At 36.8% G+C, this 144,179-nt stretch overlaps 3 protein-coding genes and 1 pseudogene across 5 annotated transcripts; all 4 read right to left on the bottom strand.

The window, feature by feature from the left end:
• Positions 1-29,788: 29,788 nt before the first annotated feature.
• LOC149190966 (protein SUPPRESSOR OF K(+) TRANSPORT GROWTH DEFECT 1) lies at positions 29,789-93,100 on the bottom strand. Of its 3 annotated transcripts, none has more exons than XM_089412319.1 (10): positions 92,856-93,100; positions 91,815-92,496; positions 89,947-90,052; positions 53,955-54,153; positions 31,899-31,967; positions 31,675-31,749; positions 31,384-31,482; positions 31,078-31,242; positions 30,803-30,957; positions 29,789-30,372 (listed from the first exon to the last, which is right to left on the bottom strand). In XM_089412319.1, exons 2-9 carry the CDS (start codon positions 92,290-92,292, stop codon positions 30,832-30,834), a joined length of 1,317 nt encoding a protein of 438 aa, XP_089268445.1. In that variant the 5' UTR covers positions 92,293-92,496; positions 92,856-93,100; the 3' UTR covers positions 29,789-30,372; positions 30,803-30,831. The 3 variants fall into 3 exon arrangements, with proteins under 3 accessions (XP_089268445.1, XP_089268444.1, XP_089268446.1); XM_089412318.1 differs by having other exon boundaries at positions 29,789-30,375; XM_089412320.1 differs by having other exon boundaries at positions 29,789-30,375; positions 92,791-93,100.
• A 2,740-nt stretch (positions 93,101-95,840) lies between these two features.
• On the bottom strand, positions 95,841-96,544 carry LOC149190967 (2-methyl-6-phytyl-1,4-hydroquinone methyltransferase, chloroplastic pseudogene; annotated as a pseudogene).
• A 29,067-nt stretch (positions 96,545-125,611) lies between these two features.
• LOC149190968 (uncharacterized) lies at positions 125,612-126,574 on the bottom strand. Its single transcript, XM_089410629.1, has one exon. It carries the CDS (start codon positions 126,572-126,574, stop codon positions 125,612-125,614), a length of 963 nt encoding a protein of 320 aa, XP_089266755.1.
• Positions 126,575-128,455: 1,881 nt separating this feature from the next.
• LOC149190969 (uncharacterized) lies at positions 128,456-129,868 on the bottom strand. Its single transcript, XM_089410630.1, has 2 exons — positions 129,300-129,868; positions 128,456-129,005 (listed from the first exon to the last, which is right to left on the bottom strand). The coding sequence occupies exons 1-2, from the start codon at positions 129,866-129,868 to the stop codon at positions 128,456-128,458; spliced, it is 1,119 nt and encodes a 372-aa protein (XP_089266756.1).
• Positions 129,869-144,179: the final 14,311 nt, after the last annotated feature.

Consider the following 144,179-nt stretch of genomic DNA (forward strand, 5'->3'; position numbering starts at 1 on the left):
TACAACCTTCCATTTGCCCTAATTTTCAAGAATAGGTATTTATGATAGTTATTTCATTCTCCCCATTCCGTGTAAAAAATGTTTTTTTGGTATTGGGATTAATTTCGAGGAAATGACCCTCATTTTTTGGAACAAATGGTCATAAGAGAATGATTCATTTTTATTTAAAAATTCAAGTCTCTTATTGTGATGTCTATTTAAATATTGAATAGTGCTCTTTCCATCTTCCAAGTTTGCATCTATTTAGTCATAATCATATGGGTTGTTCCCAAAGTTGTAGAATTTGAATTAAGAAATCAAGATTGAGAATAGTGGTATAGGGTTGTTCGCAAAGTAGTGAAATTTGAATTAATAAGTCAAGAATCAATGTACAGTGGTACATGTAAGTCTGTGTTTTAATGAATTTTTGGTATATATAATTATTAATTTTTAGATATATACTCGTCATTTTCAAATATTATTTAGATAATAGATTTTTTTAATTTTCAATCTTGTTAAAATAATTTATGTTTGATTCTTGCTTTTCAACTTCCACCCATCCTTATGTCAACATCTGTGAAAAATTTTAAAATCTCTATTCCAAAAAATTAATCCCTTACCTTCCAAAATCAATACAACCCAAATTCCATCGTTTATTTTGTTACTTACCCTTTATCTTAAATGTACACTCTATGTAAATTATGTTTCTACAAAGAAATGATAAAGTAGTTGTTACTATTTGAATACCAAGGTGCTAGCAGTTTCAAAAACTCTTCCAGAAGACCATTTGCTAGAAGACACCATATTAAAAATAAAAGTTCACTAAAATTATTTAATTTTTATCGATTACGTTTCTACTAGTAATTGATAAAGTATTTGTTGTTATTCTTGGAATAGTAAGGTGTTGGCCGTTTGAAAAATTCAGCTAGAACAAAATTGAATGGATGTCTGAAGACATCTTATTAAAAAAAATCAACCACATATATTTAAAATATATGTATTATCAAAACAAGGATTGCCATCCAAACTTTCAAGATTGAAAATGTTATATTAAAATGAGAATTTAAGAAAATGAGTAATAAATTTGAAACTATTTACTTCAAATAAATTTCATCATCAACAATCATTGACATCCTATTCATATATATAGTAGCCACATATATATATATATATATATATATATATATATATATGTATGTATGTATGTATGTATGTATGTATGTATGTATGTATGTATATGTATGTATGTTATACTCTTACTGTCAACCATAAATAAAATATTTCAATGTCCATATGAACTATCATAATCTTATACCAATTTTATAGAAAACTAAAATAACTAAAAAAATGGTATACTTTTGGGTACAACAAATTTTATAATTCTTATACTTTCTAAAAATATTTTAGTACCCGCCTTATTTTGTTTTTTTATATTTTAGTACATGACTCAAATAATGTTTTTAAATATGCATGTCCAATAATTTATTTCAATCTCAACTTCATGCATATGTAAATGGAGAGGGGGTAAATGACTAATTATTTTAATGTTGATCAAAATAAAATATTTCAATGTTGTATGAGGAGTAATTAAAAGTAAAAATATTCCGAGATATGGAGGGTTAATTAATATTGAAATGTATTCAAAAATATATTAATAACAGTAAACTCATTTTAATGTGGAAACTATATTCCATAGATAAAATATTTCAAAAAAAAATATTTAAATGTGTATATATTATATATGATTAAAAAAACTATATATTCATTATATAAAGCAATTGATTTTTATTATTATTTTTTATTTTATTTTAATTATTATTATTATGATTTTTTATGGCTAAAACATTTTAGGTAGTCTCATTGTGGCCCCTTTTTAAGAATATTTTTTGGTCAATTTTGTTTGAAATCAAGCAAAGATGTGTTAGAATTTCAAGTTTAAGCTATGTAATTTACACAATCCAAGCTCTCAAGTAATTCTTGAAGACATTGAACTCATTTTTACCTTCAAAAATATAATTTAGACAATGAAAAATTACAACTGGTCTCTCTCTCTCTCTCTCTCTCTCTCTCTCTCTCTCTCTCTCTATATATATATATATATATATATATATTACAAATCTATTAGGTTTCTAGATCTGTTGTGTGCAAATTTTTAGTCAAAATTTTCACTATAAAAGAGGTTTTCCTTGGAGCTACAATATTATCTTGCTCCCCCCAAAAAATTTGTCTTTTGGAATTTTCCCTTACACAATTATATTTTATATCTAAATTTTTGTTACATTATTTTAATAAAAAAAAATTATTGAAAATGGTCTATATTTGTTTTACCTCTAGTTTGGTGCATAACAAGTGAATTCTTATTTTAATAAAAAAATATTACAAGGTAAATGAGTATGATTAAGGACACGTGGAAGAATATATACACCTAGTTTCATGCATAACATTAGCAAAGAAAGCACGTGTTCCATCCAGAGTTCGTTATTCCCTAATGGTATCCTATAACCATAATATCGATTCACATAGCATATTCATCACAAGCTATAACATTATGGATGTTTACTGGCACACTCGCATCCAAAAATAAATAGAGATAATGATACTTACTAAAAATGTTGTACCATCATATAAAATTCCATTTACAAGAATTACATTGGCACATATAACATTGATTTCCCATTATGAAGAAATAGTAAACCTATAGCAATATTCAACATTACATTCAAATACTAAAATACTCTAGCAAAGCACATTGTATTAATCAATTGAATAAACAAACTAAAGGAAAAACTTATCTATTTGAAAGTTGAAGGCCAACATTAACTTAGGTAGATAAATGTTCCACCCAACCATACACTCTATTGTGCTTATTCTTTTTATACTAGGCCACCCCAATTGAGGCTATGATACCACTAAGAAAAATTAGAACATTTTTATGGAAATCATTCTATCTCGGGACAAAAAATTACCTATCCCATTGTCTCACCACTAATTTTTTTTTCTTGGAACAACACAACTATTTTGGTGACACATTTTTTTCCTTACATAGAAAAAGGAGAATACCTTCCTTATCTACTCAATATTCCCTCAAAAGTCTCTGATCTCTCCCTCTACGTGTGCATAGAAGCTCTAGATACTATCCATTAACTCCAACAAAATTTTCTTAGTTCTTGACCTTTTTCAAGTTTTAAAGGCTTCCTTGCTTGGTCGTTCAACCCACACTATGCTTTCCTCCTTAGATTCTATCCATGGATTCTCCATCACATATCTTGATATCTTTCTTGGATCCCTTTCCAACCTTATTTTTGAATCTCTCTATGTTCTCCCTCTCTAGAATTCACTTATTTTCCAAGTAATTAGCTTCTAACCATTTGAATCTCTTCCTTATCTATTTTCATAATCTATACATATTTATGTAGTTCCCATCACATGAATTCAGAATGTTCTCTATCAATCCTTGATCAGTGTCCTAGTATGAATCAACACCTCTAAAACTAATTTCAAGGATGTTATCATCAACCAAGAGAGAATGAATTTACCTCTCCCTCTATTTCTTTCTCTCTTATAACCCACTTCTCTTCCATATGATTTTCCTTCTCTATTGTGTCTAGCCCCATGCATCTCTCTTCAATATTGTTTGCATGAGTTCATAATGGTCACACACCATTCATGTGAATGTGAAATGGCCTCCACCATTCACCTTAGAAACAAAATTAATTATGTCATTTAGGTGATCACTGTATTGTGCTATGTTGTGTGTCTTAGTCCAATAATGACCAATAACGAATCATTCCTTCTTCCCTACAAATATTCACATACATGCCTCTAAGACTACAATCAATTTCCTACATCCAGTCGTGATTATGTTCCTTCCCCATCAACCACATGTGTGGGGGGTATAATGATGAATGAATCAATCAAAAAATATTCTCGTCCCTAACACCCCATGAGACCTCATTTCCCCTTATTGTGGGCACATGATTTTTTTCAAAGAAAATGTGAGAAAATCTAGGTTTTACCACTCCTCTCACAATTCCCGGGATGAAGGTACTTATCGCCTTGATTTCATAATTGTGGAAGGTTTACATCTCCACAACCACCACATGCATTCCATGATTGATAGTTAAGGTTTCTAGATTTTTATTAAGGAACATGGTGATGAAGGAAACAAAGTAAAGTTTCAAAAAATGGAAAACTAAGGATTATTCAGCATGTAGAACCCACTAGTACCCTCTCACCTTTCCCATCTCCTACTATCATAACCCCTTTTTTATGTGCTTCTATCTCAGGTATATCTATTATTTTATTAAATTCAAGAAAGATTATACTTACATTATTCAATGTACCATAAAATGTATTCCTCATGGTGTAAATAAAGCATGGTAATTAAAATACATGCTAAAAAAAATTGAGCATTTAATCATAATTAAGTATAGTTAATCAATGGGATTCAACACTAGGACATTCTATCATATCATCCTTCAAATAACACAATCATAAATATTCTCTTCTCATTAACAACACCTATTTTTGTCATTCTTCAGTTGTATTTGCAGTGCCATCTTATTCATTATCTTGGTATACCACCAAACTTCAACATTCCAACATATGCCTACATTAGTAATCAAGTAAGCATACATATTATAGCAATTATAAAGAAACACTTATCTTATGCACAAGATTTCTCAATTCCATGATGTAAGCATCTATTCAAATATATGTATGTATTTTTTTATTTAATACTTATCTCTATGTATATGCATATATCCCATATAATGGCTTCCATAGGAAATAATTAATTTCATTATCCTTTCTAACTCACCCAAAATATTCTAGCCACCATCCCACATGAACTTTTATGTTTCCTCCTCGATACACTCAACCTCTAGGCTTAGATGTCCCCTTCTCTACTAAAAAATCCCTTAGGTGATCCATCTTTTCATGGATTTCTCATGTAAGGAGAGCACTAACTTACTAGTAGACATCCACTAGTAGTATATAACATGTGGCAATCACAAGGTTCCTTTGTCCTAACATTGACCTTCCTTCGAGGGTTTCCATCTTCAATAGCCATAATCTACCATGTATCATACACATACAGTTACCATAGATATATTCATAATAAAACAACTTATAAATTCCAAGTCTAATTCATAAATAATATCATATTTCATAAGTATGAGATTTCAATCAACCAAATAAAAGTGAGTATATATGCATATAATCCTTTCTTTCAATATTTACTACCATCCATGAGGTGTTCTCAAAATAATATTAACAAACTAATAATTCAATCATTTTTAGTTATTAATCATACTCAATGAAATGGAACTATGATTCAATGTACATGGGTTACTTAACATACCTACCATTACAATATGAAACTAAATATTTATTCCAATAAACCAATGTTCCAATACTCATGATCACATCTACTCAATCTATCTTTGTCGCTTGATATCAAAATACTACATTTCTATACCATGTATTCCACCATCATCAGTTGGAAGGTCTATCCAACACCTCAATACATCATCTAGTCATCTCCCATCTATACCTTAAGAATACTACAAGGAACTTCCCTTCTATACCCTATATTACCTTAGGAACCCTCTCCTCTATAAGTGCTCCTCACTATTTGCAAGAAGGTTAAAGTCTACAACACCAATATAAGTAAGGAGCCAATTGGATACTTGTGCAATATTATATCCTTCCATATCCATGGAAAATATGGTTTCACACATTAGTTCTATTGGCATTAACTTTCACGTGTTATACAAATTCATAACATGATTGTGTTACCCATTCACTTGTTGTCATGTGACTCAATCATGAGATATTAATTCATGGTTGAATCAAAAGGATTATGGCAATCTTTGCATACTTAAAGATTCTTCCTTCATTATATCCCACTTAGGTATCATTATCATACATGCATTCTATCATAAACAAATAAATGAATATATAAAGTATGCCTAAAGGAATCATTACTCCAATCATTTCAAGTCATATATGTTGGCATGATTAATTTTCATACTTGGATAGTTTCCTTCAGCATTCCTGATGTTACTTGATTAGTTGATGTCTCGTGGAAACTCACATGATCCCTTAATCAACCTATTGACAAGAATCCTATCATCTTTATCCTTTTCACAAGGTTTTCTATCATAGGCCACTTCATCATCAACATTTTCAACCATTGTTGATATTTTTTTTGGAATAAACTGTGTTAATATTTGAAATGCCCAATATTCGAGTGGACACTCCACCCATCATTAAGGAAAAAGAAATAAATAAAATATGAAGTGAGTTTAGTAATGAAAAGAGAATATAAAGGTAACAAAAAGGAGTTAACTATGAAAGAAGAAAAGGGGTGTTAATAATTTACTGGAGACCATAAATTAATTATGGATATTTATTGAGAGGAACAAAACACATCAACAATCATAAACACATAAACAAAGATGTTTATCTAGGAAAACCCCAAATCTGGGGAAAAACCCAACCCAATGAGATCTCATTATCCATGGCCAAAATCCTGGCCAAGGAGGCCAAGTGAGCATTCGCCACTCACCTCCCAAGCCTACCTTACAATGAAGTCTTCCCGCCTTTTATAGGCTCCATTACATGCAATACCATGGGTACACTATACCATGTGCCCAAACCACTACTGCTTACCCTGGTCAACTTTGACTCAAACTTCAAGTCAATTTTACTTAACAATTCACCCCTTAAACTTGACTTGGAGTTCCTTGACTAACTCCAGCCAAACTTGCTAAGTGAGTCAACCCCGCTCACTCTAGCCCTTACACCCCTCAAAGTTTTTATCTGGGGTATTGTTAACCTGACATCCCCCTATCATTAGGGGAGTTTTGAGGTCTAAAATGGGCCTCCTAAGGAAATTATAAAATAATATTAGATGACATCATCAAATTTTAGAGGGAAAAAAGAAAAAACTATTTTTTCGACTCATATTTTCAACTTATCTCCCTATGGGTTTACTCAAATTTTGAGTGGAAACATTTTTTGGATGCATAATTTGATTTCCCATCCAAGGAGTACCCATGTTGCATACTTTTGATGGACCCTGCTACATGAAAAATGAGAAATACATGAAAAATGTGATTGCAATCATGTTTTTTCATGTATTTCTCATTTTTTTTTATGTAGTAGGGTCCATCGAAAGTATGTAACATGGGTACTCTTTGGATGAGGAATTAAATTTTGCATCCAACGAGTACTCCCGCTTTAAATTTGAGTAAAATCTTAGGGAGATAAGTTGAAAATACGAGTTGAAAAAATAGTTTTATTATTTTATTATTTTTTAATCTTTAATTTTTTTTACTCCAAAAATGGTGAATCATCCCCCATGGTTGACATCATCATCTTGAATCCTATTGGTTCTTATAAAGTTTATTTTGGTTGTACATTTTTCTTAGGAGGCCCATTTTAGACCTCAAAAATTCCCTAATGTACCTAGGTCTAACCCATACTTTACCGACGATTACCCAAGGGTATGCATGCCTTACCAGGTCTTACAACAATATTCCCATTTACATGTTCAAATTGGCAACTAGGGCCAAACTCCATGTGGGTCACCTTATTCATGGCTGATAATATTTTTCTTAGATTCCTCTCGTCAAGAGGTGTAGGATTGATCTAAAGATCATCTAATTCCGATAAGTATTTATGGAGATATGAATTTATTTCGATTATTGACAAATTATCAAAGTCAGCCAGCAACTTATGTAGGCTTAGACGCCCAACAGACACATCTATTCACCTTCAATGTTTGGATATAAATACAGGATGACTCCTCCTCATTTGGTCACTCACTTCTCATCATATCTCTCTCTCTCTCCTGCGCAGAAAAAGAGTCTCTTCTCTCTCCTGCGCGAAAGACTCTCTCTCACATGTGAGTTGAAACAGGTCATTCGAAGTCTTGGACTGGTGCACGGCAAAGTCTTGGACTGATGCGCGGCAAAGTCTTGGACTAGTGCGCGGTGAAGTCTTGGACTGGTGCATGGCGAAATCTTGGACTGGTGCAGGATGAAGTCTTGGACTGATGCACGGCGAAGTCTTGGACTGGTGCACAGTGAAATCTTGGACTAGTGCATGGTGAGTGACTCATCGGTGGAGACTTGGCGAGTTGGGCATTCGGTGGGAGCGCCCGACGAGTTCGATCTAGGGTTTTTTGCTATTGATATAAATCATATCTTTGTACTATTTCTCTCTGCTAAATTATTGAAGATAAAAGAAGATTTGATCAAAGGGTTTCCCCATATTGGGGTTTGTCCCTGGCTAGCCGCCACATCTTTTGTCTCTTGTCTTGGCTTGTTTTTTGTTGATCATTTAAATGTTCTATCTGCACTTTACTTAATGTACATGTGATTGCTAATATGTGTGGATAATAATAAGAAAGATAAGTAAACTGCTCTAAGCATAGAACATACCATAATTTAACATGGTATCAGAGCTAAGGTGAAGACAAATCCCAAGCAAAAGCAAGAGCAATCACCAAAGAGAAGGTTGGCAAGGCTATCTAAAAGAAATCATGGGGTCCTCAGCACACTTCCCTACTGAAGACAAACTCCGTGAGAAGTCTAACTATCACGGATGGAAGATGTCTCTCGATCTAACATTAGAAGAACAGGAAGTGTTGGACCATGCGAGAGGTAGAATTGTTGAGCCTCCATCAAATGCATCTGCTGCTGCTAGGAACAAATGGACCAAGGGAGAAGTCAAAGAAAAGATCATCCGGGATTCTATCGACAAACACTTAGTGGCCTATGTTTCTAAGCTGAACACCTCCAAGGAAATCTACGATAGACTAGTGAGTTTATTTAAAGTTAATGATGCAAATCAAGTCATGTTTCTTAGAAATAAGCTGAAGGAAATTAAGAAGGGCAAATATGAGAGTATGCAAGCATACTTCTTAAGGATCACCGAGATCAAGAACGATGTCCTATCTATTTGGTAAGTAATTCCTGACAGGGAAATGACACTCACCACTCTTGGAGGACTACCATCTGAATGGTATATATTCAGGACTACTCTTCTCAACAATAAAGTAATTCCTGGATTTGAGGAATTAATGGCCAGATGCATTCAAGAAGAAACAAGGATGGAAGAGCAAGAAATACCCATACTTAAAGGTCATCCCTCTGCCTTTTCTTCTCATACTAAAAGAAGAAACAATTCTGAGGCTAAATTCAAAGGAAAGGCTAGACCAAAGGGTGGAAGAAAAGGACAATGTTACAATTGCAATAAAACGGGTCACTATGCAAGGGAGTGCCCTAATAAAAGGGACTCACACCAGGACGATGATCAAAATCCCTCTCAAAGCAATCAAAGGAATGGCAAGTCAAATGGCAGAGGTAAAAGAAGTGTCGAAAATCAAGGAAGAGGACAACCATTCAAGAAGGCAAGAAATTCCAAGTATGAATCTAACACTGTTGACAATAAGCAAGATGAATATTATCTACCAGCTACTCTATCTACTACTGCTCCCCCGGACTTACTGGGAAATTGGCTTATTGATAGTGGTGCCTCAAAGCACTTCACTGGTTACAAAGAAGCTCTCTATAATCTGGTAGAGAAAGAAACCAACCTGGAAATTGTTTTTGGAGACAATTCAAAATATCTCATGAAAGGAATAGGAAATGTCACTCTTCAACTAAATCAGGGTAATACCATCCACTTACAAGATTTATTATATGTACCTGATCTCAAAAAGAACCTGGTGTCCATTTCGGCAATGGAAGACAAAGGCTACAAGGTGGCTTTCAGCGATGGCAAGGTACGTGTATGGAAAAAGAACTTTAAAGATGATTTTACTCCTGGGTTTTGAGTTGATTCATTATATTAGGTCAGAGGAAGTCTGTTGGGTATCATGACTTGTGACACATCTCTTCAGTCCAAATTAAGGCATCGAAAGTTTGCTCACCTTCATTATAAAACTCTACCTAATGTAAAAAAAATGGTAACTAGGATGCCCGAGTTCAAATTAGAGCAAGAAGGTGTATGTCCAGGAAGTGCCGAAGGGAAGCTCAAAAGGGGACCATTCCCCTCAAGCCAAAGCAAGACCTCCGATATATTGCAGTTGGTCACTCAGACATTTCCGGTATGATGCCTGTGAACTCTTTGGGAGGATATTTATATTACCTCACTTTTACAGATGATTATTCTTGCAAGACTTGGATATATTTCTTGAAAAAGAAGGATAAAGTGTTCTCCTAGTCGACACTTCAAAGCTTTGATCAAGAATCAAATCGAAAAGAAGATAAAGATTCTAAGGACTGATAATGGGACTGAATATGAATCCAATGAGTTTCATGACTTTTGCAAAGAGGCTGGCATTAAGAGGGAGACCACTACACTTTATACTCTTGAGCAGAATGGTGTGGCGGAAAGGAAGAACCGTACGATTGTGGACGTTGTCCATGCTATGCTCCATGATCAAAGACTTCCGAAGTTTCTATGGGCTGAAGCTGCGAACACCGTTGTATATGTACAAAACCAATGCCCTCATCAAGCATTGGGTTCCAAAACTCCTGAAGAAATGTTCACTGGTAAGAAACTTGACGTATCTCATTTTAGAATTTTTGGAAGCCCGATATATTTTCATGTGCCGAAAGAGAAAAGGAATAAATTGAGTGCATCTGGAAAGAAAGGAATCTTTGTGGGTTATAGTGAAAATACTAAGGGCTATAGAATATATGTAGATGGTCAAAGGGAAATCAACATTAGTCATGATGTCACCTTTGACGAAGATATGGCCCTTAGCAAGGTGGACAATCTTCCTACTTTGAGGAGCAATCAAGAAGCTGACACCAAGGAACTGAAAGAAAAAGAAGAGGAGACAATGCCTGATGTGGAAGAACCCCTGGATCCTATTGATCCTCCTCCGCCTGAGCACTCCTCTTCAAGGAAGAGGCCTTCATGGCTTAGGGGGACACTTGGTGATGCTGAAGGACACAGCGCCTCGAGGAACCTTTCGTGAAAGTAAGAAACCGAACAGGTATCAGGGATACCTGACCATCATGAGCATGATCATCCAAAATGAGCTTTCATCATTCATAGATGCCATCAAGCATCAAGTATGGAAGGATGCTATGACCGAAGAATATGAGTCTATTATGAAGAACGATGTCTGGGATGTAGTCCCTAGACCCCAAGACAAGGCAGTTGTCACTTCAAAATGGCTTTACAAGATAAAGCATGCAGTTGATGGAAGTGTGGAAAAGTATAAGGCTTGTTTTGTCACTCGTGGCTTCTCCCAAAAAGAAGGTATAGACTATGATAAGATATTTGCACCTGTTGCTTGATATACCACCATTCGCTCGATCATAGCCCTTGCTGCTTCCCAAGGATGGAACCTACATCAGATGGATGTCAAGACTGCGTTTATACATGGTTCGATCAAAGAAGAGGTCTATGTAGAGCAACCCGAAGGATTTTAGATTCATGATCAAGAATCTCATGTGTGCAAGTTGAAGAAGGCCCTCTATGGGCTAAAGCAAGCACCCCGAGCATGGTAGGAGAGGATTGATAGCCACTTGATGAAGTTGGGATTCACTAGGAGTGAAGCCGACCCCAACCTTTAATTTAAGGTTATAGATGACAAGCCTCTCATACTGGTGCTATATGTTGACAACCTCTTGCTAACAGGTGTAGACCCTCTCATTCATGAATGTAAGAGGGAGATGGCTTCTGAGTTCGATATGAAATACCTAGGACTTATGAATTATTTCCTAGGACTGGAAGTCTGGCAGAAACCAGGGGATATTTTCCTATCTCAAGGAAAACATGTAGTGAAGATATTGGAGAGATTCGACATGGTGGACTGCAAGCCCATAACCAGTCCAGATATATGCTTTGCAGTCAATACATTGAGTCAACAAATGGTTGAACCTCACCACATACATTGGATTGGTGCCAAGAATCTGCTAAGATATCTTCGTGGCACAATTACTTATGGGTTAAGATACACTGCCGGAAATGTGAGACTACTTAGATATACTGATGTTGATTGGGTAGACAATGTGGTGGACCATAAGAGCACTTCCAGATGTTGTTTCTCCTTTGGATCTGCTTCGATATCCTAGATGAGCAGGAAGCAGAAGTCTGTGGCTTTGAGCACTGCCGAGGCAGAGTACATTGCTACTAGCATGGCCTCCTGTGAGGAAGTTTGGTTACGAAAGATCTTCAGTGAGCTGTTTGGATTTACATTGGATACCATTGTGATCCTATGTGACAACTAGAGCGGGATTCATTTATCAGAGAATCTCGTATTCCATGATCGCTCCAAGCATATCGATATTAGGTACCACTATATTCGTGACATGGTGCAACGGGGAGCTATAAGGCTCCAACATATCAGTACAGATGAACAGGTCGCTGACATTTTGACAAAGCCCCTAAGAAGGTCAAATTTCTGACTTTACGAGAACGACTTGGAGTCGTTTAGAGACCCTCTTTTGAGGGTCAAGTATGATGTATTGAGCTCTGCGAGCTCCAAGGGGGCATGGGGTACTTCTTGGAGCAACATATGACCAAAGGGTAACTCACCATCCCCTGTTGGTGCACTTTGTATAGGGTAAAAGGTTCAACCTTCCCCTGACACCCCGTGGCGACTATGGAACAGGGTGATTAGTTCTCTTGTGGGCCAGGATGATTCGTTCTCCATGGAAATTATGGAACAAGATGATTCGTTCTCTTGTAGGCCAGGATGATTAGTTCTCCGTGGCATCCACTGGATAGGATGATTCGTCTCCTATGTACAGGATGATTAGTTCTCCTGTCGAGGCATCCTACCCATGCAGTCTGGGACTCATGGAAAGTACCTCTCATCTGATCAATAAGCAGGGAAATGAGGATAGGGACCATAGTAGTTATATCGATGGATGCATCGTTGTATCTACCATACTCCCTATGTTAGGATGACCTCCATTGATCTGGGATCAATGATACTGGTCTGGGACCAGTGAGAGTGGTACACCCTCTGAAACTGACTTCGGGTCAATAGAGGACTGGTCTAGGACCAGTGAAAGTGGTACACACTCCAAACTAACTTCGGGTCAGTGGAGGATGGTATGAGACATCCTTGATCACTCCTTCTTCATAGTTCAAGCAGAGCAGAACAGAACAAAGCAGAGCAAGGGCCAAGCTGTACAAGGCAGTGCATTTGATGGATGAATGGTAGTGATGGTCAGACGAATTGCAGATGGAGTTCTCCCTAGTTGAGAGGGAGTGTTAAAACTGGAAACTAAGGCAAAACTCCATGTGGGTCACCTTATTCATGGCTGATAATATTTTTCTTAGATTCCTCTCATCGAGAGGTGTAGGATTGATCTAAAGATCATCTGATTCTGATAAGTATTTATGGAGATATGAATTTATTTTGATTATTGACAAATTATCAAAGTCGGCCAGCAACTTATGTAGGCTCAGACGCCCAACAGACACATCTATTCACCTTCAACGTTTGGATATAAATACAGGATGACTCCTCCTCATTTGGTCACTCACTTCTCATCATATCTCTCTCTCTCCTGCGTAGAAAAAGAGTCTCTTCTCTCTCCTATGCAGAAAGACTCTCTCTCTCACACTTGAGCCAAAACAGGTCGTTCAAAGTCTTGGACTGGTGCACGACGAAGTCTTGGACTGATGCGCAGCGAAGTCTTGGACTGGTGCACGACGAAGTCTTGGACTGGTGCACGACGAAATCTTGGACTGGTGCACGACGAAGTCTTGGACTGATGCGCGACGAAGTCTTGGACTGGTGCACGATGAAATATTGGACTGGTGCATGGTGAACAACTCGCTAATGGAGACTTGGCGAGTTGGGCATTCGGTGGGAGCGCCCGATGAGTTCGATCTAGGGTTTTCCGCCCTAGTTTAGGGTTGATCTAGGGTTTGATGTTGCTGATATAAACCAGATCTTTGTACTATTTCTCTCTGCTGAATTATTGAAGATAAAAGAAGATTTGATCAAAGGGTTTCCCCATATTTGGGTTTGTCCTTGGCTAGCCACCACATCTTGTGTCTCTTGTCTTGGCTTGTTTTCTGTTGATCGTTTAAATGTTCTATCTGCATTTTACTTAATGTACATGTGATTGCTAATCTGTGGATAATAATAAGAAAGATAAGTAAACTGCTCTAAGCATAGAATATACCATAATTTAACATAATTTGACTCCATTGTAACAATAATTTTGTTTTTTTTGTTTTTTGTTTTTGTTTCGCTGCTATTCTAACCCATCCTCTCTCATTGTGATTGCTCCATACATTGAACCTATCTGATCTCCATAGCCATGAAGTCAAATCTTTGAAAAATTCTATCAAACCGCTTGAATTCCCATCAAACATCAATGTAGAATTATCATCTACCACGTTGGACATAAAACTCATAAAACTCAACATAACATAGTGCATATCTTAGACCTTGTCCTTCTAGTTTCCCACCAATTCAGATTTATCCTACCTTCTCCAATTCAAGTGAGGAACAATATCAACATTCGTAACATTAATTCTAGGCCTGTACACATTTGTCTGCTTCATCGCCTCTGCCTCTTTCTTCACCTCGGCTTCAGAAGGTTGATTCCCAACATCCTCAAACGCATTCATGAGTGTCGTTCTCCATGTCACTGATTTTCCATCATGGCTACACCCTTATAACACATATCATTGAATTTTGATCTACCTCATGCTTGTGATCAACAGGTTCCAATTATTTCAACACCTTCCTTTCTACCTTTGTCACATTGTGTGGGGGCTTACCAACCAAAAAAATATATCCCTTGATGCTTTTATGAGCAGTTGTGACCATAGTTAATTTCATGTGGTTGAGATCCAGTGAGGTCCGAACCCTAACGACCCCTCTTCAATCTACCATTCGATGTTCACTTTGAAATCCTCCTCTAGCACGGGGAATATCCACAGTGTCAACTATGCCTCGATCGAACTCTTATGCGATGTGAAGTAAGCAAGGATATAGCCTAGCCGCATATATCATTTTTCTTCTCCAAGATCGCACCACTCATTTCATGCCACATGCCACCATCTCATCGTACCGCTTGGCATGTTCTGTCCTCCCCATTGGATCACCTACATGCAACTTTCTAGGCTGCAATGACTCCTTTCATGATGTCGACATGATCATCAATCCTACCACCGAGAGCCCATACTGACCGTTGATCGCCTTTCACATTGTTGCAGGTAGCACCAGAGTGTTCATACGCACATGACCAGGTGCTTACTGGATGGGTAACGCTAGGAGCCTTCACCGCTCCATGAACTCATGACTGTAACCATGCCCAACTCAGATCTTCCACGGGCACCAGTGATTCAATGAAATTCTTTGGAGTCTGGACCATCACTCTACCAAACTCAACCCTCCACGTTCATGTCCATATCGACACCATTCCGTCACAATCACCCTTCAGATTTATCATATGCTTCATCGATTTCATATGGCCATGGCCTTGAAACCCTTACTGGGATTTCAAATCTATGCATCTCAGCCCTACCACATGATGGATCTTCTCACAGGCTATTTGCACCCAAATCTGATCTTCAACATTGATCTCTCTAACGCATCTGTGAGCACTCCGTCGCAACTCAACCACTAATCACATAGAAGTCTCACAACCATGCTATCTCAAATCTCTAGAAATAAAGTTTATAACCATCACTTCATTCACCAGGCCAAATAACCCTTGGCAACAAAAGCGTCCTTTTGAAGCCAAAACCCAACCTTCAACTCCGATACCAATTGTTAAGAATTTACTAGAGACCATAAATTAATTATGGAGATTCACTGAGAGGAACAAAACACAACGACAATCATAAACACATAAACACACATGTTTATCTGGGAAAACCCCAAATCCGGGGAAAAACCCAACCCAATGAGATCTCATTATCCTTGGCCAAAATCCTGGCCAAGATGGCCAAGTGAGCCTTCACTGCTCACCTCCCAGGCCTACCTTACAATGAAGTTTTCCCGCCTTTTATAGGCTCCATTACATGCAATACCATGGTCAATAATACCATGGGTACACTATACCATGTGCCCAAACCACTACTGATTACCCTGGTCAACTTTGACTCAAACCCCTAATCAATTATACCTAACAATGGGTTCCAAGGAATGGAAAAGATCTTTAAATCATATAAAGAATAATGTAGACATTACGAGAAATTTAAGCCATAAAAGATAAATTATTTTCTTTATATATTTGATTATTTAAGGAAAGTTTTTTTTTTGCCCTTTCAATTTGTGGTGTCACAAAAGAATATTCGCCTTTTAGAATTTACTATGTTTATTTTATACTTTCTTTGAAAATACTTATTGTTTGTTAATAACAGAAAATGAGATATGCTTAGTTAACTGAAGAGAAAAATGCTATATGCACTAGGATCGTATGCATTTATCATAGGAGTCCTATTATCATGAGACTGACATTCATCTAATGCAATTATACTTTGATTCCAATAGAAAAAAATCATCACATGTTATTAGACAAGAACGATTCACTGTTTAGTGCACTACCATTCTTGAAGTGAAAAGTCCCTTGATGATGATTGTTTTGTGACATGTTTTTTGAAGTAATGAACATGTAGAGACTATTGTTTATATTTCTGTTATATTTTTTAACTCACCAATTGTAGTCTTTTAATGAGTTTGTGTTATTACCTTCTTTTTTTTTCATAACCTAGGAAATTAAGTTTCAATACATATTTATCTTCCATTCATTTTCATTTTTCATTTTGTGCGATTTCAAATAATTGTTTACCAATTCAATATTATTAGAGTTGTCAACTGTAGAATAAAGTGCAATAACTACTACAATAGTTATGATCCAAAAATTAGGTGAAAAACCTACATATGATGAGGAAGCACCATATTTTAAAGTTGTTAGTTTATTTGAACTCAAGGAATTGGAGAAGTATCTACCCTTTAGAAAAGTCATGTATCAGAAAACAAAAGAACTTGATGTAAATATTCATGATTTTGATGTAGCTATTCATAGACCTTATTTTCATGTGAGGCCTACAGAATTTGAATTACATTAAATATGATTGAGTTGTCTAGATGCATCAAGAGAAAGTTTGAGCAAAATAATTTCTTTAGTTCAACATCATACGCCTTTGGAGGTGCCTTTCCAACTAGTGTCCCCTTGGGATGTGATAAGACCTTTGCGGTAAAACATGATAAAAACATGCAAAAAGTTTTTCAATAGTGTATAATAAGAACCTAAAGCAACATTACTCGTTATTTTTCTTTTCGAAAACATGGAAAATTAGTATATTATAATTTAACTAAATAGTTTTCTTATTATTATATATATGTTTATACATTATCAAGGAACCACCAATATTTTACAATGTTTTCTATTTTTTAGAAGATTAGCCAAGAATTTGCAATACCATATAACCTAGTGAAACTTTTTCCAAGATTTAACGAAATTTCATAATTGAACAAAATATTCGCCAAAAAATTATATATGTATATTATATCAATGAAAAAATGGCCTTACATTTTTCTATATACCATGGGGATTCACCCATTTATTATACATATAAATTTGGGGGGTTTCTTAAAATTTTTCTTGTAAATGACTCTCCTCCACCTTATATTTATACACAATACAAAGGCTCCATAAAATCACTTGTGTGGGCTTGACAACTTGTCACAAGGCTTATTAACATCAAGACGACCTTGACATTTTTTGTTCATGCCCACTCTTTAACTTCAAAAATTCATATCTTCATTTCTACAACTCGGATTTCAACGATTTTTCATTACGTCCAATTCGTCTCGGCGTCCTCTATCATCTCCATCCATCGCATATAGAATTATCTTCATGGTTTTGGCCCCAACATCGATGGGTACAAAAACCCAAGCTTGGGTTTCAAGCCCACAAGCCACACTTGTGCTAACTCCTCCACAACCCTCGATCCTCAAGGCTTGGAGTACCTCCCAAGCTACAAAAATTAGTAGAAACCTCCTTTACATTACATAAATAAACAATTCTTCGATGCTACAAATGATAAGACCTCCTTGGTATATATAGAAGTCTAAGGGGTCACCATATAATCAGAACCTATATAAAAATAATAATGAAAGGGCACAACATTAACAATAGTGGGATTCTATGGGGTACAATAATAACAATAGAGGGATACACAATCAATAACAATAAGGGATATACACTAGTATTATAGGACCTAACACATGGCCACAAAAATGACCAAACACATAGGAATAAATTATGAATTAATAACAGTTCACTGCAGAAATTAATTCAATGTAACTACAAGGTTTCAATTTATTTAACAATCACACAACTTACAGTCCCACATTGTTGTTTGTTACGCCATTCACACATAAATACCTTCTGTTCACACAAATTGAAGGTACAAGCACATGCAAAACCTTAGAAATGTAATTACACATAATAACAACAAGTTCCTCTCTTCTCTCCCTCTCTCTTCTCCTCTCTTGGGAGCTTCTCCTTTTTGTCTTCTCCTCTCTCTCCTTCTTAACACTCTTTTTTTCCCCCAAAAGGAATGGACTATAACAACCAAGAGTCACAAAAGTGAATCGTTTCCGCATCTCCACAAAATAAGGGAAACTGGAAACTATATTTATGTTAGAAAATAACTTCTCCATCATATTTCTAAAAATCAAAACTCACTTCCTAATGTAAATATTTACAATTTCTTAAAAAATATTTAAAAATTCCTACCATCATTACCATGTGACCATCCCATCACATTGGTAAGCTCTTGTCCAGAATCTCGCACGTTGTGCTTGATCTATGCACCTGCGTCACACGGCACTGATCCACTCCCCATCAAGATCTACTTCACCTTCCTCTTCTTCTTCATATTCCTTGTAATATTTTTCATGTTCTTCTAAGGTCATTAACAATAATTCACTAGTTCCATCTTCACTAGAGGATCCATTAGAGCTTTCAGATACACTTCTATATTCTTGAACATAGAAGCTTTTCCTTTTAATTTTTTTTCTCTTTCTGCATTTTATTAGACTTGTTCTTTTCATTCCCTCTAGACTGATTTTCTTCTTTCTTATACGAACATTTGGAGGCATAATGCCCCACTCTTCCACAATTGAAGCACTTAAATGGGTGTTTTTCTTTGTACTTACATGCACCTTTCTTCAATCCTCTGACAAATTTTGCCTCTTCTTCATCAGATATTGAGCATAAACATTCTTTGTTTTCTATAGACTTGTCTGATTTAAAAGTTGCATCTCTGGTGGCAGACTTACCTTTGAAATTCTCATCACATATGCTATAAAAAAAACCAAGTAATTAATCCCTGTTCAAAGTCTCAAAGTTTGTTGTCTCTTTTATAGTTGAAACCTTAGGATTAAACTTTGAAGGTAATGAACTCAATATTTTTTGAACTATTACACTTTCTTTGATTGTTTCTCCTAGACCCATCATGACATTAACAACTTCATCTACTCTTAGAAATAACTTAGCAATATCTTCATCTTCATTCATTTTTAATGTCTCAAACTGCATTTTATATACTTGTAATTTGGTCATCTTTACTTTGTTATCTCCTTCATGAATATTTTGCAGTTTATCCCAGATTTCTTTAGTTGTTTTACAATGCATTACTTTAATAAATTCTTACTCACTAATCCACTAAGAAGAACATTCATAGTTTTTGCATTAGTTGTAAATTCTAGTTTGTCATCTTTGTCACTACTCATTGTCTTTTGTTCTTCATATCCCATCAACACAACAGCCCAAACTTCTACTCCAATAGACATTAAATATGTCTTCATCCTCACTTTCCATAATTCATAATTTATGTCAATGAATAAAGGGGATTTATTTGTGAGCCTCATTCTTGACTAGCCATTCTAATGATTTAGGACGTCCTTCCAGTTAGACCGACACTGAAGGAAATAACTCTAATACCAATTGATGTATGCTTGGAAATTACTGGGGGGGATGAATCACTCATTTTGGTTTCCAATTTTTTCTCAACTTAATTTTCTTCTTATGCAGCTAATGAATTATGTTTATGTTAAATGATTGATAGTTTCTTTTGCAATTACCAGAGAAAAAGACATTTCCAGATATACTTATTCAGAATTCAAGAGAATTCACACAACATTCAAAAAACAACACATGAAGACACCAGATATAAGTGGAAACCCATAAGGGAGAAAACCACAACTTTTTTGGCTGAAAGTGATGTGAAGGCAAGCTCCTACTTCCCCATTACATCAAATTTGTGTAGACTCCAACCTACATAGGTTGCTACCTTGAGGAAGCTCCAACTCCCACAGTTTTCTACAGGGTACAACCCACAGGAGGCTCCTACCTCAACAAGCTACAACATGTTCTTTATCAAACTAGAACTTGAAAGTTGACTGAAATCTCCCAATCACAAAACAAAGTCAAGTTTTCTAGTTACCTAATATCAATTTTATCCATCAAGTCTATTGCTCATCTTCTTTTCTACTCTTTTTCAGTTTCCTTTTTCTGCTACTTTTCTCTTCTTCTCCTAACCAGAATGTTGCTCATGAACCCTCTCATACAAACTTCTTCACATCAAAAAAAAAAATCTCATTCAATGATGTATATTTTATAAGCATAGCTTATTGGTTGTTTGTATTCTATGCAAGAATACGAAATGAGGAGTTGTCTCTTGGTCTTCTAAAGATGTTCACAATCTGTCTCTTCATTTTCAAATATGAAAAACATAATTTATACTATAAAATAAAGCTAAAATATTATAGCTTAGCAGTAATGATTGCAAGAGACAAATCAGATTTGTATTAGCTACATTTTCCAAAATTATACCATACATTTTTCCTATTTAATGAAAGCATAGATTTTCCAACTTGTGTCTCAATATATCATGTGCCATTTTTACATCAAGATAACCAATCAACATATTTAATAACATTTAGCCTTCACAATTATCAACATAGTTAACAATGATAAACCTTTGCACTTCCCATCACTTAACAACCTTTGCATTCCAAGCAATCTTGCAACAATGGCACTGTAACAATGAACATAAACATCATCATTTGACATCAATGCCAACATTACCAACACAACAGGATATCCTTTAATTGTTTGGTCTTGGTGTGTGGGGTATGGTACCCAAGTTTGTTTTCTATTTGGTTTTAATAAAGGCAATTTGGCCTCCCAACCTAATACTCTCAAGTCAGTCAATCTTGCCTTTTGTGTATTTTTCTCAAGTTCTACTTGCTTTGCTCATAGAGCCTGGGGAGGTGTCGAGTTCTTGGGGTCCTTTCTTGTTTCAGCAGGGTAGACATCTTGGTGGTCAATTTTCCACACATCTCCTTACATCTTTGTGGATGATATCTCAGTAGTGGGGTTCATTGAATCCCTTATTAACGTCAATCCCTTATCTGGTTTTCATTTGTCTTATGGTCATTTCTCTATTCTATATTACTATTGTCGATATCCTCTTATGGCTCCTCAATAGAGAATGACAAGTCACAGAGGAGGAATGGCATGCTCCTCTTCCTCACCTTAGTGACTCTTTGGGTGGGAGTCTGTAGTGAATTATTTTGACTCAATTCCTCCAGAAGTAAGGAAAGAGATTCTCCTCCTAGAGTCAAAAGAATTTGGTGACATGTCTTATTTTGCTGATTCAGAGGTTGTTGGAGGCCGCCTCAAATAGATCCCGAATCCAAGGAGATTCAAGAATTGTTGACTTCATTTTCTACATTCCATAACATCGCATCAACAAATGGAGACTATGCTTTGCATGGTTCTTCGGGACAAGTAGGTAGACAACTACAAATTGTTTGCAGGTCAGGAAGATATTAAAATGATTCTTTAGAACATCCAGTTCAACCTTGATGACCTTGGGACTAGATTAGCAAGGGTGGAAAACTTTGTAGTCTCTAATTTAGGGACTGAATCCGTGGAGAAAAAGATGCCCATGTTGTCATCATTGGTTCGCCAATGAATACTTCTTGTTTGGCAGCCATCTCTCCACAAGCGAACTCATCGCCCCACTTTCTAGTTATAGACTAAAGTTTTTAATGGATTCTTCAGTTGTAATTCTAGTATGGACGTTTGGCATGGTGGTATGGTCTTTCTCGTGTTACCTTGGTTCTTTCTCCAAACCTTTGAAGATCTTTCTTTTCTTTCAGTGATCACATCTCCTTTTGTTCAAGGCAAATGGTTAAATCTAGTATCTTATTGTCATGTTAAGTCTAGTATCTTAATGTCATGTTAAGTATGCTCTCTACATGGTTAAGTCTAGTATCTTACTGTCTAGTTTGAAATTTTGATGGTTTTTTGTAGACCTAGTTAAGGCACTAGCCTCCTCAGTGAATATTTTGGTCAAGGGAACATAATTGTTATCAATGTAATACTCTTTCTTTATTAATGGAAATCACTTGTCGAAACTTACAAAACAAAAAGTAATGTATGAGAGATTTTTTACTTTTCTTTTTTTCTTCTTTTTTTATTCTTTCTTTTTCTATATAATGCATTCCCTAGAAAAACCACCAAGCACTTCCCTTAATTCTGAGGATGGTAGCTAGCGTAAGCTAGATTTTATAGAAGCTCGAAGCTTTGTAATGTCACTTCCAAGAATAGAACCTAGGTGGGGAGAATAATGCTCCATCACACAGCCACCTAGGCTAACCCTAGTTCATCCTATGGTACAAAGATTATACAATTCACTCGCACTATGTTTTGGGTGTGTATAGAGAGACAAATAAGATTATAAAGTGATATTTCAACTTCGACAATTGTTCAAATCTTCACTTCTTATTCCTTGTGATTGATGTCTTCATCTCAACTTCTTTCTTTTTGTTTTGTCTCTTCATACTTCCTCCTTGTATTTTCCATATAATATAACTCTTTTCAAAATTTACAAACATACAACATGCTCAACACTCTAAGCTTTACAATAGACATTAGATACTCTATCAAGATTTTCTCAAGTGTTCATTATGGATTTTGAGATGATAGATTGTACTTGATGATCTTGTAGTTGTATTTTATAAATCATAGTAAATTTTAGTGCCTTGCTTCCTTCAATCTTTATGGATATTTCATCTAACAAGTGAATTTTTGTATAAGTTGTTACCAAAAGGTAATTGGTTTCATAACTACTAGTTTTCACAATGTGTCATTATGGTGTATTTGTGTGTGTAGTTTAATGAAAATATAATATAATTTCTATTAGAAAGCCTATTTGTCACTCAACAACTCATTATTAAAAACTCTCAACATCTAACCAAACATGAGATGAAGGGTTTATCCTATGTGAATGTAGATAATTAGTTGACTAGGCTACTACACAACAACAAGGAATCTCATTTGTAAAATTATAACAATGTGTAGACATTGGTTCAATTAAATCTCATTGGACATTGATATAAATAGCTAATATTTTTCTCGATGGGGGTGGATGAACAAAGAGTTTGGGGTAGCGCCTGCTACCCCACCAAAACTCAAGGTCATTAAAGAGGGGGGTGGCGTGGCCTGCCTCCCCTCCCCCCCCTCCATGCACGGAGTGTGTGATGGATGTTTCAATTCGACATATGGCTCACTATGTTCCAGATTGTTCCTCCACAGATTCTCTGTCAAGAGGCGAGATCATTTACCATGTGAATAGAATCCCCTAGTCACAAGTAGGATATCATACCTTCCCGGGAGTTTAGCTTGGAGGAGCTTTGTGGATGGTCTGCAGAAGAATCAGATGGTGAATTGGGAATTCCTAACCTAAATTTGGCAAGTTGAACATCAAGTCAAATATGTTTGCCACATGGGTTGTATCTCCCTGCTTTTCTGGGCACAAACAAAGGGTTTAGAGTCGACTAAAGTTGAGGGAAACTATGGGACTAAGGGTTTAAAGTTCATGCATGGTAATCAAGCAACCTCTACAAATGACTAATGGAATCCCATGGCCCAAAAAGTAGGCTATGGTTTTTGGTGAAGGTTGGCTTCAATCCCTCCTCACAAGTCTTATAAGGTAATTTTACTACTATGGCTTCAAGTGTCTCGCTTTTCTACTTGTTGGTGATTCTTGTGTGACCTGGGTCTTGCTTTTGGTGTCAGTGGATAGTTTATGTCATCTGTACCGGGGGCTTCTATTAGTTTGGGACTTGGCTTTTCTTCCTAGGACGAACGTTGTTCAACTAAGCCTAAGGCTTACTTAGCAAATTTGGTTCAAGGCACTAGAGTATTGTCTAGCTGGTGGGATAATCTGGGGAGTGGTGGTACTCTAGTCTGTGAAAGGGGTGGTACTTTAGAGGGGCTTCTATTAACTTAGCTTTCAAGGAGTCGATGTTGTTGTCTCTTCTAGTATTGTGAGGTTGTATTGGCGGTCGGGCCAATATGTCGTGACAACACAGGCATGGCCAACATAGTCCGTCTCATGTTGAAGTGCAAGCCCAGGAGGCGATGACCACATACCATTATATGACCTCTCCAAGTATGCAGGTGGAAATCCAATGGTTGGAGAGCCATGTTATTCAAGTCAGACAAACATATTCAGATTTGAAACTATTGGATGAGGTTGCTCAATAACTTTCTAACCTTAGTCATACAAGGGGAAGGAGAAACCAGTACATGCATGTTATTAGTCTCCATAGGCAACTCAAGACTTTGCTGGGGCAAGTTCTAAAGGAGAAAAATGAAGATATGAATCACATTACTTCATTTTTGAATGACATTCATAGGAACCAATGGCAAATACAAGTGTGTCTAGACAAACTGGAAGCTCGCTTAGCTAACATGGGGAAACACATTCAGTGTGAATTTAAGCTTCCAATTCCTCCCAATATGAGTGTGAAAGACCCAACTCTTGTGACATCTTTGAACTCATGAGATGGTCATCTATTATGGTATGCTTCCAGTTGCTTATTTTCTAAGTTCAGGTCATATGGTCTCTTATGTATTGTTGTCACTTTTAGTTTTCTATAGAAACTTAGTCTCATCATATACCGACCAAAATTTGGTTCTTGTTGTGGTTGAATGTGACTAGTATTATTTTGTAGAAGGGGCATTAGTGATGTAATCTAATTTTCGAAGGAATACAATTAACTTAAAAAAGAAAAACAAGTAATATTTTCATTTTATGGATAAACATCGTTGGGCACAATTGATATGTCCACTTAACCTATGAGGATGCCACTAGTCATCCATAACATACAATAATAGGTGGTCATTATCTCAAGTTCATCATGTTTCTAAATGTTCACTTTCCAAGTGGATCACAATTGCACAATGGAGTCGGCATTATGACACATGGCGATTGTTAACATACTCTGTTATCATTCATGATACACATTACATTATCCTCATTGATCCTCAAAACTCTACATGACAATATTGATTTGATTCCATGTTATGTACATTACGTTTCAATATCTCAAGCATTTTGAAGTCATCAAAGGCTTTGTGTTTAGTCCTCAAATTCGCACACACTCCAAAACAAGGATGAGGGAGTGGGAGGGATAGGGTTGTTGAGAAATCTAGGGCACAGAAATTAGGTGATTTCTTTATGTTAGATAACTTCTTGTGAATGATTTTATTCTTAGTTTAAGATCTTCTTTCATTGATGTTATTATAGTGTTCTTCTTCATCAAACAACTACCAATGCATAAACCATAAAGAGACAAGAGACGCAAGATGTAGGTAGTCAGTCACGGCAAAAACCTCTCCTGCTTGAGAGGAAAACCCAAACAAATTTTTCTTCTTATAGAGACTTCAATTGACAAATACCAAGTTCGAGACCTAGACCCTTGACACAACAACCTTTCCAAGACCAAGTCATTGCTTCTCCTTCTTCTCAAGTCAACACAAGTTCAACTGCCTTCATGCACTACTAATCTCAGTGGCTCTGAAGTTTTCGGCCTTCCTCCACAGGTCTGCAATTTCGGCTGCCTGAAATCACTGCATGGACACACATGTGGACTGAATTATGGTCCTTCTTGGTGTGACTCTCCTTCGCTTACCTTGAGGGCTATTCCTTTCTATTTCGGCTAGCAATGGTGATGGTGTGAAGACCCTTTCTTTGTCTTTTACCACAACAAATGTATCCATTGCAAAAACCCTAGTTTCTGCCACACGTGTGAAGGTATTTACCCAAGAAACAGTCCCAAATGAGTTCGATCTTCCTCTCCTTCTCGTTGGTTATTAGGTTGCCTTTCTTGAGAATTTCACACTCCTTTCTACCTTTTTATCCTTGATCGAAATTGTCTCTAAAATGAGGTTGAGTTGCTCTATTTATAGTGGTTTGTGCATCATAATAAGCCGACTTGTATTGGAGCCTAGGCCGACATGCCTTTCTGGAAACATCTTTGGGCCCATTTCAAGGTGACTTTGTGACAAGGTCTTGGAGGGTTTATGGCACAAATAATTTTTTTTTTCAATGTATAACATGCCCACATGGGTCTTACAGCTTTGACATTCACTCTATAGACTTTTAAGACTTGATGACAAAACCTAAATGCTCACAATGGGAGCCATTACTAAAAATAAAATTCCTTGCTCATGAAACCCATGAGACAAGTATCACAATAATAATTTTATTTTCCTTCTTTACATCAATTACATAAAATCACAATTACACGTCATTATGAAGACGAAACCTAGTTACACTTTTCAACAAGGGTGACATGGTAAAAGCAATCCCAAAGAATTATGAGATGAGGAAACAATGTCATGCATTAGTACAAATTTACCACATGAACACGCACCATTGATCAAAATTATTTAGAGTCGACCTATAATCAAGTTATTTCAAGCACAATTTTAAATAAACGTCTCAACAAAGTCCAAGATAAGGTTTTAATTGAAATGAAATATCCAACGATTCTTAACTACAAATCAGACTATATCCCCTTAACAAATCTCAATCTAGTTAAATACAAAATATCATAAAGTTTAATTCCCTTTTTTCCATTCACTTTTCACAAATGAGTTATCATCACTTGCAATAAACATACTTGAAATGGTATTTCAACAAATTACAATCAAGTTAAATACAAAATAACATAAAGTTTAATTTCCTTTTTGCAATTCACTTTCACAAATGAGTTCTCATTTCAACGTCAAAAAATACACCTAAAATGTTATATTGTAATAAATAGTGTTAAAGTATCTCATATGCATGTCAAAAGGTATTTTTCTTTAACTTTTTTTTTTCGAAAGTTGTCCACAAAAGTGAACTCAACTTTGAAGCACTCAATGAGTACCTCATACACATGTCAAATGAGTACTATTTTTTATTTGATCAATATGAACATGAAATAAACATTATAACCAATATAGATCCATCTTAACCACGAATCTACCAAGCGTCGAGATGGATCAAATCTCATTATATGCAAACCTCTTTTTATAATGTAAAACTTGAAAAGAGATTTAATACCTTTTAGTGCTTGATGAATCTGTGATTAAGATAGATCTATAGTGCTTTTTTGTCTCTCTATATAGACCATGTATAATTTTTCATTGTTTAAATTGTGTTTTGAATAATTTATTATTATTAATAATTTATATTAATAATAATCTTATTTTATTATTAATAATTTATATTAATAATAATCTTATTTTATTATTAATATTTTCACCTTTAATTACTTTTTCCTTTCTAGCATTGAAATATTTTACTAAAGTAAAAATTAACACATATTATATATACACACTTTATGTCTAGAGAAAGAGTTATATTGAAATATATTAGTTAATATGGATATTCAAGCAATTTATTTAAGTTTTATATTGAAATATTTATCTGAGAAATATAAGTATTTTTAAAATTTCAATTACTTTATTTCTGCAAAGTTATATAAAATTATATTATTTAACATAGATATTGAAATATTTTATTTATTATTCGAAGAATGATAGTGAAATATCAACAAAACAAGTGAGCACAATGAGAATGTGATTATCAATATTTTATAATCTTTTTAATTAAAACTAACCAAATCTGTATAATCATTTATGTAAGATTTGGTACAAATATATCTTTTACACAAAGTAGATCTTTGATGTTCCATAAGCTTAATCTCATCAACATGAACTTGCAAAGTTATATAAAATTATATTATTTAACATAGATATTGAAATATTTTATTTATTATTCAAAGAGTGAGTGAAATATCAACAAAACAAGTGAACGCAATAAAAATGTGATTATTAATATTTTATAATCTTTTTAATTAAAACTAACCAAATTCCCGGATCCGAGTGTTTAATGGCTTGAATGGTACGTGGGCGGCTATATGGGTTGGCGCGTGGCTCATTACCACCGCCACCCGACCTCGCACATTTACAGTTTTTAATGCATATGCTCTCAACTTCAATGTTGCATTAACGCAGCCTGTCCCTCCCTATCAGCCTGTTCATTCTTCAATCATGTCGCCCCTTCCTGGATTCATTTGCGCTCCTCCTCTGCGCTCGCGTCATTCCTTCACTGTCGCAGAGCCGCGCTCCCGGACCAGCCCTGGGAATCGTTGGGCTCTGGATCGCTGGGTGGAATTATTGCTGGCCCTTCAAGTTCCTCACCGCCATTTCTGCAATTGTAATAGCAGCTCGTCCTCTGTCCCTCCCACTGCCCCTCTGGGTGCTGAAGCTCAGCTACTTTTAGTCCCCTTCTGCCTCCACAGTATTGCAGTCAATTTTGAACCTCTTGCTCTTCCCACTATGCCCAGATTGCGCCAGAGAATGAGTTGCAGGAGGGGAAGTTCCCGGGGGCAAGTTAACCGCCAAGCCTCCTCCTCCACGACGGAACCCTCGTCATTCTCCTCGGACTTCTGCTCTGACCGTTATCCTGTTACCAAGAGTGGTCGTGGACAAGGTCGTGGGAAGTTCAATTTGGTAGCGCGCTCTCTCAATTCTCCTCCTAATACAGCTCATCTTCAGTTCCCTTGTACTCTCAGTAATGTCTCCTTTTTAGCCTCAGTCACCATTGAGCTTCGTGAGGTTACCTCTAGTCAGGATGCCGTGACCTCTGGGGTGACTTTGGAGATGAGGGCGGAAGGTAGGCATGGCACTACTCAGTGTGATAACAAGCAAAGCAAGGCTCCGGGTCCAAGTAAATGCATTGCAACCCAGGTCAAGGATAATCAGGCTAGTCCGAGCATCCCTTCTGGTGGTGGTTCTTCAAGCAAAGAGGGTCATCCCTCCGATGACAAAGACCTCTACAATTATGGGTGCCGCATCATTGAAGAGCATCCCTCTACCTCTCATGAAGCCTAATTAGGTCTGCGTTCAATGGTTTTTGTCTCTCTGTGGCTCGAAGGTGCTCAATTTCCTCCTGTTTTATCGCCATGATATGCTAAACAGTTCTCATGTTCAGTCCTTGGTTCCAAAGTCCAAAAGTCGGTTTCCCCTGCGTGGGCAGCGTTTTTCAGGCAATATGTTTTGGTCTCTAATTCAGTCACAGCTGTTTTTCAGGTCTGACTTCAATTTTGATTTGGGCAACGCCTCTCTGTTTTCTTCCCTGAGCCCAGTCATCTCGTTTTGGTTGTTGAATTTCCACGGGTCAGTCTTCAGTTTCAGTCACGATAATGGTGTTTCTCTGTTTCTATATACTAGTCTTGGTCATGTTCCTAGAAGCCCTTCTGGTCGGTCTTCAGCAAGTTTTTTTTGGATCGTGTTTGGCTTTGCAATGTGAGCATGCCACATCTCTAGGCTAGACTTCTCGAGGTTGTGGCCTATCTGTAAATTTATTTTGTATCAATATAGGAGTAGACAAATTCAGTAAAGAAAGAACAACAACAAAAATAAAATAAAATAAAATAAAATTAAGACTAACCAAATATGTATATTATGTAACATTTAGTACAAATATATCTTTTACACAAAGTAGATCTTTGATGTTCCAAAGGCTTAATCTCATCAACATGAACTTGCCCAATCACGTTATAATAATTCACAGCTTTAAACCCCAAGTATCATTTAATACAAATCTAACTTTAAACAATAAAAGGAACCACAAATTTGAGGACTTCCTCAACGGGCTGCATTATGTGCAGAAGACATATCGATGATATGCATTGTCATCTAAACTTTCCCAAGTAAACAACTTCACTCAACTAATATACTAATATCAAAAAGGTAATCATTAAACCATCATTCTGCATGAAAAGTGGTTACCATCAATCCACAGTGACCAAGCCATTAGATGAGAAGTGTAGTGGACTGAACCAGAGATGTACATTATTTTGATTGAGCTTCCTGAACATTGCACTCCGAACGATTTATTGCAATGTCCTTTATGTTTTTTTCCCATAATGGGCAAGATTTTCCTCGTAAGAAGTAGAACACCAGATTCAAGAACATCGTTGCAATGATACCATTTTTACCCAAAACGCTGGAGCCCCTTTTCCTGCTTCATGTTGGAAAAACAAGATTCAAGAATCATAAGCATTGAATATAGTGGTAAAATATTAATGTGTGACTTAGTAATCATGTAAACGTCATAGAAGTACCGACTACATTATCCATCGAGATCATATCATCATACAACTTCTAAAATATGGAATTATATGCATTGTGGTGATGATATATTAGAAAGCTGATTGGAATTGTGAGAATTCACAGGCTTGAACTGCAATTTGAGAAGTTTAGCAAATTAGTTGAGAGAACAATCTGTGTCGCATAAAAAATTAGTAAAACTTGATCGAACAACAAATTCTGCAGACCATACAAGCAAGAGATTATAAAAATCATAATCTGCTACTATTATCGTATCAATAGTGAAGCTTGGCACATAGTTTTAAGCGTGACTAATATGGAAATCATGAAATTACAAATACCATTCATATACAATCATGACTGAAATTTGTCAGCCGTCTTCTCCAAACTCCTTCGTGAATCTCTCATGCACCTCAAGGTCGCTTTTACTAACAGTTGGCCTTTGCCTTGCGATAACTTTATCAAAATCTGCTTTTGCAATTGGTGGTGGCAGAATCTGTAACAAGAACAAAATTGGATATAAAGAAGAGTGTTCAGGTTCTTTAAGAAAAGGAATGAGCTGCAGATATGTAAGGTGAATAAGAGAGGGTTTATTGGTTTAGACTCTAGAGAGTACCTTGGCCGCTAAGCCTTCTGCTGCAAGTTCTTGCATGGTTGTCTGCACAGCACCAGCTTGCCTGGGACCACATGGCATCCACATCTCCCCTTCCTCAGTGGAAACCTTTCTGAAGAACATGGCATCTTGAGTTTTACGAACAGGTTCAAAGAGTACATCTTTAACCTGCCACGACAAACAACAATTGAGTACAAGTTCAATGATGATTATACTACTTCGATACACGAGGCAAAAAACTTATCCATTTGTTCTCAATTATGTCTTATAACAGGTGGGAAAGGGCACGAAGAGATGAGAGCTACTTACACAGACAGCTATATCAGATCCAGAAAAGCCCTCTGTCCTGCATGCCAGTTCCTCAAAATCGCTCTCAGTTAAGTTGTGGGGTGTGTCACCTAAATGGACCTAGCCATGACACAAGCTGACATTATTTATCTTGCACAATCCCAACAGTGCAAGGAGAGAGTAATAGTGCATTTTACATCCAAACCATTTGCTACCATTTTTATTCCATTCATTTAACACATCCCCATTCTGCAGTTTGCACTCCTACTTTTGACAAAATGAATGAAGAAACAGGCATAAACAATGGTCAACCTTGAACATATGCTGCCTTGCCTTGACCTCTGGTAGTGGGATGTAAATTCTTTTGTCAAACCGACGCCGAATTGCCTGAAAGAAAAGCAACAGCCATCATGGATGAGTATTCCCGAGTCATTTCAATGTATAATATATATCCATTTTGAAACCTCCAGCAAGTCAAATGAATAGTTCACATCTAAGTAAAGAGATTTTCTATTTGTTACAAGGAAATTTCAGACCTGATCCAATGCATATGGAGTGTTAGTGGCAGCCAGAACAAGAACTTTATCATCATTGTTTCCTACACCCTGCACAAAACTGCATAAAAAGTTAAAAAACATTCTTTACATGACATAAAGGACATTGTTTCACATGAAATAATTCACATTCCATTGCATTGCATTGCCATTTTAGCTTTTGCAGTGATGAATTAAAGCATTTTTTCTCCTATAATGAATAAATACATCCGATATCCAAAAATCTTTCATGAACACAACATTCTCAACCTAAATGCAATCAACAGCATCGACAGTAAAAGGATATGTTATTGAAAACATTAGAATTTAGAATCCTTACAGAACGATAATAGAGCTTAGAAAACGTTGTCGTGTCTTCAAATGCAAACATCAATGTTGATCGGTTCAGTGGAATAAAGAGTTTAGAGATAAAGCAGGGAAGAAATCATAGTAATATGTAAGGATGTCATCCAACAGGCTTACGACTAACTGTAGGGAGGAAGGAGTTTTCAACCATATACCGGGAGGAAGGAGTTTTCAACCATATACCAAGTCGCGATTGCCACAAGCTTTCCAGCACCTTGAAGTAGCCATATAAGCACCTTAGAGGAAAGGGTTGAACTTACGGAGACGCACGGTGAGAGCCAATCAAGGTGATGCAGCCGAGGTAGGCATGTCCAAAGTGATTTGATTGTGAAATGGGAATGCCTATAACATCTCTAATCCAATCTACTGTGCAATATAGAAAAAGGAAATATAAAACTAAGGCTACAACTCATCCCAGAATGATGCAGTTCAAATAGGTAATTAGCAGCTTAACCAGACCATTGTTATCATGTGCTTTGTTTTCTCTCAATGACCAAATGTCAGCGAGAACCTCCCAGAAAGAATTATCTACAGAGGACCAATCCAAGAATTGGACCCCTGTTAGAGGTTCACTTAACGATGGTAGACGAGCTGCCAATCAAGTGTTGACCCAATGTCTTTCCCTAGGTACTAGTCTGACCATGAACTTGTTTACAAGAGCTCTAATGTCCATAGGGAGGTACAGAACCTTTCATTCTATACATTATCTCTCAGTAATCCTACTTAAATCATATAAAATGGGCATGAAAAACTTAAATATAGTTATCAACTTAATGAGAACTATTATCAAAAAATGAAAACTCACTCATATTTTTGGATTAAAAACATCACAATCAACTCCTGAATCAAGAAGTAGTGCTATCAGCAGTACCTTCTTTTGGGTGGTAAAAATTGCAACTTGTTTGAAATCATGGTTTTGATAACTGATACCATTGTGAATAAAAGCTTAAAAATCATCCTCAAATCAAAAAGTGAAGCATCAATTTTATTTTTGAAGTTAAAATTACAACTTAATTGAAATTGTGATATTGACCAGTACCATCACAAAAAATAAAAATAAATAAACTTTTAAATTGAAACTTAAAAAATTACTCATTTATTAATTTTATTTGTTTTTTAATTTACATTTTAAAATAAATAAATTGGAAAGCACCTAATAAACACACATATAAAATCCTTCTCTTTACAAAGAAATAATATAAAATCATTTTTAAAAATAAAATAAAAACAAATTTTTTTAAACCATTAATTAATTAGAATATATATATATATATAATAAACTTTTAAATAAATTAAATAAAAAACCAAATTAAAAAGAGGAAAAATACAGATTTAAAAATAGTTTAAATTGAAAAACCCATAAATAAAAATAAAACACAATTTATAATACATCAATTTAAAATAATCATAAAAAAAATGAAAAGAAAAGAAAGAGGACGACAACAAAGCAAAAAGGAATTTAAGAAAAAGAAAGAAAGAAAACGAATGCTTACCCAATCTGTTGTAAGGGTTTTTTTTACCTTATTTAATTGCGTTGTATACCAACGCTGCCTGGACGGTGAAATTCCCACCGGAATCCAGCGAAAAAAATTCAAAAAATCCAATCTTTGGAGTGTTTGAATCATTTTTTTATGGTGGAAATGAATTCAGCGCAAACAAGAACCCCTGCGGCACCCAAAATTCTGCAGCTTGACAGCTGTAACCTGGATTTCCAAAAATTTCTGTCGGAATTTCCATTGTTTCCACCGGAATCCAGCGAAAAAATTCAAAAAATCCAATCTTTGGAGTGTTTGAATCATTTTTTTATGGTGGAAATGAATTCAGCACAAACAAGAACCCCTGCGGCACCCAAAATTCTGCAGCTTGACAGCTGTAACCTGGATTTCCAAAAATTTCTGTCGGAATTTCCATTGTTTTCCAGCCAAAATTGTGGCCTATTTAATTCATTTTTTACTGCCTGTCATTTTTAAATTGTTTTTAAATTTATTTTTTAATTCATATTTTTGCTTTGCCATTTTTTCTGTTTTTTTAATTGTTTTAGTTTGTATTTTTTTCTTTAATTTTTTATTTGGTGTATTGGTTTTCTGTTTTTTAAATTCTTTATTTTAAATTGCAATTTGGTCTTTTTATTTGTTATTTTATAATTTTATTTTAGTTTTTTAGATTTTTTATTTTTTTTTTTAATTATTTTTAAGTGTCATTTATTTGTTTATCTAATTTTTTTAAAACTTTCGTGTTTATTGGTATGGTTGTTAAGTCTTATTTTATTTTATTTTAAATTCTTTCTTAACTAAAATTTGTTTTTAAGGTGTTTAAAAAAATGTTTTGACTTCTTTTTTCGGGAAAATATATATATATATATATATATATATTAAAAGAACAAGGTTTCCCCCTCCAAAAAAACTCGTTTAAAAGGTTTTTTTCCAAAATTTATATATTAATGTAGATTTTAGAAATAAATAAAATTAATTTATGAGTAATTTTCAGGTAATACTATTTTGCCATGGTCTGCCTTTTCATCTGGCCCTGATGATGAACCACACTTGTTGGTTCGAAACACGTCGGCCAAAAAATTCTCTTATGTGATTTCTACCAAAAGACTTTGCTTAATTTTTTATTTGATTCAAGATCGCAAATTAAATTAATTCATAATATTGATTCCAAAAATAAGAGTGGTAGTACCAATAGCATCATTTTTTTATTTAAAAGAGAATTTTAAGGTTTTTTTCACAATGTTATTGGTTGTCAAGGCTGTGATTTCAAAGAAGACACAATTTTAACCACCCTCTGAAAAAGGGTGCTACCAGCAACACCACTTTTTCATTCACAGGCAAAAGCAGCTACTAAATATGACCTCTAAAAAAACGAGCTTCTCGTCAAGTTAGTACCTTTGTTCTTAGAATCTGATGGTGAAGTTATCATGTTTTGTCAGGGAAAGCATCAAATATCTAAGATTTTTTGTCACACCAAAAATTTAAGTTTATTCCATGATCCATGTGCCCACTGAATTGAACATCTAAAAAAAACTTGTTCATGCAAGCCACACCTCTAGAAAGGCTCCAGAGTGAGTGGAACGTGTGCTATTAATTAAACTTGCCAAAAGAACAAAATGAGCATCTCCTATGTCTTTAGGCGCTTGTATCCTGATTTCCAGAAGGTCTCCTATCATGAAGAATCTCTCTAATGAATAGATGATGCCACTAGTAAATCTACGAGGGAGAAGCGGACACTGTCCATCAAGCTTTTCAAAGAGACAATTACTCCTGCCTCTAATATCATATTTTAAAGGGTATCAAAACATTAAAAAGGTTCTCTCCACCTCTAGGGAACAAAGCATGTAAACAAGAATCTCCGTCAATCGTGTTTGGCTCCTTTACCACTGGACTCTGAATTAAACAATAGAGAATTTTAAACCACGAGGTATAACGAAACGTATGAACCTAGAAGATCTATAGTACAATCAAATAGGTGGAGGAAGTGCACATAGAAATAAGACAAATTTGGCTTAAGGGATGTATTTCGAGAATTGAATTTGGTCAGAACGTACTTTCACTTTTTGGAGCAAGACCAAAGAATTTGGATGCAAGAAGATGTTCAACAAATTTCCCCACTTTCTCAAGTAGGCCAATGCCTCTTTAATACAAACAATTTCAGCACCTAGATGCCCTCCATCCAGTGTCCACAATAGCTATCTGTCTCCTGTGAGGAACTTGACGGCAGGTAGAGATACCCAGCTGCCCTGAACCCCAATGACAGAAAACCTTATATAGAAAAACTCCCGAATAAGCATGTGGCATCGAGATAAAAATGCTTTAGCAGGTGTGCATCCAACTCTGCTTACTTGGTCCCGTAGAAGTACAAATACACACTGATACTCTGACAACATTACAGAATGGACTCTCTTAAACCCATGACTAATCTGTCAGCGAGAGGCCTTCCCCACTAATCTGGTCCAGACAAAACTGTAGATCTTACAAATGAGATCTTGTACTCCCAGACAAGACAGCCAGTACCCATTTTCTAGAAATCCCTAGTGAATTCCATGTTACTATAACTTGCTAACTCCTCTTGTGTAAATCATTGAGAACTAAGGTAGCTTCCACATGGACCTTTAGGGAATATTCAAGGGTTATCTTATTAGGGGCATAACATTCACATATGTGTTGATTTTCATGATTCCCTAATCTGATAATTACTTTCCAATGATTCTTTAACCAATTCATCTCGTGTCACATTCATCATTAAGCAATTATGCATAGAAATTCTCAACAGTAAAACAATAATATGACAGTAGCATCATGAAGAGACAGCCAAACACAAGACACAAATTTTTGCCCTGGGAAAATCCTAACTAGGGAAAAAACCAGCAACCTTTTCTTAGAGAAATTGTCCAATTCAACAAGAGATACAATCTGATTTTTCCAATCAAATAAAGTCAAACTGACTAACAAACAAGCAAACAGAGATATTTTTGGCATCATGCAACAGCTGGTCATCTCAGGTCAAATAGGCCGAATTTCAGCATCTTGCAACTTCCTCAGAAACCCTAGTCAACTGCAGTCACACTGCCTCATACCTTCAGTCAAACTGTCTCAGGCCTGCAGTCAAACACCCTCTAAATTTCAGTAAAACTGTGCCTCAGACCTGCAGTCAAGCATCCTCCAAATTTCTGTCAAACTGCTCCATAGAAAACTCAGTCAAACTGCTGGTCAATGCGAGTCAAAGGCTGGTCAAACTTCGATCTGCTCCTCTCTTCTCTCCTTCGCACATGTGAACAAAAATCAGAAGACCTTGAGGTGATCCGAATTGGGCTTCAAGTGAGGAAGTTGATTGGCAATATATAGTGGTTTGATGAGCCCGAATTGGTGTCTCTCTTGGCTGGACCGACTTAAGTTTGGAGGCAACTTCAAAATTTAAAATTCAAAATTTTACTTCTTTTATTTGGAGCTGACTTGAAACCAAATTTAAATTTTTCATTTTCTTTTATTTTGTGGGCTAATATAAATTATGAATACCAACCACGGCTACCAAAATTCAACACTCCCTCTTAGCTAGGGAGGCATTCACTTTGACTTCTTCAGATGTCCTCTTGTTGAAAAATTTCTCCATCGCAAGAAAAGGTTGAATGAGCTATTGATATATCCATCCACTACATGTGGAAACCATCCTACATCAGCATCATGCGAAGGGGTCTAGTCACCCACTAGACACATACCTTTTGCAAAAATGGATCTAGTCACCCACTGAATAAACGAGTGTTGCACTAATCACCAAAAAATCGCGATAAAATTGTTTTATCGCGATTTTTTCAAACAAAAAAAAAAAAGATAAAATCGAGTTTTTTTAAGCCGATTTTTATGAAAAATTCGTGGAAAAAAATAAATAAATAAATTTATTTTTTTTATTTTTTTATTTTTTTTTATGAGGAGGTGACCCAAGCTACCCCTGTCACCAGTGGAGGACGTGGTCTACCTCCTGTAGCTCCTAGTTCTTCAGCTTCTAGAGCACAGCAAAGTCTACTGCCAACTCCACCAATATCTACATCTAGAGGGGCAAAGGAAATAAATGTTATTAGACTTTAGTTATTTGGTTCATTTCATTGTATATGACATTATGACTCATGATATGAGATACATTATTATATTTTTTGTTGATATTTTGAGGCTAAGTTGGGAGTCATGAGTCAGGACTTCCTATTCAAGACATGATTCACTGTTATGTGTGATGTGGCACTAAAAATGATATTAAACATCTTATATATTAGTTCTTTTATCATATATATGTATCAACGTATTTATTTTATGTTGTAGATGCTTTAGATATTAAAAAAATTGCAAAAAAATGAATATTTTTGTATGTTACGATTTTTTCCGATTTTTTCCCTGCCCCGATAATATCCCGATAACGATTAGTGCAACATTGGAATAAACGCCTTCTAGGGTCCCACTGGCCAAATGCCTTTTGGCCTTCCAGGGTCAAGACTAGTCCTGGGTTACCAATTATCCAGATTCCAAGTTGTCACCTAGAACCTGGTCAGCACCTATGACCTTAGGTAAAACCCTGGGCCCATTTACCATTCCCACATGTCCTCACACACTATCAAATGGAAAATTACTTGCCCACTCACTCAACCCACTAGCCAAATAACTATTGGCAATATGGTCAGGTAACCCCTGACCGGGGGAGAACTCTGGGCCTCGATGTTATCTGGGCCAAACTCCCAAGCCACATTACATCCCCCTCAGTCAATACCCATGACCTATCAATATCCTAACCTAGGGAGAATCTCTGGATGCTACGACATCAACACTCCCTTTAACCAAGGGAAACATTCTCAACCACTCCAAGCTTGTCCTAAAGTATACAAACTTCATCCTGGGACAAAAGCTTTGTGAGAATGTTAGTAACTTGCTTGACCATAGAAATGCATTGGAGCCTCACTGCTCCCTTCTGTACCATGTCCCAGATGTGGTGGTACCATGATCTCGATGTGCTTCAACCTACATTACAGTCGTCTCCTACACCTGATCAAACAATCCTGCGAGTAGCTTACAAAGCCCCACACTGCTTCACAACTAGCCAAACTAGTTGCAATATACTTGGCCTCTGCAATCCTAAGTGCGACAAATGTTTGCTTCCTGCCCAAGCAAAACCCAAATTGAATCATCATCCTGATGTGCTTTTCCTGACTTCTGCACTCTTTGCAATCCATATCCATATCCAAATGTACCATGTTGGTACCTCAATCCATATCCAATCATCTCAATCCATATCAATCCATATCCAATTGTACCATGTTGCTACGTCAACACATGTTGTCTCACAACTACTTTCTAGTCACCTTGATTGGGTGCTCCCTCTGACGTTGAAACAAATCTTGTTGTGGCAATCCTTGTTGCTCCCTTAGCCATTCAGCCTCTTCAAATTAGTTACCATGGGAGTGCCCATGGATTGGTTATCCATCATCCCAAATCTCTGAATGATCGTAATAATATGCTTCCTTTGACCAATGAAGATCTCACCCGGCTTTTGCCACACTTCTAGTCCCAAGAAGTAATGTATCCAACCAAGATCCTTCATCTCAAACTCAAAGGTCAACTCCCTCTGACATTGAAGCAGGGCATGACTTCTCCATCTATCACAGAGACAAATCCTCTAGCCATTGTTGCTCCCTCTGTTACATGAGTCCTTAAGTAATATAATCACAAGATCTGTTGAGAAATGTAACTAGTATCGATCTTCATAATTGTATTTGAGTCATGATACAATGTATTTGTCAAAAGAAAGAAAATAAAATTATTATAAAAGAAAAAATATTTTTTATGAGCATAGGTTTCATGCTTTATGTATTTTGTTTCTAGGTCAAGCCTCCATTGAAGGCTTCTAGGGTTTATGTCATTTTCATCATGTAAAAGACCCTTCATGGGCTCTTTACGTCAAAGAAGAAAATTTGTTTTTGTGTCAAAATATAAAATTAGACTCCTACACCAAGCCAGCTCCATCTCCTACAAGTCCACCTCTCTCATTGACATGTTGGCCTCATTGAAGAAATTCATCCAACATGGAGACTATATATAGCCCTGAAATTCGACCTCTTGTGGCATGAATCAACATACATTGGATTTGCAATGTTAAGATAGACAAGGAGAGCGAAAAAAGAAAAGAAGGAAGGTCTCTTGATTGAAGGAAAGTACATGCAAAGAAGGAAGATCGAAATTCACCCTATAAAAATCCACACATGCGAAATTCCTAAAGTATACTAGCTAAGGTACAAGACAGAAGGTACAGTCCGGGAATTTTAGAAGCAAAAGAAAAGAACCGAGAACATTGTTCACTTGGTTTGAAGCACTTGCTTGGAGTTGACCTTGAAGAATCTTGTCTAGAAGGCTGACTTGGGGGATGGAGGTAGGTCTAGAAGTCTTGGTTGTCTCATTAGAGAATGTTTGTTATGAATAAAATTTATATAAATATAATAAAAATAATGTAAATAATAATAATCATAATTAATGATTAAGTAACTAATAGTTAGTATTGAGGAAACTTGTTCTAAGAACATGTCCATTAGTGAAGGGGCACCTACCTAGGGTATATAAGCAACTCCTCACCCTCATTTGTAATCATCTCATCTCAATTCTTTTATAATCTTCAATATACACTTACTTGTCCTACAATGGATGTCTTTGTCTTCGAAGTATTTTGAAGCTTACTTCACTGTGTATACATTGATATTAGAGAATTTCCGAACCTTGTTCGTTACATTGGTATCAGAGCATTCCTCTGAATATACGAACTTTGTTCATTACATTGGTATCAAAGCCATGTTCTCTGATCCCGACCATTTGCCATTAAAGTCTTCGTCAACGTAGTTGTCGTCACAATCAAACATTTCTCTATATACTTGGAGGTTCTCCATTCTGCCGAATTCACTATCAGGCCTTTGGCCATAAAATTATTAAATAAAAATTTTAAAAAGTAAAAAAAAGAGAGAGAAGAGAAGAAAAAATTAAAAATTAAAAAAGAGCATATATATAGAAAAATAAAATAAATAAATAATAATAATAATGACTAAATACAAAAAAAAGGGCAGCTGACCAAACCTCAGACCGCCTCCCAGTCATCGCGTCCCTCCTCTAGATCACACGGCTCCACTGATGCAGCCGCTGCACCCATTTTTTGCCACAATTCCATTCACACCACCGCCACCCTGAAACTGCTCAACAGCAAAGGAAATAATCATTGCTGAACTGCTCAACTAGTGGAATGGTACTACCACTATCAATCACCTGTTGCCAATTGACAATCAAAATAATGATCTATCCAAAGATTCCAAACCTCACTATGTTTGTGTTAATACACTGAAAGTGGATGTGCATTCTGCTTTACAAATTTTGCAAAAGACAGCTGAGGTATAGAATCCTTTAGGCTATAACCATAACTTAAGACTAATTTGCATGTTTCGTGTACTCGTTATATGCATAAGCTGATCTTTATATGAGAAATATCACTCTCTTGAATGTGTATCCATGATAAGCACAAACATGTAGATAATCAATTTTTGATAGCATTAGGAACTTGGAATGTTGACAAAGATTCATGGACATGTTGATGCCTTTGTGACGTGGCTTTTCCTTGGTGCTTTTCACATTTATTTCATGTGGAGAACTTCATGGATTGCAACTGATAACGGGAATGCCATTTCTTTGTACACTCTGAAATAAACTGAAGACTGTCATGTTATTAGGTCTGTTCTGGCATAATATCTCTCCTATGTACACTCGTTAACTCATCTCTCAGGCATGATGTATTATATGACTGCAGGTATAACAAACGTAGAGTAACCCTCCTTTGTAGCATAAAATAGGACTCCTTTAGGGGTAGTAGTCAGATGGGAACGAAATGACCAGCTGTAGGTTCATGGTTACACTGCCCTCTTGACAGTCCTTTTGCGCTGACTCCCTTGGAGGAATTCCTAGTATAACCATTCGGATTTGTTAAACAGGGTTCCAAGCTGTATGTAAGGAGATGAGTCTCATAATCAAATGAGAGCAATCCTGCCCTGAAGTCAGAAGTGTTGGTAGAAAGAGTCAATATTGCAACCAGCGAGGAACCTCCACCAAAATCAAGTAACTAAGATACGACTCTGGATCTAATTACAAGATTTCCAACCTTCCATAGACATATTGCCAAGGTCTGAACTATAAGATCGTATACTGTGCATAATTCCAATAGGTCAGAGACGATCAACCTTATAGGAACATTACAGCTCTATCCATCTGGTTTTTCATTGTCATATTCCAAAAATGCAGACGTTTTTAGCACCTCGAAAGCTGAGTAGGAATCAGCAGCTGCAACAAATACGAATCTGCCAGGTATAGTCACTTCTAGTGGTCTGTTATCTACCGGAATACGAAGAAGCCCGGACAAAATGACAATAAATTGAGAGATAATTGCCAAATGCTGCTCAGGTTTTGGAGCAGTGCATACATTGTAGTTGAAATTGGCGTTTGCATCCTTATCAGGCTTGGGTATGCAAGGCAACCTGCAAACATAACACTCCAACTCGGAACAAGTAGCCATAGGCAGTTTTCCAGTCTTGTAAACGCATCCAACAGGATTCAAACCTTTAAAACACGTCTAAGAGAGCAATGACAGTAAGCCCGACCTCAACTGTAGGGTGTCGGAAATCAGCATGAGAATGGCCTAGTCCAAACTACCCAAGGAATGGTGGAATACCCCAAGCGTAAAAGGAACCAACTAATAATAAATAAGTGAATAACCCCACTGGGAAGTAAAAAGACACACATATATATGGGGTGTGTTACATTATCAATTCCTTGTTTGTGATGGAGGCTTCTCAAGTTCACCATCTTCTGCACTGTTGTGCAAATAATTTTCTTGTCCACATTTGAATTGCTTTCTATCTCCTTGCCTTCTTCCACAACTAAAATATTCTATTTCTTGGATTGAACCTGCTTACAATTCTTGGGATCAAATCTATATGCAGCATCCAGTGTTTTGCTTTAGTCATTAGCATGACCATAAATGATAAAATAATGGCAACAATCATTAGGTCCTTGCACACATGTGCAATGGTAGAAGTCCTCATTTTTGCTCTCTCCCCTTCTTCTGTATGCTCTTCTTGGAAGGGACCTGTTGATCAAGTTGCTTCAAACCACTTGGCTTCCCCTTTTTATTTCAAATTTCAATGCATTGGGCTTGCACATAAGGCTCATCTATAGAGTTGGACTTAAATAACATTACTTGCCTCCCTATGTGACTATGAAGGACACCCAAGTATTGCTTGATATTTGTAGCATCAGATAGGAACATCCACACAGGTCTAGGGACCAATGTGTGGAAGTTGTCCAAAAAAAGCCCTTTCTATTTTGTAATTCACTTTAATTAAAGTTAATTATTAAAGTGAAAAGTCTTTCAATAGTGAGCTGATTAATGTCTAATAAAATGTAAAGTATTTACATTAGTGATTTAGAATCTTAGATGTAATCTCCAACATCAATAGTGATTTAGAATCTTTAGATGTAATCTCCATCATCAATAGTGATTTAGAATCTTAGATGAAATCTTCATCACCAATTGGGATTTAATCTCAACCATCAATATCATTGAGAGATTAGGGTTATGAAGATGTGGTCATCAACTCAATGTTATCAAAGAAAGACAAAGTGAAAGGAAAAAACACAAAGTGTGATACACACAGAATGTTAGAAAAACACAAGTAAGAGAGTGAAAAGGGAATTTCACTTAGTGTGTAAGTCCAAAGGAGAAAAGAGGACAGTGTGAGCAGTAAAAGGAGATTAACCCATCTCTCAAAAATTGAAGGGGCCATACACAGCAGGTACAAAGGCAACTTCAGGAGGTTGTACAACCAGCAAAAGAGGAGGGCAGCTGTACAAATTTCTAGGACAGAATTCAGCAGCAGCAAGAGGAGTTTTACAACAGGTATTGGCAAGGCCATACAGGTTGTACGGTGCACGAGAACTGCCAGATTCTACTGTAATTTTTCTTGCTTTCTCAATGGGCTATTTTCCCAGTTTGGGGGCCCTTGTAAGCTTGGAGTAATTTTAATGAAAAGATGATATTTGAAGGGCAGAATTTTCTGTGAGTATTTTGGAGATTGGTTTTCTATCACTTCCATTGATTTTTTTATTTCTTGCTAAATTTTCATCAAGTGTATTTTATTTTATGAGCTGAAGAATTTGATAGGAATTAAGTTATTGGAATAGAGATTTTAACATGATAACAGAGCAAGATCTCTAAGAGAAGTCGATTTCCATGTAGTTACAGAAGCAGATCTGAAGGCTAGAACAACATATCTCAGTATCTGAAGGTTACTGCAGCAAATCTGAAAGCTACAGCGACAAATATGAGTTTCCAGTAGACATATCTAGTGCAAATCTGGGTATTCAGCACGCAGGTCTTGCAAATCTAAGTGACTAACAAGGTGAGATTGATGTTGTTATGTTGAACCAATGGTTGCCAAAGTTAGAAGTTCATTTCAATGTCCATAACATAGGAAAATAGAAAAATATATCATTTGCTCGACTAAAGTTAGGGCCATGCCCAAACTTGGTGGGAAAGCCACACAACAATGATGCTAGAGGGTGATCCCCTAGTGACTAAGTGGCAAGCATTTAACACTCTCATTAAGTCCCAATTTTACCCTATTGAGTTTGAAGAGGACCAATGGATCCATTCGCATTACTTCTCTAGCAGAAGAAAGGGACAAGAATACAAGAATATACCACTGAGTTCCGAAAACAAGCCATTATGTTGGTCATTTCTCCCAAGAACTCAGATTTACACATCAAGTATCTGGGTAGTATCCGCAATCATCCAAGGACAAGTGATGATGTTTAAACCTAGGAAAAATGCTGAGAATTGTGTGCAAGCACGGTATCTAGAGATGAACAAGAAAAGAATACAACTAAGTGGTTCCGGATAGAGAGATCACCAAGACAATTCCAAGGAGGGAAAGAAGAAGTAGAAAGAAAAGGATAGGAAGATAGTAGCCAATGCACATCAATGCTACGATCCAAGCAACCACTATAACCATTGTATTGATTGTCATACTAAAGATAAGCGTTCTAAGCAAAGTCCAAAACTAAATCCAAAGTATTGCAAGAAGAAGGCCGAGAAGAACATGCTAGTTGTGGATTTAGGCAACTAGGTAGAGAGAAACTCAAACATAGATGCAAATATTGTTTATACCACAATTCAAAAGTAGGTGAACTTGAGTAACCGCCATCCCAAGGAAGACAAGGAGATGACTATCAAGATTTAGGTCGAGAAAACAAAGGTGGATGCTCTAATTGATTTAGGGTTGCAGCCCACCTCATAGCAAAGGATCTAGTAACTAAGCTTGGATTGGAAGTTCATGACCATCCTAGCCCATACCCATTCTTCAGTGTAGTGTTTGGAAGCCCCTACACTTACATAATGGATGTGATCTTCAGAAAGAGAGCAAACCTATACCACTTGACCATGTTGAAATTTCGAAGTCTAACCCGTTAGAAATCCCTACTACATTATCTGGTTTATTTCCCCTACTTGTTTATTCCATTAACAAGTTATTTATACATATAAATACTGAAAATAAACACAAATGCAGCCTTAACTCATATATAGATCAGCAACTGAAATACTAGACAGACACACAAGGGACACCGTTATTTTTGAATTTCCCCAAACCATTTCTGGGTCTTGGAGATCTCATGTGCTTTAGCCTCTCCAACATTTTCATGGCTAGAGCACATCTGCTGCTACCACAAATCAACAGACCAAGGATACAAGTCTTTCATCATCAATTTGCACAAAGGTAAATCCAAGATCTCTCTTTTAAGTGCTAACCAGGCCAAGAAGCTAATCAATTCAACTAGGTAGTTTGCAATGGTCTTCTTAATACAAAATTAATTAGAAGATGAATCAATAAAGATAAAGGCATCTTTGGGGAATTTACTAAAGAGAAAAAACACCAGTTGTAGGAGGACCTTAAAGGGTTACCACCTAAGAGGAAACCAAAGCATAAGATACATTTGTTGCCTAACTCCCCATTGCCAAGCACAACATTTTACAAACAATCCATACTAGAAGTGGATGAATTAAAGAAACAAGTGCAGTAATTGTTAGAGTAGATAGTAATTCGAATGAGTACCTCACTTTGTGGATCACATGTCATCATAGTCCCCCAAAATGATCATACTTGTAGAATGTGTATCAGCTACAGTGCATGAATAAGATCACTCCCAAGAATTGATACCCTCTACCCACAATCGATAACTTGCTAGATTAGTTGCAACATGCCATGTATTTCCACCAAGTTGAATCTCAACTTGGGATACTACCAAGTACAAGTAAATGAGGACAACACTTGGAAAACCATCTTCTAGAAAAGGCAAGGTTTATATGAAAGGTTGGTAATACCTTTTAGTTTATGTAATGAATTAGCTAGATTTATGCATTTGATGAATGATGTATTGCATCTGTTTCTAGATTCGTTTGTGATAGTGTGCTTGAATGATATAATGATATTTAGCTCTACCAAGGAAAAGCATATCTCACATCTCATGTAGGCATTACAAACCTAGAAAAAAGCATCAACCATTAGGAAACCTTGAGAAATGTGAATTGCCTACCAATCCTTGGTGTACTTGAGGACCAGGGTATATGATTAGCAGAGGGGAACACAAGATTAATACCACAAAGATGAAGGCCATCATCAAGTGGCCAACTCAAACCAATGTTACTAAAGTTAGAAGCTTTGTAGGAGCAACACAATACCTTCAAATGCTTTTAGAATCCTCTACAACCATGGCTACACCACTCCATGCCATAACAACAAGAAACAATAGTTTCCAATTTGGAAAGAATCCATAAAATACTTTTGAAGAGTTGAAACAAAACATTAGTCAACCACCAATTTGTGCATTGTCCAATTTGGAGAAGCCTTCAAAGTGGAGACAAATGCAAGTGGATATGATACGAAAGCAAGCATGATGAAAGGAGGTCACCCAGTATGTCATCATTCTAAAATGTTCCATGGTGGAGTCTTGAACTACCCTACATATGACAAAAAAACTCTAAGCACTTGTTCAAGCTATTAATAAATGGAAGAACTACTCAATGGGCAAGGAAACCAATCATCCACATGGATCACTAGCCATTATCATATCCCAAGGTAAGCTTCAACAAATAAGAGACTACAAGTAGATGGTGTTTGTACAACAATTTCATCTTATCATCAAATATAAGAAGGGAAATACTAACAATTTGGCAGACGTGCTTTCACGGTCTCCCACCCAAAACACGACTTTTCACCCATGATACACACAAAGACAAATAAAAAGAAGATGAGGACTTCTAGGAGGTATTTAAGCAACTACAAGGCCAAGTTCATGTAGAAGAAGGTGGTAATAAGGTTTATTACCATCTCTAGAATGGGTTCCTCTACAAGCTAGATAAGCTCTATGTTCCTAAATAAGAAAGATTGTAACTTAGCAGGATGGTTCTCACCTCCAAAGTTGCAAGGCATTTTGGTGTTGGGAAAATAGTGGCCAACTTACAAAGGTATGTGTATCGACCCAAAATGCAAGAAGATGTAGCTCAATTTATCCAAGGATGGATATTTTGTTGTACTAACAAACCTAGTAATTAGAAGCAAGGTCTATATCATTCTTTACATGTACTTGCTAGATCATAGGAGAGCATAGCCATGGATTTCGTGGTTGGTTTGCCAAAAAAACAAGAGAGCAGATGTCTATCTATTTGTGGTAGTCGACAATTTAGTAAGATGTGCATTCACATGCCTTGCAAAAACACCATGAAGGGACAAGAAGCAACAATCATTTTCTTTGAAAAGGCTTGGGTGCACTTTGGATACCAAGGAGCATCATCTCAGATAGAGAGTAGATTTCTCAATGCTTTTTAGCCTACACTTTGCGAGAAAATGAACACCAAGTTGAAAACATCTATAGCTTTCTATCCACAAAAAGCTAGGCAAACAGAAGTAGTGAATAGGACATTAGTTCATCTTTTGAGGGATTGAAATTAGAAGCATCCAAGGCCCCCGAACAAAAACTTTATTTATATTCAACATTCTTATAATAGAGCAATCCATACTTTTGTTAGAATTTCCCGAACCCAACACCCGGTATTCAGTTCCCAGCAATTATTAACTAAACGAATACACAACCAAGTTCCTAAACAAAAATATTTAGCCGAAACAAAATTACTCGATCTAAATCACATACACATAAACAGTTTTTGTCCAATCAATAGTTTTTCATTAATATATTAATCACGGAACTTTACTTGGGGCTCCCATCTTGGGATAATGGCCCAACTGAGAAAACACAAATTACAAATCTGATCACCAACCTCTCTGCACTCTCTCGAACCTAGCACACACTCACTGAGAAGCCTCTCTCAATCTTGTGTTGTTGTTGTGTCGTAGCTCCTCAACACTTAGACTCAATTTATAACTTTCCTGAGCTAAGATTGACGGCCAAAATTAGCTCGTTACGTTAACTGAAGATAAGTGATTTTACTTTAGTTAACTATCCTATCTTTATCTTTCTCTATTTTAATTCAAGTACAAGTAATAAATTTAGCTTGCTTTACATGCACATCTCATGCATGTCACATGCAACACATTCGCATGCGTGCAACTCACTTGCACACTTTGCATGTTGCATGCAAGCTCCTAAAGAGGCAAATCAAGGTCCTTCTAGTCAAGACAAGACTAGAAGTACCTTTGAGCTACAAAACTCAACACTTCCTCTTAGCGAGGGAGGTACTTCTAGAAGAGCCTCCTCCACCTAGATCTGTCAACAACACCACCACGTTATCCGTTTTTGTAGCTACTCCCTATGAACTAGAAGACTTCCCAGCTACCTACTTTGGAATCTGATCTAATGACTTGTTCCTACCAACCATGCTCCTAGGATCCTGCTCTTGAGTGTCTAACAATGTCATATCATACCAACTGAGGCTCCTGGCAGTACCTGAAGAATCACTCTTCCTCACCACCTATTTCCTCTCAATAACTGACATTGTTCCTGTATCTAAGATCCCCTCGGATATACCCATAGGTTCTCCCAACAACCTATATGACTGCCTTTGTCTGATGCCAATCACTACAACTGCATCCAAGGTTGCTCCCTATGAATATAGAAGCACCTGTCCATCCCAGAACAAAACTCTATATCCAGCATCCTTTAAGGTTGATACTGAGAGCACATGTACCATCAACCTTAGAACAAATAACATCCCTATCACCTTCAGAAATCCTCCTGACTCTAACCGGAATCTGACATATCCAACCCCCTTCACTACATGCGTGGTGCTAGCTCCACAATTCACATGGCAGTCTGAGTCTATCTCTAAAACACTGCAAAATACTGACCTCATCCTTGTCATGTGACTAGACATTCTACTGTCCACTAGCCATAACCCACAGTCCTCATACACAACACTACCATGGGCAGCTACACAGAGTTCCTTCTCGAATTTCTCTGTAAAGTCATCAATCTTAGTTGATGTTGATGCAGCCATCTGATCTTCCTCCTTCTTCTCCTTGTATGGACACTGGCTCGCATAGTGACCAGTCCTGTGACATGCAAAACACTTCACTTTGCTCATGTCCTTCATGGAAGTAGATCCCCCACCTCCTTTTACTTTACCTTTGCCCTTTACAGCAAGAGCAAAATTCTCTTCATCATCCTTTCCATCACGTTAGCCTGCACTTTTGGAACATCTCGTTGTCTCTTCTTATATGAAGTCATCCCACAATCTATCCCAACTAGACAGATTTACCGATGCAATGATCCCATCAACAAAGGCATCCCATTTCGGAGGAAATCCACTCAAGGATGATATGACCAACTCTTCACTACCAATAGTTTCCCCCACTCCTGCAAAGTCATTTCTAATATGAGTGATCATGATTAGGTATGATGCAATTGTTTCAATTTCATATATCTTGGTGTTTCTCAGTTTCTCCTTCAAACACCATCTTTTTGTTTTGGTTTGTATTGTGGTAAAATTTGGCTAAGGATGCCCACATCTCAAAGGTGTACTTCTTCACCATCAAATGAGGTATAATATGGTTTCTAATGGAGTCCACGATTATTCTCTTGACCTTCACGTTCTTCTTATTAAACTCAACCAACTAAGTAGGATCTGCAGGAATTGGGACAACCTTCTCCACGATGTCCCACAACTCTTGCTCCTTAAATAACAAAACAATTCGCTCCTTCCATGGGCTGAAATTTCCTGCCTCGTCCAACCTGTCCTCGTAACATAGCCCAGTAGCCATCTCTGTCAAGCAAACCAACAGTTAACTTTTCACCCTCTGCACATTGCCCAGGCCCACTGCTCAAGCTTGTTGTTGTTGTTTTGTGGCACTGACAATGTTGTTTCCTTGGCACTAGACCCAACTGCTTCCAACGTGTTTCCACCCTAGCATCAACCTGGTCTCCACAAATAGCTCCTTGTCAATGGCACCGTTCCTTATCTGGATCGGATAACACACTACCCTGATGCCTTTCTTTAGTAATCTCCCCACAGCAAAGGCCTACTACATGACTCGATCTTAGACAATTTTTTTTCTGCAATGTTCACCTGCACTAGTTACCTATCCTTAATGGTTGCTCCTCCAATCGGCTCACTGTTGACACAATCCTGTCAACCTGCTTATCAGCTCTTGTGATTTCACACTTGCTTGCTATGGTGGCTATGTTTGCCCACAGCTTGACTGATGCGCAAATCCTTCTCGTTGACCTGTCACACCAACCATGTAGTCTCTTTTTTGGATGTTAGCTACTTGTTGCGGTCAAATTGTTGTCGATTGACCCTCCTATCGGTGGCTAGTCCATTGTACTTCGTGCAACCAATCTGGTTCGGTGCCGCTAGCCCGAGTGCTTTGTCGGCTTCTACTGTAGCCAATTTCCCTTTATTGGTGCCACTAGTTGACGGGTCATGTTTGGCTCCTTGGTTTGTCACTATGTCGTCGACAGGCCTGCCAACTTGTCCTAGCAACAGTTGCCCTGGTGGCTGATGGGCTGTCATCCTGGTTGACGGCTGGTTGTGTCAAGCTGTCGACCAACCAACACGGCCCCCACGCCCAATTTTTATTATTTTATTATTTATTTTTTAATTTTTTTCAAAAAAAATGGACCCCTTTATTTCTCTTTACATTTTTTAACTCGCTCGTAAAAAAAATTGTCCATGAAAAAAAACTCACAACCCAAAAAAAAAATCTCACCGCCTTTAAAAAAATTGTTCGTATGATCCCAACCAACCTGGCTTTAGCAATTCAACACAAACTCGGTCACTTGTAATTCCGAGATCGATTCAAAGTTGGTGCTCTAATACCATGTTAGAATTTCCCGAACCCAACACCCGGTATTCGATTCCCAACAACTATTAACTAAACGAATACACGGCTACCTTCCTAACCAAAAATATTTAGCAGAAGCTAAATTACTCAATTTGAATCACATATACATAAAAAGATTTTTGCCCAGTCAATAATTCTTCATTAATAAATTGATCATGGAACTTAATTGGGCTCCCATCCTAGGATAATGACCCAACTGAAAAAATACAAATTACAAAAACTGATCACTAGCCTCTCTACACTCTCTCAGACCCAGCACACACTCACTAAGAAGCCTTTCTCAATCTTGTGTTGTTGTTGGGTCCTAAATTCTCAACACTTGGGCTCAATTTATAACTTTCCTAAGTTAAGATTGACAGTCAAAATTAGCTCGTCAAGTTAACTGAAGATAAGTGATTTTGCCTTAGTTAACTATTCTATCTTTAGATTTCTCTACTTTAACTCAAATACAAGTCATAAATTTTGTTTGTCCTACCTGCACATCTAATGCATGTCACATGCAACAAATTCACATGTGTGCAACTCCTTGGCACAATCTGCATTTCACATACAACCTCCTAAAGAGGCAAATCAAGGTCCTTCTAGTCAAGACACAAGACTAGAAGTACCTTTCGAGCTACAAAACTCAACAACTTCCACCAGTAAATCCCCTTTTGAAACTCATTTTGGATATTTGTCACCTTCATCCTTTGATGTTGTAATTGAATAGCAAGGAGCAAGGGAAGACACCATAAGCAAAGCATTGAAGGTTGGAAAATTATTTGATAAGATCAAGCAAATCCATTTGCAAGTACAAGAGGCATTGAAGAATTTGCAGAAAAAGTACAAGTCCCAACATGACCAACACAAAATTGAAAAGACATTCAAGGTGGGAGACAAAATCTTGTTGCATAAACAAAGAATGGCTCTATAAATTATGGCCCTTTTAAAGAATTGGAGAAGGTAGGTGATAATGCCTGCAGACTTGGTCTACCTCAAAATATACACATTTACTCAATAGCAAATGTCAAAATCTGAAAATCTATGAGATTTACATGTACTGGGAAAATGACAAGCAAGTCTTACTTACCATAGAGGTCTTAACACCAAAATTTCAAGCAGAGTTAGCAAAGGATACAATTTCACAGAAGTCAAGAACAGCTAGATGGGGGTAGCATGAACTCTAGCAGGTTGGCTTGAAAGGACAACTTCCAGGCAGGGCCAAATGGTACCACAGGGAGAATGTCAATGAAAATTTTCTTCATCTCCTTTGTAGAAGTTGTTGGGGATTAAAAGCCTCCAAAAATGGGGAGCTATGATCCAAAATGGATCACTAATATTTTTCATCTATTTTGGTACTTTCTAGGTGGAAAAAATGGAACTAATGGCTTGTATGTCCTGTCTTGGTAATTTAGGGTCCAAAAACTTCTAGAGCCCATTTGAGATATTGAACAGTAATTTTTAGGGTCAAAACTTTGCAGGCATAGTCCCTAGCCTCTCAACATTGTTCTATGCATCAAAAACATTCCAATTGCACAAAGAAAATCTCAACTGGAATTCAATGAGAAAGTTATGCCTCCTGCAAGTTAACTTATGTTGTTGATTGTCATGATGCCCTCTGGATCCCATGCCAGCTCCTACTACTCACATATGTAGAGCTAGTCATATGTGGACTTTCGAGAAGGTTCTAAAGGGTCTGAAATCATAACCCTAATCAAAAGTTGAGGTATTGCAAAATCCAAACCCTAACTCTAGACAGCCCTGACGTCGTGTTGAATATAGAGCTGCTAGGAAAGGAAGAGGTTTCATTCCTATTGTACTGATTCCATACTTGAGAAAAACAAGGGAGTAAGATAATGGAGCATGACAGAGGAAACAAAAACTTTGTAAGATCTGTCATGATGAATTGTTCCAGTGGAACATCCACAACATTGTATACATCATAGAATCTCCCAATGCTTCCAGAAATCTGTAGTCAATTTCATACAATACCAACTCCTCATGTGTGAGTGATGATGAACTAACGTGGCTTTCACATGGCCTTGTGAGGCATGCTCGATGGTTACCACTCCCAATTCCACCTTTTATCGAGACCTAAACCAGAGAATTTTCAGTTCTGATCTGTTAATGTGAATTTTATGATCTAACACGAAGTCCCTCCTCTAGGTCCCAAATTCTGTCTTTCGCATTCCAAAGCATTAGTAAAGAAAAATAGGAACAATGTAGATCCATTTTGGATCATCTCATGTCAAGGAGAAACCATCATTCATTGAACAGTCCATAGTTGCTTCTGCTTCAAAATCATTCCATCCATAAAATTTGGTTTTCTTGTAATTTTTGGATAGAGGTAACGATGCTCCGATAAGATCACGTTACAACATTAGAGGGAACAACAACAAAAGAGATCTCAAGTAAATGAATGCAGACTGACCACATAGCAGGAATCCATAGAAACTATAATAAACAACAATTACAAAAGAATGGGAGAAAGGAACAAAGAAAAGATCCAGAAAACTTTCTAAGCTGTATTAGTCTAATGAAAACAACTCAAGACAAAGTCTACACTCTAGACTGCATAAGCAATAGAAAACTCATATAATCTCTAACTGCAGGATTACAACTCACTGCCTGTATATTCAATTTTCAAAATATTATTATATATATTACACATCTGACACAACCACTAACCATTTTGATATATTTATACTCTGCATTCTACAAATTTCGAAAGGAATTAAATGGAGCTCCCTTCAGTTTTCTAGATTGTTGCTGGCTAGAATAGTTAATTAGATCAATACCTGCATCTGTACAAGAACTTCTGTTTTTATTCGTCGAGAAGCCTCACTCTCATTACTTTCTCCACGTGTACCACATAAAGAATCTATTTCATCAATGAATATAATAGCAGGTGCAGAATCACGGGCCATCTGAAATAAATTTGCAACAAGTTTCTCACTTTCACCCATCCATTTTGAAACAAGGTCTGAAGAAGAAATACTGCCAGTTCAACATTACACATAGTACCATGGTCAGCCAATATCACAAAAGCAGTGTGCATAAATTTACTTTCTTCGTGCAATATGAATGCTTGAAGCTTTGAGAAACAAATCAAATTGGCTTGTTTGAGGGATAACTATTACCAGTTACCATTCTCTAGGACATGCTGTGAAGGTTTCATGTAATATATGAAACTCCACTGACAAATATACTAATTAAATGTTTATTTGAAGGAAACACATTACAACTAAAACATCATGAGATTAAACACATTAAGCCAAGATCACAAGGTGATAAAGGCTCTTCCTACTCAGAACATGCAATACCAATCAAAAAACATTGTAGCCCTATACTGCTGTACCTAACTAGAAAGCAATGACTGGCAAGAATCAAATAAAAACACGAGTAAATCATACAAATTTGCTTATAAGAACGAAACTAATACAAGTATGGAAATACTGTCTAGATTCTACTTTCAAAAGAAGTGCACTGACCAATGACATGTACAAGCCATCCAGCTTTCTCAAATAAGGAATGGGGAATTCTCCAATGTTACATGAACAAATAAAGTTTGGATCTACCACACAAGCTCATGCAAAGGCTACAAGGCTTACCAGCTAGTGAACCACATGGGAGTTTGAGATTTCAGATCAGCTGTTGGACTTACCAACTAGCAAGTCAAACATCTAAACGTTAAAAACTAAGTGCAAATTGCAAAAGATGGCAAATTCTTGTTTTAAATGTTTTGCATGTCCATGTTTTCAATGTTGATAGTCTTTCATTAATAGTCTGCCTATGAAGATTTGATCCAAAATATCTTGACAGTCCACTCACCAGACAGCAAACACATCTTCGTATCTCCAACAGTGAAAACAAAATAAAGAAATAAAGAAAATACAAGAGGGGCATTCAGCAGTATTTGGCAAAATTACTCTTGCACATTAAGAAACTTATAATAATTAGAGCATTTTCAGTGTTATTGAATCTGTCAGTGCTGGGGACTCAAATTACAGATCCAGATCAGCTTAGATCCACCCAAGGTTTGTTTCATTTTCCTGCACACAGACTGAAACAGATGCCTTCAAACATGTCCTGAGCATATTCTGTGCGTCCTGCAATTTTGAAATGTTTCTTGTCCAGTCCAGGTAATGTTAGACTATGGATCTAGTCAAAAAACGTCAGGATTAACTGAATTTTGAGCTTGAAGGTTTTATTCCAGTGGATTTTAAACCCAGTTGAAATCCATCAAACTTTATATGAAATTCAGTAGACTGCTAAAGAAAAAAGGATGACGACTGACCCAAGCGCAAACAGGCATGCAGAGGAATGGCCAAAGGTAAACTCAGGTAATAACATATTGAAGCCCACTTAAGTGTTGCCTCTCCTTGATTCTAAACATGATAATATTTGTGAAGAAGCAATTTCCAATTCCATCATCTACATGCACATTGTTGCCATCACTGCCACTGTGTTAATCCACAACAATTTTGTTAGAATTCCTTAAATGCAATGAATGATAGAATAGGGGCAAGCTTATAAATTGTGTGCCTTGCAAGAAAGAATGATGTGACAGAAAGAACCAATGAAACCAATGCTGATGTGCCCACAGATTGACAGCTGAAAGAGGGCTGACATCAATTCAAGAGTTTCTTCAAGATTCTTCCTTAGCTTATTTCTTAACATATAAGCTAATATATGTTGCTGGCATCGATTCAAGAGTTTCTTCCAGCTTCTTTTGTTAACATATTCCTTAATATATGAGCCAATGTTTTCCGAGTTTTCCGAGCATTTTTCCTGGTCAATTTTGTTCAAAAACCAGTACAGATTTTTTAAGATCATATGTTTAAATTGTTTAATTTGCAAAGATCGACTGTCTCAAGGGTTTTTCAGGGTGCTGAATCCATTTATGCATTCAAAAGTGTATTTTAAAGTTTTAAACAACAAAAAATCACAATCTTGCTAGAAATTGTATTGCCGGATTCCAGCCAAAACGTCATTTCGTCTATTAGTTAGACTACACCGATATATATATATCAGAGATTTAAAGAATGCATCGATGCAAAAGTTTCAAGCTTCTGCATTAACATATTCCTTAATATATGAACAGTGATTGCCTGGATGTTGAGGTGCGTGGATCCATACTTATGGGTATGACTCTTGTAGAGCAGGTATGATGTTCAATAAGATGGAGTATTCTTTCAGCTTCGTGGAGAAACTAAATTTACAAGTTGTAGATTCAAAGGATGTTAAAAGGTGTCACAGAAAACACTATTCATGTAAAGAAGGGGTTTTAGCCTTCGAAGTTACTCTAAAGTGTTTTCACCTTGCTAGGAAAGTGTCGGGTTTCATAGCCCCTTGGCGATACTTCATAGACATATGGATTGGCTCGGTTAGAGTTCTAGCATAGCGTCCTTAACCAGGACATTGTTGCCTTGATCAGCATGATGACTAACCCCTTGGGTGCACATAATGGGGAGTTTCTTACTCAATCAAAGGAGGTACCTACTTAGAAGGAGCGCTAGGCACTTGCAGTGGGGAACTTATGTTAGTTTTTGTAGCATCAAATGTGTTTTAGCCACGAGATTTGGTGGAGAGGCTAGAATACATGTATTCTCCAATATCCAGAAATCATTTCCAGAAATTCCACCTAGAGACGACTTAATTAGATTTACTAGTCAATTTTTAATATTTCCTAAGTCTAAAATTAGTAAATATGATTAATTAATCAGAATTAATTAAGTCATAGTGAGAATGTTCTAGAAAAGTACATGGATCGGTTTCTAATTAATCCTAGCCATCGATTAAGATTTAATCATGGCCGTTGAAGTCTCAACGAAGGATTATAAGAAGAAGTCGATGGGGCTTGGAGAAGAAACACCAAATCCGTTTAGCATTTGATTTTGCTGGAAATCGATCTCCAAAGTAGCAACATTCAGTTGTCAGAGGTGATTCAGTGAGATCGAAGTAGTGAGAGAGGGGCAGAGATAGTGAGGTCGGAGGAAGCTTTTCCAGTTCCAATGAGTACATTGCAGAGAGGCAGTGATTGCCACAAAGAGGCAGCGCAAAGCCCTCTTGGGGAGATTTCCATTTTGCTTGGGAGAAGGAGAAATTCTGAGCCAAAAGTTGGGCAGAGGGTCCAGAGGCAAAGAGTATCAGTTTCCCAGACAGCAATTGACGAGACAGTAAGAGGAGACATAGTTCCGAGCTTGTGGGACGCAGTAATTGTGTAGGTTGACGCAGTGACTGCGCAGAGGGAACAAGGGGCAGCTCAATTCCAGTGAGTACATTGCAAAGAGGCAGTGATTGCCACAAAGACGCAGCGCAAAGCCCTCTTGGGGAGATTTCCATTTTGCTTGGGAGAAGGAGAAATTCTGAGCCAGAAGTTGGGCATAGGGTCCAGAGGCAAAGAGTATCAGTTTCCCAGACAGCAATTGACGAGACAGTAAGAGGAGACATAGTTCCGAGCTTGTGGGACGCAGTAATTGTGTAGGTTGACGCAGTAACTGCGCAGAGGGAACAAGGGGCAGCTCAATTCGAGTTGAGGTCAGTGTTGGATCGCCTGTGGAGTGAGAAATTTTTCTCACTAGTTATTATAGCTAGTTATTTCTCTATTTGGATTACTAGTTTAAGCGTCCATAGTTTGTACTTAGATTTTCACTAATGCATAATATTAAAACCCTCAGCGGCTGCACCGGTTTTCCGAGTTGGGTTTTTCCGAGGACTTAGTCCAAAAATAACAGTGTATTTTGTGTGTGTGCATCTATTTCTTCCAGCGTTTTTATTTCTTCCGCAGTATTTGTTTTGTGAAGGTTGTAGTGTATTTGTCTCGATATTTGTCGTAGCACACTGAAAATAATTTGTTTAATTAAATTAACAAATAGAAGAAATAACATCAGTTGTTGCAATACGATCGAGGTTAAACAAATTTTCACATGGTATCAAAGTGTAGATTTTAAGCTGGAGAGCTCAGTGGCAGAAGGGAAGAGGAATTTCGTATTTTTGGGTAAGCAGAAGTTCGAAACCCTTCGAGGCAACGCAGTTTCTTACCTAGGAGGGTCAATTTCTTGAGGAAAAATTGGTTTATCTGAGAGAGTGACAAAGAAATCGGATTTCTCCAGTTCGAGGATTACCAGAGGCAGAAGGAGCAACTAGTGTTTTCCTTGCAGAGTAGATCTCTAGCTGGACGCGGTATTTTACAGCAATTGCTAGTGCAAAATAGCGTTAGGAGGAAGAAAGAGCACACACTGAGGGAAATTTTCCTCTAGGGACTTCTAGCTTCAGAAGTTCAATTTTCTCTTGCAGATCAGCAGTCATTGTGAGCAGATTTACTCACTCCAACAGGGAGTGCGTAGAGCCTAGCAACAGCGGAGCAAAAGAGGAGAAGATTTTTGACATCATTTAAGATGGCCGCTGCCGGACTTCGAGATCAAGACAGGTTGGACGATGCTTCCAACTATGTCATCTGGAAGGCAAGGATGTCCTTCCTTCTGGATGAAGATGGCCTGAAGCCATTCATAGATGCAGTGGTAGCCATCCCCCTGAATGCAGATCAATTGAAAGAAAACCGAAAGGAGATGGCGAGGGCAAAGAGGTTGATTCTTGACGATGTTCGAGATCACATTGTATCACACATAGCGAGCCAGGGAATGACCAAGGAGATGTGGGATACACTTTCCACGCTATACTAAGGCACTTCCAAATAGCAAAAGATGTACTTGGAGGAAAATTTGAGATGCACCAGAATGCAGAAGGGGGATCTCATAGACCCCTACATCACCAAGATTCAGGAGGTCCGGGATCAACTGTCAGCTGTTGGAGCAGCACCTCAAGCCACAGAGCTAGTACGATTGGCACTCAACAGTGTCTCCGAGGAGTGGCAGGTATTCGTCCAAAGCATTTTGGGCAGAGAAACCTTGCCAAGGTGGGACAGGATGTGGGTCGATTTGCAGCAGGAGGAGTTGAGGCGAGACTTAGTGAAGAGCTCCATCAGTGGCAGCAACAGTAGGTCGGAGCAGGTGAAGGAGGAGAATGTGGCCCTCACATTGAAGGGTCCCAGTCACGGACAAGGGGAGTAGAGGAGAAAAAAGGACCTGTCGAAGGTCAAGTGCTTCAGATGTTGTGAGCTTGGCCACTACAGCACCTAGTGTCCTCTCAGGAAGAAGGACAAGGAGAAGTAGGACCAGCAGGCAACATCAACAAAGATCGATAGGTTTTCCTCTAGGCTAGAGGAAGACTTCGCCATGTTCGCTGACATACCCCCAGGAGTCATATGGGTGATTTGGTTTTGTTGCCCCAGAGTGCTACAGATGGGCAGGATTCTTGAGGAGGTCCACCTCTTGAATCAGAACCTTGCTACGGAAGCCCACAATATTTCAGTAGCAGGATGGATCAATGGTTGTAGATGCAGTCAGATGCCAGAGTGACAGATGCAGAGTATAGTTGCATGTCAAATGTTAGGGAGCACAGTTCAGAGTTGGCAGCAATGCAGTTGGCACAGTGTAGAGTCAATAGCAACGCAGATGCCTCAGTGACAACGCAGATACTAGCAGCACTCTGGGTGATAGATGTATCATACTGATCACTGTTGATTCAATATTTTGGATGCTTTTCAGTTGTAGATGTTGTAGTTGCAGCAGCGGCAGATGGAGAGGGAATTGCAGTGTAGATGCAGTGTTGGCAGCAGTTGGCAAAGTCAGTAGCAGCACAGATGCAGTGTATATCAGAGTTGCGTAGTGGTTGGTAGGCAATAGCAATCAGACATCAGCAGCGTGACAAGAGATGATGCAGAGACAAGGTGTTGTTTCAGTGGGTTGCAACACTAGAACACATTCCTCGCTAAGAGCGAGTGTTAGTTTTTGTAGCATCAGATGTGTTCTAACCACGAAATTTGGTGGAGAGGCTAGAATCAATGTTGCGAACATCGACATCGGGATAAAATCGGCAAGTGTCCGGAAAACAAAAAAAAAATCGTAAAAATAGAGAAAATATCGGTAAAAATCGACAAACATTGGCTAGGCCAAAAAATCGTGATTTTGAAATAAATTCGAGATGTTCGCAATACTGGCTAGAATACATGTATTCTCCAATACCCAGAAATCGTTTTTGGAAATTCCACCTAGAGACGACTTAATTAGATTTATTAGTCAGTTTTTAATATTTCCTAAGTCTAAACTTAGGAAATATGATTAATTAATAAGAATTAATTAAGTCATGGTGAGAATGTTCTAGAAAAGTACATGGATCGATTTCTAGTTAATCCTAGCCATCAATTAAGATTTAATCGTGGTCGTTGATGTCTCAATGGAGGATTATAAGAAGAAGTTGATGGGGTTTGGAGAAGAAACACCAAATTCATTGAGCATTTGATTTTGCTGGGAAATCAATCTCCAGAGTAGCAGCGTTCAGTTGCCGAAGGTGATTTAGTGAGATCGAAGCAAATGAGAGAGGGGCAGAGATAGTGAGGTCGGAGGAAGCATTTCTAGTTCCGGTGAGTACATTCCAGAGAGGCAGTGATTGCCACAAAGAGGCAACGCAGAGGCAGTGCAGAGACCTCTTGGGGAGATTTCCATTTTGCTAGGAGAAGGAGAAATTAAGAGCCAAAAGCTGGGCAAAGGGTCTGGAGGCAAAGAGTATCAGTTTCCTAGACAGCAGTTAACGAGACAATGAGAGGAGACGTAATTCCAAGCTTGTGGGACGCAGTAACTACGTAGGCTAATGCAGTATCTATGCAGAGGGAGCAAGGATCAACTCAATTGGAGCTGAGGTCAGTGTTGGATCGCCTGTGGAGTGAGAAATTTTTCTCACTAGTTATTATTGCCAGTTATTTCTCTGTTTGGATTGCTAATTTAAGTGTCCATACTTTGTACTCAGATTTTCACTACTGCATAATATTAAAACCCTCAGCTGCTGCACCGATTTATTGAGTTGGGTTTTTTCGGGGACTTAGTCCAAAAATAACAGTGTATTTTGTGTGTGCATCTATTTGTTTTAGCGTTTTTATTTCTTCCGCAGTATTTATTTTGTGAAGGTTGTAGTGTATTTGTTTCGATATTTGTCGTAGCACACCACAAATAATTTGTTTAATTAAATTAACAAATAGAAGAAATGACATCAGTTGTTGCAATAGGATTCAAGGTTAGCCGAATTTTCACAACTTAGTCCTTTGAACTTGAATAATATGATATACAACATGGAGGTTGGACACTTGACTATGCATGCTTGGGTTGAGGAGCATACTTCATCGAAGTTGGTGATAAACTCAAACACCTATGTTGCAGAGGAGCATTGGAGCTTTGTGATCACAATGGCACACAGGAGAGTTGCATTGACCACATGAGAGGACATGTGGTACACAATTAAAGGAGGAGTGCCTTGCAAGAGGACACTTGGATAGCGCCCCATGGAAGAGGGAGAATTGGACTAACAGTGTGTTGGACAACCCACCATATCGAAGGAGGGGCATTAAGCCCAAGAAGGATCATGCTTGGAGGGTGTTTCACTTTAGGGATTGGCTAAACCTTAGTTTAACACATGTACATCCTTTTATTGTAGAGTGCTCCTTATGGTGCTACCTCGTCAGTTACTTGTATGGACATGTCTTATTTTCTCTTAGCTACTTGTATATATAAGGGAGGAGAGAGCAATTGTATTTATTATTCATCATTGTACTCTTCTTTGTACTTATCTTGGAGACATTAGAGTTCATGAGGACCCTACGAGCTAGATGCTAAGGTTCATGAGGAAACCCTAGGAGAAGATAAAGGGAAAGACAAACATCTTAGTTGCTCCTGGAGAGATTGCTCGTGTGATGCTAGGGTTTTCCCTATGCATATAAACCCTAGAGAATAACACAACATTGGAGGTGATGATGTTTATTGTCACTCTTGTTGGAGCATTAGGGATTCTACCCTAGTAGAAGACATGAAGAGTGTAGCTAGCACCTTACAAGGTTTGGGAGAATTGTTCTTTTGGAATGTAAGGCTAGAGAAAGATCATGGAGAGATAGGTTTGATGAGTCTTCGGCTTGGTGCTAAGTCTTGCTTGGAAGAAGACTCGGTTCTTATATTCTTGATGTTCAATACAAAGTTCCACGAGGATGCACCCCCCACGTTTCTTACACTCTGAGGATGGAGGGCACTTAGGGAAACATTTCCCCACATCCCCATTTTGGGGGGAACTCAGGGAAACACATGGGAAAACGTTTCCCCGATGTGGGGGACATGTTTCCCTAAAAGGGAGATGTCTAAGTGCCCCCCATCCCCCAAAGATCTTTTGTCCAACAACCCATGAAGATAGAACAATGATGGGGGATATAGATTTGATAAGTTTGTAACCCTAGTAATTTTGTGACCCTAGTAATTAATGGTGATATTAAATTCTTAAATTAAATAGATAGAGAAGGTAAGATAAAGGAAAATGTCACTTTTACTTAAATTTTTAACATTACCATTAATTGTTTCAAGATGTTTGAGAGTAACCTCAACAGACTTCATATGGAGAAAAAGTAGAATTTCATATCTCTTTAGAATTTAGCAAACTTATTAGTTTCCAAGAGTTTAGTATTAGCAGTATTATAGTGATTCTACTGCATTGCAAAATGATGAATTTGCACGAAATGAATTACTATTGTTGGGTTTTATCAATATTTTTATTTTTATAGTTTTAGAGATGGGTATCCTTATACTAGGTACCTCGACATTCCCCTCGTCCCCCCTGAGAGTCTCCTCACTCTCCCATCCCGGAAACTTGGTGGAACATAGGCTCCATAGAGGCCTTGATGATTGTGTTGATAAAAGAGTTAAGATTTAGGGTTTGAGGACTCAAAACCTAAGATGGACATGTAGATTTGGTCGCTAGCACTAGAGATGTATTGCCATCTACTTGTCTAATGCAACATAGCTAGGGTTTGCAGACCCCAAGGAAGACAATCATGCTACCGTGGAAAGATTGTGTGTTACAAGCTTGTTATTGAATCCAACAAGAACTTGCCAATGTTGATGCTAGCTTGTTGTGCATCTTTGGTGGTGGCTAAGGTTTTCTTGGATTTCCTTATCCGGGGTTTAGAAGAGATTGAAGATTTGTACCAGCTTGTGATGAGCTTTCAATATGAAGATGCACTTGATTTCTATCATTCATATATATATATATATATATCGAGAGAGAGAGAGAGAGAGAGTAATTCAGCTGTCCACTAGTTGTATAAGTTGCATATTTAATTTTCAACTTACATTGTCATCTTGAATGAGTAATTTCCAAAACTTGATGTTCAAGTTGACTTGACATATTATAGGGCTGAACAAGTTAAGTAATTTAACACGTCTTGAAGATAATAGAGCAGATTTACCACTGTAAAAACGCAGTAATTAAAGTGATTCCATATTAGGTTTATGCTTGGGGAAGTGTGCCCTATGGACTAGAACTTGTTCGCATATGTTTAGTATATTTCCTCTTGGGCTGCCTAGTGTGTTGGATTGAAGTTAGATGAATGTTTTCCATTGTTCTCTGCTATAAATTAATATTTCAGATCAGCCCTAAGTGAAAAGTTCACAAGGATTAGCTCTGAGAAACCTCCAATGTGAGGTGAAATTTCTGAAATTGCTTTAAAGTCATATTGCAGAAATTTCTACAAGCTCACCATTGTATCTATGTTATCAATGTGGAGGGCTGAAATCTTGTTTCTCAAGAGCATCTTCCTAGAGACACTTGCACTCTAGTATAATCCCACAAAAGCATCACATGTATGCTTGTCAATCATCTTCTCTACAATTTGAGAAATCAAATGATCCTTCACAGAATCCAAAATGACTCTCTTTGCATTGCCCTTCTCCTTATTATACATGGCCCACACTCTCAGGTTGGCAGGTGCAACAATCTCATTCTCAATATGCTCTCAAAGCTCAGCCTCCAATAACATTTGCATCCTACACATCCAAGGTGTAAAATTGGAAGCACCATCCAACCTGTCACTTTCTAAGACCAGGAGTACTCATCCCTACAAATCTAAATCACACCTCAAAGCAAAACACTCTAAGACCAAGAGTAGTCATCCTTGCAAATCTGAACCATGCATTAAAGCAAAAACCAGCAACAAATCAAGTAGAATACCCTTCTAGGGTTCAAACTCAAGCCACGCCCAACTATGCTCAAGCTCCTATTGATCCTGTATTACTACTTTAGGGTCTCAATATACACATGAATATGTAGCTTGGCCAATTCAATCAATAGCTTCAACTATTGAAACTACTACTTGCTTTGGTGCTTGTTTGACATTCAATTTTTCATTTGGTCTTTAACACAACTTCCCCATTGACTACATAGGGGAATTTTTGAATTGCTTTATATACACGATTATTTGTGAGTCATTTGGTGTATCAGGTTGGATCTCGAGATTGGTTTCCCAAGGTTAAAGTTTCCAAGGTTAGTGAGACGAGCTCGGGGAAAAATAAAGTGCCTAAATAAGAAAGAGATCCGTTGTAAATTCGTAGTCTGTTAAAAGGCCAATTAATGGTGTTGTAATTTGTGTCTTCTTTTTACTAGGTTTTCTCCCCAAGTGCTCTAGGGTTTCACACCCAACAACCTATAGGTCAAGACTCAAGCACCTCTCCCAGGTAAAAAGTAAATGAATTACCCAACTCCCTCTAAACCAAGAGAGCGATCTCAATCAAATTAGCTCTGTTGCCATGTTAAAATTTCCTGCAATTGACTCTTAATGCCTCATCCTTGTTCCCCAAATCTATTTCCTATGGACTTTTAGCCTTATGGCTAAACATATAAATTACAACAGCATAGGCAGCCCAAGAAAATAAATACTAAACAACTGTACTTCAAAGGAAATATTTTTCCAATAATTAGGTCATACTTCCCAACATAAAACAAATCTGAAAATTATTTATTACAGCCATAAATCTGCCCACTTCACTTCTATATGTTTGTCAAATTACTTCACAAAACCTACTTATCATATATATAAGATGAAGTTACAAGTACAAACAAATAGCTTAGTACAAGCTAGTACAAGACTCAATTCATGCTCTCCAAACCCTACGTAGGGCATCCAAAATAAATAACAAACCGCAACCATCAACTCCTAGCTAGAAATCTCTCTCAATTAAAGTTGGTTGCTCCACCAAAGATCCACAACTAGCAAGTATACACACCAACAAGTCCTCTTTCTCACCTACATTTACATCAATTAAGTGTACAAGAGAAAACAAGATAGTCTCCCTCTATCTTCTTCATATCAAGTACAAATAGTACTACGATTTCCAAACGCCACAAAACCTTCACCTTCTTCTCTCACAAAATCTAAAGAACAAGTGCTCCCTTTGCTCCTCAAAGGTTTCTCCCAAACCCTATCTTCCCTTGTCTTCTTAGATCAAACCCTAACCCTAAATTATATCAACACAAAAACCCTAGTGCTCAAGGCAAAGAATAAAGTACAATGGAGAAGAGTGCATATCAAAGAAACAAGATTGCTCTAGGTCACATCTCTAATACAAGCATGTGATCACAATGATTGAACATGATTATAAAAAGACTATCTCCTCTCTTTATTTATATGCAATTTGAAGGAGGCCAACAATAATATCTGCTCTCTTTATTTATATGCAATTTGAAGGTGGCCAACAATAATAGTGTACAATGTCCACAACAAGCAAACGAACTAATCACTAGATAGGTCCATGTGAAATGCCCCAACTCTAAGTGACACATGTCAAGCACCAAGGCATGCTTGTCCATCAAGAAAGAGTCCTAAGGTGAGCCCTCCACAAGAAGTGCCCAATGTTCCTCCTCCAAAGAAAAGTTACATTTATCATTATCGACAATTTATCAAGAGGGGTCCAAAATTTAAATATCGGAAAAAATCAAAAATTATCGGGAAACTTAAAAAAGATACAAAAATAATCATTTTTTTCAAATTTGTATTGTTTTAAAGCAACACCAACATCAAACAAACACATTGTCGCACAAATATGAAAATAAAACTACAATGTAAAATGTATAAGATGTCAAGTGGTACATCAATCATTTATAGTAGATACTGAAATATGATATTTGTCCTCAGTTATAAGTTCTAACAAGATAATAGTTGATACAAAATCACATTAAGACAAAAATAAATGTATCTCATGAGATGATCATCATGAGGCATCTAGATACTATAACAATAATCTGATAAAAATAATGCATTCAGGTGTGGCCAAGGATTAGGTTTTCCTCGCCCTTAAGAAGCTTGTGGTTCCCATGCAATTCCTTAGATCCTCCCTCTAATCTCTCTTTCTAGCAATATTAAGGATTGAGTTATTTGCAATAAGGACAATGTCTAGGGTAGCTATAGGGCAAATATCTACTTCACGCCCTGGGATTTTGGCAAGGTGGTATTTAAAGCAGGTGTTTTTGCCAAACATATACATTCCACATAGCTTGCAACTCGGCTTTGTTCTTTTATCACCCTCACATAGCTCACCATACTGCCACATTTGGTCCAATGGCTTTGCCATTTTGTAGAGCTCTGATTAAATTTTTATCTTTTGCACCTATGACAAAAAAAATGTGGAAATTCAAAAAAGGGTAAGAGGAGGACTCCAGTGTTGCACATATCACGATAATATCGGAATTATTGTGATACTATCGGCACACTGCACCATCATCAATATTATCGCCTTAAATTATCGATAATTTGCCTCTTCTGAATTTATCGCAATAATTTCGAAATTATCGCCCTATCTCTGTCAGCTGCAAATTATTGCCATTTTTTTCATTTAACCCTAATTTTTTTAAAGTGAGTTAGGGATTGGGTTGTGAGGACACTGCCTATTTCCAACAAGCAAACAAGAGGAAATCTATTGTTTTCATTTCCCAAGATTCATCTCATCAAATGCATACCCTAGTAGTTAATGGTAATATTAAAAACTTAAAGTAAAAGTGACATTTTCGTTATCTTTCATTTTCATCCTTTTACTTAAATTTTTAATATTATCATTAATTGACTCAGGATGTTTGAGAGTGGTTTTGACCTCATTGGATTTCATATGGAGAAAGTAGAATTTTAAATCCCACTCAAAATTCAACAGACTACTTTTTCTAGGATTTCGAGATCGGCAAGATTGCAACCTTTCTACTGGACTTTGTGATGTACACAGGTATGAAACTAACATTTAATCAAGATCACCAAGTCCTCTATGTACCTCGATGTTAGTGGCATTGATTGTTGAGATCCTCCTTCATGACCCTAGTAAAAATGTACACTTCACAAGCAAAATCATTGATTAGGATGTTAAGCTTTTTCTATCTTATTTTAATTAGTGGGTGATCTTGATGAGTAGGATCCCAATATAGGCAATGATTTTGATGTTATGTAGCTATTTGTTGTGGCATGATTTTCTTTGGATTTTGGAGGCCATTTAGAGCCTCTCAGTCTCTATTGATCTATTTTGATTTAGAGATGGATTGCACTCAGTGATATTTTGGTTATATGCACCCTTGCTATACACATGAGAAATTTTGCATATTTGTGTATAATAATTTGGATTCATATGAAGTATATGTTCTTTTCAAAATTTGAATATTTTATGTATTCTTTGGCTGACCAATCTTTTGGTCCAATTGTGATAACATTATTGAGGATGAAGTGACCATTTTCCATCAAGCAAACAAGGGGAAATTTGTTGTTTTCATTGTCATCCTTCATCTCATGAGATACATTTATTTTTGTTTTGATATGATTTTTTATCATTCTATTAGATCTTATGACTTGGGACAAATATAATATTTCAATATCGATATCTGATGTATCACTTGATATCTTATATATCGATTTTATTTTCATATTTAAGTAGCAATGAGTTTGTTTGATGTTGATGTTGTTTTATAAGTTCAAAAAAAAAAAATGATTATTTGTCTAATTTTTTAACTTTCCTGATAATTTCCAATAATTTCATCAATATTGTCGATAATTTAAATTTTGGACCCCCAATGATAAATAGTCGATAACGATAAATGTAACATTGATTTATAGTATATAATAATCTTGGAAAACAAATTGATGGCAAAGAAAACTATGGATTTTCCCTTGTTTGCTTGATGAAAAATGGTCACAAGACTCACCTAACCCTCAAAGCTCAATCTTAGCACAAGAAAAAACAAAAATGACCCTAAAAAGGGCCCAACCAGAACTTTATATTGCCTTTTCCAGTAGTCGTGCAATAATTTCCTTTCGACTTGTTGAAATATGTAACAAGGTTCAGTCTTCATAAATATGAAATATACTCTTGATTATTGTATATTGTACAAAGAAAAAAAACATTATTATTGTTATTTTTGTAGCATGGGTTTCATGCTCAAGGGCATTTTATTTAGAGGTCAAGCACCCATTGAGTGCTTCTAGTGTTTGTCATAGAGTTAAGAAGTCAATAGAGTCATGGTCATATGAAGAAGACCCCATTGGGTATATTGTAACAAGTCAAAAGAATTTATTTGAGTCAAAATTGTGTCAAATGACCCTCCAAGATCAAGTTGGCCTACAAGAGATCAAGTTGGCCTACAAGAAATCAAGTCGGCCTTATGAAGACAATTTGTACCCCCAGAAAGCCTATATATAACAAGGAACTCGACCTCATTTGGACACAAAACAAGCAAATTCGATCTCCTCAAGAAAGAAGTTGGAAAAGGACGAAAATCAAGGATAAGAAGAAGAAGAGCAAGATCGAAGTTTTGAACCCCCCCTCTCTCTTGTGTTAGGGTTTCTAAAGGTGTTGAGCAAGTCGAAATTCTGAAACTACATCAAAGTTTAGACGTTGCATCTAGGTCAAAGCTATGAAGTTGCATCTAGGTCGAAGTTGTGAAGTTGCATCAAGGTCGAAGCTGTGAAGTTGCATCTAGGTCGAAGTTGTGAAGTTGCATCTAGGTTGAAGTTGTGAAGTTGTATGAAGATCGAAGTTGTGAATCTACATCTAGGTCGAAGTTGTGAAGTTGCATCAAGGTCAAAGTTGTGAAGCTGCTAGGTCGAAGTTGCAGTAATTGTTTTTCGGGTTCGAAGTTGTTGGAGAAGTTGTTGGAGGGTTGAAGTTTGTTGTTGGAATTTGTGTAAGGAAAGCTCATCGAGAAGAAAGGTTAACTTGGTCTTGGAGGGGTCTTTGTCAAGGGTATTAGGTCTTAGCTTTCGTCATTTGAAGATTCTATAAGTAGAGAAGAATTCTTGTGGGTTTTCCTCTCAAGAGAAGAGGTTTTGGCCCTGGCTAGCAGCTTATATTTTGTGTCATCTTGTCTCATTGATCTTCATAGTTTGGTGGTTGTTTGATGACAAGAACACAATAATAATCAAGTGAAAGAAGAAGCTAGATACAAGTACATCAAGCTAAGTAAAAGAACATCACAAGCAATTATCAAAATAAGAGAAATCACCCTAATCTAGTTGTCCTAGATTTTTCAACATGCTATCAGAGCTAAGGTGACAAGACAAGAAGAGGTAGCTTGAAAATCATCCACTTGAAGAAGGATACATAAGGACCAAGCACGAGGAAATCATTAAGGAGGACTAAGAAGCATCCAAAAGGAGTACTCATCACATCATCACAAGGAAAAGAAGACCTCAAGGGCCCTACCTCCACTCAAAGGACTACACAATGAAGCATCTTGAAGAGCAAGAAGCATTATCATCATCATCAACAAGGAAATCAAAGTGATCTCCTTCTCATTGAAGAAAGGATCACTTTTCAAAGCATACTTGAAGGAAGACATTTTCTATTATCAACATCATCAAGAATGCATCAAGCTAAAGTTACCATCATCAAAGGAGCATCTTCACTTGACAAGTATCTTTATATCTATGTTTGAATTTGTTAAATTTGGCAACTAGGGCCAAATTCCACTTTGGGCAGCTCCTTTGGAGATGGTAATTGTGGCATTGAATTCCTCTTTTCGAGAGGACCAAAATCGACTTAAGGATCACTAAGTTTGGATAAGGAAAATATCTTTTTGAAAGCAAGCCCACACATGTGTAATGCATCAAGGTCGGCCTGGGGTTAATTAGATAAGTTGAACCCTACTCCATCCTATATAAATAGGGGTGTCCTCCAACCTCACAAGGCACATCTATAACACATATTTTCTCTCTGAAATTGGCCACAGCCCTTGGAGATCAAGCAAGGAGGTCGAAGAGCATGTCTTGGGTTATTTGGTTTCTTATGCAAGTCTAAGCCATTGCAGGAGAAGGTTGTTATCTTAAGGAGGATTTTTGGGTTGGTTTAGGAGTAATTTCACGGCTATTTTATCCCCTTAGCAGACCACACTTGTGGAGGGCTCTTTCATCTAGGCCGCTAGCCTTATTTCTCCTGCTTGATGGGCTAGAACTTACAGCCAAAAGCCGCAGATCTGATGTGTTGAACAGAGAAGGAATTAGGGAGTTTAGAGACCTAGAAGGAGGATAGTCAGTTGCAAGTTGAAGTAGCTTGCTTTGTAAGGAACGTTGCAGTCATTAGCACAAGTTCTTGATGATCTGGGCTCCTTGATGACAAGCCCTAATTGCAGACTTCTAGAAGGAGGATAGTCAGTTGCAAGTTGAAGTAGCTTGCTTTGTAAGGAACGTTGCAGTCATTAGCACAAGTTCTTGATGATCTGGGCTCCTTGATGACAAGCCCTAATTGCAGACTTCTTACCGCAGGGTTCCTCATCACTTTGACCTGTCTTGGTTGCTCCGTATTGGGTCGTTTTGAGTTCATTCTTATCAGCATTGAAGGTCGCATTAATAGGACCAGGTCCGAGCTATTATGCAGTAGCTTTGGCTATTATTGTCCATTGGTTAGGGAAGAATTTGTCTGCTACTGTTTAAAGGCTAAATAGCATACTTGTTTGGGCAATTTCTTTGCACTTGGTCAGTGGTACAGGTCAACATATTAGCAAGTCAATTTTGACTTTGAATGTACTCTCTATCTCTCTTCTTTGTTGAACATTTGACATTAATAATAAGAAGAATCCCTAGCTTGAGCGGATTTTTGTGTCCTTGTCTTGGCTTGTCTTCAGCATATGTTATTTATGATCTATTGTCAATTACTATCAATGTGATAAAGATTTATATGATTGCTAATGAAAGAAATAGAACTGAACTTAGGCTTATGTGGAACATTGAAGTAATTGTCTTAAGCAAAGATCATGTTAACCGAAAATTAACAGAATCTACCATCAAAATGACTTCATTTTGCAAGAGTCATTTTGCAAGGAGACCAACAAATCAGTTGGGTCATCAAACTCCTTGCATGGACATAAAGGATAGACTTGATCCTCATAGAGAATGCAGTTATTGAATATATCAAGGGTAAAGTCTTCAAACCATCTCAAGAGCAAGCTCAAGCATTGTCAAAGTATATGAAAGGGGAAATAAGGACTCAAAGAATCCTTATAGAAAAAATCAAGGGATCCCCTCATCCCTTATGTAGCAAAGTTGGAGACATTAAAGGAAATCTATGAAAAGTTGGTACAACTATTTTCCGTGAGACCTGCAGAACAAGTGATATCTTTAAGAATTGAGCTATACAAAATGAAGGTATCAAAAGATGAAGGGATAGCCTCATATCTTATGAGACCAACTACAAGAGTTGGGGGAAATAAGTCTGACAAAGAGATGACCATCGTTGTGCTCAATGCACTCCCTGATGAATGAGGCAACTTTGTATCAAGTATCTGTGGAAAGAAGGAAGCCGCCCCATTCAGTGAACTTTGGTCATTATGTAAGATTGAAGAAACTAGGTTGAAGGCAAAAAGTGATGTGGGATCAAATGAACAAGTTCAAGCATTTGCTACCATGGCTAGGAGAAAAGGAAATTTTGGGAAGTTTGGTCCTCAGAAAAAGAAGAAGATTGATATGTCAAAGATCCAATGCTATGGATGTCAGGAATATGGGCATTTCAAGAGAGATTGTCCTAAACTCAAGAAGGACAACAAGAAAAGGAAAGAAAGAAATGAAGCCCATATCACCGAAGAAGTAGAAGAACCCGATGAGAAGAAATCCAAGAAGGAAGAAGGGATAGATCTTCACTATTTTGACTTCTCACATAGCAAGGAGAAGTGGGAAGTGAAAAGACCTCTACTATGGTTAAAGAGTGCAGTTGAAATGAGAAGCATTGTAAGTATGACAGGATGCATCATATTAGAAGATGGCATCATAGTAAGCATACGATTGAAGTTGATAAGAGCTCATGACATCATTATGGAAGCTTGAAAGGATAGCTGAAGTAGAAGTCTACATGGTTGTTGCAGTCATCATGATAGAAAAAAGTAGCTCATGGTATCCTCATTGAAAGCATGATAAGGGAACCAAAGAAGTAGCATATATGGTTGGAAGAATGTCATCTAGCATGATATAAATCTAAGAAATCATCATACATCATCGTCATTAGAAAGGAGCATTTGCAGGATGAGGATCATCGAGATCCTCTACTAGAATCTTAATGAGAAGGTTCACTTGGAAGAAGCAAATGTCTCGCTTAATAGTCTACAGTCCACCTTGTGTGAGATCCACTGGTAAGGTATGATGACATAGGAGTGTTGTTAAAATTGGCAACTAAGGCCAACTTCCACCTTAAGACAACTCATATGATGGAGATGATTATAGCATTAGATTCCTCTTTTTGAGAGGTACAATTTAGATATAAAGATCATCTCATTCTGACAAGCAGAAATGGAATTTTGAATTTATTCTTTCTCACGACTAAATTTTCAAGGTCGGCCTCAATCAAATGTAGGCTCATGAAGCCTAATGGATGTGTCTCCTCACCCTCAACGAATTGTATAAATAGGAGTGACCCTTCTCTCATTTGGACATCACATCATCTTCTCTCTCCTCTCTTGATTGGTTCGTACAACTTAGAGGCTCTCTTCTTTGCACGTGTGGAAGGAAGGCAGATTTATGGACTGGTTTTGAAAGTCGAAAATTTCAGGACTAGGGCATGCGTTGACCAGCAATATTTGACCAACGTTGACCTCTGTTTTGGGGGGCAAAATTTTGACTTCTGCAGGACACATTCTTTGGCACGAACTTCGAGGTGATTGGGGACTGTTTGACTAAGTTCACTGATGCTTTGACTTTCTGGTTTGACCACAAATTTATAGCAAACCTTTGACTAGGTTGACTGAGCTTGTTTTGGGTTGACTTTGACCCTCTTTGGACGCTGCATTCTTCTGTTGTTGACCGAGCTAATTGGAGGAAGTTTTGGGGCAGCTTTGACCACTGTTGACTTTCTAGTTAGGGTTGCATTGACTACTGATTTGACTGTTGATTTGGCAGATTTGTTTTGGGCATGTATTTTTGATATTTGTACTCTCTCTCTGTGTTGAACTATTGAAGAATAATAAGAAGAATGGATCAAAGGGTTTCCCCACATTGGGGTTTGTCCCTAGCATCCACCACATCTTGTGTCCTCTTGTCTTGGCTTGTCTTTTGCATATGTTTTTATGTTCTATCTGCATTTACTGTCAATGTGTATAAATTAATGTGATTTCTTCTGAAGATAATTGGAAATTGGAAATTGGGCTAATAAGAAACATTGAAGTAAATTGTGCTAAAGCATAGAACATATCATTGTTATCTAAAATTAACATGGTATCACAGCCAGGGTAAGACAAAGCCCAAGCAAGAGTGAAGCAAAGCAATCACTAAGGGAAGTTGTTGGACAAGGACTTGGATCTAGTCCCAATGACGACTACACCTTTCTTGAAATCCGAGGACAAGCTTAAGGGCAAATCTGACTATCATGCATGGAAGATGACTTTGGATTTGACATTAGAGGAGAATGATGCCATGGACTATGTCAAAGAAAGAATAACAGAGCCTCCTTCAAATGCATCCACTACTGCACAAACCAAGTACAAGAAAGGTGAGGTTAAAGCTAAGAAGATTATTGTTGATTCCATTCATAAGCCTTTGGTTGCCTATATTTTTGATTTGGAAACATCTAAGGAGATGTATGAAAAGTTGGTTGGGATGTTCAAAGTAAACAATGCAAATCAAATTCTCTTTCTCAAGAACAAGTTGAAAGACATCAAGATGGATAGAGGAGAATCCATCCAATCCTACTTCATGAGGATTACCGAGATCAAGAATGATCTCCTATCTATTGGAAAACTCATTGGTGATCGAGAGCTTTCCCTTATTGCACTTGGGGGCCTTACAAGAGATTGGGATGTGTTCAACACTACCATTCTCAACAATGATAGGATTTCATGATTTGATGAACTATTGGCCAGATGCACTCAAGAAGAAAATTGGATGATAGAAAGAGAAAAGCCTTCAAATGGAAACAATCCCACTGCCTTCTCCGATCATTATAAGAGAAGGAACAATGTTGGTCCAAGGAATCAAGGACAAGGGTTCAAGTAAGGATTCAAAGAAGGAAAGGAAGATGCTTCAATTCTAACAAGTTTGGCCACTTCGCTAGAGAGTGTCCTCATAAGAAGGATACTCCAAGAGATGATGACAACAATAACAACAACTTCAAGGGCAATGGAAATCAAAGGAACATCAGGTTCAATAACAAAGGAAAGAGGAATGCTCCCGCTGCTTGAAATGGAAATGGCCATCCTCCCAAGAAGTCGAGAAACTCCAGGTGTGAAGAAGTTAATGTTGTAAAGCAAAAGGAATTTTATCTTATTTCTGCCCTCTCCACCGCCTCTCCTCCGGATACATTGGACCATTGGTTGATTGATAATGGTGCCTCAAGGCACTTCACTGGGTACAAAGTAGCTCTCTTAAACTTAGTTGAAAAGAAGACGAATATGGAGATTATACTTGGGGATAATGCCACTTATCCCATGAAAGGAATTGGGATTGTTACTCTTCACTTAAATCAAGGTCAAACTCTTCATTTGCAAGAAGTGTTATATGTACATGATCTGAAAAAGAACTTGGCTTCTATTTCTGCAATGGAAGACAAAGGTTTTGAGGTGACATTAATTGATGGGAAGGTTCGTGTTTGGCAAAGTAACCCAAGAGATGCATTCACTCTCAAATTCAGGGTTGAAGGTCTCTATCAGGTTGGAGGAAGTTCGTTGGGAGCAATAACTTGTGATACTTCTCTTCAATCCAAATTATGGCACCGAAGATTTGCTCACCTTCATTTCAAAGCCTTACCCGATGTAAGGAAGATGGTCACAGGGATACCCGAATTCAACTTAAATCATGAAGGTGTTTGTCAGGGATGTGAAGCTGAAAAACATACAAGGAGACCATTCCCCTCAAGTGAGACTCAAACCATAGATATCCTTCAATTGGCCCATTCTAATCTATCAGGTATGTTGCCCGTGACATCTTTGGGCGGATATTTTTATTATGTTTTTTTGTGGATGACTTCTCTCAAAAAACATGGATCTATTTCTTAAAGAAGAAGGGTGAATTATTCAAGTGGTTCTGCTCTTTCAAAGCCTTGGTCGAGAATCAAACAGGGAAGAAGATCAAAATATTGAGGATCGATAATGGGACCGAATATGAGTCAAATGAATTCAAAGACTATTGTAGAGAAGCTAGCATTAAGAGGGAGACCACTACTGCATATACTCCTGAACAAAATGGTGTTGCCGAAAGGAAGAATCGTATTATCATAGAAGCCACCTGTGTTATGCTTCATCATTAAGGTCTTCTGACGTTCTTATGGGTAGAAGTTGCCAACACCGTTGTGTATGTCCAAAACTGATGCCCACATCAAGCTTTGGACTTCAAGACACTCGAAGAAGTTTTCACCGATAAGAAACCTAATGTTTCTCATTTTAGAATTTTTGGTTGTCCCGTATATTTTCATGTGCCGAAAGAGAAAAGAAACAAACTAGATGCATCTGGGAAGAAAGGAACATTTGTGGGCTACAGTGAAACTTCAAAGGCATATAGAATCTATGTGCCTAGTCAAAGGGAAGTGGAATTAAGTCATGATGTCACTTTCGATGAATATTATGCTCTTAGAAAGATCTGAGATCTTCCTATCCCTAGGCAGGACAATAATGATGATGCATAAAAGCAATATGAACCTCCATTTAATGAACCGATCCTCGATGTTGAAGGTTTGATGGATCCCATTGATCCACCTCCTAGTGAGCCCTCTACTTCAAGAAAAAGACTTTTGTGGCTCAAAGATACTCTTGAAGAAGCTGAGAAACATATTGCACCGAGGGGGACATTTCGTGAAAACAAGAAGCCAAATAGGTACCAAGGGTACTTAGCTGCCATGAGTACCATTGTACAATTTGAGACTCTTACATTCGAAGAAGCTGTGAAGCAACAGGTTCGAAAAGATCCAATGAATGAGGAATATGAGTCGATCATGCAGAATGATGTTTGGGATGTGGTTCCTAGGCCCAAGGACAAGTCAGTGGTCACTTCGAAATGGCTCTACAAGATCAAACATGGAGCTGATGGGAGTGCTGAGAAATTCAAGGCCAGATTTGTAGCTCGAGGCTTCTCTCAAAAGGAAGGAGTAGACTATGATGAGATATTTGCACTAGTTGCCCGATATACCACCATCCGGTCGATTATAGCCCTTCCTACCTCGCAAGGATGGAACCTTCATTAGATGGATGTTAAAACTGCCTTCTTGCATGGTTCGCTTAAGGAGGAAGTATATGTGGAACAACCCGAGGGGTTGGAGGTTCAAGATAGTGAGACAAATGCATGCAGGTTGAAGAAATCCCTCTATGGGTTGAAGCAAGCCCCTAGGGCTTAGCATGAGAGGATCGATAGCTATCTTATGAAGCTGGGTTATACAAGAAGCAATGTTGACCCGAACCTATACTTCAAGGTTGAAAAGGATAGACCTCTCATTCTAGTCCTTTATGTGGATGATATCTTTCTTACAGGTGATGACCCTCTTGTTCATCAATGCAAGAGGGAGTTGGCTTCCGAATTTGAGATGAAGGACCTAGGACTAATGCATTACTTCCTAGGGTTGAAGGTCTAGCAAAATCCAGGTGAGATTTTCCTTTCTTAAGGAAAATATATTGTGAAGCTACTTGAGAGATCTAGGATGATGGACTGCAAACTCAACCTTAAGAAGCTATGTGGAAGTGTTGTTGGGCCTGGATAGGCAAACCCTACCGAGTATCATCAACTTGTGCGGGCCTTGATGTTTTTCGTCAACTCCTGTCCTAACATATGCTTCGTTGAGAACACATTGAGTCATTATATCGTCGAGCCTCATCACATTCATTGGATTGCTGCCAAGAATCTCTTGAGATATCTCCGTTGCACAATCCCTTATGGACAAAGATACGCTATCGGGAATTTGAGGCTACATGGATATACAGATGCAGACTGGCCTAGCAATATGGTTGATCGTAAGAGCACGCTTGGGTGTTGCTTCTCTCTGGGGTCTGCTTCTATACCTTAGATGAGTAAGAAGCAGAAATTGGTTGCACTTAGCACCGTTGAGGCCAAATACATTGCTACGAGTATGGCCTGTTGTGAAGCAGTCTGGTTGAGTAAGCTCTTTAGTGAGCTATTTGAGCACGTGCTAGATACCATCGTGATCTTCTACTACAACCAGAGTGGGATTTGTCTATCAGAGAATCTCGTGTTCCACCACCGCTCCAAGCACATTGATATCAAGTACCACTTTATCTGAGATATGGTACAATGAGGAGCAGTTAGGCTCCAACATATTAGAACAGATGAGCAGGTTGCAGACATTCTCACGAAGCCTTTTGGGAAGGTCAAATTCTTAACCTTCCGAGAGAGACTTGGAGTCGTGGAACAACCCTCCTATGAGCGTCTCATATGAGTTGGGCATAGAGCTCTAGGAGCTCCTGGGGCCATGGGGTACTTCTTGGAGCTATGAGCGACCACAGGGTGAGTGGTTCACCTTCCCCTAGTGGTGCGCTGGATACAGGGTGAGTGGTTCACCTTCCCCTATGATACCCCATTATGATTGACATGTGTGTAGGGTGAGTGGTTCACCTTCCCCTACCCGGACACATGCATGTGGGGTGAGTGGTTCACCTTCCCCTACGATTGACATATGCATAGGATGAATGGTTCACCTTCTCCTATGGCATATGAGCAAGATGAGTGGTTCACCTTCTCCTGTTGATGCCCTGGCACACATTATACCCATAGAGTCCGAGACTCATGGGAAGTACCTCTCATCTGGGCAATGAGTTGGGAAAAGATGGATAGGGACCATAGCACTACCGATGGACGCATCATGTACTGTCGTACTCCCTATCAATAGGATGCATGGTGTCTGTTGTCGCTTTTTCTAGCACAAGTGCTTCGGGAGACATAGGAAGCTTCCTAGAGATAGCCTCTGGGTTGACTGTAGACTAGTGCCTAGGACATCTTAGATAGAGGAGTGCTTTGGAAGATGATCAATGGGGCTTTTTGCTGCACTCCAATTGTCACGTAGTTAAAAAGATAATAAAAGGGGGCTTGGTTCAATAGGCCTTCATTGAAGTAAACTCAAGCCAATACATGGATCCAAATGTTCAGGGGGTAAATCGGGCCAACCTCAAAGAGGAATGTCTTGTTCTGGTGGTCAACACACAACAACATGCAGCTTTATATTGACACTGTAGTAAAGTGAAGAGGAGGAAAGGGAGCAGGGGATTCGGTGCGTAGGGTTGATTGCAATACAGAATCCTAAGCAACAATGTCCCAACAGAAATATGGAAGAGGGAGAAGATGAAAGAGCGGAAAGAGTGGAGCGTGAATTAAGGTTTCATGTCATATACCTCATGGGTACCTCTATCACCAAACAAAATGAGTAAATCTGTGCTCATACAAGTACTGCAGGTTAATCGAATAACGCAAGTCAGTCTGTTTTATACACAGGTACTGCAGGTTATAGACTAACAGAAGTAAATCTGTCTTATACACAGGTATTGTTCACTATTTAGCGGCCTAGATAAATCCATGAATCAGAGAGAAACCGACAGCTTCACCCCACTATTTTAGAGAAAGAAAAACATATATGAAATGAGATTTACAGAGGGGAAAACATACTACGCATTGCCATGATTGGAATCACCAAAGAGTTTCATTAATATTCGAAATGAGTCTCATTCACCAGTCCATTTATATTCAGCAATCTATGGCTCAAGTCCCTCATGAACAAGCTTCATAGAACCAAAGTGGAACCACGTAATTTGGACCACTGCAGGTGCGGAATTCCGGAACCTCTATTAAGTGTATCTTCCTCCTTTTTATAAGGAAAGGGAGATCTTGGAAATTAATTACAAAAATATCTCACCCTGGGCATCCAGCTGTTTGCTAGACTAGCTGTCTCGGCGTGCAAGGCTCTGTCAGCCCAAAATGATTTCATTTGGATTTGATTCTGATCTTGGAGATATAGAAATTACCGAAAAATAGAAACAAGGAAACTAAATGATGATGGAGGAAAGTATCCTTCTACGGTTCCTGTGAAGGCCCTTGATCAGGCCACATCTCTGCCACAATGTGTCCCTCTAGTTGCTCAGTTGGTTCCTGTCGCTTTCACCTTAACTGTCTGGCTTCACCACTCTCTGGAGTTGGTAGCGATCGACTGTGTTTGCTTGTCACAGAGCAGAAGCAGAGTTTGTCCTAGCAGTCCTTCGTTGTGTATCTGAGTGGAGCTCCATGTTGAGCCATTAAGTCTTCCTGAGTCCCATACCTCCATTTACTCTTTGAAGACGTGTGGCGAAGTAGTCGAACTCATTTCTGCGACCCATGTAGTCCTTGGTTTCTTGTTGCAGGGGCTTCTACAAGATTAGCCCATATCGATTTGCAACTGCTCCATGCCTCTATTCAATGTCTCAGTTGCCGACCCATCCGCCTTTAAAGCTCTGTACCACGCTATCGGAACATTACTGCATCGGGACTTTTATTCTAGAGGACATTACAAACAACGAGTTCCTTGGCCCCCTTTGGTTTATCCCCTTTCAGTATTTCTTCATCATAGGAGCAAGTGTTGTGACCTAGGCCTCAGCCTCAAGGCGCTAGGGCATTTTGACTCCTGTCAGGGGCCGTTTTCCTTTTATAAAGCGCTTTTTGCCCCTTTCCTTTAAGTTCCTCTAGCAACCGCACACTTAGCCAAATATCGAAGCTCCTCTAGACAAAGGTTTCCAGTTAGGGTTCTTATATTAGAGCCGCAACATGTTTGCGATCTCCGATTGCAATAGCCCTTTAGTGCTTAGCCCTTAGTTCTTTGGCTCTTTATGTGATCGCGGGCCAGCCCCCTTATCAGAGCCCCCCCAATCGGAGGTTCGGAATGGGCAATTTCCTTTTGATGCACAACACCACAAGTGTCGATCGTCGATTGCCGATCACCCTCCATGCTTAGCCCCTGGTTCTTTTAGCTCTTTATGTGACCGCGTGCCAAGCCCTATTGGAGCCCTTTTCTCGGCAAATCGCAATCAAGGTTTTAACCTTGATGTAATAACATGCCTCAACTTGCAAACGCCGATTTGCAATCTCCAATGTGACATCATCCTCTGCCATGTGTCACCTTGTGAGTGGTGACACGTGTCACCCTGTTTTGGCCCCTTATGACCCCTCAACACGTTGAATTTGCATGCCACTTGTCCGTCGTACTACCACATCATGCTAATGTCAGCGCCACCATGTCTTTACCGGATCCAATAATACTTTGCCACGTGGCCCCCTGGAGGAGAGAGAAAAGGCTTGCCTGAACTTGGTTTTGCATTGAATTTCTTTGTTAAATGATTTTTGGCCTTTCCCTGCATTTTAACACCATCGACATTCTTTTCTCGCAATTTCTTCATAGTGATCACTTTAAGATCGTCAATTGCCGACATGTCTTGCGTTGTTGCGATTGTCGATTTCAACCCAAACCTCCAATTTATCGAAACCTTAATGCGCGAAACACCGATAGGCCATGATGTTAAGAATTGCGATCGCCGATATGCGATGCAACCCTGATGTACAATCGTCAATCACCAATTCACCCCAGCGATATGCCTGATCGCTAATCGCTAATCGGCAAAATGCTTCTACTATTTGCACTGTACTTTGAAACCCCCGATCGTCGATTTGTGATATCAGCGATCACTAATTTCACCCCAAACCTTTGATTGCCTCATCGTTGCCTTGGACCACCGATCTCCAATATCGGCAATCGCAGATTGCTAGTATACTCTATCCTGCCATGCTGCCTGATCGGCGATTTGTAAGATGCTCCCAGGCCTCCAATATGCTCTTCTCCTTCATTTCAAAGGCAACAAAACCCCTAAACTTCAACAGGCCATATCTTCTGATCCAAAAGTCCATTTTTGGGCCTCCACATACCATTGGAAATCTTATTCCAAGCACTATCCAATGGAAAGGGTCTGATTTAGCTTTGATAGCTTATGTGGCTTGGAAGGTGGCTTCATACCTCACTGCTCTTTTGCACTTTGGGCAATTGAAAACACATTTTTGCAGTGAGTGACAACAGTGTCCAACAACTTGATCTAGGATCAAGGACCGACTTTTGTTAGTGGAGAGTGGTATGATCTTATGACTCACTCTCGATCACTTCTTCATTATTATTTCATGGTTCAACAGAGCAGAGCAGTACAAGGCAGTGATGCAGGGATGGTACAAGATGACAAAGTTAGCACGATGATGGAGTGGCAAGTGGAATTCTCCCTAATTGGGAGGGAGTGTTAAAATTGGCAACTAGGGTCAACTTCCACTTTAGGACAACTCATATGATGGAGATGATTATTGCATTGGATTCCTCTTTTCGAGAGGTACAATTTTGATATAAATATCATCTTATTCTGACAAGCAAAAACGGAATTTTGAATTTATTCTTTCTCATGGTCAAATTGTCAAGGTCGGCCTCAGTCAAATGTAGGTTCATGAAGCCCAATGGATGTATATAAGTCTATAAAAGTGCCTAGAAGCCCTCCAACAACAAGCAATAGTCCTCCTCTTCCTCTGTCGGCCTCAAGATGAAGCAGAACTCATGTCGGCTCACCTTATGAAAGACACACCTATTCGAAAATATAGGTCAGCTTATTTATGGGACAGACTACTATATATATGAGCATAGGGTCTTCACATTTCCACAAAAAATTCGGACATCTCTCTGAGATTTCGATGAACAGTGGCAGCGAAGAAGTTCGGATCACCTTTGAGATTCGAATGACCATTTCAGGAAGAAGTTTCACACAGTTCGGTGAAGGCTACAGTTCAGTGAGAAGAAAGGGAATTCGGATCCCTCTAAAACTCAGATCACAGTGACAGCAAAAGGAGACAAGTTCGGATGTCAAGGTATAGAAGGAATTTGGATAGGTGAGGAAGGGACAACGAGAGTCTTTTCTGGGCTAATCACAGAAACAAAATTTCAAATCTCTGAAAGAAGGTCTCGGTGCTACACAGTTTGGACATATATATATTACAATTCAGTGCTATATAATAGCCATAGTTCGATGCTAGTTCAGTATCATGAAGGAGCTACTATTCAGTGATGCATCACAGTGGTTTCGTGCTATATCTATGTAATCACAGAAGTAAGGTCTCGATAGTATGATAGCAAGGAGGAGATCTTGATATAAATACAGCAATAACATCTTAGTGGTGACAATGTCTCAATAGAAGAAGAGGAGTCAAGAAGAAGAAAAGAGCAGAAGACAGAGAACTAGTGTCTTGGTCTTGGAGTGGCTAATAGGTCAAGGGTCTTGGGCTTGGTATTCGTCAATTGGAATCTCTATAAGAAGAATTTGTGCGGGTTTTTCCTCTCAAAGAGTGAGAGATTTTGGCCTTGCCTCATATCCTACATTTTGTGGTCTCTTGTATATTTATGTTCATGCATTGGTAATTGTTTAATGAAGAAGAACACTATTAACTTAAGCAAATAGAAGATCCTAATCTAATGAAGTAAAATTCGCTCACAAGCAGTTACCAATTAAGAGAAATCACCTAATCCATGATGCCCTAGATTTCTCAACAAGCCCCCCTAGGCCAAAATCCACCTAGTCTAAAGAGAGAAAAACAAGGTTATTGAGGTGATAGTAGGTAGCTTGCCTAAGTCACCCTTGGTGTCTCACAACTTATGCCTAAGGAATTTTGTAGCAAGTGAGGACCTGAGAGGTAATAGTGTCTGCTAACCATTGGAGTGGCACCTGAAGATTATCTGAAGACTCCATGGCCCAATGATGTACCAAAGGTTGTTGGTACCATCAGAGATCATCATATTACCAGAGTTTTTCAACTTTACTTCTTCTTCTTGTCATTTTTTGTTGTACCCAAATTTCACAAGCCCTGTGGGAATGATGTAAAGTGATGCTAGTATCATGAGTCTGAGTAATGTAACAGACCTAGGTAGCTTGGGACTTTGTCATCGAGTGAGTATTACTCTAGGAGGTTTTTTTCACTTGGGTAATTATCATCTCCTTACGAGGACTTAATAATTAATTGAGTTATTTCCTCCAAACATAACCCCAAAGTCGGAGTACGGCATGATGGTGAAGCCTTAAGTGAGTCCTGGTGTCTAGAGTCATTGTATATTACCATATAAATCACTCGTAAAGTTTCGTGGAATTTGGTTAGGTCTAGGGAGTCATTTTTTAATTTTTTTTATTTCCCGCAGGGAGGAAATTGGAATAAAATTTGTATTTGAAATGTAATAAGTGATGTCTAGAGAAGTTGTAAGGGGTATGAGTAATAAAAATTGCACCTCTCCCTCAACTTTCTACTAAGACACATTTTGAGGGGTTAAAAATGTGTTATGGACCTTCAAAACCCACTTTTCCTAAGTTTAGTAGAAACTGTGGCAATAAATTAAGCCAGTAATTAAATAAATGGAGAAAAATAAATATCCACACATGTCAAACGATGTGGAAATGAGATGGAAAATCATGGAGGAGTTAAAGTGAAGTCCCAAGGTAATGTGGACTCCTAAAATCAAGGAAAAGACATGTGCTCCAAGAAAATCGAATTTTTGGAGGGGACCACGAGTTTCCCAAGGAAAAACACATTTATTATGGAGAGGAATTTGAATTGCCTTGATGAGTCATCTTTTTGGTGGGCTTTGACTTGGAGTTTCACTGAAGATGAGTGGATAGTGGTCTCCTACCACTCCACTCCCACATACACTTGTCCCTCTTCAACAACGAGTTAGCTCCTCTTAAGGTTTGCGTGGACCTCTCTAGCGAATTCGAATTGCATGAGGGAACATTGGGATCGTCATCATCACACTTGGCATTTGGTTCTTCATTGGGATCTCCACCTATTTTCTTATATAATTGAGCCTTGGGCTCTCATATTGTATCTTTGCAACAAGTTATTGTACTTGGGGAATCTCTGCTTCTATGTACTCTTGTTCTTCATCTAAAGGGGTTCATTCATGATTGTTATTCCATTGGAACATGTGCTTGGCTCATTGATGTTATAATTCTCTCTACTTGTGTGTTTGAGTTGTATTTCATTTGCTCGTATGCTTTTATAGAATTGTAGATGTATAGCTATCTTACATTTACAATTGGTTTATGAATATGCTCTAAGTGTAGACTACCTCTAGTTGTTTTCATATAAATTTCTAGAGTTATCTCACCATTGTTTATTGATTTAATCCATATGAGCTAATGTTTGTTGGAAGTTTTGTAGAGGATCATTGTTGAATCAACTAGCAAGCATGAGGGGAAGTCTTCAAGAGACCAACCCACTCTTGGCATTGTTTTCAAGGAGCTCTCATCGTTATTTGAATTTCATAAGTCTCATCTTTAGAAGTAGTTGTTTTTTAAGGGTTCTCTTTTACATAGTTTATGCATAAGTCAAAAGATCAAAAAATTCTTCATATCTTTTGATATTACGCTTTCATCTCTTTACTTAGCTAACCAAGAGCTTCTTATAAGTTAGACAAACGATAAAGTCTTTTCCCATCACTTGATTTAGTTTTTGTATATTATTTTATAGTATTATCACCCACTTGCATGCTCTCTTTTTCACACTAACTTTTGTTTTAGTTTTGCAACCCTGACATTCTTTGTTCTAGGTCCTCTCAAGCTTCAAGTCTCATTCCAAGGAAGTCGTGGGCATTAGGAGAGTTTGTGAGAAATGTGAGGTCGTGTATCATTTTGGAGCTTGTATTCTCTAATTGTAGAACCTCTTCATCTCTTTCGAGCTAGATAAGATTCGTCCTATAGGCCCCACGAATCCCGAATCCATCGTGTCCGACACAATTCTCTCGAGATTCGTGTCATGACACGTCGTGTCCTATTTTGGCACGTCAAATCCAACTGCTTGCAACCCTGACATTCTCTATTCTCAAGCTTCAAGTCTCATTCCAAGGAAGTCGGGCATTAGGAGAGTTTGTGAGAAATGTGAGGTCGTGTATCATTTTGGAGCTTGTATTCTCTAATTGTAGAACCTCTTCATCTCTTTCGAGCTAGATAACCGGATTCGTCCTATAGGCCCCACGAATCCCGAATCCATCGTGTCCGACACAATTCTCTCGAGATTCGTGTCCAAAAACCATGACACGTCGTGTCCTATTTTGGCACGTCAAATCCAACTGCGTGTCACGATTTTGGCAGCGTGTCCTGTTTTCCAGGACTCATTAGGCGGCAAAAGTGACCTGCACGGGTATGAAAAGGCCGCATTTGGTCATTATAGCCACGCATACTTTCATTTGGCAAGCATTTTGGCAGCTTAATGATCAAGTCTAGGCCCTAGTATTGATATGTTATTCATGGTAATGTTAAATTCTTAAAGTAAATATTTTTACTTAAATTTTTAACATTACCATGAAATGACTCAGGATGTTTGAGAGTGGTTCCGGCCTCATTGGATTTCATATGGAGAAAGTAGAATTTTAGATTTCATTCAAAATCCAGTAGACTTATCAGTTTTTCAGGATTTTAGGATTGGGGGATTGCAATGTTTCCATTGAATTTTGTCATGTATTAGGGTATGGAACTCGTATTTAATCAAGAGCACCAATCCCTCTATGTACCTTGATGTTAGTGACATTGGTTGTCGAACTCCTATATCATGACCCTCCTAAAAATATACGCATCACTCAAACAAAATCTTGACTTGACATGTTATGCTTGTTCTATCTTATGTTAATGCTTAAAGGGTGATATTAATGACAAAGATCCCTATACAGATACAGAGATAATGACAAAGATACCTCTGGATATTAATGCTTAGAGGGTGATATTAATGATAAAGATCCTGATTTTCCAACAAGACTAAAAAATTAGACATTTCTCGTGGTGGCAAGAGGGCCAAGCATAAGAAATAGATAACAGATTGACATGTATTTGAATTTTGTATGTACTATGCATGCTAATAGCTATAGATGAATATTTATATTTGAAATCAATAAATTTGTATCATTAATTAAAATTTGTGTAAGAAATATCTAATTTTTAATATATATATATATAAAATAATATATAACGAATCCTACGTGTCCTATTCCGGGGGGTCAACGTGTCCGAATCCGACACCACGAATCCCGAATCCCCATGTCAGGTGACTTAGCTTCGAGGCTCCCATACTTGAAAGGATCTCCTTGTTGTTTCAAGATCTCAAATGTATGTTCCCATCAATTCCTTGGGCAGCCCCCTAAGAGGCTCTAACCATCATTGTAAACCATAATAATAAAAAATTTCTTTTGTGGGAGCGTTGGTCCTACCTATTGCCATCCCTCTCCCTCCATTTTAGGGAGAGAATTTGCGTTTGGATTGACTTGTTGGCTTTGACATTTCCATTTTCTTTCACATCACATTCATGCTTTAATTGGGAAGTAACACAAATCACATTTCATTTTCTTCAAGTTTGCTACATGCTTTAAGCTTGCACCACTTATCATTGTTGCTACAAGTTTCAAGTTTACATTTCCATTTGCAAAGCAATTTACTCTTACTTTATGCAAGCATCTCTATTATTTTTAGGCAAACTTTGATACATTTAGCTTGGCACTTGTCTAAATAATTCATGCTTTATTGTTATGCCACATTTCCATTTTGAGTATATTGAAGCATTGTGTATTGGACAAGTTTATTTTCCAAAGCAACTATTTACTTTCATGTCAAGCTAATCTTTTTTTCTCAAGTTTAAAGTTCTTTTTGCAAAGTTATTGTGGGCATCAATCTTATCTCAATTCATTTTCAAAGCATTGCAATTTACATTGAGAAATTTTACATGCGTTTTATTTGCTCATTTTGCAAGCACATACATTTCAAGCTTCATTTGCTTTAGTTTGTTATTGGTTCATCATTTATCTTTAGCAACTCACAATTTTAATTGTTCATGAAACTTATGCATCTTGTGTTTACTTGAGCAACTACACAAGTGATCTTGTGGAGCATATTTATATGAAACAATTCTATCTTTTACATAGCACTTGCAAACTCACTTGCATATCATATTAGACATTCTAATTTAGTTGCATTTTAAAAATAATTAACCTCCAAGCATAAGCTTGATGATAGAAATCATAGGAAAAAGACTTTCTTGAAAAGTTCTTTGATACGAAGTAAGGTAAAAACGTGTGACCCTGCAGTTATGAAGGTGGCTTGTCCCCTTGTAGGAACGAAGGCACACGCTGGCTAGTAAGACTCAGGGGAAGGGTATCGTTAACAACATCATCGTGTCCTCAACCCCTCTTTCTTACAGTCACCCCAATTTTTACCCTTTGGCAAGAGCTCAAGAGGAAGATCTCTCACCTAGATTAGGTATTTAGATTAAAAGTAACCAAGATAATTGCATCCAATTTTAGTTTAAGTGCATTTCATATTAACACATCTTATTGTTTTACTTGCAAATAATCATTACACTTGTCATTTATGAATATGTGTTGAATTGGATACTTTGGGCAAGTATCATCTCATTGTGCAAGTATAGTTCTAATTGGTTTACTTTGCAAGATATTTTTTCCTTGTATGCTTTGGATTAATAAGTGGTCATATATCTTGAAATCATTTTAATATCTTGCATTGATATTTTATTTTGCTAACATCTTTTGTTTCATTTTCACGGTTACTTGTGTTTCAATCTGAAGCACGTTATTTTATGTTGAGCAAGTATCATTCATTTTGAGCAATATTTTGAAGGCATTGGTTTTACATATGTTTATTATTATATTATGTATTGATGGTTATTGAAGTTGATTTTAGCTTATATTGTTCATATTATATTTTCTTGTAATATCAAAAAAGTAATCAATTTCACTCTAACATCTCCTAGAAACCTCACATTTTAGTTTTCCATTTAGAGACCACCCCCCTTAGCTAACCTATGAGATAGCTTAAACGGAAAGAATTGGGAATAGGTGACAGCCTCTTCTCTTAGTTCTTGCCACCAACCACACCTTGTGGGGTTAAGGGCTTCTCTCACTCACTGGTAGGTGTAGGCGGCAAGGTCAACAGTGCCTAATCCAATTGACCACTCAACCATAATGGATGGAGAAGTGTAGGTTGGGCATTGGACTATTTAGCTTTGACATGACATTCCATGGAAGGAAGGCTAGAATGCCAAGTAAGCAAGTTACATTTTCATTACATCCTTTGATTCTTTCTTTTGTTTTATTTGCTTACTTTCTTTCTTATTTGATACGAGATGGAAATGTTCTTTTTTTTATTTGTTGTAGATGTTTAATAGAGAAAGTATTGTGGAAAAGCACCACATTTACAGAGATTTCTCATCTGAGTTCCTAGCCAAACTTCTAGCATTTCAAGGTGCAAGCAGAACTAGAGTGTATTCGAAAGCGGCACAATAGGTTAAAAACTAAATTTATTATGAGCCTCTAATATGCTGGATATGCAATTTGCATGACCCTCCAACATTTCTTATGAGCTCAATGTTTAATAAAGTTATCATGACCCTCTGATAGGTTAGATTATCAACCGTCTTAACATCATATGGTCTACCTCTACCACAATTTTTAGTTGTGGATGAAGCAGCTTGAGAAAACACAAGATGTGAATGACATTGACACATGTCTGAGTGGTTAGTGCAGACCAAGGGGCCTGTTGTTGAGGATAAACCTGAGTGATTAGATGAGGATAAGCATGGGCAAGTGGTAGGGGTGTATGTCCCAATGTCATTAGAGGAGGAGGACAGTGAGGAGATTTGATAGTAAATCAATCATTCTAGATGACTCATGAGATGCATTTTTTCCACGTAATGCATTTCTCAAGGAAACCCACCAGGCACTTGCCCTTCAGCAACAATCAGCTCACAAAGAGCAAACATGTCACAAAATGGGAATTGAACCCAAGTAGTGGAGGAAACATCTTTTCCTCTCAACCACTCAAGCTACACCCAAATGACACATAAGATACATTTATTACAACTTTGACATTATTTTGTATTGTCTATTCAATTTTGAGTCTTAACTGGACAACTATTGACAATTAATGTGCGATATATCATTTGACACCTTATACATCTTATATATCAGTTTTGATTTCATATTTATGTGACAATGTGATTCTTTGGTATTGTTGTTAATTTATATTTTTTTAAATAAATATATTTTGTATTTGATAAGTTTGTCATTTTTTGAAAATATTGCCAATATCCCAAGTTCATGACCCTTGTCAATAACAATATTTGCAACACTCGTTACAACCACTAACAGTCTTGGGATTCATATAAATGTATAACAACATTTTGTTCACTTATCCTCTGGGCAATTCTAGTTTAATAGATTTATTCTACAAAATAATATGCTAAATAATGATTTAATAATTTTCATAAACGTATAGAATCCAAATAGAGTATGGATACACCAAACATTATAAATAGAGTATGACATAATCATGTTTTTATTCACTAATGGATGACCTTTCTACTTGCAACAGTGCCATGGCTGAAATTAAAAGTACCTGAAAAACGTTGAATCTGCTTCGGTCGCAACAGCTTTTGCCAAGTATGACTTTCCAGTTCCAGGAGGTCCATATAAAAGAAAAGCTTTCCAGGGCTTTCGTCTCCCTGTACATTCAACAGTAATAAAGCAGTCATTTGCCTGAATCAGCAATGCTTAGATATGTGGACTAACTATTATGAGTACCGGCAAAGGGGCATTTTCAACATTAAAGTACCATAAAACATCAAAAATGAAATGGGAGGTAGATGGAGGAAACATGCAGGTGTCTCTTACAACTTTGAAACCTCGGCCCTTTCAATCAAGCCATAAATCTAAAACATCAAAGAAACTTAAGTACCCATAAACAAATGGCAGAGAATAGTTTTATAAATTTGATCCAACGATCCTGCAAACATCAAGGAAACTTAAGTAAAGTATGGGATTATTCGTAAACTGAATTTAATCCAACAACCCTATAACCATCCTCTATCCAACTTTCATACAACTTCTATGAAGGAGTCACTAAAGGAGATCAAGGGTGTTCATCGTATGTATATTTCAAAACAATGATATTTACAAGCATACTGCTACAATGGCATGCACAAGAATTCACATGTAGTGGGATCCCAGCAAAAGTCTTCCAGGAGAGAGATTACTCTGGAGTTTGAAGGTGCTTCATGGAGGCAGCTACAGATTATGAAAATGTAGTGTTTAGGTGCAGATAAATATTGTCATGGATACTGTTGTTTCATTGGCAAAATAAACTTGAGAATAAAGAACAGAAGAGAGCATGCAAAAGGATTCCAAAAGCTTGAAAGGAGAAGAATAGGTACTAAGGTAGAAGGAGAGACTTAACAGACGATTCAAGAAACAAGACTCTTCCTACTCCTCCAGAAGAGAAAATCGATGAAGGGGCAGAGAAGGAGTTAGGCGTGAGGAATGGACCTGAATATTTGGCTCATGATAATGAGGAAGTGATTAAGGAACAAAATTTGAATAAAGGCAGGCAGACAAAACCCCTTAAGGAAAACGTGAACAACCAATTTCTAAAACAAAATTGGAGTATCTAATAGGAAAAGAGGTAATGAGCACATTAGGACAGAACCAAAGAGATCAAAAGAATAAGAAATAGGGCGAACAGATCAAATCTGGCAAAAACTAAAATAGATTTTTCATCGCAGGCAGTTCCGGCTTTGTGTTACGCAAATGGCTTATACAACTTCTATGGGTTTTAAAAGTATGGCCTTTTTTCTTTGAAGAAAAAAAAAGAGTGAAAATCTGACAATTAATCCAGTATTTTGCTTTAACCTTACAAAACAGGGAATTCCCACTAAACTCATTTTCACTGCGATGTTACAGGTATAGGCATCCATGTTTGCTTGGTACACAGTACATACACAATAGCATTGTGTTAGTATGTTATACTTTTAGATACATGTGTATGTAAGTCATACAACTCCATGGATTTTTAGCTTCTGGCCACAAGTTGGTATTTTCAGCCCGCTGATTAGAACATCAAACCCATTTTGCGTAAATTTAGTGTCATAACAGTGACACAGCACATATCAGGAACTCGTCCAGAGCATTATAGAGGGTAAAATGCAGAGTGAATTTTATATCACGGGCTAAGACTAACACCCAAAGGAACTGCATACAGAATGAGGGTTGATAGGCACCACTTCGGGTGCAGGATTACCCTAGAAATGCAGTTGAACTGAATCTTTGCCCTTAATGTCCCAAAACAGACACAAACATTGGAAAGGCCAGCCAAGCAGAAAAGCTACCAAATCCGGCCCATAAATTGTCATCACCAGAGCTATGCAAAATTCAAATTTTCAGGATACAAAGGTGAAACTTCCATACCACAACTTGGGAAAAAAGACTAACCTGTGAAAAATTGGGGAAATTTTACAGGAAGGATAACTGCCTCTTGCAAAGCCTGTTTGGCACTTTCAAGCCCTGACACATCACTCCATTTCACGTTAGGCTTCTCGCGAATAATCGCCGAATTGAGGCCCGCACGCAATTTCGTTTGCTCAGGATCCTCTCCATCTCCATCCCCGTCCTTGTTGCCGGGCTTGGTCTTCGCTCTGGTCACAACAGCTGCATCACCATTTGCAGTAGGCCCTGCACTAGCTCCATCGTCTAACACAGCACGGATTTCCTCCGCCCTTCGCAAATACTCAGTAAACTTCTGTGTAATGGCCTCTTTAATCTTGGGGTTCTTCTCATACTTCAGATGAGTTTTGAAGTATTCAAGGGCATTCATGTAAAGAGGAAAGGCCTTGGCAAAATTCCCGGCATTATCTTCTTTCACTGCCTGTCTAACATACTCTATGGCCTGTTCCTTGAAATTGCTATACATTGCTGCTACTAATTCCTATGTGTATAAGCACTGGGTGTTTCGTCTGGTGGAGCAGAATACATGAAGAACAGGGATATCCCAGTCAAACAATTATCCCTACTGGGTTTTCACTGCATAATCCTATGAAACCAAAGTGCCCACGAGGCCTGTAACTCTATGAAAATCAAAGCCCTGAGATACCCATCTCAGCTATACTCTGAATTTCTGTATAAACCAAAACCCAACATAAAAACTGATCAATACCCTCCAGAAAACAGAGCGCCAACAATGGTTTTCCCCATGAAAATAAAAAAGACTTAAACCGCAATAGCCATACCCATTGATCACTCTATAAACCAATACCCAACATAAAAACTGATCAAAGTAGCATATTTTCCCGTTGAAATGAGAATCTTAAAATACGCCATTCAGCTATAACAATCAATTACTTAATTGACCAGAAACAAAGAGGAAAACTATCAAAAATAAGACAGATGTAATTCATAACCATGCACATACCAGGGATAATTTCCTAATTGTTCCAGAAACATAGCAGAAGACAAAGATCGGACCGCAGTACATACCTTTGAATGCAACAAAAGAGTTGACTGCATGGAGCTTCAATGCATAAGAAAGGATTTCCCCTGTACTTGATCGCCTTCAATAATTAAAAAAAAGGGCAGCAGACGGTAAAGATTCTTCCAGCTTGACTGATGAGAGAAAAGCACGAAGCTATATGGGCGTGGAACCGGCACCAATGAGTTTTTCACATCATGGAAGGGAAAAAGGATAAGTCCACCAACGGAACGAAGAATAAAATCATAAATCGAATGAGTTTGCGTAAGACATTTCACTTGTGACAACTTGGAGCTATACGCGCCTCGCAAGAGAGGTATTCACATTCTACAAATTAACATCGAATCTTCTTTTTTCCTAATTAAATTTTGGAAATTGTATTACAGGTGGCAAAGGAAACGATGTGAGTCTATCAACGCAACGAAGAATAAGATGATCACTCGAACAGGTGGCAAAGGAAACGATGTGAGTCTATCAACGCAACGAAGAATAAGATGATCAATCCAATGAATTTGTGTACGCAGTTTTACTTGTGATTGTTTGGAGCTATATGTAGCTTTAATTTTTTTGTTTTATGGAGCTAGATGCGGCCCCGTATTCACATTCTATAAATTAATTTCGAGATTTTTATTTTAATTAAATGTTAGTAATTATATCAGAGGTTGCAAAGGAAATGATGTAAGTTGGTAGCATATGGAGAAAAAGCATAAATGAAGACATAATGTGTTACAATTTGAGTGAGATAAATTTTAATATTTTTCAAATTTGATGTTAAACAATAGAAAATTGTTGTAATGTAAGTGTTATAATACGTGAACATGTCACAATAGGGATTTGTTGAGTTGGATTATCTGTTAACAACTTTGGATATTGCAATGGTTATCTCACCAAAATAGATCTTAAAATTGCTACTACTATAGTCAAGCTATGCTCGAGTCAGTGAGTGTTAGGAGAATGACAAAATACGACATGGATCACGTGAAATGAATATGGAATGACAATAGAAAAGCCACTGAATGCAACACCATGCAAGCAACATTTACCTTGGAGAAGTCAGATGTGGGTAAAATCTCTAGCAACATGAAGGATTGTATATTACAAGTTCTTCTTAATCAATAGTAAAGGGAAAAATAGAACAAGGAAATAATTGAAGATATTTAGGCATATAGAGCCATGAATGAGAATAACCCTCCATCACAGTGTTAAATATTTCAACTACACATCTTCAAAATACATAAGCACAACCCCACACAAGAAACACAATTTGTATTTTCATTCACAGAAGCCAGTTGTCCAAATTCAAAATCAACTTCCAAACATTCCAAATAAGATAGACAAAGCAACTAATAATCTTGTCCTAGTGTACTCAACAATTAGATAAATATATTGTCCTAGTCTACTCAATAATTAGATAAATAATCAATATTCCAATACACATAACAATTCCATTATATATGTGGAACTAATATTCTCATCCACATAACAATTGTGTTATATATGGAACTAATCCAAACAAACAAAATAAGGTTTTTTTTTTTTCATTGAACCTCAACCACGTGTCTGCCACATCCACATGAACCCCACCCCAAATAAGAAAAAATTCATTCATATATCCATAGTTTTAGTTTCCAAAATTTAAAACACATTCTTATCAATTCACTAGCATCATGGAAGACTTGTGTTTCTTTACATATAATAATATCATTTATGTAAGTTCTTTATTTTTATTTAAAGACAAATAATCCTCTGCGAACCATAATCACTAGACTCCATATAATTTATTGAAGGAAGATTTGAAGACATGGACTAGGAAAAACTATTATAACTTATTGAGTAGCGACCATATGTACAGTCAGATCTACCACTCGTGAACTACAAAACAAAGAATCAAAGAGACTAAATTACTATCGTAAGCATTGCAATAATATTGTTGAAAATTATGAAATCCATTTAACATACTTGAAATATACAGGTGGTTTAATTCTCACCTGTAACCCCACTTGTTGTCATACCATCACACTAATTTCACAAAATTGTCACTTAGGGCTCCCTACTTGCACATCAAATATGCTTGATCTGCAACAATAAGCAAGCTATAGTCACTACACAACTAATGCATAGCAAGAGTTCAAAAGAAACAAATAGAATATTGGACATATTCACAACATACTGGCTTCCCCCAATGAAATCTGTAGATACCACAATGTCCTCTGTGTAACCAAGAATTCCTTTCAAATTTCCTTCAGATTCCAAACTTCATTGTTTCAAATAGATTTGTATAATTAATTGCAACTTTCCAAAGCATGGAGAAACAAGCACAAACACAATGTCTTTCCATGTTAAAACCAGATACCAAAGAAGCATTAATTGAATATATTTCTCTAGGCATGCAACTATTTGAATCAAAACAATTTCATATTTGGCTAAAATGAACTTATAAGTCTTCTTCAAGGAACTGAAATCGGAATGGGCATTCAACTCTTCCATATTAAATTTTGGATTTAGATAAATTTAACCAAAAAAATAATTATAAAAAGCATAATTCTGCATAATTTTGAACACCATTGTTTTGATGTTTCTTTCTCTTCTTGCGGGAATGAAAAGATGATTATTGGCAGTAATCTCTCCTTAAGAAAAATAAATGCGACCCATTTGATAGTCTAACTCTTTTCAGTTTCATTGGTGTGGTTTTTTCATATTGGCATTTGGTGACTATTGTTGACATCTCTTAGCTCTGTTTGTATGAAATCATTAGGGAATATCAATAAAGAAGTGGTACACAATCAACAGGGGCATGCATCAAAACCATGTGCACGAATTAACTAAAGAAAACACTCATATGATTTTCAATTGTCATTTTGATGTATCTTTACTCATGAAGCTCTCAAACTTGATTATTATAGGCATAAAATAAAAATCGTTGCTAAAATAATCCATCATCTACTTCTAGTCTGTAATTGGAATAGTAATGTTTAGGCATGCGTCTTTGATTTTCAATAAAATAAATAAATAAAAGTAAGATGCTTGCATAAATGTAACACATACAACAAATAACAATTAAGGGACATTCTTCTAGCATATACGTATCTATCTACATAATCTGTCGGAAATGGGAGATCCTCTACATCGCCCTCCACAATTTTGAATTCCTTGAGAGGCTCCTTTTGTTTTTCTTTGGCAAGTTGATGGGGGGACTAGTCCAGAATGGTGACACTCTTTGCATCAACGTGTTTAACTATGCCCAATGTGGTAAATTTAGTGTCACCTTCGATGTCTACAACAATCAGGTCTTTGTTATAAAGGTTTGTAGGCTCAACGGCATCTTCTCTCATGTCTTTTGTCTAGTGTCCAAGATTAATAACATGGTCATATATGATGGAGAGGAATCTATAGAACCAAAATGATTTATGCTTGTGTTGAATAAAGCGTCATTGCGAAGTCGGTCTAAATGAAGATATATTACTACATCTAAATGCTCTTGGACCAGTTTTTCTCCCGTTCTTCAATGTGGGCATTGGTAAATATAAATGTGGTGACAATAATCCACTAATTTCTGCATTTGAGGAATTCAATCCACAGTTATTGGCTCTAACAGAGTTCATTCCACAATGATACCAGGAGCTCCTATTGCATGGAATTGAACGGTTTTTTTTGAAGAATGTGTTAAGATCAGGGCTCGACTACTTGCAATGGCCATGAACATCTTTACTTTTTAACTGAAAGAGTATATTGGAGATCAAGCTTTGAATAAGGCCCAATTTTCCTATAGCGATAAGGAGCAAAGATTGAGGCTAACCCATGTTAGTGAAAACCTTGGAAACTTATTAAAAATAACCAAATAACTTGGACTAAAAAGCATGAAATGTGAAACGTCTTGCTTCTATTTTTCCATATACCCTCCAATACAGGTGCCATCCACTTTGTGTTCCCCTATAAAGAACTTGCGAAGAATCCTCCCTATAGAGAAACATTCTTCTGTAAACCCACAAGTAGATATGGCGACGAAAGACTCTCCATAGATTTCTTCGATACATTAATTAATTCTAGTTACTATGTAATTTGATGTCATTGCTCATTTTTGTTTGTTACAACCCTAAATATATATTTGATTGACGAAAAGTATCAATATTGCAGCCAAGGGACTGGGATTACCATTTCTGAGTCCATATTTGCAGTCCATGGGTTCAAATTTCGAGGATGGAGCCAACTTTGTTGTGGTAGGTGCCATTGCTTGTGACACTAAGTCCTTCATCGCTCCCATCGATATTATTGTTCAAATCAATGAGTTCAAGGTTTTTAAGCAACAGGTTCTTGCCGGCATCAAGGCGAATGGTAGGTAGTAATTATATGTGATCTGAATAATAGTAATCAATATTGAATCAAGAATTGACAAAATGTTAATACAGGTTCTCTAAGTCATCTCCCAAGTGTTGAAGCATTCAAGAGCATGATATACATGATAGAGATTGGGGGAAACAACATCAGCTACAAATACATGAACCTCAAACTTTCGACTTCCTAGGTGAAGGAGACCATTCTTCCAAATATTTCAAAGTCTATTGCAGGAGTTGTGTAGGCTTTGTACAATGAGGGAGTGAGGATTATTATTGTGAGGGATGTGGCACCCTAAGGGTGTTAGCTCTTCTAGCGCACTTATTTCTCCCATTCTTCCAATGATTTTGATATGCACGATTGTTCCATTTCTACAACAATGCAGTTCTCCATTACAACACACTCTTCAGAGCTAGCTCTTCTCCCTCCACAAACAACTCAAAAACGCCAATATCATATATGTCAATACATACGACCCCATATCAACTCTCTTATTATTACACGTGACAAAATTCAACTAGGCAAAATAAACCCTCTTATTATTACATGTGACAAAACTCAACGAGGCAAAACACAATTATTTGTTTTAAATAAAAGCATGGTATATAAAATCTTACCCCTCACTATGCAATACATTATACGTTAACTCTTAATCAACATTCTCACAGAAGGAAATCATCAATATCGTGTAAAGAAAAAGGTTAGACGTAGCCAAAGTTTTGTTATTCTAACTTTGATTATTACATATCATATGTTAACCTTTTTACTTGGGCGGTTGATAATGATTATAAAATCTCTATGTTTTTTCTCTCTAGAATGCCTATGTAAATCTCTATCGATGTCATGTTTTTATAGCAAACCCTAGTTTTTTTTAAACTCGTTGACATGCTCATATGGAGAAAGCTTATAATGCATTAACGAGAAACCATTTACACATTTTTATATGGTTAACCAATCTCCAAGGCTTATAATGGGTAGCATCCGACATTTTTTTGTTTGTTTGATGGCATACTTTTCCTTATTTATATGAAGTTTATAGTTGAATACCTTGCATGGTCGTGAATTAATTTCAAAGGTGACTTAGTTATGATGTATCCGCTTAGAACAATCTGGATGGAATTAGCAGTTGTAACACATAAAGTAACATGTAAGGGCCTTTCATGTCTTGTCAATTCTTTGAATGGGTGCCTATGACGTGTCCTGCGATCCACTCCTTTGTGAATTAGGGTATGAGATTGATGGTAGAGAATACTCGAGGTGGTTTGGAGTAACTACCTCATTCCTTCCATCGTCTCGGGTGTTACGTTTGTTCATCGATTTGCCAAAATTAGGCTCTGCAATTCTTAGCATTTCATGTACTAGTTTGGCTCTTGAATTTTTGTACTTTCTTTTCCGGTAAGGGTCTATTCCCATTTTGCGTTCACTCTAGAGGACTCATTGCCGACATCCATGGTACCATATATATGGTACTTATATATATATATATACCATATATATGGTACTTATATATATATATATATTTATTTATTTTTTAAATAGTTTTGGGAAAATTTAATTATTTATTTTTTCCAAGAGATTGAAGCAAAGGCATGATTGAACAAAGATTATTCATGTAATTGTTTTGCATTATTCAACTCTCTTTTCAATAACAGGACTAACAGTTCTTGCATGGATTTTTAATGGCATTTTCTCTTTTTGGCACAAGTTTGTATTCGCTAATCCATCCTATGGCCATCGGTTGACCGCTTGAAAATTTATTTCGCTTCTTTACAAAATCTAAAGTCGAGTCGAGACAATGCTCTGATCTCATGCCTACCTTTTTCCAAGTTTTCCTTACCCTACAGCCCGACCTCTCTTCTGGGCAAGGAAATTTAGGTTGTAGCCGCTCTAATTTTTATCTGGCTTGATATAACGGGTTTATTGGTTCTTTTGTTAGGGTGTAATGGTCGTCACCCTATTCTATTTCTATGTAATAAAGAAAAAGATTGTTATAATGATACATTTTGTATTGCAATTTTGTGGTTTTTAATTGCATTAATTCTTTTCTCAAGGAGTTGTGCTTTGTGAACAAGCATACACATGTGTGCGTGCATGTGTGTGTGTGTGTAAAGTCAAGTTGAGATAGTCTTCTGATCTCATGCCTACCTTTTTCCAAGTTTTCCTTACCCTACAGTCTGACCTCTCTTTTGGGCAAGGAAATTTAGGTTGTAGCCGCTCTAATTTTTATCTGGCTTGAAACAACGGGTTTGTTAGTTCTTTTGTTAGGGTGTAATGGTCATCAACCTGTTCTATTTCTATGTAATAAAGAAAAAGATTGTTATGACGATACATTTCGTATTGCAATTTTGTGGTTTTTTAATCCATTAATTCTTTTCTCAAGGAGTTGTTCTTTGTAAACAGACATACACGTGTGTGTGTGTGTGTACTTTGAAAAACTGAGGGTTTCATCTCCATTTTATATTTTATGTTAGGCCCCTATACTACTAGTGTAACCCCTTACTGTTATTAGTACAACCCACTTATTATATTGATGTACCCATGTAGTGCCCATATTGTTACTATTGTGCCCCATAGAAGCCCACTAGTGTTATTATTGTGCCCTTACATTATTATTGTTATGTCGGCTCTGATTATGTTATGACCCCTTAGACTCCTATATATAGAAAGGAGGTCTTTTCATTTGTATCATCGAAGAATTGTTCATTTATGTAATGTAAAGGAGGTTGCCCCCTCGAAGAGGCTGAATTCTAAGGCGTTGATCTATCTTTTCTATCTTTTCTTGAGCTGGTTTCATAACATTTTAGCCCTAGTTGGGTTAATTTTGTTGGAAATACTAAGGGGGGGTGAATCAGTATTTATTTTACAATTGTTACTTTACCAGTTTAGATCACTTATAAATAGAATAAAAAACAAACAATATAGAATACATAATTTTATTAATAAAAAACAATGAGGACTTCAATCCTCCTCTTTACAATAAATCAAGTATAGTAATGATTAGGGCTCCAACCCTTGATGAAGACACCTATCTTCAATCAGCCAGGCCCCGACTTGTATGGTCCCAATCTCCAACTTGGTCTTTATGAGGCTCCAACCCTATCTTCCACAAGTCTCCAACCTTGTCTTTATGAGGCTCCAACCCTCTCCACTAGCACAGGTTCTAACCATATCTTCTTGAGGACTCCTATCCTCTAGGTCTCCAACCCTCTGCTGCAACTTTCTAAGACAAGTACAATAGTTCTTCAAGGCTTCCTATGTCTTCTGCAACAAGCCCTGTTAGTCTTTTTCAACAATGCCCTCAATCAATCTTTAGTTTATTCATCAATGACAACTTTATGTTCTACAAAAGATATCTCCACAATTGTTCATATTTGCACAAGAAAGCTTCTTCAAAGACTACTTCATTATGGCTTCAACAATGTTGCTTCAAGGGTTCTTCAATGACTTCTCCAATGGGTTTCTCAACAAGGTCTTCAAGGTACTCTCCAAACAAGTCTTCAAAATTTCTTCAGAAGATGCCTTCAGAACAACTCCATAAGATGACTCCAACACTGTTGTAAGATGTCTTCAAAAAATGTTTTTAGGTGTCTTCAATAAGTTGCTTTAACAAGACTTCAGTAATATCTCCAAAATTTCTTCAATAGTCTTCTTAGGTTTGCTCCAACGAAGGCTTAGATCTACCTTAACAAGCCTTCAAGAAGTCTTCAATACAGTAGATGCAGTAAGTCTTTTCAAAACATGTCTTCAATTACTCTTCAAGGGTGCTCCAAGAATGGCCCAAAAATTCTTCAAGATTTCTTCACAAGATGCCTTTAAAATAGGTCCATAAGATGAATTCAACATTGTCGTAAGATGTCTTCAACAAATGTCTTTAGATTGCTTCCAAAAGATGTTTTTATTTTGCTCTAAATATGTCAATGGGCTACTCCAAAAGATGTCGTTAGGCTGCTCTAAAAAATGATTGTAGGACTACTTCAAAATATGTCACTAAGATGCTCCAAAATGTCTTCTTCAACATGCCTGCGAAAGGATCAACAACTCCTCTAGATCTGCTCTTCGATACTTCTATTTCTGCTCCAACATTTTCCTCAAATGATGCCAAAAACAACCAAAGGATCCTTCAATTCTATCACTAGGTTGCTTCAAACAATGCTTAAAAAGCTGCTAGAAGCCTTCTCACAAGCACAAGTTGATTTGTCACTTCACACAAGTCTGGATTTGTCACTGTTCCAAGGTTTACATGTCACAGATCCTTTGCCACAGGTCCAAGCACTGTAGATGTTACTGGTCCGATATTTTAGGCACATGTCCGAAATTTTAGGCACAAGTCCAAAATTTTAGGCACAAGTCCGAAATTTTAGGCACAAGTCCGAAATTTTAGGCACAGGTACGAAATTTTAGGCACAGGGCTAAATCACAGATCTAAAAGTCACAATGGATTAGCTACATGATCAAACGATATTCTGCACTTAAATTCCACTATTCAAAGCTTTTTTGCCTCAAGTTTGAGCTGAGATATAGGGTTATTTTGTCCACAAATAAAACCACTCCAAGCTGCAATGAGTAGTCCTTGTTTAAACATATATAGCCCAACCTCCAATCGCAGAAAAATTAAAACTAGATTTTCCCAAATAGTAAGCTTCATCCTTTCTCCTCCTTGGCCTCTCTCTCTACTTTTATCCGAACTTGTTATCTTAGTGCTTGAACGAATTGGTTTTTTGTTTGTTTGTTTGTTTTTTGTGTTTTTTTTCACTGAAATGGACGAGTTTAGTTTGCTATTTATAGTTGTTTGAGTATATTTGAAAATACACGTCTTTTGATTGGAGCCGACTTGTATAAGAAGGCTTAGGTCGGCTAGACACATTAATTTTTACATTAAAAAATTCATCTCTCTAACGAGAAGGAGTTAGAGGATGTATGAAAACATGTTGGAAAGGGCTTGATGTCCTCTGCAAGTTGATGCAAGAATCATTGCAATATAATATGTCTAAGATCAAAAAAAAAAAAAAAACTTTATGATAGTAAGGTTTAATATTTTGAATAGTCAAGGGTTTATATATTTATGACAACCTTTAGGATTTTATGTGCATGGAAATAGGGTATGATTATTTAGAATAGGGCTCTAGGATATGGACCTATTAGGATTAGGGCATAGGGGTATAGGAATTGATTTATTAATAAGGAACGAGGATTAGGGTTTCAGTAGGACTAGGGAGCTAGGAATGACATCATGGGACATGAATTAGAGTGCCTAAGGATTTTAAAAAAGGCTATCTTTGAAGGAATTCATTATCTTAATGGACCTATGGCAACCTTTTTTATCATAGACCTAGGGTTTCCAAGGACTAAGGCATAAAGGGAGTCTTCAATGAGGCTAGGGAAACATCACAAATAGGATATTCATCCATCACAAAGGTTAGGGAATTTTCCATCTTCAACAATGTCATATTGACATCAATGACAACTTTATCCAACAAATTTTTGTTGATGATTTTTTTATTATTTATTTATTTATTATATATTTATTTTATTTATTTATTTATTTTTATTTATTTTTATGGTTTTCTATTTAATATAGTAAATATGCATACATTTCCTCGACTATATTTTTCCTTCATGTGTCCACGTATATACAATAGTGTGCTTCCAGTATATATTCCAAGCATGCCCAATGAGAAAATAAAGAGACAACACTTGCATTGATTCATATGTCATTCATACAATGAGTAGCACGTTACCACTTTTACTCTAGATACCCTAACGCAGATGATAAATACCTCTATCATGTCCAACAAGGATAAGTCTAGTCACTCCAAGACAAAATATTTTCCCACAATACACATAAGGTGTTTTGGAAGGCATTCACGCATGGGAAATAACAGAAATGGTTGGCACGTTTAAGAAACAACAACATGACCCCATTCTAAGTGTGGTTAGGCTCTGTCAATGTATATACTAGGTCCAATATCCAATACGCAACCCAGAAAATGAAGACTTCGTTCAACAGTGGAATATGAGGTGACCTTAACTAGGCATCTAAGTTGCTTCCTCCACAATAGAAATCGAGCTACTTCTGATAATGAACCTTGGCTTGGTAATCGTGAAACTTACCTACTACATTCTCTTTCCTCTATTCGAGATCAAAGTTCTTGGGTAATTAGGGCTCCAAGGTAGTTAGGGATCCAACGATGGAAGGCAGTGGGATCCAACAACGAAAGCCAAAAATTAATGAGTAAGTTAGTTAAGGTGATGTAAATGAAGGAGTCCTCACAGTTCAGATAATGGGTGGATCCATTGGCCGAAGATATATAGATCGTCTAACATTAGATTGTATGGAGCATAATGAAGGAAACGAAGACGAGAGGGGAGTTCATCCCAAAGGGAACACTTTATGACGCAATTAAAAATAAATTTATTAATATTTGAATGAAGATATAATAATTTTTTTTACAATTTTTTTTTTTTCAAAATGTAGATTTTATATTTTATTTTTTGATATTGTAGATTTTTTTATTTGTGTTGGCTTTCTCATTTATGCGAAAATGGTTGGTTTGGAAGATGGAATAGGTACTCATTTTGAGAATTGGTGAGGATTTTTGGGTGAGATATAATGGTTAAGTATATGTACTTTCTTGTAGGAGGTTATAGGTTCTAATCCAAAAGAGGGCAGAGTATGTACACATTACTAAACTTTAGTAGTCAAACCATTATGTAAAGGAGGGTCCCTTATCCTACAAGCAGGACTAGTTGAGAGTGGATACAGTCCAAAATTAACTTATAAGGCTCTCTAAGATGAAGAAGGGATTCATTGAACAACTTAATGGTCCAAGGATGTCTAAAAGTTCAAATGTTGATTTTAGCTTTGCAATATACTCAATCCTCTAAGCAGCGTTAAGGAGGTGGGGTATTTTATTATTTCTTGTTAAATACTGATATAAAGCTATTTTGTCTCACCAATGTGTTTTGCTCGTTGAAATCTTTCCAATAATTGTACTCTTCTTCAAGTCTAATTTCCAAGCATAAAGTTATGGCCTTCTAAAGTTCTCTTGGTACAATTTTCTCTCTTATCATGTCACCATCCATACAGCTTCTAGACAAGCCAAGTGATATGACTTTGTATAATTACACATCATCAATTGTATAGACATCCCCCTGGTTACGCATTTGTCAACGTAGTTTTCTCTCTCTGGCCTATCATAATGGGGAAAAGTTTCCATTGTATAGTGTATTGCACTTCATAATACTTACTCATTGCACAACAAAATTGTAGTTCTACAAAATATTGCATGGGTGGAAGTTTTCATGTTTTGCAATAGAGCACAAGTTTCAAGTCACCCCCTATCACATCTTGGAATTTTTTCATTCATGCAATGTACATATCACACCTCAAAAAGTTTAATAACCTATGATATATCATAAGAAAAATAATTCCTTGCGACATGTCATGGCCTCAAAATTTTTCTTCTAATGCGATATTCCTCCTCCCTTCTCCATTTTTTCTCCTCGTTCCTTCATTTATTTTCCTTATTTCTTCCTCCAACATCCCTTACCCTTATCCTTATCTGTTGTCTCCCTCTTTGCACGACATTCATCCAATTTTATTTGTTGTGATACATTATCATCAACTCATTTTGCACTAATAAAAATATTATATTGTTCAATGTATCACATTGATAAAATCTTCAATGCGATATGTCACATACATCAAAACCTTTGACCATGCAACGAGTGCAACACATCAGGAACATTTTTTTCTTGCGATACACACTTCCCCTACCTTTCCCATTCTTACATCACATGAAGTCTTTATATTTGGTGAAGTATCATGCCCAAAATTTTTGTGGCACGATATGTCACATTTATAAACAATTATGTTATTGTGACAAGCCTATTATGTTACCAAACACTTTCCCTTCAGCAATATATGGTGATGTAGGATTTTATGATATAGCATGTTGTGTTGATCATAAAATTCTCCCACTATGGTAAGGACAACCCTTCTTCCTTCTTCATTTATTTTGTTCTATTACATACTTTTTTTCCTATTTTGATATGCATTATATCACACGAAGAAAAACTTTATGTGATACACTGTAACACCCTCCTCCCACATCTACCCAAGTAAGTAACCAACTGGGGTAAATATGTGACAAGAAGTTACTATGATATGATTTGACTCCCTATGTGTCAATTAAGGAAGTAGAACTGACGGAACACATCACACAAACCTTCCACATTAGTACCAGAACCCCCAGGAGCCTTCGTAGTTGGGTGTGAGTGGTGTTTTTAAGTGCCTTTGTAGGATGTTAATGGTCTCTGAGCCTTCAAAAGTGTTTGGGAAATTTTACTACCATGTTAGAGTTAGTTTTAATCCTATCAAACTGACTTTGGATCTTAGAAGAAGTTTTAGACTTTCGGGGATGACCCTTTGAATTTTCGATGTTACTTAGTGTAAGTTTTGGAAATTTTGGGATTAGGGGTCCTTAGCTTAAGTCTCTGGTCAGATGGCCTGACAAGAGACGTGATTGAGAGCTTAGATGTGAAAGGGATTAAGCATGGGCGCTTCTCATAGGATTGGCCTTAAGTATTTCAAGAGGCTCTTCAATTTCTCCCTTCCGTCCAATGTCTAAGGGACCTAGGGACCAACTTCATCTATAACAAGTGAAGGTGGCTAGGGGCTTAGTGGACCAATGAATTGATTAATGGAATGCATATTAATGAAGAAAATGTTTAGGCTATCAAATGTCGGGAGATCGGCTGTCAAGTAACACATCAAACAACCAAGAATATAAACTCACAATACTAGTATATATTGATAAGTTATGCTGACTAATGAAGAAATTTCCATAAATAACTATGGTTTATTGGATTTCCAGTGATCAAGTGATGGAGGTTGAGATATTGACTATTGAGACTTCATGTTATTATGAGATTTAGATCTCAAGATATTGGATGTCAAACTATCAAAAACTAGGTGGAGTCATAAGGGATTTGCGTTATGTACTTGATAGCCTGAAGACCCGAGGGGAAAAAATGTTAGCTGATGAAAAGGCGGAGTTTCATTATTTTATGATCCATCAATCAGATTGGATCAAAGATTGAAAAAGAAGGAAGGACATAATTTAACCCAATGGTATATTGGCCCATTGGTTGGTTAACATAAATGGCAAATACGAAATGGGAAAGTTGACGTGTTGGCTATGAACATGGCATTGTATGATAGTGAGAAATGGGAAAAAAAACTACCATGTGGGAATGGTATAGATGCTGATGTGGCCCTTGAAGGGCATATTTTCAAATGGGAATAAATTTATGTGTAAAGCTTGGATTTGGGTGAAACTCACATTGTTGAAAAGTTCTTGACAAGAGAAAGATGATGGTGGTCTCATAGATGAGTTTCAACGTGGTTAAAGGAAGAGGAATTTTGCTAACCCCTTCTCCATAAAGTAACCTTGGAGGTCTAGTTTGAATGCCTCATATCCTTAATCAAGCACTTATGGATTGGGTATGTTATATAGTGGTATCAGAGCCGTCGTTCAAACATTAGGTCTTGAGGGGCAAAGATACATCACTGAAATGAGTTGGAAGCACGACATATAGATTGTTGGTTATGTTTGGTAGTAGTAGTATTGCTTGTAATTGACCTTGGATACATGATTATGCTACTTAATCAGTTGTGAATGGAAGAGTTCCCTTTGGGAAAAGGGGATCATGTTTGGAAAAGTTGTTCCTTGAGGAGGATTATTTTAAGAATTATGGACTCTTGTGAAATGATGCTTATCTGGGAACTAGACAATTATAGGTGGTAATGGATGAAATTGCATGCTTGTGGATATGTTTAGGATAACACCTCTCTTGGAGGGCAAGGCATTGTGCCTTGGAGTGAACAAATGTTGTTAATGGAAAAGAGATGGTTACTGTAATGACTTGTTAATTTTAGGACTTATTTATTTTGGATTGGTTACTAATGAGAATATTAACATAAAGTTGATTGTGAATTGCAGTTGTAGCAAAACTCCATTTATGGGCCAATGGTTATTTGGCCATAATAATTAAATATATGAAAAATCTCATTTCTTTTTTCAAAACTAAAATTGGTGTGTTGTTTCAACAAATAAGAACATTTATAGTTGTAGAAGAGGAAGGAATGTTCAATATCATGGTGTAATATAATTTGGGAAAGGTTTCACACAATAGAGAAGACGATCTTAATGAGGGAGGAAGGTTCGAGGCCCATCCTAATTTGGTAGAAATATTGAGAAGCTTGAAGGTTGAACTCGAGAGTTGCAAGGATTGTCATGAAAAGCTCCTTAGAGCCCTAGAAGAGTAGAAGGAGGTAAATACAATGCTACTGAAAAGTATATCAAATATAAAAAGGAAACTACAACATGGTCTAGTTGCTAGTAGTGTGAATAAGAATTAGTCAAGAAAGGTTCCTAGCCATATAAAATTCAAACATATGGTCCAAGAACCAACAATAGTGAAAGAATTGGGTCAAAGAAAACGCCATTGAAATGTTGGGGATGTGAGAAGGAGCACCTACTTTGTGATTTCACTTACAAGTGGGACAATGATAGAAAAAATTTCAATGTCTAGGAGCTTACTACTTTGGATGGAGTAGCCAAAAGTGTGTGACATATTTATACAACAATAGAGAATCAACAAGAAAACCACCAAGATGTAGTGGCATAGATGGAAGTAAAAGAAGCATGCTAGGGATTGGTTAGTGTAACTAGCTATAGAAAGGTCATTAAGGAATTTATAAGGGTAAAGTCTTCGTGGTGAGGATAAGAAAACTGAGGAAGCAGTGGCAAAGCCTTCTAAGATGATTAGTAATTCAAAAGAAGTCCCATGGTATGGACATGGAATCTGATGACGATTAATGATATTTATATAATGTATATTGAGACAATTTGTATGCACAAGAGTGCAAGGGGGATGATTCCACTGGACTGTTAGGAAACATTTTGGTTTTTAAGTTTGTTGAAGACTTTAAGAAAACTTTAATATTTTTTTTGCATAAGTTTGATGTGCTAAGTTCTAGATGAACTTACTAAGTTCCCTTACTATGTAAATGTACAGGGAAGATTTGAATATTTAAGAATCATTCAAGGTGGATTAACTAGGCCATAATTAAATCAACTTGAGCATGATAATGCTTGGTTTATTGCTGATACTTGAGAAAAAAAATATTGAAAAAGATTGAATGAGTAAAATGAATTGGATATTGATTTAGTAATGTTGTGGCACATGGTTTAATTGATTGATTAATAGTTGATGTATGATGTGGTGAAATGTGTAGGTTGTTTTTAGATATTTGACATTAAGGACCACTTATTTGATTTGGGATTTGGGTAAGGAAGTGCCTTTAGCCATACAAGACCCTTGCAGATAACGACGATATAATGTATACCAAAGAAAACTAAATTAGGAGCTATATGGACTCCTTGAGAGATCATTAACTGAAAATAAATTGTAATGGCAACCATACAGGTATGGAAATTAGCCAAGATGCAAAAATTGGTAAGTTGAAGGAATTGGGTATTTCCTCTAAAATAATTTAAATTGAATGCATATATTGAATACTCGAGGAGTATGGCTAGGGAAGAAAGATACCCTCATGAAATATTTGGTAAAATCTTAGAAATATATGCATGTGTGAGCTGCCATGATGAACATTAGTTAGAGAAGTGAGCGGTACACTCACATGTCAAAGAAAATTTATATCTAGTTACACACAAATATGCATGATGCTAAGAGTTCCAGAAAGCACATGAGTATAGATTATGATCATTCTTAGTGGATATGAATGTCCATGAAATGGATGATATGTGAATACATGCTTATTGTATAATACTCAATGGATTATAATAGATGTATGAAGCTGTCAACATGATAGATTGTTACATGAATATGATCATGATTTATGGAAATTTAATGCACGTGTTTGATGCATTGCATGCTTGCATGTTTATGTAGGAAAAATGTTAATGTGACTAAGTGTCATAAAAATAATGATTATTAATATTTTTAAAGGGTTGTTGACTATTAAAGTGAATGGCGTGAACCCTTGCTCCCACCAAAAGCAAAATGGGAAAATTGATTAATAATAAATTTTAAGATGGATATCTCAATGGAGAGAGTGAATATGAAACTCTTGGCCTTAAGCTAATTTGATTTACTAACATGAAATGTATGATTTTCATATGAATTTTCTAGAATGGTAAGATGAATATTTAATGTAGTAATGGTATCCTTTTGATTGGTATAGAATGCAACTAAATTGATTGAATGACTAACTATGTGTGGTTTTGTAGAACCAATTTAGTGGCTTCTATAAATAATATATTGAAAGGAGTTTATAATGAGAAAATAACATTGCTTGGCTGAGTGAAAATATAGGTTGTGGATATAATGCCTTGGGTATGGCATGAAATGTAGGCCTTTGCTAAAATATTAGAATATTACCACCTGCAAAGAAATCAACTTTATGAGAAGAGTCTCATGTTTGTGAGACTTGGATTTTGCATGAAGCGAGCTGGAAAACAAAATTTTTGATTGAGAATTTTTGGAATATATATTATGGGAGATATGAGTATAGGTAAAATGATGAATCTATCTAGGAAGGAAAGATAAAGGTTGTGAAATAAAGAGCCAAGAAAAAGGTCACTTAAGTCACAAGGGATCCCTATGACATGCCTTGGTTTCCAAGAGTAATGACATATGAAACATGCTAGAGAAATCTTGATGGATACCTTGGCTATAAGATGTCTCTTTGGTATTTCTGTGCAGGAAAGCCTTAGTAGGATAGATCACTTGGAGGGCTGTGTAAAAGAAAGAGGGGAGTTCTTGAACCCACAATGGTGAGTGACTACAAGGAGGAGGAGGCTTTAATGAAATTGTTATTGAAAGTTTATGTCACATGATGACTAGGATCATGAGAGTGTATGGGTGTGTTTGATGCAAGCAGTGAGTTGAATTGTTACTATGCAATTCCAATGAAGTAAAGGACAACCATATAGATAAACATCGAGTCAAAAATTTCATTTATTAAAGTGCGTGTTTCCCTGTGGAAATTAGGATCTCCTATGGAAAATATTTAATGATTATATATGGAAACTATCGTAACAAATATAATTTGTCACCTTTCTGATGTAGGTATTAGATGGAACACCATAAATCTGGAAGTGAGTAGATTGTGAGGAAAAATTTCATTGCTAAAATAGTGGGAAAGAAAACGGACACAGAAGATGATGTTGCTATGCAAGAAAAATGGTGTTCATATGACCAAAAGGAAGTAGTCCACATACTACTATTGTTAGCATAAGGCACCTAGAATGGTGTGATGTTGAAAAAGAACCTATGATGGTGTAATGTTGTTGAGAATAACACTTGAAATGGCGTGAACACCAAAGAAAATTTTAAGGGGAAGGGGATTGTAACACCCTTTTTAATCCCCAAATTTTGTAATATGTAATTAAGATTGATAACATTGGGATGACCAACATGGATATTTTGCCAGATTTTAATTGATGTAAATATCCATGTTTATTTAATATGTTTCCAAAGCTCAAGAAGAAAGCAATGAATGCATATGTCGATGACTGAGCGAGGAAGCTATAAGGGGGATTTTGGAAGTTTCCTATATTACCTAAATTAAATGTTTTTATTTCTATTTTGTACTTGAACTACCCAATTTCCAATAGTTATGAGAAGGAAAGGGAATGGAAAATAATCCAAAGGTATGGGATGCATACCCATTTTGGAAAATTTATATCAACCATATAGCTCAAAGAAGGGACCCAAATTCTCATATTGGAAAAGTGTGTGGAATTAGAAAAGAAAATGACATCTTCGATGCGGGAGAGGGAGCATACAAGTGGAATGCAGATGAGAAGATATTGTGTGGTATGTGACTTCTATAGTGTTGTGCTTGTGAACCGAAGTAACCCGTGAAAGGAATCCATAACCACATGCAAATTCTAAGACTAGGACTCTGTGCAGAAGGTGAGGGAAAAATCCTTCTAATACAAAACAACCCATGTGGAGTTGTGGAATACCTACTTGGTTAATGAAGCCAATGGTGAAGTCATTAGCCTGAGCTAAAGGGGCGGATGGAATTATTGACGAAGCTTATTAAATCTATGTACAAAGAACATTAAGAAAGGGAAGTACTAATGGACTATTGGCTTACTGAAGGAATATCTTTGTGTTATGTAGTAATAAAGTGGTCATAATGTCAAAGATAACATGCCCTTTCTCAATGGTTGAAAGGAAACATATTGAATACCCATGTATGAAGGAAAGTAGACTTCATGTTCTCTACCTTGAATTGAATATTGTTGAACCTTGAGCAAGACTTCCTAAAAGACATTAGATCTAGCTCAAGGGTGGCCAACTTTAAGAAATATTGTAGTGTAGATGAGGCTATGGTTGGGTGGAGAGTGGCTCTCCCTTCTTCAGTATCTAGTAAAATTAAGTTAAACAAAAAAGTGTATCTATTTCTTTTTCAACGAAATGAAATTGGTATTCTGTGTTTCATGTTTATTGCTATGATGAATTACTAAGAAATATTATCATGATGATTAAATCAATAATGAGTAGATGTGTTTGGGTTTTAACTATAAATTTGTTTATTATAGAATAATGTATACAAAATTAATCCTTAAAATAAGACACCTATGATAAATATGTGTTATTCATAAAGCCTTGACCAGAAAGGTAGGAATAAGAGAAAAGAGTCTTCACAAAACATTAGATGGAAAGTGTTAAAGAGTTCAATGATGAAATACTAAATGGTGAAATTCTATTGAAGCGCTTGAAGTAGGCTTGTATGGCCCTTTTAGATATGCAAATAGCCTTCTCCGAGCTATTTGTGGGATGGAGAAACTGAGGTTGTATCCTTGTTGGAAATGAGAAGATTTGAAAATTCTTTAGTGTTCAGAGACTTTTCCTTTTTAGAGGTAAGCCAAAGTAGCGGCCTCTTCGTTTATAAGAGTTTGAAGTTAATAGTGTAGTGTTGTTGTCCCAAAGGAGTGAGAGAACCTCACTTAGTTATGTGAAGTTGTGGAGTTGGCCATGGGCCCCCTCCTTGTCTTCTATCAAATAAATAGTCAGGTGTGACTAGTATTTTGAAGTGCCTTCATAGGCCGTAAAGGGTTTATGAGGCTTTAGAAGTGTTTGGGAAATTTTTCTATCTTATCAGAGTTGTTTCAATCCTTTGAAACTGACTTGGGAGCTTATAAAAAAATTAAGAATTTTGGGGATGACCCTTTAAATTTTCGAGGTTGTTTAGTAGAGCTTTTGGACCTTTGGGGATTGGGGGTCCTTAATCTCAGACCATGGTCACATGGCCCAACAAGATCCATCCATGATCGAGAGCTTAGAAATTGAAGGGATTAAGCTTGGGGTCCACTCACCATATCGACTTTAAGTCTTTTGGGAGGCTCTATGAGTTATTTGGATGGGCTTGGTGTTTGGGGGGCCCAAGGATTGACTTTATCTGTAGCAAGTCAAGGTGGCTAAGGGCCTTGTAGACCTTTGAATCTATTGATGAAAATCCTATTGACAAAGGAAATGCGTAGGATGTTATTCCAAGCTATCATATATCGGGAAAATGGGTATTGGTACCACTTCAAATAACTATCTCAATAACTTTTGTTGAATAATGAAGGAGTTCTCATCATATAACTATGGTTTATCAACTTTCAATGGGTGATGGATGTATGGATATCGCCTATCAAGACTTCACGCTAGGGAGATCAAGATATTATACTATTGGATATAAGGCTATTAGATGTCAAACTATTGGATATCAGGTGGAGTTATAATGAAAGGTGGAGTTTCTTTAGTTCATAATTTGTCAATTGGATTGGGATAAGATTGAACAAGAAGACAAGAAGTTAACCCAATGGTATATTGGCTTAATGGATGGTAAAAATATATGACAATGCTAGACAGATCGACATGTTTGGTTATGGACATGGAACTGTATAATGGTGACATGTGAGGAAAGATAATTCTACATGTCTACCATGTGACAATGCATGGATGTTGATGTGGCTCTTGGAGGGTAGATTTTCAAATGGGCCTAACTTTGTGTCCAAAGATCATATTTGGATGAAACTAATATTGTTGGAAGTTTTTGACGAGGAGAAGATGAAAATGATCTTAGAAATGAGTTTTAAGGTGGTTGAAGGAAGAGGAATTTTGATAATATGTAGGCTTGGAGGTTAGGTCTGGATATCTCACATCCTTAATCAAGCATATTAAGGGATTAGGTACATTACACCATACTCAAATATTATCAAACTCAGACATCCATCCTATTTTAGTTGTTTTTGTTTTGATTTTTGTTTTTGGGTCCCAAGTTATTGCTAGTGTCATTCACTTCTTGTTCAAGGCCAACTCTGGTTGCATTATCGTGGGTTTGTGCTCATCCATTATGTTCCCAATCAGAGGTTTTAGTTTACAGATTAGGGTTATTTGAGGTCTATTATGCCCATTGGTATTTGAATTCATTTCAAGCCTCTCTACGTCTTCTCACCAATAATTTATGGGTTAGGATTTCTTAATCAATTACACCCATTAGCCTTAAAATTCATTTCAAGCCCCTCTAGGTCTTCTCACCACTAGTTTATTGGTTAGGGTTCTTTGAGGTCCATTACACCCATTAGTCTTTGAATTTCTTTTCAAGCCTCTATAGGCCTTCTTAGCTCTAGTTTATGGGTTAGGGTTCCTTAGGTCCATTACACCCATTAACCTTTGAATTCATTTCAAGGCCTTCTCACCACAACAAGTTTATGGGTTAAGGTTCTTTGAGGTCCATTACACCCATTTGTCTTTAAATTCATTTCAAGCCCCTCTAGGCCTTCTCACCACCCTCACCACCCTCACCACCCTCTTCGCCTTCTCACCATCACCACTCTCTTCATCTGTTACACCCATTAGTATTTGGATTCACTTGTTACGCATTAGTATTTTGATTTACTTGCTACCCATTAGTATTTGGATTTACTTGTTACCCATTAGTATTTGGATTTACTTGTTTTTATTACTTTGATGGTCGATTATGATACATGGCAACTCCAGTTTCTATTGCGATGGAGAAGCAAATTCATCCTTCCACTCAATACTACCTAAGCTATTAGTCTTTGGATTTACTTGTTACCCATTAGTCTTTAGATTTTGATGGTCAATTATGATACATGGCATAAGCAAATTCATCCTTCCACTCAATACTACCTAATCTATTAGTCTTTGGATTTACTTGTTACCCATCAGTCTTTAGATTTTGATGGTCAATTATGATACATGGCATAAGCAAATTCATCCTTCCACTCAATACTACCTAATCTATTAGTCTTTGGATTTACTTGTTACCCATTATTCTTTGGATTTTGATGGTCAATTATGATACATGGCAACTCTCGTTTCTATTGAAATGGAGAAGCAAATTCATCCTTCCACTCAATACTACCTAAGCTATTAGTCTTTGGATTTACTTGTTACCCATTTACTTGTTCTGATTACTTTGATGGTAATTATGATACATGGAAACTCTAGTTTGATGGTAATTATGATACATGGAAACTATAGTTGCTATTGCAATGGAGAATCAAATTCATCCTTCCACTCAATACTACCTAAACAAACCTAAGAAAAACAAGTGCCTCTCAATGCTCCCACTCACATGGAGAAGCAAAGTCACAAGGCATGTCTTAAGAGACTTAGGGTAAAATGAGAAGGGAGGAGAAGGCTTGTCTCAAGAAACTATTACAATGGAGAACTCACATGGCATCTCTAATAAATATTGCAATGGAGAAGCAAAGTCACAAGGCTTGTCTTAGGGCAAAATGAGAAGGGAGGAGAAGGCTTGTCTCAAGAAACTATTACAATGGAGAAGCAATGTCACAAGGCTTATCTAAGAGACTTAGGGTAAAATGAGAAGGGGGGAGAAGGCTTGTCTAAGAGACTTAGGGTAAAATGAGAAGGGAGAAGAAGGATTATTGTAGAATTTCTGCAAATTCTCTACAAATCTACCTCTAAGACTATGTAGAAAATCTGACTATAGATTAATCCAATAATGAAATATACCAAAGGAAAATACTATAATCTACTTCTACTATCAAACTTGCGGAAGTTTAAAGATCAAGCTGAATCAAAGCTAAAAACATATAACCACAAGAAGAAGAATCATTGCACATGAAACACAAAAAATACTCAGGGGAAAGCCTCAGCTAAAAACCCCACTATCTGTATTATCATACAAGGTGGAAATACATCAGAATTATACAAAGCCTTAGCTCTCACAACTAGTCAGCTCTCAGTACAATCCTCCTGGATGCTCACAGGCAATCAAAGCTTCTCACAAGCCTTCCTCTCTGCCCTCCAAGCTCCGCAAATCCTTAGCTATCACAGCTAGCCAGCTCTCAGTACAATCCTCTTGGATGCTCACAGGCAATCAAATCTTCTCACAAGCCTTCCTCTCTGCCCTCCAAGCTCCACAAATCCTTAGCTCTCACAGCTAGCTAGCTCTCAGTACAATCCTCCTGGATGCTCACAGGCAATCAAAGCTTCTCACAAGCCTTCCTCTTTGCCCTCCAAGCTCCTATTTCCTTGCGCAGTTCCTCTGGAAAGATCTCCTTCACCCAGTAGAACACTGCTCTCACACACTGCTCTAACACATTGTCAAAACTACACAATCCTCAAGGAACCTTACCTTGACTGCTTGCATGAGATTTTCCTTTATAGGAAAACACATGCAACTGATAGTACAATGTCCTTGACATTTAGCTCAACTAGGTCTTTCTCTGAATAGACATGCATGAGTTTCTGATGAGGGAATCTTCAGTTATCTGGAGTACACTGGTTGATGAGGGAATCTTCAGTTATCTGGAGTACACTGGTTGAGTGCATGCATGCATCAACTGATTGATAACTCACAATTAGTTCTTGTACACTGGTTGAGTGCATGCGTGCATCAACTGATTGATAACTCACAATTAGTTCCTCAAACAATTTGGATAACTCACAATTAGTTCCAGTACACTGGTTGAGTGCATGCATGCATTAACTGACTGATAACTCACAATTAGTTCCTCAAACAGTTTGGAACTAATTTAACTAGACTTAAATCAATAAACTGAGTTAAAGACTCTTTAATTAAGGGATAATCTCCTTAATTTAAGGGATAATTCTTGCATCACTGGTGTCATAAGAGACTTAAGGTAAAATGAGAAGGGAGGAGGACCAAATGAAAAAAGAAGCCTAAGACTAAATGAAAAGGTTTATTTACTATCTGTATATCATAATTTCTTTATTACATTAATTATTTTATTTACTCATCTTTATATCATAATTTCTTTATTTTCATAATTTCTTTATTTAGGGGAGGAGAAGGCTGAAGCCTTAAGCGCCTAAATGAAAAAAGGAGGACAAGAAGGAAAACAAGACTTAATATATTAATTCTTTTATTTACTCATCTTTATATCATAATTTCAAAACATGACTTATATTAATTCTTTTATTTAAAAGGAGGACAAGGCCAAGGAAAACAAGACTTAATATATTAATTCTTTTATTTACTCATCTTTATATCATAATTTCAAAACATGACTTATATTAATTCTTTTATTTACTCATCTTTATATCATAATTTCTTTATTTTAAGGGAGGAGAAGGCTAAAGCCTAAGACTAAATGAAAAAAGAAGCCTCTAAAGGAAAAAAGGAGGAGTGAAATGAGTTAAAGACTCTTTAATTAAGGGATAATCTCCTTAATTTGAGGGATAACTCTCTTTAATTAAGGGATAATCTCCTTAATTTAAGGGATAACTTTTGCATCATTGGTGTCCCAAGAGACTTAAGGTAAAATGAGAAGGGATGAGAGGTAAAATGAGAAGGGAGGAGGACTAAATGAAAAAAGAAGCCTAAGACTAAATGAAAAGGTTTATTTACTCATCTTTATATCATAATTTCTTTATTATATTAATTCTTTTATTTACTCATCTTTATATCATAATTTCTTTATTTTAGGGGAGGAGAAGGCTGAAGCCTTAAGCCTAAATGAAAAAAGAAGCCTCAATGAGAAAAGGAGGACAAGGCCAAGGAAAACAAGACTCAATATATTAATTATTTTATTTACTCATCTTTATATCATAATTCCAAAACATGACTTATAGCCTCTAAAGGAAAAAAGGAGGAGCCTAAATGAAAAAAGAAGCCTCAATGAGAAAAGGAGGACAAGGCCAAGGAAAACAAGACTCAATATATTAATTATTTTATTTACTCATCTTTATATCATAATTCCAAAACATGACTTATAGCCTCTAAAGGAAAAAAGGAGGACAAGGTCATCTTTATATCATAATTTCAAGACTCAATATATTAATTATTTTATTTACTCATCTTTATATCATAATTCCAAAACATGACTTATAGCCTCTAAAGGAAAAAAGGAGGACAAGGTCATCTTTATATCATAATTTCTTTATTTTAAGGGAGGAGAAGGCTGAAGTGAATGAAAAAAGAAGCCTCTAAAGGAAAAAAAGGAGGACAAGGCCAAGGCATAATGTAAAGAGAAAACATGAATTAAATTAATTGTTTATTTACTCATCTTTATATCATAATTTCTTTATTTTAAGGGAATGACTTATATTAATTCTTTTATTTACTTATCTTTATATCATAATTTCTTTATTTTAAGGGAGGAGAAGGTTGAAGCCTAAGACTAAATGAAAAAAAGAAGCCTCTAAAGGAAAAAAGGAGGACAAGGAGGCATAATGCGAAATGTAAAGAGAAAACATGACTTATATTAATTCTTTTATTTACTCATCTTTATATCATAATTCCTTTATTTTATTCACAAAACCATTTTTAAAAATAATCTTTATTAATATCTTTATATCACCCTTCCTAAAAATAAGGAAAAAAATGTATAAAAATATAAATATTTAAAAATATATATATATTTTTAATAATCATATAAATTAATATATTAAATAAAAGAATAACATAATTAATTATTATAAATACAAAACAATAATTCGTATGGTTCATAATTTTCTTTTTCATCTATACGCGAGGTTGATAACCCTAAATCATGTAATTACGGTTATCGACAGGTAGGTTTTGGGGCACTAATTAGCCATTAGTATTACAGCCAAAAGGTCGTCCAAGTTGTCACAGACTTGCAATATTTCACTGCTAAATGCTTTTTGCCTCGCTTAGCTACTTTCTTCCCGGTTAGTTTCCTCCCGTCTGGTTTCTTCCCGGTCAGTTTCCTCCCGTCTGGTTTCTTCCCGGCTGGTATCCTCCCGGCTAGTTTGAGCCCTCTCGAACAGAGCTTTCTTCATTTTATGAATTGCCCATTCTTTTACATGATTATTCATTTGTCGCGGTCGACTACCTTCTTGAGATTTTGGCGAATGGAATGATGATTTGAGAGGTGAGTGGGGTTGAGGAATGACCAACCTCCCTATTGGATCAACCGTTCGATATGGTATTTCATCTTCGGGGTATGATGTTGGCAGCAACTTCTGCAGTTCCTCATACACTCGTCGATCTCTCTTCCAATAATTCTCCATTGGCTCTCTCTTTTTCCTTTCTTCTTCCTCTTTAATTGCTTTTTTCCGATCAATTTCCTCTTGTGTTGGCGGGTCCACATGCGGGGGAGGGCCATACTGAAACAATAATATGTGGGGTTCAAACTCTGAACGATAACCCACATGCTTCCATCGATGATTGTGTTGGATTTTTAGGGTATCATATAATTCCTGAAAGCAAAAACAAAATCTCCAAACAAATCATTGATCTCTCTAAATGGTTAATAGCACAATTACAACTTCCAATCAAATCACAAATTATTGATTTGCACAAATTAAATGGATGATACTCACCAATTTGTTTTTACTAAATTACATATTTTTTATAAATGGATGATACTCACCAATTTGTTTTTACTAAATTACATATTTTTTATAAAATATTAGCCTTACATTTATATACCCTTAGGTTATGCAATTTGTTATTTATGTATGGTAATTATTACTTATTTTCCATATTTGATATAAATGTCTATTTCAGAATAGACTTTTGCAGACTTTTGCCTTTCCAAGCTGGAAGGGTGCTACCTCACTCTTACCTATGCTTTTAATGGGACTGGTACTGTGGCTAGTGGTGCTTGCAGTGGGGTGTTTAAACGATAAATAATGCTAAAACAATAAACAATTGTGCTTAAACAATAAGTAATTGTTGATAATGTTGATAATAAACAATAAACATTTGCTCATAATGCTAAAACAATAAACAATTGTGCTTAAACAATAAATAATTATTGATAATGTTGATAATAAAGAATAAATAATTGTTGATAATGCTAAAACAACTTCTAGATTATTATTGATTATTAGGTGGATGGTAGAGATTTAACCTCCATATAATATGCCAGGATATTCATAATACTATTCAATCATCAAGGGTTCATTATATTCTTTTAATTAATTTTTCTAAAATTAATTAATTAAAGAAATGATAAAGGTTCATTTTTATTTACAAGTTAGTTATATATTTTTTTAATTAATTAATTAAAAAAATGATATTGTTTAGTGAATTATTAATGATTATTAGATGGATGGTAGAGATTTAACCTCCATATAGTATGCCAAAATATTCATAGTACTATTCACTCATCAAGGGTTCATTTTTATCTACAAGTTAGTTATATTCTTTTAATTAATTTATCTAAAATTAATTAATAAAAGAAATATTCATAGTACTATTCACTCATCAAATGTTCATTTTTATCTATTTTAGGCATTGGGAATTGATACAAGACGATATTGTAACAAAAACTATTTACAAATTAAAAATTTTCATAAAAATAAGGTGAATCTCCATAATTAAAAATATGGTCACATATTTTTTAAAATATATACACAATTAACTCATTAATTTTTTTTATCATCATTATTAATAATAATTTAAAGTAAAATTATAATTTAATTAATTTTTATGACCATTTTTAATCTACCAAATAATACGAGCCTTTCAAAATCACTATATTCTAAAACTAAAACAACCCTATAGTGATTAAGTTTAAAATACCTCGTCTGTCAAAAGTCTAGTGCCTGGTTCCTTGTCACCAGCCCAGAAGTCCTCTGGAATGACAACATATCTGCAGCATATTTTTGTTACGCGAATCAATAATGGCATTTGTATATACCATTCCAAGCAAAGCGGAGAGTGAAGCCATATACCTGTAAATTCTCAAACCAAAGGGAGGAATTGCGTCCACTGGTGTGGCAATAGTGTACATAAGTTTTCCATCGTCTGAGTAATAGGAAGGATCCATTTTAAAGAAGTTAGCATATATAACTTCAGGTTCCTCAATATTCAGCTGCCATTGCAGCCAGTCCATCGTATCCTCCTCCTCATGCTGCTCCATCTTGTCCCTGTGTATGCACTGTGCACAGTCGAATAGAACGGTAAGTTGCCCATTGGTATTAGGGGCGTGGTTTGTTGAGAAAGTCGAGTTAAGTGATCAGAGTTGCAGTGAGAGGGGTAGAGGGGTACTTCGGCAGAGGGACTTCTGTCCAAGGCCGAGGATACATAGTAGAGAGGTAGAGCAACAGAAGGAGATATAGTGCAGCTCCAAAGAGAGTGATGCAGAAGCTAGAGGGGTTGACGCAGTCTCATAGAGGCAGCGTTGGGGTTTTTTTATGTGGGAAAGAGAGAGCAGCAATTCAGCATATCGACTTCTGAGCAAGGGAGGCTCACTGGGAAGGTGACGCAGTTCCTAGAAGAGATGACACAATTCCAGCGCAGAACTTGGAGCAACCATGGTTGCCCAGCACTGGGAACAACATTGTCATCTGTGGGGTTTGATCATCCGCTGGAATTGTCAAAATATCCATCTCTGGACAGAGGTATTTGAGTACCATTAATATAAATTGATCAGAAAAAAAGGGAAGGAGGCTGAGTTTTGAAGACGAATACCTGAAAGAGGAGAGTTAAAAGATGAGTAACTGAAGTATAACCGAACTGCTCCTCTGTCCAGTGCAAACAAGAAGTCCTCGTCGACCCTCCCTCCGCAATGCTGGGCCGGCGAAGAGATAACCCCAAGATGAACCATTTATATCAGTTAAAGCCGTTATTGGACTTCCTCGTTTTGATGAAAAGATTCGAGAAATCTGGGGACATCTCGTTATAATTTGACTCCAACAAACGAGTTAGTAAGCACCACATGCTAAACTAAACCAGTTTTAGGTATGACGTATATGTTTAACAAATCCACATGGAGGAATGCACGATTCAACCCACTCCGATCATTTTTTTTTTTGTCTTTTAGATTATTTTTAATTAAAATCGAGTAAAGATTTTAAAAAATTAAGTTTAAGTAGTTTAATTGAATTTAATTATGTTTTTAAAATATATTTTAAATAATAAAAGATCATAATTTTGTTTAAAATTGTATTATCAATTTTATTTTAAAAACCATTCTATTTATAATTTAGACGAGTCATTTTTTAATATACAATAATAAAGATTAGAAATAATTTTTTTTATCCACATGTTAAAAGATTTAAAACCAATGTCATTATTTTCCTTTTGGTTTAAACTAAATAAGTTATCACATATATATTTATAAATTATAAAAATAATATACTGAAATAACTTAAATTAAATTAGAAATCAAATTTATTTTTAAAATGAGGGGGTGAGTCCCTTTAGAAGAAGCTGTATTAACCCGAAATTCACAATTTACATATATTTAAATTAAATTAGAAATCATTTTTTTTTTTAAATGAGGGGGGTGAGTCTCTCTTAAAAAAGCTGTATTAACTCGAAATTCACAATTTACATATATTTACAGAAGCGCGATTGAATTCGCAATGTGCACATATATACAGAAGCTTGATTAATATGAATATGTTGCATAACAGCGAAGCAAGATAGTCATGTACACATATATACAGAAGCTTGATTAATACAAATATGCTGCATAGCAGCGAAGCAAGATAGTTAACATATATACAGAAGCTTGATTAATACAAATATGCTCAACATATATATAGAAGCTTGATTAATACAAATATGCTGAAGCAAGATAGTCAACATATAGCTGCGGTGCAACTGAAAGCAAGATAGTCATGTACACATATATATAGAAGCTTGATTAATATGAATATGCTACATAGCAGCGAAGCAAGATAGTCATGTACACATATATACAGAAGCTTGATTAATACAAATATGCTGCATAACAGCGAAGCAAGATAGTCAACATATATACAAAAGCTTGATTAATACAAATATGCTCAACATATATACAAAAGCTTGATTAATACAAATATGCTCAACATATATACAAAAGCTTGATTAATACAAATATGCTCAACATATATACAGAAGCTTGATTAATACAAATATGCTGAAGCAAGATAGTCAACAGATAGTCAACATATATACAGAAGCTTGATTAATACAAATATGCTCAACATATATACAGAAGCTTGATTAATACAAATATGCTGAAGCAAGATAGTCAACATATAGCTGCGCCGAAGCAAGATAATCATGTACACATATATAAGGCTTGATTAATACAAGCAAGATAGTCAACATATATACAGAAGCTTGATTAATACAAATATGCTGAAGCAAGATAGTCAACATATAGCTTGATTAATACAAGCAAGATAGTCAACATATATACAGAAGCTTGATTAATACAAATATGCTGAAGCAAGATAGTCAACATATAGCTACGGCGCAGCTAAAAACATGCAGCGTGGGTTTGAACCCGGGTTGAAAAGCAAAAAGCCATCCGTCCCGACCGTGGAGGTAAACACCCAAATGCTAGAAATCAAATTTATTTACCATCAATATAGTTCACAAGTATATTTAAATTTGGTAAATAATCTATGACTTAGTAAAGGCCCAAATATCCCAAAACACTTTTAACTCAATGGGTTATACCATGAAAAGCGTTAGTCTTGATATCTTTGATCCCTTTTATTAGGTATGCGTGCATCTCTTCGTATTTTTCCACATTAACAACTTAAAAAACAATGCTTCTACAATGCACACGCTTCTTTCGGTCTTGGGAATCAAGCTCTTATTTGATGTTACTTTATTGCCATGTGACAGGCTTGATTTTCATAGTGAATATTGAAATTTAATTAATGACGAAGGTTCAACATTTTAAGATTTTGATGTTTATGGTTAATTATTTTTAAAATTGGGCTATAAAATTTTAATTTTGGATTTATTAAAATGGTTGTTTTTAATATTGAAATAAATTCAACATTTTATTGTAATCGTTTTTAATATAGAAATAAATTTAATATTTTTATTTTACATATATATATATTTGATCTTTGTAATGTTAATGATGTGTATATACATATAATTAGTTTAAAATTATTCTTTCCAAACTATATATAAAAAATGTCAAAATCAAATTTATAGAATGTTTAAATTATATCGATATTTATTTCTATTCGCAATCATCAATTTCCTATAATGAATATTACAATAAATTGAAACTGTGGTGTCATTTTTAAGTGCTAACATGCAAGTGAAAGCACAACTCTTTCTTGATGAACAAATAACTTGGTGACCTTTCATAACTTCTTATGCACAACTGCTTTTATTATAATGCAAGGGAATTAGAAAAATTCTTGGTATGTGAGAAATGCATTCTAATAAGAAGCTAAGACAAGTCAATAAGGATGTTTAAATGAAAGAAAAGGAAAAACAAGGCTTGATGTAGCATGCATTTCTGGGAGCACATTTAATTTTTGAGAAAGTATGCAGAAAAGGTCGAGAAAGTATTCCAAAAGGGTCTATCAGAATAAATAGGGATACACATGTGGTAAACGAAGCATGCTTGAAGACATGTCAAATTGAGTAAGCAAAAAGGGAGATAGAATTGAGTGGCATGTGTAGGGGTGTATGACATAATGTAAGTATGGAACACCTAGAAATTGTGAAAAGAAGAAGACAACATAGAACAATAATGTCAAATGGGAAGGTGAATAATTAAATATCAATAAGGTGAAGAGACAATGAGGTTGATGATGATGGTGTAGACATATTGTTAAAATGCGAAGAATAAATGAAACACATTGTTAGAATGAGCATTGGGAAGATAACCAAGTTAGACTATAGAGTTGAGTGAATATAGAGTAAGTGAAGGGAAATTAGGATAGTTGTGAACTCTAAGAGTGTAAAATATGTATTAAGAGAATTTAGACTAATGAGAAGTAGTGTTTTGTTTTGAAACTAACTTCCTTTGATTATTCAGAAAAACATTAGCTCATATAGCCACCATAATCACTACCAATTGGCTACTTGAAACTCAAAAATGGGTTTCTTTATGTAAAACACCTAAGAGTAAGTAATTTTCTCTCTCTCTCTCTCTCTCTCTCTCTCTCTCTCTCTCTCTCTCTCTCTCTCTCTCTCTATATATATATATATAAGAATGTCCATGATTCTACAATGCACATAACTAGAAAAATAAAAGATTAAACAATAATGCTTGCAAAAGGTTAAGGTTCGTCTTGTTAATTTGGGACGAGGCCCCAAGTAGTCGTTATGGGACGTTCATCAAATGGCATTTTCTATGCATCACCAACAAGATCAAGAGTCTTGTGATCCTTTGAAATAGCAAGTAAGATACACAATTTTTTTTGTCATAAATAAAATGGAAGGATTCATGTTTTTTTTGACTTTAACGGTTAAATTGCATTGATAGGCGGCAAAACAGCTGCTGCGTACTTGGATAATACATCGCTGTTTGACCAAGAATTTCTTGTTACACAGAAAGGGGTTTCGCGCTTTGAAATAGCAGGAGGTGTCGCCTTTGAGGTCGGACCACGATTGAAGGTGCTTGCCTTGTCTCTGCTCTGGAATCAAAAGCTTGTAATACTACAGTTGTTAACAATGAAGACCGGTGCCCTCATGCACAACCCAAGATGCCACCAATCGACCTATGCCCAACTTAGGTTGAATCCTTGACGAATTACGGGATGATAATCCAATATGCTACAACAAAGCCCTCGGTGCTCATACCATAATCATCAGCAACTATAGTGCATACATAGAATGTACCCTTCATGCAATTAGATCAAACCTGGAACTTGTTGTCTACTTGTCTTCAGACATTCACTCTCTGTCAAATGCATCTAATGAGGACTGAGCTTCCAGTGCATCTAATGGGGACTGAGCTTCCAGTGCATCTAATCATTTCTGTATTGATTGCCTACCAATGGATCCAGGTGCGAATGATGGGAAAACTGTGACAGGAACAATCGATCAGAGATTAACCTAAGAATAGCCTGTTGCAGAAGCCCATTGTTACTAGTACAGGTGCGATCCCCTAGTGCAGCAGAGTGAACAGATTTGCTGAAAGTGAAGGTCTTAAGAAGATTATGGAATGATGCAGAGAGACTCTTCAGAATTGACTGAAAGAGTTCTTTGGCTACGGGCTGAGCCAAGATTGGCTTCCAGATCAGCTTGTGAATTCAGATGTCTCAGAATATGATAAAAGGATATTTTCCGAAACTTGGCCAGAATGAATCTAATTTTCTTGAGAATGAGGACTAAGTGGATCTGCGAAGGATTCGAAAGGGAGTTCAGCGCTTGAATGATAAGTCTGGAGTCACCGAAGACCGTCAGAGAGTGAATGTTCCGATTTAGAGCCAGAGAAAGCCCCTGCCACAGAGCCAGAGCCTCAGCTCTGTTATTTGATTCGAATCCCAGACCCCAATGATACCTGAGCAAAGTAGAGCCATCAGGATTCAGAAGAACACCGCCCCCACCTGCAGCCCCAGGGTTGCCTTTAGAGGCCCTGTCGAAGAAGAGACAGTGGTCATCTAGAGCAGATCGCCACTTTATAAACTCCTGTTCTTCCAGGCGAATTTCCCACATAGCATGGAAAGAGGCCGGGGAAATAGGATTGATTTGATAATTTGGAACAATATCTTTCAGCCAAAGCTCCTCCTCACTGTCCAGAATCGCTTCATTCCTTAAAGCCGGTTTAGCATCCAAAGTCTCTCCCAAGAGTGCTTTAATTTTGGAGATAACGTTGTTTGTAGTGCAGATTTCACCCCTGAACAATCTGTTGTTCCTTTCCAACCATAACTTCCAGCAAGTGTATTTAGGGATCCACATCCAAGCAGTCTTAAGAAGGTTTTTTTTATTGAGGCAGAACGAAGATAACTTGGCCCACTCGTGAAGTAGATTTGGAATATTTCTTGGCAGCTCAACCTTGTCAGCCCTTGACCTTAGAACCCCCTTCCAAACAACTTTGGCAAAAGGGCATAGCAACATCAGGTGATTAGCTGTTTCTTCCTCTGACATACACAAAGGGCATCTGGATGGCCCTTCCATTCCACGTTTTCTCAGATTATCTCTAGTGAGAATACTGTTGTGAGCTAACGTCCAACAGAAGAAGTCTACTTTTGGGAGCGAAGGGAAGGCCCAAATAAAATTCCATTACTTTGGGTCAGGAGGGACATTAGGAACAACAATCAAACTTTTGTAACCTTTAGAAACCGAGAAAGAGCCAGAATGGGAGCCCCACCCTCTTTTGTCCTTAGTTGTTGCTGAAATGGGAGATTTTCCTTGGAGTTTGTCTAAAAGTAACGAAGCTTCAATTTGCAATCAATGTGGAACCTCTCCCAGGTTCCAGCTGTCCCACCGTCTACCAGAATCCTCCGTCCAGGTGGATATGTCCCAAAGGGTTTCCATATTGTTGGACTGTAGCCAAAATTTAATATTTGCAAGGCCTTCTATATGGTTCAATGGCTGATCTCCTAGGATCTGGTCTTCCCATATTCTGATTTTTTTCCCATTACCTGGGATCCAGTAGAGATTGGAACTGAAATGCTCCAGAGCAGAGAGACAAAGCTTGAAAATTGGGGAACCTTTGGTGGTTTTTGGCGGATGATCCAAACATCTCAAACGCTGACCTTGAAAATATTTCTTCCACAGGACTTCCTTACTCCAGCTAACTTTCCCAGCTACAATATTCCACAGGATTTTAGAGCCTAGTGCGAGATTTTGTGCAGCCAAATCTCTCATTTGCAGACCTCCTTCCAGGGTTGGCCTCTTAATGGTGTCCCAATTAACTAAATGAAGTCTTCTTTCATTATTTTTCCCCCCTTCCCAAAGGAATCTCCTCAGAATACCATCCATTTTACTGAGGAAGGTTTTGGGAGCAAGTAGAATGGAGTGCTGAAAAAGAGGCATACTTATTAGAACAGATTTCATAAGAATTATTTTCCCAGCAGTGTTCAGCCAGGAGGCTCCCCAGGCTTGTATTCTGAGCTTAAGCTTGTCTAAGAGGGGCATCCAGTGGGCAACTTTAGGTATGGATTTGAAGATTGGTATCCCAAGATATTTGAAGGACTCCCAGGTCTGACAAACTTTCATCTCAAGGAGCCTAGCAATGTCAGCCAGATCTTTGACCGAGCAGTTCCAGCCATAGATTGTGCTTTTTAAATAGTTTATCTTGCTGCCGGAGGCCTCCTTATAAATGTCCAATTCCTTCTTAAAAGATCTGGCCGAGTTAATGCTCGCTCCTCCAAGGAGCAGAGTATCATCGGCAAATTGGGCATGGTTTATGTCTTTAACATTGTGCACCATTCTGAGGCCTGGCAGAGTTTGGACTTGTTGACAAAAGTCTAGCTGGAAACTAAGCACTGAGGCTTGAATAGCATAGAGGAGAGGGGACAGCGGACAACCTTGTCTTAATCCCCTAGATGCATTAAAAAAATCAGTAGATCGGCCATTTACCAGCGGCGCAATCCAAGGAGAGGCAATGCAGGCTTTCACCCAATTTATGAAGGTTATTGAGAAGCCCATTTTCTTCATAACAGTGAACAGGAAGTCATGCCTCACCCTGTCAAAGGCATTTGCCAGATCGAGTTTTATCACCATTCCTTTCTCTTTTCTTTGGCAACTTGAATGAACTGCCTCTTGAACCAGCACAATATTATCCAGTATCTTTCTCCCTTTGATGAAGCCTCCTTGATTCTCCGGGATGATGTCCGGCAGAATATTCTTGAGTCGGATGGAAATGATTTTGGTAATCAGTTTATAGCTAGTATTACACAGCGAAATGGGACGGAATCTACTAAAATCTGAAGCTCCTTTCTCTTTCAGAAGCAATGCAAGGAAGGCTGAATTGGTACTGCCTCCTATCTTAGAGCAAGATTGGGACTTCCTAACCATTCTCAGGAGGTCTTTATTGATAGTTGACCAGCAAGACTAAAGGAACCTAGCAGTGAACCCATCAGGCCCTGGCGCCTTATCCGGCTCCATGCAATCCAAGGCTTTCTTGAGCTCATCCATGCTGATCGGTGCAGTCAGCATAGTGTTGACAGAGTCTTGAACACAGAGGGGGATTAGATTAATCGGATAGGCATGGGGGTCTATAGGAGGGTCAGCAGGCGCTGAATAAAGCTCTTTGAAAAAAGTGAAGGCTGCTCTCTTGATGCCTTCAAAATCTTTAACCACTGCATCTTGGGAGCGGATTTCTGATACATTTTTGAATTGCTTGCGAGCTTCGGCATGCTTATGGAAAAAACTGGTATTTTTGTCGCCGGCCTGTAACCATAAGTTTTTGGATTTTTGTCTCCAATACTCCTCTTCGTCCCTACTAGCTTTATGGAGGGCTTTTTGCAACTCAACTTCTTTTTGGAGCAGACTTTGGGTAACAGCAGAATCCTCCATTGATGATTGGAGGGCAGCAAGGTTTTCTAATGACTCTTTTCTCTTGGCAGCTGGAGTTTTCAGAGTTTTAGCCCACTCCTTGAGCCTTCTCTTAAGAGCCCGCAACTTTTCTTCCCACACAAAGAAAGGGGATCCCAGGACATGCCGGTTCCAGACTTCAGAAACCATCTCATGGAAACCCTCTTGCTGAATCCACAAAGGGCTAAATCTAAAGGGAATGGGGCCAAGAAAACCATCCATGGAGAGCTCGAGACTAATGGGTTTATGATCGGAAGTGCAGTTAGGTAGAATTTTGGAAGAGGCCATTAGACCACTAGTAAGGAAGGAGGTTTGGACGAGGAATCTGTCCAAACGAGCAGCTATGTGGTTGGGACCTAACCTTTTGTTAGACCAAGTGTATTTCCCAGCTGAAAGCTTGATATTCTCCAGATCCCAGCCAATCATTATATCTTCTACCCATTCTCTAGCTGGGTCCCTTACAGGAGAACCCCCTTTTTTCTCTTCAGCGGCTAGAGTAACGTTTAGATCCCCTGCAATAATGATGTTTTCTGGATTGTGCAATAAAAGAAAAGACTGGAGCGAGTCCCAGCAAATTTTTTTCTCCGCTGGAGAGACCGGAGCATAAAGGTTGAACATACTTACTTGTTGACCAGAGTCTTTGTGGAGGAGCTGAGTGAAAATCCAGTGATGGCAACTTTCTTCGTGAGTCAAGTCATATTTGGAGCTGTCCCAGAAGGAGGCAATCCCACCAGAGGCGCCTCTAGCACTGACAGCTCTACTGGGGCCTTTGCGCCAGAATATTTTGCTGGATTGGAAGAGAAGAGTGTCCTCCAGCTTTGTCTCCTGGATGAGAAGGATTTCAAGCGAATGCAACCTCACAATGTTTTTCAGGGCATCTTCTTTCAGCCTGCTACCTAATCCTCTGCAATTCCAGGAGACGTACTTCATTATTTACTGGATTGGGAAGGAGTGGCTCCTTTTGGAGCCTTGTTGTGCTTGCACCCGGATCTGGTGTTCATCATTCCTTTGAGAGTTTTCTGGGAGCCTTGGAGAACATCCAGATAAGTTTTCTCCTCTCTCTGTTTCTTCTTGGATTTCCGACCCCTAGTCGATTTGATAGGAGTAATTTGTGAGCTGTCTGATTCTGAGTCTCTTTCTTCTGATTATTCCCCTAAGTCAGAGGCAAGACTAATGTGCTCGTCGTTGCCTGCGTTTCCCCCTTGTTCAGCCTCTATTAGGGGGACAGTTGTTTCTTCTTCGATTTCTTTCACTTTCTTCGACTGATCTTCAGTTTCTTCATGGTTCTCTGAGGCATCCACCTTTTCACCTGAGGAGGGGCCATCATTTGAAACTGATATGGTCTTGGAATTGGTTTGGGGATTCCCCATTGGTCCTGATTTCTTCTGCTCATTGGGCTTTGAGACTACCTTGCCCTTTTTTATTTCTTTCCATCCTTCTTCTTCCACTTTGTCCCCTGATGGGGCTTTGGGGCAGTTTCGTTGAAAGTGACCGTGCTCATGGCAGATTCTGCACTTAAAGGGCAGTTGCTCGTAGTCCAGCTTCTGGAAGTGGTGCCAATCTCCAACTGTAAGTTTGATGGCTTCCGACAGACCAGCTTCCAAGTCAACTTCCACGCAGATTCTGGCGCAGGTGTATTGGCCCTTGTTATCAGCTTTGTCGATGAATCTGCCTAGTCCGTTTCCTATCTTTTGCAGGGATTGGAAGCTCCAACAGTGTAATGGTAGGTTGGGAAGCTGGACCCAAACAGGAACCTCCTTTGGGACATCGACTGAAGGGTCGAAGTCGGGGGTCCATTTATTCAGAAAGAGACCTTGATTTCCCATGAAATATGGACCGTTTCTGAACACCAGATCTCGGTCTTCCTTGGTAGTGAATTCGAAAATGAAAAAACCTCTACCGACAGCATAGCAGATCACGTTGTTGGGCAGCAGGGGCCTCCAGTTTCGTTGAACCCATTCATCAGTCGATTTTGTTGTTGGCCAACGACCCATAAATTGCCCCACTAGACCTCTGTCAGCCAAGGCAAGAGCGATTTTGATCGGTTGATCTTCCGGCAAAGCAATTTCTGGGATTTCATCAAGCTTTTTGATGAACTTCGGGACGTCGGGATGGGAACGTTTTTTTCCTTTCTGCGATAGCAGACTACGAAAGGCCTCTGCTGTTGAAGATGGAGGGGTGGGAGAGGGCTCCACACCCCCTGGCGCACCCATGGCGGCGGGACAGTCCTGGCAGCGATCGCTGACCTAAACGAAAGCTCGCAGAGGAGCAGAGCGCGCGCTAGAAAAAAATGACCGACTTTAACAATATTAGTAAAGCATACTGGAAGGATTCATGTTACATGTGCGTTCCCATTGCTCTTAAAATTAAATGCTCAGACATTAGAAAACCATCTATTAAGGCTATGCTATTGAAGGTTAAGAATGAAAAGGTGGCTCTTGACCCTTTATAGAAGGAGAATCACTCCATAATTCCAATAATTGTTATATAGATGGTCTATCTCCACTTTGATTTGCAAGGACATACAAACAAGTGTTGGTGCATTGTCATTCTAGGATAAAGTTCAAGATGCTCATTATTATTAAAAATGAAATCATTATGATTCTTCTCAAAATGTATAACACTTTAATTTTCACAAACATCTAGGTTGTATCATATTCAATAACCTAGGGTAATATATCCCCAAGAGATCAATTTTCCATGTAATAGAAGCTAGGAAGTATGACTGATAGAGGATTACTACTCAATTAATTTGCACTCTCTAAAATTGTGGTTTTAGCGAGCTTCAAACTTGTTGATAAGAAATATTTTTCTTAGCTAGTAATCCTCCCATAATTAGAACCATGTAATTTTTTTTTGAAGGTTCCATGACTTTCTTCTAAAATTTCCTAAGCATGGAAATCTAAGTCTTATTATTATAACTCATTTATGATAGGACATTAATCATAATTTTGACACATGCTTGAAGAAAATACCCTTGTAGTGGTGGATTGGATTACATTTGGTGAAGGAAGTAGAACACCCACACTTATAGTCCCTCAACTAGGATCATGGGATTTATAAGTAAAATAATAAGGTCTTCCAAAATTAGTCTTTATGTTCATTATAGACCATTTTTTTTTCACTTTCTGGTTCACAGATACCCGAGTCAGTGGGTAGCTGCTACGTTCAGGATTGTTCAACACTGAGTGGACACCACCCGAAGGGCATCAACACCCCTCGGCCTATTTACTGACCTGACCCCAAGAGTTTTTGGGATTTGACCTTGTGGTCTCCCATTGGCGAGGCACTTGATTTGACTGACTGAGCTAACTCTTGGGGCTCATTATAGACCAAATTTATTAGAAATATCCAACAAATTTTTTTCCTTTTAGCTTGGACCATGAAAGCCATTCATTCAGTTGAGAATTTATCAAGCCTTTAATAAAATGGGTTCCCTTCTTAAATAACTTTCAAAATGATAATTGAACCATTTTCCCATGTTTTCACCCTGATATAATGATAAAACCCAACACCAAAAATAATGATGATTGAAAGAGAGCCCCATTTGAAGGGAAAGGCCCATCTAGGATAAGAATGAATTGATGATTCCTTAGAATTTTAGATTTAGTCCCCAAAAATGTTCCAACAACTTGATATTTAGTAGGGATAAACATCAATATTTGAAAGGAGATACCCCACCTGGTACTTTTATGAAGAGGGAAATCTTGAAAAAAATAGTACTTGAAAATGACTCTTTAGGACTTATTCCCATAGACAATCATCACCACCCAATTTATACATAATTATTGAGCACATGTCCTTGTTTTAATAATAATAAAGCCTCTTATCTCCCTCAAGGTACAAGAATGGTCCTAGTTGCATATGTTTGTGAAGTCTTTGTTGTTCACATCATTGGCCCAAAGAAAGTTTGTGAGGAATTTCTCTAAGAACCAATACACCATATTAAAAGGAATCCAACATGAAGAATAATAAACATGAGTACATGCTAGATTTTTTCATTAAATACAAAAATTGGATGCAATGACTAGGGGTTTAGTTTCCCACATGTGAATATTAGTCTCCACCCTTTGCATTGTGACCTCCCATATGCATTTTTGCAAGGTTTCAAATGCAAAGGTGATGTTGAAAAACTTAAATAACTTCCATGGTTAATTCTTATCCCATTTTTAAGAGGTCATGAAACTTATAATTGGTTATTGAACTTACCTATATAGAAGGTTGTATATAATTGGGATTTAGAACTATAGCCAAGGAAAAAAGTATTGAGGCACTCCATTGGGCTATCTTGAGTAGGTTGGTCTTCTAGCATGGTAAGAAAAAAATTACTAAAAAAATGTTTTTTACACTAATTAGCTAGATATAACTCATGAAGAGTTATATCCTTGATCATACGAATCCCTACTTTATGGAATATAAAGTAACTTGGAGCTTATGTAAAAATAAAATATAAGGCTAGAGTGGGAGGGGAATGTTATATAATGTGATAAAATAAGACCACTTGCTCAAACTTCCACTTGTTGATAGATAGATGGGTAGAGTCTTCCATAAACTAAGTTGTAACAAGTCTGATGACTGAATCAAATCATAGAAGATTGATAATTCCAATAATAAAAGGTTGTTCCCATTGTTGAAAGAAGTTGTCATTGATGCCAAAGGTATTATAAATGAAATAGAATGTTAAATATTCAAATAACATATTTCGAAATATTGTCTTTTGATTTTTGATGCTCCATTTGGATACCCTATCTTTGAATACATTTTTACTCCATTTACTTAGATCAAATGGAAGCATAACATATATGGTTGGAAAGATTATTTTAAGACCTTTCCAATGGTATATGGAACTCCCTCTAACTCCTCATGGTTGAGGAGAAATGATTTTTTGAATATTCACTATACATTCTTCCAGTTGCACAAGCCAGTCTAGCCAGTGGATAAGTTGGCCTAGATAGTGGATAAGTCGCTCCATTCTAGACCCTGAATGCGCTATAAATAGGTGTGATAAGGAGAATTTCAAGTCACTCGCTCAAGAAAGTTACGATTTATTCAAACAAGTGAATAAAAAGGAGTTTTGAGGTTCATATTTGATGAACCAGAAGTGAGGAGGAGTTGATTTGGAGATATTTTTGGGGAAGGATTTTTGGCTTAGTTTGGAATTTCTTTTTGTCTTATTTTGGAAGGGATTTTGGCACGCTTTTTGAATGTTCTAGTCTTGGTTATAAGGATGATCGAAAAAATATTCTTGATGGTAAAATTTTGTCCCATTTGAAGATCAAATTTCATACCTATGTAAAGGGAAAAATTATAGTGTGGAAGGCCAAGTTTCAAGCCCTATCTTGAGAGAAACAACCTGTCCCTGTTGAGGTTGAATTTCAGGATCAAAGAAGGCCGAGCTTAGGCCTGTTTTGAGGGACAAATCCTGGTGTGTTTGAAGGCAAGTTTTATATCTTTTTTCGAAGATCTAACACTATTCTATATTGAGGAGGTCAATCCTTGTGGAGGAGGTAGAGTTCTAGAAGCTAAGTTATGATTACTTGAGGGCTGAGTTTAGGTGCATTATAATCTAAGTTTCAGTCATGGTTTGGGGCCTATTAAGACCAAGTTCTGCTGATAAGAAGGCTGAGTTCAAGGATCATTTGTTGAGGGAAGTTATATTTCTAAGAAGGCCATGTTTAAGAAACTGAGTTCTTGTGTGAAGGACAAAGGAGAAACTTCTAGCAGGGTGGACTTTATTTTACTAATAATGAATCTTGTACATGCATTGGTGTTGATAGATTAGGGAGTTGTTTCCGATAAACCCTGGAGTTGGTGCTTCCTTTTGGTTTTGCTGATAAGCCAAGGAGTTAGTGTTGATAAATTTGAATGCACTGTTTATATATATTAATAAAATCATTCTGTGGTTTTCTCCTTCTTTGGGCTTCCACATAAAGATATTTGTGCTCTATATATTTATGTGCTTTTCTTTATATCTATGGATGCACTTATATGTTTTTGAAGTTAAAAATTGTTAATACTGATTCACCACCCTGAGTATTGTTGAATATTCCAACAATTGGTATCATAGTGGGTTCCTTTAGAAATAATTTAATCATGGGAAGGTAGATCTCAGTAAGACTCATGGAAAAACAAGAAAAATACACCAAGCACGATCTGTGATTGTTTGATGGAAAAAATTATGCCTTTTTGAGCATAAGGATGAGATTGTTCTTACAAGCACAAGGAGTTGATGTTTGATAAGTTGTTCTAAATGAATACAAGGTACCAACCTATACTCCAATAGATCTGGTTGAAAAGAGAATATATGAAAGTAATTCAAAGGATATGTATGACATTCTAGGAGGGTTGACAAGATCAAATTTTGTCAATGTTATGCATTGTGAATCAACAAAGGAAATCTCAGACTGTTAGAAACTAGCAATACTAAGAAGGGGGGAGGTGAATCAATATTACACAAATATTAGAAATTATTTTGTAAATAAGTATTTTCAGAATTCAAACTTCAATACCACATGGAGAGAAACATGCACAAATAAAACACAAGAAACATCACATGAAGACACTAAGATTTTTAGGTGGAAAAACCCTAGGGTTGAAAACCACCAAACTGATTGCTATTTAGTCTTATCCATTACTTTAAAATATTATCATTTACATACATCAACTAGCTATCACTAGAAAGGAACCCCTACTAATTATAAATGAGATCAATTGGCCACCACCAATTTGGAGCCACCACTCCTACAATAGATTGATCACATGCACTTAGCTTGAGGCCACAACCTCAATGCACAAATAGTTCTAGAGACATAATGGAAATCTAGACTGAATCACATCTGCAAAATAAAAATGATAACATCAATGAAAAACCTTTCAAATGTTAGTAAGACACTCTCTGATGATAAAACCATTCTCTACACACACTCAAAACAAGTCTTTAAATCTTGCACATAATTCTGATTCACAACTGATACACGGTCTATGAAGAATTATAAATTTTTTCACAATATGCTACAACCACTGAAATCTAAACATTATCTCCTTAGCACACCATGCACAAACTCTCTCTCATACACCAAAATAAACAACCAAATAAACACATAACTTCTTCCTATTTGTAATTTTCTGAGATAATTAAATAAGTAAATGCATCAGATGATGGAGCACTCAACAACTCTTTTCACACCATAGAATTTGTTTAGATCAATCTCCTTGACTTAATCGTGCCACTAAATCCACTTAATGAGAAATACTATTCAACTTAACCACCTTATAGAAGTTATTTAACCTTTTTCCAAACCTTTAATACAAAACCTGAACAAAACCATCAGAAAACCCATAAAACTACTTGAAGTGTGTGCATATCTAGGAAATATCACTTCTAAGAGGTATACACTACTCTTGTGAAGGAAACATGTGCATTTATGCTACTCTTGTGAAGGAAAGTAGCATATGTCCCTCAAAACTCAACGTCTTCAAGGATTTTCGCAGCTCTGCTTCAGGAGAATGTTTGGGACAACATGATAGCCTTCCCCAAGTAATTTGACACCTTGACACATCATGAAAACCTCCATAAAACATACTTATGGCTCAATACAAGGCATATACTTCATGATTACAGGGCATGCATCAAATGACATCAAAATTATAGCTCAACTTCAAGAGCGAGCTTGATACAATATGACAACTTTCCACAGACAGTTTGACATCATGACAACCTTCTGAAAGTCATATATAGGACTAGTAAATGGTATAAGGCTCATGTATACATGACATACATAAGGTGAAATCAATGGAAACACCAACATGCTAAGACAGAAAAGCTAAAGAATGTGTATGAAGGAGATGAAAAGGTCAAAGGGGCCAAGCTTCAAACTTATAGAGTATAGTTCAAACACTTGAAGATGTAGGAAGATGAAGACATTGTAGCTTACTTTCTCTAGGTTGATGAGATCATGAATACCATGAGAGGATTGGGAGAGAAGATCATAGATACAATCATCATTCAAAAGATACTAAGATCTCTCCCAATGAGATTTGATTCTAAAATCTCAGCTTTAGGAGAAAGACAAACTAGCTACGTTGAGTATGGATGAGCTACATCATAGGGAAAATTTTAAGGATGGAAATTTATCTTAAAGATTAGAAACATCGGGGAATCTTACTAGTCTCTAATATGCATACTATAAAATGTTAGAAAATATTTAAAAATATATATATTCAAATTTCCAATGATTTTGTATTGTTCTCTATAAAATTTGGGCTAATTTTAAAATAAAATAATTTTATATTATAAAATTTGGGCGAATCATTTTTAGAAAAAAATGGGACTTTGCGAATCTTGTTTTTGGAAAAACCATGGAAAATTAGCCTACCTACGAATATTAGCCCCTAAAAGTTTCCATGGGCCTACATGGAATTCTTAAAACATATGAAATGAGGTCAAAAAAAGAAAATCCATCCAAAATGGAAGCGACTTTCAAGATATCCAAGAATAACACGGAAGACAAATCTCATACTCAAGCAAGAGGTAAAGAAAATAAAAGAATGTTTACAAAGTCCTAGCAAGAACTCTGAAAAGACAAAGCAGAATATCATAAATATGAAAGTACAATTAGAAGAAGCCAACATGATTGAAGAAATACTCAAGAGACAACTAGAAGATAAGATAATAACCAAGAATTTGGAAGATAATATAATCTCATTGAGGAAGGAACTACGAAAGAAGGATATCCAATATAACTTTGAAAATAGTACACAAAATACTAGATGAAATCATCAACAACCAAAAAGAATTCAATGACAGGTCTGGGATAGGATATAAAAAAAAGAATACTAAAAAATGTTCAAGCTTTATGATGATAGGAAATGAAGCAAAACAAGGAAGCTACGTTGATGCGCTCAAGGGTCCTATCAAGAAGGAAGAATACAAGCCATAAAGGAGGACATACAACAACCAATAATTAAGAAGATTCAAGAAGAAGATTGTGGCTTCAGAAGGACAACACCATCAATAAGACCACCTAAATTGAGGTACAATAATATTTTTTCTTGGAGTGTGTTATTCTTGTAATATTTTTGGGCATAGGGATATAAACTGTAGATCCTATTCAAGGGGGAGAAATACAAGAAATAACTATGAAAATCCAAGAAATAATATGAAGGAAATTATGGTAAAAAAACCTCGTGAGGTTTTCAATAGAAAGTATAAAAATTTTGGCACTCTTAGTTATGAAATTGAATGTTACAAATGCAACAATTTTGGACACATAGCCAAAAATTGTAGAAGAAATTTGATAGTTCCTTCAAAGGAAACAAGGCAAATTCCTATCCATCATATGGGGGAATAACCAAGAACTTAGAAAATAAGCAGGAAGATTTGAAGGTTGAGGAATGTGGGCTTGCTATATAAGCCCAAAGTAGAAGAATTCAATGGTATATTGATAGTGAATGCTCAAAGCATATGTCTGGAGACAAAAATAGTTTTGTAACATTGTATAGAGAAAAAGAAGGATCTGTCACTTTTGGGAATGATAACTTTTCCAAAATTATAGGGAAAGGCATAATTAGCCTTGGAAGCAAAGATTTAGTAACACAAAATATTTTACTTGTTGAAGATATGAAGCATAATTTTCGAAGTGTTAGCCAAATGTGTGATCCGGGACACATACTTATATTCAATTCAAAAGAATGTAAAAGAAGGAAAGAAGGATAAGGGAAATTGGTTGCAACAATAATAAGAACTTTAAACAACATACATCCTAAATGAGATTGGAAATGAGAGATGCCGTGTAGGAAAGGAGAATGAAAGTTAGATTTGGCATAGAAGATTGGGATATACACTTCGAAAATCTTGTCAATATCAACAAGAAGGAAACTATAAGGGATATTCCTGAAATTACAAATCCTTCAAATACTATGTGTAAGTATTGTCAACATGGAGAACAAATAAGAGTTGAGTTCAAAACTAAGGAAGATTCCATAACAAAATAAATAGAACTTGTACATACTGATTTATGTGAGCCAACAAGAATAAAAGGACTAGATGGTGAATAAAAAATCATGTTTCTTGTTGATGACTACACAAGGATGACCTAGGTTTGTTTTCTTAAAAAGAAGTTAGAAGCTTTTGAAAATTTCAGAATATTCAAGGAACTTGTTGAAAATGAAACCAATTTGAAAATCAAATGCTTGAGATCAAATAATGGAGGAAAATTTACTTCAAATGAATTCAATGACTATTGTGAAGAACATGGAATAAGAAGACACTTTTCAACAATTAGAACTCCTTAACAAAATGGAATGGTTGAAATAAAGAACACAAATATGGAAGAGATGGCTAGAACTTTTTTGCACGGATCCAAGTTAAATAATATCTTTTGGGTACAAGTAGCACATACAACTGTTCACATTTTGAACATAGGATTGCTTAGAAGCTACAATGACATAACTCCCTATGAAATATGGAAGGGAAGACCAACTAGTACCAAGCATTTTAGAATATTTGGAAGAAAATGTTACATAAAGAGGGATGACTAGAAGTTATGAAAGTTGGACTCCCAGATAGATGAAGGTATGCTTTTTAGGTACTCATGTAAAAGAAAAGTGTAGAAGTGCTACAATATTAGACTCAAATTATAATATAGTAGAAAGCATCAATGTAAAAATTGATGAAACAAACTTGCTAAAGACCAAAAAGGAAATAAAAATCCACACATGTTTGAAGAACAAGAATATGAAGAACCAAAGCAAGAGGAAGAAAAAGAAGAGGAGGAACACCAAGAAGAGAATCAACTAGAGGAAGAACAAGAAGAAGCAGATAATCAACAAGATTTTCAGACACCTTCCAAGACACCGAAATTCTAGTATCAGAATAATCATCCACCATGACAGATATTTTGGAAGAAGTGTGTGGGAGTAGAAAACATAAGAATAAAACAAGAACAAACTCTAGAGAAAGGGAATTTATCACTATTGTCCACAATTGAACTGTAGATTTGAGGAAACTAGAAATGATGGAAATTGGGCAAGGCCATGTAATAAGAACTAAATTAGATTGAGAAGAATGAGACATGGGAAATTGTTCCAAGACCCAAGAACCAAAATGTGATTGATACACAATTGGTCTTTAGAAACAAACTAAATGAAGATGGAAAGGTGACCAGAAAAAAAGCAAGACTAGTTTGCAAAGGATATACCCATGTTGAAGGGATAAACTTTGAATAAAATTTTACTCCAATAGCCACAATGGAAGTAGTTAGAATGCTCTTGGCCTATGCATGCTACAAAATAATCAAAGTGTATAAGATGGATGTAAAGTCAACCTTTATTAATGGGAAGCTAGAAGAAGAAGTATAAATAGAAAAACCTAAAGGATTCATATTATCAAAAGATGAATACTATGTTCGTAGATTGAAGAAAGCCTTGTATGGACTTGAATAAGCCCCTAGAGATTGGTACTCAAGATTAGACGAGTATTTGTAATAAAAAGGATTTAGAAAGGGAATTACAAACAATAATATCTACATAAAGGAAGATCAAGACATAAGATCATCATTGAAGTATATGTTGATGACATCATCTTTGGAAGTAATGATGATAGATTAATTAGTAAAAAATTTGAAAAAGATATGCATAATGAATTTGAAATGTCTTTGCTTGGGGAGTTGAATTTATTTTTGGGACTCCATATACCTCAGATAGATGGATGCATTTTCATCTCTCAAACCATGTACATTAAAGAAAACGGTTGAAGAAGTTCAAAATGGAAGTCTGCAAATCTATCAACACTCCTATGGTCATTGGATGTGAGTTAAGCAAAGAGGATGAATCCAAGGAAGTGGATCAAAGAATCTATAGATCAATGATTGATAGCTTACTCTATGTGATAACTTCAAGATAAAATGTAATGCAAGTAGTTGGACGAGTTGCAAGATTTCAAGCAACACCAAAGGAAACTCATGTTCTAGTAGTGAAAATGATATTTAGATATCTCAAAGGAACAACATATTTTGGGTTGTGGTATCCAAAAGGAAATGAATTAACACTAGTAGCTTACACAGATGCAAATTGGTTAGGGAATATAGATAACAAAAGAAGTACAGGTGGAGCATCCTTCTACTTGGGGGACTATTTAGTATCCTAGTTGAGTAAGAAGTAATATTCAGTATCCTTCTACAACAAAAGCATAATATATTGCAAAAACAACATGTTTTATACAAGTCCTTTGGATGAAGCAAACCTTGCAAGACATACAAGTAAAATATGTTGATCCTATTCCGATACTTTGTGACAACAGTCATGCAATAAAAATCTCCAATATCCAGTGATGCATTCCAAGACAAAGCATATTCCTATCAAGTTTCACTTTCTAAGGGTGCAAGTCACAGAAAATAATATCAAGCTAGAGTATGTCAGGACAAAGGAACAAATTTCATACATATTCACCAAACCACTTCCTAGAGAGACATTTAAGTATCTTAGACAAAAACTGGAGTAATTTCTCCTCCAAATTGATTTGCACAATCTTCAACAAAGAATGACAGGGGAGAGATTGTGTCCAGAGGATTTACCCTTTTCCATTGATGTCAAAGGGGGGGAGAAATATCAAGAAGCACAAAGACATGGGGAGCATGATGACAAGGGGACTTTGATTGTTGGCATCAATGACAAAGGGAATATTTTTGAAGGAAGTTACCATTGACGTCAGAGGCTATCCAAATGAAAGAGAATGTTACATATTCAAATAAAATATTTCAAAATTTTGTTTTTGGATTTTTGATGCCCCATTTGGATACCCTATATTTGAATGCATATTTACTCCATTTATCTAGTTCAAATGGAAGCAAAAAATATATTGTTGGAGAGCTTATTCTGAGACGTTTCTAATGGTATGTGACACTCCCTTTAACTCCTCACTATTGAGGAGAGATTATTTTTTGAATATTCACTATACATTTTTCCAATTGCACAAGCTAGTTTAGCCAGTGGACAGATTGACCCAACCAGTGGACAAGTCAGTCCAATATAGACCCTAAATGCACTATAAATAGGTGCAAGAAGGAGAATTTAAAATCACTCACTAAAGCAAGTTTCAATCTATTTAAATGAGAAAAAAAATAATGAGTTATGGGGTTCATACTTCATGAACCAGAAGTGAAGAGGAGTTGATTTGGAGAGATTTTATGGGGAAGGATTTTTGGAACATTTTTGAAGGGTTTTAAACTTATTTTGGATATTTGTTTTTTTTTTTTGGTCTTATTTTGGAAGTATTTTTGGCACACTTTTTGAAGGTTTTTGGTGCTAGTTAGAAGGATAATTGTAGATCTATTCTTGAGTGTTGAATTCTATCCCCTTTTAAGGCCAAAATTCATATCTGTGTAGAGGGTAAAATTCTAGTGTGGAAGGCTGATTTTCAGGCCTATCCTAAGAGTAGTGACTTGTCCCTATTGAGGCTGAACTACAGGACCAAAGTTCTGGTATAAATAAGGTTGAACTCATGCCTATTTTGAGGGCCAAATCTTGGTGTGTTTTAAGGTGATTTTCATGCTTGTTTTTGAAGATCTAACATTGTTCTCTATTGATGAGGTTGAACCTTGTGGAGGAGGCAAAGTTTTGATTAATTTAGGGGTAAGTTTAGGTGAATTAAAGTCTAAGCTTTAGTCCTGGTTTGGGGCAAGTTGACGCTGAGTTATGCTTATAAGGAGACTGAGTTCAAGGATCATTTGTTGAGCGAATTTATGTTGCAAAGAAGGTTGTGTTTGAGAAATTGAGTGCTTCTGTGAAGGGAAAATGAGCAACTTCGAGGATGGAAAAATTTCTTTGACTAATTTTGATTCTTGTACAAGCTTTGGTGTTGATAAACCAAGGAGTTGGTGCTTCCTTTCAGCTAGTGCTGATAGACTATGGAGTTGGTTCTTCCTTTCTATTGGTGCTAATAAATTTGAATGTACTCTTTATATATATTAAGAAAAGCATTCCGTGGTTTTCTCCTGCTTTTGGATTCGATGTAAAAATCTTTGTGCTAAGTGTATTTATGCGCTTTTCTTTATATCTGTGGATGCATTTATAAGTTTTTAAAGTAAAAAATTTCTAATACTGATTCACCCCCCCTCTCAATATTTCTAAATATTCCAATACCCCTTTATCATACATATTTGAAAAATAAGTTTATATGAAGAGAGAATAGGCCTTCACGCATAAGCCTAATACACTACTTCTTAAATAAAAGAAACATTACCTTGGATAAGTCACCCTCAAATCAATCTTATATTATTCAACCTTAAACTATTATATAATATATGATTTAGTCATAGGGATAGTTATTTGGCAAAGATCTTGCATGAAGTTTTAAGAAAAATGATTAGCTTCCAATTTATTATCACCTATGGTTCACCTCTATTGATATGAATTTAATGAATCATTGGTCAACACCTAGATATTATTTTCTTATGTGTTATTTGTATACATTCATGACATATTTTCTTAAAAAATTCACATGATTACCTTATTGAACTCAAATGAGAATACACCAAGCATAGGTGTTTTATACAAAATTTCCTTTAGGGTAGCTATGAACTCCTCCAAGAACAAGGCCTCATCACATAATCTCTTGTGTTTTTATATCATTTTTATTGGAACCACTATAGGGAAAGTTTGCATGCCATCGTCTTGTCCTTTATGGGTGACTTTTATTGAAACAATGTTATGTGGTGAGTAACAAAGCCTTGCTCAATTAGTTCGTGGTTACATAAAAGGCATATTGCAATTTTTAGGGTTGATAGTTTCTCTCTCTGTTATTTTATATCTTGGTAATTGAAAATAACATCTGTGGACCCATCTCATGTCTTAATCGAGTGTAATTGATCTTGGAGTTAGGCTCTTTGGGCTCAAAAAATTGTATCCACATGCAAAAGATGACCTAAATTAGTAGTTCAAACCCAATACTCTTAAAATTTATTGGATCATGATGATCAAGATAATTCTTTCAACTATTATTTAACATATCAATTCAATGAATATAAGCTTTTACAAATAGCATGTTATAATATATGACACCAATCCAACCAAATAATATATGACACCAACCAACCAATGTTATAATAAATGACACCAACCCAACCAATTTGTATGCCATAATACCAATCTTTTGCAACATGTTGTAAGGGCCATAGTAATTGGGTGATAATTTATTATCATTCTCAGCTTTCTTGAGGACCATTTGTTTGTATGGTTGTAGCCA

Source organism: Pinus tabuliformis, chromosome 3_1 (genome assembly GCF_031772625.1).
Source record: "Pinus tabuliformis cultivar Carrire ecotype Pingquan chromosome 3_1, CPIR1, whole genome shotgun sequence".
Lineage (NCBI taxonomy): Eukaryota > Viridiplantae > Streptophyta > Pinopsida > Pinales > Pinaceae > Pinus > Pinus tabuliformis.

Excerpts from the sequence above, each read along its gene's own strand:
- LOC149190966 (XM_089412319.1), bottom strand. The coding sequence starts at position 92,292 with ATGTATAGCAATTTCAAGGAACAGGCCATAGAGTATGTTAGACAGGCA. Across the intron at positions 31,750-31,898 it reads CTCCATATGCATTGGATCAG|GCAATTCGGCGTCGGTTTGA; the intron begins GTCTGAAATTTC and ends CTTTTCTTTCAG. Across the intron at positions 31,483-31,674 it reads CAAGGCAGCATATGTTCAAG|GTCCATTTAGGTGACACACC; the intron begins GTTGACCATTGT and ends TGTCATGGCTAG.
- LOC149190968 (XM_089410629.1), bottom strand. The coding sequence starts at position 126,574 with ATGGAAGGGCCATCCAGATGCCCTTTGTGTATGTCAGAGGAAGAAACA.
- LOC149190969 (XM_089410630.1), bottom strand. The coding sequence starts at position 129,868 with ATGAAGTACGTCTCCTGGAATTGCAGAGGATTAGGTAGCAGGCTGAAA. Across the intron at positions 129,006-129,299 it reads TACACTTGGTCTAACAAAAG|GCTCAAGGAGTGGGCTAAAA; the intron begins GTTAGGTCCCAA and ends TCTTAAGAGAAG.